This window comes from Chenopodium album, chromosome 23 (genome assembly GCF_948465745.1).
Source record: "Chenopodium album chromosome 23, dcCheAlbu1.1, whole genome shotgun sequence".
NCBI classification, from domain to species: domain Eukaryota; kingdom Viridiplantae; phylum Streptophyta; class Magnoliopsida; order Caryophyllales; family Amaranthaceae; genus Chenopodium; species Chenopodium album.
The window spans coordinates 1,200,303-1,317,123 of NC_137856.1; the positions used below are offsets into that span (position 1 = coordinate 1,200,303).

The following is a 116,821-nucleotide window of genomic DNA, read 5'->3' on the forward strand; positions in this document are numbered from 1 at the left end:
CAACCATTAAATAAAGATTTAAGAATTAAGAGGAGTAGAGGAATAAGAGGTCTCACAAACTCACGAAGAACGGAAAAACTCGGAAAAAATTACAAAAAAGAAAGATAAAAACATAAAATGAGATTAACCATTAAATAAAGATTTAAGAATTAAGAGGAGTAGAGGAATAAGAGGTCTCACAAACTCATAAAGAACAGAAGAACTCGGAAAAAAATATCAAAAAAAAAATAAAAACATAAAATGAGGGCAGTAGGAATCGAACCCAAGACCTAAGGAGGAGATTCAATGCTCTAACAATCACTCCCTTACCAATGTGCCAGGCTTTAACATTTGATTATTTATCTCACATAAATTAGTTTTAACCCTTTTTTTCTTTTTTTTTTTAAAAAAAAAAAAATTAAAACTTATAATTTTTTTCCGAAAAATCTGTGGGTTCAATGAACCCCCTTGAACCCCCCCTAGATCCGCCCCTGCTTCATACTACTAGGTTATCAAAAAATTTATGAACACATGTAGTAAGACTAGTTACATTTCGGAATAATTACCATCTACAAGAAAATTTACTTCACGTAGTATGTACAATTGCTTGTGCAAAATTAAGTTCATGTTGTTGATAAATATCGCACATCAAATCCTTTTAAAAACAATCACGTGGGATTACATTAGGTGAAAATGTGTTTGATTTAGTTCGATAGTTATTAATTTTCTATAAGAATAACAATATATACGACCATCAAATTAAGTTTTAAGTACAAAAAAGTCATTAATTTAAACGTATGGTATTTAGTATTTACTCCGTACCATATTAAGCAGCAGATGGGACATAATTGATTTATTGCATGTGCAGTTCTTTCTTCAAATAGATACTGAGTCATACGACAAAGCAAGCATTAATACATTACGCTCGCTTTATGCATCAATTATGAAACTCAAGTACTATATGTCTATATATAGAAAAAAAAAAACTAAAAATTAAACCAACAGTGAAAAAAATTACTGTACCTTATAAGCATATTATTGATCTTGTGAATTTGTGATAATTACTAGCCTCTACTTTTTTTTTCTTTTTCTTATCTATATATTGTAATAGATTAAAGTGTAAAATTGAATTGAAATGTCTTGTTCGGTTGACAACAGCAAATTAAACTTTGATTATCAATTAACACAAATTAATGAGAAAATCGTATTCTCATAATATGAAATTAAAGATACTGATAATTAAATTTGTGCATTGAACAATATAATAAGGCAAACAGATTTTTTTTTTTGAAACCAAAAAAGGCAAATAGATGTATAATATTAATAATAATAATAACTAGAATATGTACTATTATATAATTTAACTTAAACCCTTTTAAAAAATATAATTTAACTTAAATAGACAAGATTAATCAACATCCTTCGTTCTCCAAATGGACATACAATTAGTGTCAAGTAAAAGGTGTTAATATTTAATTAATTTAATGAAGTTCGATTAACCAAAGCATAATTAGATTACAGCTATTACAGTACGGAGTATATCAGTAAAATTGTCATAAAATTATTGTTCTCACTGGTACTAGTTACTGAAACCAAAACACGTGAAACACGAATGTACAAATTGTGACAGATAAATTTGTGGTTTATAAATAATGCACGTGAATGCAAATTAAATTATTGTCCTTAGTCTCTGAAAAGGCATTCATAATTGCATACACTTCTAGGTGGTGCATTCATACGTATAACTATGTGAATATGGCTATAAAAAGGGACACACACACTTTCTTTTTAAATCATCAATAAAAAAATCTACAAACTAGTAAATTAACTCAAAATAAAGTAGCACAAAAATGATGAAAATGAAGAATTGGGTTAGAAGTTGTAGTTTGGTGTTTATCCTGATGATGGTAATTACGAATGCAGCTGACCGCGAATTTGATGAAATTCGCGGTCAGCAGCATTCACTCCCAATTTCAAATATTATGCTACAGGATGTTGTTACATCCCGAGATGTAGGGGGGGCTCTAAATTGTTTAGGACCTAATGTTAATTGCTGGCGCAAGAGTAAAGAGTGTTGTGAAGGAACCATTTGCTCGCAAACTGAACTCGACCCCAGGATTCGTGTGTGTCAATGGTGCCCATCAGCTGGGGATCCTTGTGGCTTATTGCACAAGTGTTGCCCGGGCTACAATTGCGATGGAACGTTCAGTGGTACATGCTATTAGTACGTAACTACGTACCCGCAAATGAATTATTTCGAGTTTGTCATGTCCCGTTCGTTTGTTGTACGCTTGCGTTTGCTTTGCTTCGTGTTAGGGGTTTCATCTCTAGGCCGCTAAATAAAGTTGTGTATGCTACAACTATTGACTATTATAAGCATTGGATATTTGGATTGAAGTAATTATTCTGTCTTCTAATGATGTTTGATGTATGTGTTTTTATTTTAACAATTTATATGATAAGAAAATGTTCTTGAAAACACCTCCTTTTTTCAACTTAATTAACGATTTATTGTACTTCGTACAACATTACAACCAATGCAAAAAAAAAAAAAAATACTGTCTACTTACAAAAAAACATAGATCTAAGTTTAATATCAAGCTCTTCATGCTTTACATTCATACTACGAGTACTACACAGGGCCTGTTCATATTTACTGAATTTCAGTTCAGTTCAGCTCCAATCAGTTCAGTTCAGCTCAGTTCAGTAAATATAAACAGGCCGTAAATAGTACGTAGCTTGTATTAGGAACGGCTCGTAATATATAAATATAAATATAATATTATTGTAATTACTAGTAAAATAAATTACTCGTATATGCCTTCGCTTAGGAATGAAGAGCAACTTGGCGTAGATATATTGCAAATGGAAGCATTGACTTTGGTTGCAATATTAAGAATGCATAACGGTACGCCACTATGTCTCAACACTCAATAATTGGCATATAAGTCTTTATTTTGAAGGGTTATAAAAAAGAAACAGGAGGACCCAAAAATCAATTAAAGGAACAAGCCAATTTCTTATTATAGCACGTACAAAAAATTTGATGATGAAGACTAAGAAATTTGTTGAGGTTCTCCTGCTTCTTAGCGTTACAATCATTGTGATGGTGGCCGCCGCCAATGCGGCTGCCTCGAATTCCGAAGGAAGATTATTGTTTATGAACTGGGATGTCAACGCCGACTACCAAGTGTGTGAGGACGGACCTTGCTAAACCCAGCAGGCAACCATTGTTTAAGTGCGTGTTTGCCCTTCCGTCTCTAAATTTAATTTTCTCATGTTTAATTTTGACTTCTTTATGTTTATTGTAAGACAATCACTATTATTCAAATAAGAATTTTTTTTTATTACTTTTTTTTGTGATTAATTAGTGTTTTATACCATCTTCTTTCCAAAAAATTAAAAAAAAAAAATAGTGTTTTATACCATAAATACATACGAAGTACAATAATTTTAGGTGTTGCATAATTGCATATGTGTTTAGCTATTGCATAATTATTTGCATTTATAGTTTTATACGTAAAACTATGTGAATATGTGGCTATAAAAAAGGACTCACACTTTATTTATAGTATATAAATTAAAAATCATCAATGATCTACAAACTAGTAAATCAAAATAAAGTAGCACAAAAATGACGGAAATAAATGAAGAATTGAGTTGGAAGTTGTAGTTTGCATTGTTGTTTATCCGTCCTTACCATCATTGTGGCTGCGAATGCAGCTGACCGCGAAGGTCAGCAGCATCCGCTCCCAATCATGGAGCACGGATAAATAAGGAAGAGAACTTGGCTTCTAAAACCTAAAAGCAATGAAAATTCTTGTAGGTAATTTTGGATTTCTTCGGGTGACGGTAATGATGACGAAGATTTTTTTTTTTTTTTTTTTTTGATAAGAATGACGAAGAGTTTGTTGTGGTTAGATCATGGCATTATTGACAAGTTTAACATTTTATTTTTATACTTAAATTTATTTTGGTAATTCTTGTTATATTAATTGTAATTTTGGGTTGTACTTGATCTTAGTATCTAGGCAAAACTTAATTTCATGTTTGTATGATTTTATATGTGACTTGATAGTTGAAAAATTCACGAAAGTTTGATTTGTTTTTATGGATTTAGTCATTTACAGTTGGGTATATTGTTGCATTTATAAGTTACATCTGGAAAAAATTTGGTTCTTTAATTGTACAAAACTACAAAGTACGTATGTAATATAAATTTTTGTTTGTTTATTTATGCACATTTGACTATTTGAGTGTGCTTATTTACTATAGATTAACCTAAATCTAATATCAATCATATTGTATTGTATGTGGAAGATACTAGAATGCCTTAATATTATATAATAAGTTAATATAACAAGAGTGTCTTCAATTGTTTGAATCAAACTCATATTGTGCTTTTTTATTTTTTATTTTTTTAAGTTTTTGTTGAATAAGATTAATGAAAGAGAAAATTGGTGAATTCAAAAAGTTATTATGTGATAGTAAAGTTGTGGTTCTCATGACTATATACTCGTATGATATACTTGTATATGGAGCAATCTTTAATTTAAGGGTACCCTTTTATGAAAAATGGAATAAACAAATAAAGACAAAGGGAATATCATACATTAACTATTTGTTTTGCTTTTTTTTTTTTTTTTTTTTTTTTTTTTTTTTTTTTCTTTTAAAAGTATTTAATATTAATATTCTCAAATCCTCTTATAAATTTTATCATATAATATTTTATTTGCATCAAATTTAATTCTAGATTTGGCCTGAGCCTTTTTTATCCTCTCCATAGTCTTTTCAAACTCTTTCCTACCCTTAGTATACTCATCTTCAGTGGATTGTATGCTTAGGGACTTGATCATCCATCTCTACCTAAATATCAAACCAATTTGGTTCATTAATTGGAGAGGCAGGATTTGAAACTCATCATTAAGGGATATATCTTCAAGGGGATGATGAATTTCAGGATTAGGCGTCCTCCTAAGTATCAACTTATTAGAGGCACTTGGTTCATCAGAGCTTGAAGAAACAATTTGGGGTGGTTGAATTTGAGGTGGTGGTGGTTGATTAGCAGCTTAAGGTGATGTTGGTTGATTATATTAGCAGGTTGCCTTGGTTGTGGTGCTAATTAATTAATTAGGACATCCTAAATTCCAACACCAAGTCATTAGGTTAGTTGGATCTTTGGTAAAGCTAACCCAAATGTCATATAGATTAGGATTAGGTAAGGTTCTAAACATCCTAATTAAATCACCATCATATAACACCACATAAAAATCATAAAATTTGATTTCACCACCAATTAACGGATTCTTGAATGAAATCTGTTAGTGGAGCCCATAACAGACACGTGTCAATAACTTATTTGTTTTAAAAATATATATAATAAAAAAATTAAAAAGAAAAAAGAAAAACCCTAAACAACCTAACCTAGCCCACTGCACCACCGGCAGCACCTGTCCCCTACCACCAACAACCTAACACAAGCTGTCGGCACCCCCTGCCCCACCTAAACTGGCATAACCCTCCCCTCCCCAAAAACCACCGCAGCTTCGCCTTGCCTCACAGCTCCAACAACGTACACCAACTCGAATTCACACACCCCAGCCACCTGAATAGCTACACTAGCGGTCGAGCAACCACCGCAACCACCTTCGCCACTGCTCATAACGATCAATTCCCACCCCTTCGAGCCATTTCCGACACCCCTTCATGCTCCAGCCACCGAAACCCTCCTCCAACACACCCCAGCCACCGGAATAGCTACTAGCGGTCGAGATCGGCTACTTTAGGGTCGAATTTGACCACTTCGGCCCTAAATCGGCCGATTTCAATCGGAAGTGGCCTTTTTTGGTGGTAGCTAGGGTAAGGGGAGTTGCGTGCTGGGTTAATCGGTGCGTTTGGTGCATGATAGGCTTTTCAGGGTTGGTTAAGGAGGATGGGGGTGAACGCCTGTGGTGGGCTTGGTGGCTAGGCTGGGGTTGGGTACAGTGTGGTGCGTCGTTCAGGTGGTCGGCTTGGCGGGTTTCGTCAGTCGAGAGTGGTCGAGTGGGGGATCCGACAGCAGGGTTAGGGTGACGGTGGTAGGGCTAGGGGGAATCGGCGCCGGTGGTGAAGGTGGTGGATGGGTTAGGGTTTTTGGGTTTTTTTTCATTTTTTTTTATTTTTTTCATTTTTTAATCCAATGGATTACTACCACGTGTATAATGTGGGGTCCATTAACAGTTTTTTGGATGGCAATAGTAACAGGTGGTGACATCAAATTTTCGAGGTTTTTTTGTGGTGTTATAATAAAAGATTTTTTTTTTTTTTTTTTTTTTTTTTTTTTTTTTTTGTTGTTGTTGTTGTGTTATAATCAAAATTTAGGTTTTTTTTTTGTGGTGTTATTTTCTAAAATTTCCTTTTTTTTTATTATAACATAATAAAAGGTAGGGTTGAGGTCTTGAAGATAAAATGTTCAAAATCCTTATTACAAGTCGTGTCTTCAAATTCAATAACCAAGTCCATCAAATTACATGTACCTAAGTCCACATCAATATCTACATGATTACCAATGTAATGAAACCTTAATACAAGCTTAGCTTGTCACTGTCACCCATTGACGTCTTTTCGTATCATCTACTTCCTTTGTTGTTTTTAGTTGACACCTTTTTATTATCACACTTGCCAATGCATATTTTTAACGTACGCTTAATAAGTTTAATTATCAACATTGTAAAATTATAAAAAGTGGATATTGATAAAATATACATATACATGATTTAAACAATATCCCACATGAATATATTTTATCGTATCTATAAATCACAAAAGCGAGTAAAAGTGTAATATAATAGTTTATCCTATGCCTATAATCCACAATTTTTGAGGAAATTATGAGGTTTTAGGGCCCGGTGGCAAAAAGTGTTGAGACCATAGAGGATATATCTCGGGGTCATATAATGACGTTTGAAATCATATATGATCATAATATATGTTGTCATAAACGTACGTCGTAGGCTTGAGTTTACAAAATCACTATCAGTTGTGAACGGGTAAAATGACCGTTTAAGGGCATATTTGGATAGTTCCACCAACCCAATTTAACTCTCGAAAGGTATTGGGGACCATGGTAAACATCTCGGGAATTTTTATTTCTGGGCAAAAAAGGTCAAAAAATTACAAAATTGAAGGCTATAATCCACGCTTTATGAGGAAATTTTGAGGTTTAAGGGCGAAGTGGCGAAAAGCCTTGAGACCCTATGGGATACATCTCGGGGTCATATAATGTTGTTTGAAACCATATATGATCATTATATGTTGTCATAAACGTACGTGGTAGGCTTGAGTTTACAAAATCACTACAAGTTGTGAATGAGTAAAATAACCATTAAAGGGCATATTGGATGGCTCCACCGACCCAATCGGACTTCCGGAGGGTATTAAGGATTATGGCAAACATCTCGGCAATTTTTATTTCCAGGCGAAAGAAAGGTCAAAAATTAAAAAATTGAAGGCTATATAATCCAAGCTTTTTGAGGAAATTTTGAGGTCTTAGTCACTGGTGGCGAAAAGCCTTGAGACCCTAAGGGATACATCTCGGGGACATATAATGCCGTTTGAAACCACATATATATGATCATTATATGTTGTCATAGACGTCCGTTATAGGCTTGAGTTTACGAAATCACTGCAAATTGTGAACGGGTAAAATTAAATGACCGTTTATTGGAATATCGGATGGTTCCACCGTTCCAATTGGACTCTTAGAGGTTATTTAAGACCATGGTAAACATCTCTGAAATTTTTATTTTCGGGAAAAAAAGGTAAAAAAAATTACAAAATTGAAGGCTAAAATCCATGGTTTTTGAGGAAATTTAATTTGAGATTTCGAGGCACGGTGGCGAAAAGCCTTGATGAGACCCTAAGGGATACATCTCGGGGTTATATAATGCCGTTTGAAACCACATATGATCATTAAATGTTGTCATATAGTCCGTGGTAGGCTTGAGTTTACGAAATCACTATAAGTTGTGAACGAGTAAAATGACCGTTTAAGGACATATTGGATGGTTTCACTGACCCAATTGTACTCCTGGAGGGTATTAGGGACCATGGTAAAAATCTTGGAAATTTATATTTCCGGACAAAAAAAGGGTCAAAAAATTACAAAATTGAAAATCCACGTTTTTTTAGAAAATTTTGAGGTTTTGGGGCCGATGGCGCAAAGCCCTGAGAACCTAGGGATACATCTAGGGGTCATGTAATGACGTTTGAAACCATATATGATCATTATATGTTGACATAAACGTACGTGGTAAGCTTGAGTTTACGAAATCACTACAAGTTGTGAACGGGTAAAATAACCGTTTAAGGGCATATTGGATGGTTCCACCGACCCAATTGGACTCTCGGAGGGTATTAGAGATGACCATGGTTAACATCTCGACAATTTTTATTTTCGGGCGAAAAAAGGTCAAAAAATTACAAAATTGAAGGCTATAATCCACGCTTTTTTAGGAAATTTTGAGGTTTAGGGCCCGGTGGTGAAAAGCCTTGACACCTTGAGGGATACATATCGGGGTCTTGTAATGCTGTTTGAAACCATATATGATCATTATATTTGTCATAAACGTTCGTGGTATGCTTGAGTTTACAAAGTCGGTGGAAGTTGCGAACGGGTAAAATGACCGTTTAAGGGCATATTGGATGGTTCCACCGACCCAATTGGACTCCTGGAGGGTATTAGGGACCATGTTAAACATCTCGGCAATTTTTATTTTCGGGCGAAAAAAGGTGAAAAAAATTACAAAATTGAAGACTATAATCCACGCATCTTAAGGAAATTTTGAGGTTTTAGGGCCCGGTGGCAAAATTGAAGGCTATAATCCACCTTATTGTTTGAGTACATGCTGGGTTCAGATTATTGTCGGTTAAGGTCGGGTCCTCGTGTCGGGTTCGTTTTTGACAACTCTAGAGTCTCAAGACTTTTTGCCACCGGGCCCCCAAAACCTCTAAATTTCCTCAAAAACTGTGGATTATATAGCCTTCAATTTTGTAATTTTTTGACCTTTTTTCGTCCGGAAATAAAAATTGCTGAGATGTTTACCATGGTCCCTAATACCCTATGAGAGTTTAATTGGGTGGGTGGAACCATCCTACTTGTCTTTAAATGGTCGTTTTACTGATTTTCGTACATGCATTTATTATTGGCTATAAGCACTTACGGGGTATTTACATTGCCAGATAATGGTCATATATGGGTCCACAAGTTATTATATGATCTTGGGATTCATCCCGTAGTGTTCCGTGAAATTCCAACACCAGCTCCAGACACCTCCTAAATTGCTCCGATTTCGTGTATTTTAGTAGAGTCAATTCGGGTATTCAAGTCGGGTTTGGATTGGGTCAAATGATGTCTCGGGTTAAATCAGGATATGTCTGGTCAATCTAGTCTTAGATCAGGTTCGAGTTCGGGTCAGGTCAATTTTAGTTGAGGTTATTCTTGGTTGTTCACCTTTTCAAATATGTGTCGGGTTCAATTCGAGCCAAATTCAGATCGGATTCAATTTCAGGTTCGGGTTATGTGTGAGTCAGGTTTGAGTGAGATAATAGATGGTACATTCGGGTTCAAGTTAGTGTTGAGTTGGGTTTTGGTTCAAGTTGAATTATAATAAAATATCGATGTGCTCAAGTTGAACCTATATAATTACGCCTTCCATAGTTTGATCAACATTATCAAGATTTTATTAAACCTACATATGAATAATAGAGAACAAAGGTAATAAAGCTGAATCGGATTGTGGGTTTACAGATTTGTACAAGTATATAAGTTGAACAAAAGGCATATAAATTTTATTAAACCTTCCATGACTCGGGTACAAGTTCTAATTGGGCCGGGTACTAGTTCGGGTTTAGATTGATGTTGGGTCGGATTAAATTGGTTGACGATTACTCTCAGGTCGAGAGCAGGTTCGGCTTCTGTTCAAAAAGTATTGGATCAAATCGGTTGTCGGTAAACATGAGGTCAGGTTCATGTCGAGTTACAAGTCACTACTTTCACCCTATTGCCCGGGTACATATTGGGTTCAGATCATTACCGGTTTAGGTCGGGTTCTCAGATCGGGTCAGTTTTTGACAGTTCTAATCCTATCTACCATTTTGTTAAAATATAAATTAATAATAAGCGAATATTGCCAAAAACATAATAAAAATAAAATCGGATATAATTGGCAACATAAAAATCTGAGAAAAATATTCTCAACAATTGCAGGGCATATGTCTTGTTTGAAAAAAGATGGGAAATAATATTTGACAATTACGAAAACTCCCTTACAAAAATCATTCCATTTCTATTTCATTAATGGCATTTTAGTCCATTCTTCCTTTCTTCTTCTCTTCTCTTTTCTTTCGTCACGAAGAAAATTTCTGCGTAAAATTGATCAGCAAGTCCGCCATTGTTGCGCCACTATTTTCTCTCTCCTCCTTCACCACTCTTCTCTTCACTCCTTTTCTCTCTCCTCAATGTCGGATCCCGTTACAGTTTTCATTAAGAACTCGTGAAGAGCGACGTATGCCTCAAGCAATCGCGCTTGTACCTCAATCAAGGAGATGCGGAAGAATTCGAGAGAATTGTTGAGTTTTATGAGGAAGATTTGAAGAACTTAAAGATTGGGGTCGAGTACAACTTTTTAGCATTCGATGATTCGATTCCAAATCGATTTTGGAGTTTCGATTACACCAAGAAAGGTGTATGTGATGCCATTCCAAATGAATGGCGTAAATACGTGAAGAAGAAGAGATTGAGTGCTGGGTCGGTTCTCTACTTTAGGTGGGACAAGATTCAATTAAGAGTTAATCTTGTTATTCAGGTTATTTCTATTCTTACACTACTACAAAAAAGGCTAAAGAGACCCGTCCAAAAAGGCCAAAGAGACTTCCTTAGAGGCGGTCTCTAGCTAAGCGGTCTCTTTGGCAAAGAGACTGCTTAGTTAAAGGCGGTCTCTAGAATGGAAAAACTGAGACTGCCTATCTAAGATATGCAGTCTCATTTTTTGGAAAACCGAGACCGCTTATCTTAGATACACAGTATCTTTTTTCAGAAAACTGAGACCGCTATTTAAGATAGGCAGTCTCTTTTTTCAGAAAGCTGAGACCATTATCTAACTTAACAGGTCTCTCTAGTTTCATTTTAAATTAAAAAAATAAAATACAGATTATTTAATTTGGTTTTTAGTTTTTTCATATTATTACATGCTAATATATATTCTATTATATGCGTTAAGTCGTTGATACTTGATAGAAGATGGATAGTTGCAAATTGGCTTCAAAATTAAAGGAAAATAACATTGCTTGAAATCCAACACTTTGATTTAATTCGTTTTACAAAATCTCCAAAGTTTCAACTAATAATAAATCCAAACTATACTATTTTTTTTGCCTATCTACTCTTTCGGCACCGCAGCAGAATTAACACTTGCAGCAGTAGCGGAGTTCAACTTCCCCCACCAGTAGCAACAAGATTTGTAATATAATGTTCTTGCTGTTCACTTGAGACATGAATAACTTCATCAACACAAACTGTAACACAATGTAAAAGAGTTAGTAAAAAATGCTCAAATTACAAGCAATGAACTATGAACCATGAACCTTGAACCATCTCCTCACAGAAGTAAACCAAAAAATTCTAGCAAAAACAAATAAGAATATTCAAATTACAACAAACTATTTAAGTAATATATCTTAAGAATTGACAGCCTAAAACTCATTAAAATAACAAAATGTGATAGATCCACAAACACAACATTATAATAAACACAAAATAAATTAAATTTACAGATCTAACAACAAAAAATTACAAAAATGCTGAACTATAATTCAAAACAAAAGTTCACGAATTGATAAAAAAAACACCGCCACAAAAAAAAAAAAAAAACAGAAGTAAAACGAATATGAAATTTTACATCGAATTTGAAAAAACAATGCAAAATTATTTTCCTACTTTCATGGAAAAATTTGATGGAATATGGTCGTATTCTTCGATCTAATTAGCGAGATCTTCGTCAGATTTGATGGATACTAAGGCATCAAGATCTCTGTTGCTAGTTGACACCTTAAACTCACTGATTCACCGCACAATTCTCCCATCTTTTTCATCTATTCTGTAATCATAAACAAAATCATTTGTGAGCAATTTGCAATATTGATACTACTACTAACAAATTACTCACACACACTTCATTATTCATAGTTCAAATTCATACTAAATTAACAAATTAACCTCAGTGACATCACAATTCAATGCCTAAAAATGCGATTACTTATTTTCACAATTAAACTAATAAATCAAGCGCATAAACTAGGGTTTACAGGGGTAAGAGGGAAAACTAACCAGAGAAAGAGATGGAGGGAGGAATAGCGAGAACACGAGTATGGCCGCCATTGTAACAGTTAATTGGAAGAATTGGAAATTAATGAAATGGTTAAGGAATAAAGAGTTTGAGGGTTATAGAGGAGAATAGAGAGGCAGAGGAGGCGGATTGAAGATAAATTGGGGGTTGTGATTTTAGGGTTTAGTTATATTTTATTTTTGGAAATAAGGGAGACTGGTTAAGTATCATCACAGGACTCTCCAAAACAAAACTTTATTTTACATTTTATAAATACAAAGAGAGACCGGTTATGTGAATTCATAGGTCTCTCCTTTTTATTTTAAAAAACAAAAAAAAAAAAAATAAGAGAGACCCGTTGTCTCCAATAAAGGGTCTTTATTTAATTTAATTTTTTCAGAAAATCACCAAAGAGACCGGTTGTTTGTAATGTTGTGTCTCTTGAAACAAGGAGACCCGTTATGTCATTAACGGGTCACTTATTTCGGGTCTCTTTGGACATTTTTGTAGTAGTGCTAATTTGCGATTTATAATTGTAGTTAAAAGACGTATAAAATATATATATCTGGGTATGACATATGCATTTGAAGTTTGAATTTCAAAATCAGGTGAGCATTTAATTAAAAAAAGTTTCACGTAATTTGTTAATTTATGAATAATTTTAATATATTTTTTTCACGTTATTTAAACCTGTAATACCCTAAATTAATACCGAATATTTTAAGATTTTAAGGACGAAACCCTATTTTGTTTAAATAAGACTCTATAATTTTAAGAGTATATAAACTATTTTTACCCTATTAAGTTTTTGATACACAAATTGCAGCTGTATAATATCATATTAGCTTTTCTCTTCGCTTTGATTTTGCGTATAAACCAAAATGAAGGATTAGTAATTCTTCATCAATTATTTCTTCCAACATAAATTTTGCAATTCAAGTCAAATCAACAACAATTTATTATTTTGATCGTGAGTTTTGAGTGGTGTGCAACTAATTGACTTAATTATTTTGCTCATCACTCGCTATATAATTTGATTATCCTTACCTTGTCGTCCTTGACACCTGATCAAGGTATATAGGCCTATATGTAGAGTTTACAATCTTAACCCAAACTTGATGATGATAAAAAATTACCAGGCTTGGCTTTGGATCGGTTATTTCTCACCCACATAACAGGGCCCCAAAAATAAGGGGCCCATAGTTGTTAAAAAAAAATCGCTAACTCATATTAAAAAAAAAAAAATCATACTTTACCTATTTATCTTATTCCTCGTAATAAAACCTCCATTTCCAAAAAATCATCTTACCCAAAACTCAATCTTTGACTTTTGCTTTTTAATTTCCAAAACAAAATTAAATTGACTCAGTAATTATCTCTCCTAAACGGTTAATTTGCCTAATTATCTCCAATTTACTTAATTTTTTCTCTATTTTTGTTGTATCTATCTATACTGGCGGGTTGAAAGAGTTGGAAAAATTGAAGGAGTTGATTAATTTGCGTAGTTATTGGAAGCACTCAAAGTTCTGGTGGGTTGTTCTTGTTCGGTGGATTTGGAGTAGTGGAAGAGCAGATTGTATCTATCTACTTTTTTTTTTTTTTTTTTTTTTTTTTTTTTTTTTTTTTTTTTAAATTTTTGCAAAATTTTTTTATTTATGAAATATTATAAATTGACTATGAAGATATAATTGAAGATTTTGCTTCAAAGAATGTTAAAAGGATGTCACTTTTTAAATAAAAAGTTTTGTTTGGTGTTTTATTGAATTATTATCAAACTAAATAATATGAATATTTTGGCTCTGTAATTTGTAATATTGTACTAAAAAAATAGTTATTTTATAATAATATTATTTTTAACCTTTTATAAATAGTCCTTTAAAAATTTAAGGGCCCAGTTTTTATAGTTAGAACAGGGCCACCGAATTGCCGGAGACGGCCCTGAGATTTGCAACTAGCACTAAGGATAGCTGCCTAGCTAGGGTTTGGTCTTGTTCAAGTTAACAATTCATACTATGTTTAGCCAAAAATACGGCCATGTGTGGGGGTAGCATTTGAGGTAGCGAGTAGCGTTTTGACCAGTCAAAACACTACTAGAAAAAATTTGAGAGTGTTTGGCAAGGTAGCGATTCTAGCAGCGGTTAACGATAGAGGTAGGGTTTAAGTAGCTTTTCTCAAACGTTAAAAATAGTAGCGTTTAGAAGTAGCGCGTAGCGATTGACAAATTTTAATTACTTTTTAAATAATACTTATGTGAATATTGATATACTACCTCCGGTTCATTTTACTTGCAACAATTTCCATTTTGGGGTGGTTCATATTACTTGCAACAAAACTTTTTTTTTCCTTATTTAGTAACTTTTGGGCTGTAATTTGACATATATGCCCTTACTTTTTCTCTTAAACACTCTTATTAAATTACAAATCTGATTTCATTAAATTAAACCTCAAGCTTAATTAATTTAACTCTCACCCCTTTAATTTTCTCTCTCCTCCTCCGACCCCCTTTTCATGGTGGCTTCGTGGTGTTAAAAGCGGTGGGGGCTTCAGATCGGCGACGTGGGTTGGGTTCGTGGGTTGCAGATTGGCGGCGTCGTGGGTTTGGTTTTGTGGGTAGGTTTCGTGGTTTCAGATCGTCGGTTTCAAATCGGCGACGTGTGGGTTTGGTTTTGTGGGTTGGTTTCAGATCGGCGACGTGTGGGTTTCGTGGGTTTGGTTTTGTGGGTAGGTTTCGTGGGTTTGGTTTTGTGGGTGGGTTTCGTGGTTGCTGGGTGCGTGAGGGGCGGTGGTGGTGGGTTTCGTGGTTGAAGATTGGCGACGTGTGGGTTTCATGGGTTTGGTTTTGTGGGTGGGTTTCGTGGTTGCTGGGTGCGTGAGAGGCGGTGGTGGTGGGTTTGTAGGGTTGCTGGGTTCGTGGGGTGGTGGTGGTGGTGGTGGTGGTTTGTCGGCGGTGTTGGGTTCAGTCTAGGTGGTGGTGGATGGTTTCAGTGATGCTGGGTGGTGGTGTAGTGGTGGGTGGTTTGGGTGATGCTTGGTGGTGTCAGTAGTGGTGGTGGTTTTAATTTAATTAAGGTTTTTTTTTTTAGGTTGGATTAATAGTTAAGCATATACCCTTATTTTTTCATAATCATGCTTTCAATCTTTTTCCTTGGTTTGCGTAAAGTTGTCCTTTGTTGCGACTAAAATGAACCGGAGGTAGTATTTTAGTATTGCAACCGCTTCTTTTGCCAAACACTCATACTATCAACCGTTACTTTGACAGCTGACCTCTACCCACTAGTATTGACAGCTACTCGTTACCTTAACAGCTACCCGCTACTCGACCGCTAAAAGCTATCCGCTACCGTTACTTTTGCCAAACAGGACCTACAACTAACCATAAATATAGATCCAAGTTCTATTTCAAGCTCTTTAATCATGCCTTACATTGTATTGTAAATTGGTAATTTTGACACATTTACTAACCGTAGAACGACTTTCTTGTGGATCTCACAAATTATCGGTCTCACTTTTCACACTAGTAGGATAAATTGTACGTACTCCCTTCATCATCTCTTTTGTTAGCTTTTTGCCCCATAGAATTTTGCACACTTTACTAAATTTTCGTTGTTTTGAGCTTACGAGACAAGATTGTGTTCATTATATGTAACCAGGTCACAATGTTTGTTTTCTAATGAAAAATAAAGTGCATGGTAATATTTTTTTGACAATTATTATTGCTGAAGTTTCAACTGTTAATTAACTGGCCGCTTGAAATGACTCTTTTGTGTACTTGTTTATGATGAATTAATCACTCAAGAGGGTGAAAAGGGAGACTAGTTATGTAAGGACTTGTCAACAAACATGTTTTTTTTTTCTTTTTTTCTTTTATTTTGTTGTTTCTAGTTGTTAAGATATATTAGTTGTTAATATATCTTTGACTTTGTATATAAGTTTCCTAGTTTGTAGCTGTGAATATTTTGATGTATATCTCTTAGCATAATTAGTGGCTTGATTAGAGCATGTAATTTGTATATATTCATAGTCAATGGAATGCAATTCTCACGGAAAAGATTTCTTTTATGGTATCAGTTGCTTAGGGTTATTCCGCTGCACCCTAACTAAATTTTCCGCCCTCTTCTTCCTTCTTCTCATCTCATCTCTTCTCTGTTTCTCTATCTATGGGGGATTCAAAGACCTCGTATCACCCCGCTCTCACCGTGAATAACATCAAGACATCCATTCCGGTGGTTCTTACTCTTGATAACTCACAATACTCTACTTGGGCGGAACTCTTTAAAATTCACGCTCGTTCTCACCGGGTTCTACACCATATTATCCCTCCCCTAACCAATGATAAGGCGAAGGAAACACCTCCTCTTACTGACGAAGAAAAGGAGTGGTGGTCTACATTAGATGCTGCCGTAATCTCGTGGATTTACTCCACTATTTCTGGTGATCTCTTGGAGACAATTATGGAACCCGATGCTACGACAATGGAGGCTTGGAATCGGTTGCGTGATATATTCCAAGACAATCAAAACTCTCGTGCTGTAACTCTTGAACAAGAATTTTCCTCTACCAAAATGGAGGATTTTCCAAACGCATCAGCTTACTGTCAAAGACTCAAGGGTCTTTCCGATCAGTTGCGCAATGTTGGAGCTCCGGTGGACAATAAAAGACTTGTTCTCCAGTTGGTTTCGGGTCTCACCGAACCGTATAATGGTGTTGCTACCCTTATCCGTCAAAGCTCTCCCTACCTCAATTTTACCAAGCCCGATCCATGCTTACCTTGGAGGAGGCGGGCTTGGCAAAACGGGCAGCAATGGCTTCGGGTTCTGCTTCCGCTTTGGTGGCGTCCTCTCGCGATGGTGATTTGGGTTCGGATAGCTCGGGTAATACTCGCGGAAAGGGCAAAAATCATAAGAAAAATTCTGGGAAAAAGGGGCAGAACAGTGGTGGCCGTGGTCCGGCCGCCGGAGGTGGTCAGAATTCCGGCGCTGGGGGTGGTAACCGTGGCGGCAGTCAGCAGCAGCAACAATGGGGCGTGGCTCCGTTTTGGCAGCAGCAAGCTAACCCACCTTGGGGTTGGCCGTGGGCTGCTCCCCCTTGCCCTTTTCCAACCCAAGGTTGGGCTAGGCCTCAAGGCCCATCAAGGTAGCAGCAAGGAGTTCTTGGTCCACGACCTCAACAACAAGCATATGCAGCCTCTCAATCTCCTTCTTATATTCCAACTGATTTGGAGTCGGATTTCCACACCATGTCTCTACAGTAGCCCGATCCTTCGTGGTACATGGATACCGGTGCTACTTCTCATATGAATCCACCAACGGTAATCTCTCGTCTTATTTTAATTTGAGCAATCATCATAATGGTATTGTTGTTGGCAGTGGTCATACTATTCCAATTCGTGGTTGTGGAAATACTACTTTGCCATCCCCTAATCCTCTATTGTCTCTCTCTAATGTCCTACATGCCCGAAAACTCATTAAAAATCTAATTTCTGTTCGTAGATTTACCACTGATAATTGTGTGTCTGTTGAGTTTGACCCTTATGGTTTTTCTAAGAAGGACTATCGGGCGGGGATGCCCATAATGAGATGTGATAGCCAAGGGGACCTTTATCCACTCACTACCACTTCCTCACGCTCTTCTCCATCAACCTTTATGGCCTTAGCCTCTTCTTTTTGGCATGATAGATTGGGACATCCGGGAGCTTCTATTTTAAAGACTCTTAGTAATAATAAAAGCATTGAATGTACTCACTCCTCTAGTTCTAGTGTTTGTCATTCATGTGTACTTGGAAAACATATTAAATTGCCATTTGTTTCTTCTATTTCTACTACTACTATGCCTTTTGATATTGTTCATAGTGATCTTTGGTCATCACCCGTTTTGAGTTCATCGGGTCACCGTTATTATATGGCCCCCGTTATTATATGCTTATTTTGGATGATTTTTCGAAATTTTTGTGGACATTTCCTTTAGCTAAGAAATCGGATGTTTTTGATAAAGTCTTAGCATTTCAAGCATTAATATGAACCCAATTTGACCGACCTATTAAAACATTTCAATGTGATAATGGGAGGGAATATGATAACGGACTTTTTGGGCTATGTGTGAGTCTAATGGGATGTCATTTCGTCTTTCATGTCCACATACCTCGTCTCAAAATGGGAAAGCCGAGAGAAAAATAAGGTCATTGAACAATATTATTCGCACACTTCTTGCACATGCCTCTTTACCTCCATCTTTTTGGCATCATGCGTTACAAATGGCTACTTATCTTCATAATATAATTCCAAGTAAGTTACTCGAGTCTAAGTCTCCTCTAGAGGTTCTATATCAAAGAAAGCCGTCTTATTCTCATTTACGTGTCTTTGGTTGCTTGTGTTACCCCCTTTTCTCGTCCACTACTATTCATAAACTTCAACCTCGTTCTACACCTTGTGTTTTCTTGGGGTGTCCGTCTAATCATAGGGGTTACAAGTGTTATGATTTATCTTCTCGTAAGATTTTCATAAGCTGACATGTTGTGTTTGATGAATCGGTTTTCCATTTTCTAAGTTGCATACACCCTCTTCTCACACATATGATTTTTTGGATGAAGGACTTCATCCTTCTATCATTCACCAAATGCAGCTTCCTTCTCCACCGTTTGGGCAGCCCACTACTGCAGCCCAAACATCTCCTGGGCCAGCTACACCTACGAGCCCAGCTCACCGTCTCCCTCCTCTTCCTCTTTCTGGGCCGCGTGCTCCTTCCCCCCCTCTAAGCCCACACCGCAGCCCACCTCTCTCTCCCATTTCTCCTCCTTCCTTGGGCGCTGATGTTGGGCAGAATAGGCCTCTGGTGGACCGTGGGCCTGTTCAATCAGCCACGGCCAACTCACGGCCTACCCACTCAGCAAACCCAATTCCTCCCCCTAGCCCACATGTTCATAATCCAACTCCATCTATTCCTTCTCCTATTACCACGAGAAGCAAAAATGGGATTTTTAAACCAAATCTGAAGTATAAAAATTTCAACACTATGGTTTCTAATGTTACGAAATCCCCTCTCCTTCGTAACCCCATTTCTGCTCTTCGTGACCCGAATTGAAAAATGGCAATGAATGATGAATTTAATGCTCTTATTAAAAATAAGACGTGGGAGTTGGTGCCCCGTCCGCCTAATGTTAATGTTATTCGTTCTATGTGGATTTTTACTCATAAGGTGAAATCTGACGGTTCTTTTGAGAGGCATAAAGCCCGTCTTGTAGGTGATGGCAAAACACAACAGGTTGGCATTGATTGTGGGGAGACTTTTAGTCCGGTGGTGAAACCGGCTACTATCCGTACTGTTCTTAGCCTTGCTTTATCTAAAGCTTGGTCAATCCATCAGCTTGATGTTAAGAACACATTTCTGCATGGTAAGCTTGAGGAAATGGTCTATATGCATCAACCCCTTGGGTACCGTGATAAAACTCACCCTAATTATGTGTGTTTATTACGGGGCTCATTATATGGTCTTAAGCAGGCACCCCGGGCGTGGTATAAGAGGTTTGCAGATTATGTTGCTTCTATTGGTTTCACTAATAGTAAGAGTGACAATTCCCTATTTATTTATCGTCAGGGGAACAATGTGGCTTATTTGCTTTTACATGTTGATGACATTATTCTTACTGTTTCTTCTGATTCTCTGCGGCGTTCTATTATGTCCCTTATTAGCTCAGAATTTTCCTTGAAGGATTTGGGTCAGCTTAATTATTTTCTTGGCATAGCAGTGACAAAACATAAGGGTGGATTATTTTTGTCGCAACGCAAATATGCAGAGGAAATTATTGACCGAGCAGGGATGGCTTCGTGCAAACCTTCGGCTACACCCGTTGAGGTCAAACCGAAGGACAGTTCTACAGGTTCTCCTTGTACCGATCCTACATTGTATCGCAGTCTTGCAGGAGCCTTGCAGTATCTTACCTTTACTAGACCAGATATATCATATGCGGTCCAACAGGTTTAATTACATATGCATGATCCGAAAGAGAGTCATATGGCGGCTCTCAAACGAGTCATTCGGTATGTCCAGGGCACTATTGAGAATGGTTTGCATCTGTATCCGTCCTCTATTTCATCTCTTGTGTCATATACAGATGCTGATTGGGCTGGGTGTTCGGATACTAGACGCTCCACATCCGGATATTGGGTGTATTTGGGTGATAGTTTGATTTCTTGGTCCTCGAAACGGCAACCGACTCTATCTAAATCTAGTGCCGAGGCAGAGTACAGGGGCGTTGCTAATGTGGTTTCTGAGTCATGTTGGCTTCGAAACTTACTTTTGGAGTTACATTGTCCGATTAAAAAGACAACATTGGTGTATTGTGACAATGTGAGTGCTATTTATCTTTCTGGCAATCCGGTGCATCATCAACGAACAAAGCATATAGAGATGGACATTTTGTTTGTTCGGGAAAAGGTAGCACGTGGTGAGGTGCGTGTTCTTCATGTTTCTTTTAGGCACCAAATTGCAGATATTTTTACAAAGGGGCTCCCTCGTGTACTTTTTGAAGATTTCAAGGATAGTCTAAGTGTTCGTCCTCCTCCCGCTTAGACTATGGGGGTGTGTTAAGATATATTAGTTGTTAATTAATATATCTTTAACTTTGTATATATTAGTTTCCTAGTTTGTAGCTGTGAATATTTTGATGTATATCTCTTAGCATAATTAGTGGCTTGATTAGAGCATGTAATTTGTATATATTCATAGTCAATGGAATGCAATTCTCACGGAAAAGATTTCTTTCACTAGTTATATAGGCCTTGGCTTATATGTATGTCACTTGTATCGAGTACATTTAGTCAATCTAATAAAGTTTAATATTGATGTGATATACACCATACTTGTATTAGGTACATGTCACATAATTATAATTATCATCATACCTCATATAGTCCAATCCAAAATTAAATTGGATCATTATTTTGGCAACCTTTGAATTCATACGTGTTCAATTTGTTTACGTAAACTTTCAATTCAAGTTGTTTAATTTGACAAAGATTATTCAAATTGATTATATTTATTATAGGTAAGAACAAAAAAAAGGTAAATTGATATAATATATATAGACTAAAAGGAAAACATACCTCAAGGAAAGTATATAAATCCTTAAGAAAACTAACGAAGTATAAACATACAAGTACATTAAAAAATCTAGAGCGAGAGGATGGTGAAGGAAACTGAGGTAATGCAGGTGCTTCGTATGAAGGAAGGGATTGATGGAAGCAGTTATTCAAACACCGCGTTAACGGCGGTAATTTCTTTGACAATAATCTTGATAGGAATAACATTACTTCGTTTGTAATTACTATTGTCGTTCATTCTCATTTTACTTGTTTCATTCGATTATTATCTGTTATAATTTGGATCGGAGCAAAATAAATTGAGATATTTTTTTAAAAAAATGGCCGATTGTCATTGAATTTTATGAATTAAGAACATTATTACATCAATCATTTATTCATTTGGTGAGTAAAATAATAATCCTATGTGTAAAAAGATAGACCCAACTCAACCTAAACCATAAACCAATGGTTGAATCTCAATTTTTTATATTCTATCACGATCCTTCATATCAGATCCCTTGAACTTGAAATGTGGTTGCAGTATAGGTTTTCTCATACCATACTCAACACTAATTATTCTTTTTGAATGGAGGGGTGAATGATATTTGAACCCGTATGGCCGTATGACCTTACTGGCACGTGGACTTATGTATTCCATATGCAAAGATTGTAACACTATGGATACGGATAATATGAGTACATTTTATTTGACCAAGTATCACTAACTAGTGATTGTATTATTTCATGTTATTATTGTTTTTGCAGAGGCAGATACTATCAATGTCAAAATCCAAGAGAGAAAATGTCATAAGGGAGTTCTATTGTATGGAACATCCAACAACCTTATGCATAGCTAGCAGACTTGGGTTGTTCTTCTTCCGAGCAAAACTGCTTGAGCGGCGTGGTCTATGGGCTCATAGAGACAGTTGATAAGGCTCGTCGAGAACTCGGACATGGCGGCATTCAAGAGTACCATATTTGCTTGAATGATCTTCCAGGGAATGATTTTAACGGTCTGTTGAGGTCAGTAACAAGTTTTGAGGATAAGCTTAAGCAAGAAATGGGAGATGATTATGGACATTGCTTTGTTAATGGTGTTCCCGGATCTTTCTATGGTAGACTTTTTCCTACCAATAGTTTGCATTTTGTGCACTCCTCCACTAGCCTTCACTGGCTATCTCAGGTGATTTATCCCTTTTTTTAATAGTTTGTCACATTTTTTTTTGTTTGGGGGGGGGGGGGGGGGGGACGGTTGGGGGACCGAACATAAAAACATTGTTAGACCAGGTCAATTCAACCAAAAAACTTAAGCTAATAGTTTAACAAAGTGAAATTTGTCAATTTGGTTTAAGTGGCAAGATTAGATCATCTTCTTATTGATAGGTTAGCGAACTGCAGTTTTGTAGGTAACATAATTTCATACGTAGTATTTAAATTTGTGTGGTTTAAGGCCCCTAAATGGTTAAGACGGCCTTGCTAATAGGTGAAGTCTAATAAAATATCACGTACATCTCTTCACATGCATGAGAGCTTGTTTGGCTTAAAATTTGGATATAGCTTGAGCCTCTTATACTCAGCACGAAAGAAATTCTAGGCCACTTAATAGGAGGATGGATGTGATTTGAACACCTTTTTTTGGTTGAAATTCAGAATTGATTTATATATTCTATCAAACATAATTCGAAAGAATTTATATTGATCTGTTATTGGACGCACCCAGTATTGGATTAAAAAAATAAGTGTCACACAAATTGAGTACCTTTAAGAGACGAATGAAGTCTTCGATTTGTATTGATTTGATTGCTAAACTTGTACTTACGGCTTGAAAGTTTGATTGTTTGTAGGTACCGGAAGGGATAGAAGAGAATAAGAGAAACATTTACATGTCAAAAACAAGCCCTGAAAAAGTGATTAGTAGCTACTATGAGCAATTTACAAAAGACTTTTCGATGTTCTTGCATTGTCGTTCCAAGGAAGTGGTAGTTGGAGGAAAAATGGTTCTAACTTTATTAGGAAGACAGAACAATGAAACATGTTATAGCAAGGAATCTGCTTACATGTGGGACCATCTTGCTAAGGTTCTCAATGATATGGTTTCTGAGGTAATTAAATACATATTCACCCTTCTTTTTTAAATATTAAGCAACAATTAATTAATTAATTAGGATATATAACTATTTGTACGTGTTATAGTAGCTTAATTATTCATCGGCATCATGCAATCAATTTTATGTAGAGGTGTCAATTCGCATATCTGGGTCTCGTTCAGTTGGATTGAATCGGGTTGAATCTATTTTAAATTCGAGTTATGCTAAATTATTATATCCATGGGAGTTGAAATATGAATCGGGTTTTTGTAGGGTTTGAGTTGGTCGGATTAGGTTTTGACACTTCTAATTTTATGTAACATATATATTGTGCAGGGTTACATAGAAGAAGAGAAACTAAACACATTCAACATTCCCATTTATACACCATCACCCTCGGAACTCAAGTATCTGGTGGCTAAGGAAGGATCTTTTGCTCTGAATGAAGTTCATACCTTCAAATTAAAGTGGTTAGTTGGGATTCAAATGATGATCATAAGGTTGGTAGCTCAATTGACAGTACAAGTCGCAATGATACTATGAATTTACAAGCATCATGTATGAGAGCCGTGGCTGAAACCTTAATCAGTAGTCATTTTGGGGAAACAATCATTGACGAGGTTTTTCGAAGATTTAAAGAAATTGTTCTTGCCTTATTGGCCAAAGAGAAGACTATCGTAACTAATGTTACTATTTCCTTGACAAGAAGGGGACGAGTTTGACGACTTATATGTATACTTTTAGGAGCTCTTTTACTCGTGCTTTTGAATAATTGACTTGGTTGTTGCATTAATATAATAAAAAGGAATGTGGTGAACATGTTATTGCACGTTATATGTATCCCCTATTTTTTTTTCCCTTATGATTACCTTAAAATACAAGAAAATAAATAAATAAATATAATGCAAATGGTTAAATTAGTTGCATTATTAAGAATGCATGGTACTCCACTATGTCACAATAATGGGCATAGGATATTGGCATTTTGTAGGGTTATAAAAAGGAAACCAAGCCATAGTATAGGAGCTCCGATTAATTAAAAGAAAAATTCACTTTCTTATTATAGCAGAAAAATTACAACGATGAAGACAAAGAAATTTGTTGAGGTTCTCCTCCTTACCGTTGCCATTATTGTGATATGGTGGCCGTCACTGGACCTGAATTATAATTTTCGACTCCGGAATGACAACGCCAGAGACGGACCACCGGTAATTTTTGGTAGGCCCAAAGGAAAAGCATGAAGGATTGAAGAACCATTTGTTACATACTTACATGGTACATTGTGTCATTATATGAACGTACTGTGCTATACGAGATCTTCCGTGGTCTATTCTATTTTGCGTTACCTAGTTCCGCCTTATTGTTGTTTTTATTGTTATTGTTATTACTAGTATTATTTGATGTTATCCTTGAGCTTTTCATCACTTGTTTGTTTTTATATTACATGTGCACGTCAATTTTCTCATCTTTATTTTATCTTGTCTCATCTTATATAAACTACTCGTATACAACATAAATATGTCCTTTTTATATTTATTTTATTATATTTTTAATCGATACGTATATATACACTTGTGTAACACGTTATTTAACTAGTTAGTTTGATAAGATTAATGATTCAATGGACCAATTAATAAAAATTAATTAAAATCAATATGACACGCTAACTTATATGGCCCTATTTTGTTCCAACTAATTAATTAACCTTGCCTTACTTATGATCAACTCTACTATTAGCTTAGGTTGTATATGAATTATTTGCCTCATACAAACGACCCAACATGGGCTCGGGGTTGAAGTTCAAGGGCGATATATGCACCGTAATGTAAGCTAGTTGCGAGTTCCGGGCACCATGTGGTTCCCAATTGGGGCCGGGTTCGAGGGCAACTATCCCGAAATTATTTGTGACACACCTTCATGACATACACTTTGAGGGAGAGGTTTGTTTTTTTTTTTTTTTATTTGTGACACATCTTCATGACATACACTTTGAGGAAGTGATTAGGTTATGTAAATGGACAAATTAATCAAAATAATTATATACATTGTACCTAACCCTTCTCTATACTATTCTTAGCTTGGTGTTAGAATTATATTAATAAAAAAAAGTCATAACTTGCTTACCTATTCTAATCAACTCCCAAAAAAAGTGCCCAAGTATCGTATGTATTGCAAGTACTACCTTCGTTTTTTTTAGTTGGCATCGTTTGACTTTTACACTATTCACACACTTCACTTTGACTCGCTTTTGTGATTTATAAATACGATAAAATATAGTTGTTTGGGATCTTGTTTGAATCATCTCAATGTATATTTTATTAATATCCCCTTTTTATAATTTTACAATGTTAATAATTAGAGATATTAAGCGTTAAAAACATATGTTGGCAAACATGATAATAGAAATGTGTTAGCTAAAAAAAAAAAAAACAGAGGCAGTAGAGTATAAGAAAACAAAAGAAGTACTATATCTTAAGATTAATTAATACTCTTAATATATACGAAGTACATATTATTAGTAAACCGCGTACAATTTTATGCTCATGTATCGACCCTTCATAGGTACCGGAGGAAGTATATATATATTGTTGCCAACTTGCCATGTTATTTGTAAAGCACGTGCAATTGTATCCTCAAAAATCACATAGAGTACAATGATTGTTTCAACTAACTTATACTCCCTCCGTCCCCAAATGATAGTCCCTTATGGGCAAAAATCACGGGAATTAAGAAACTTAAATAAAAGTAGTAAAATTACATTAAAAAGATAAATTTACATTGGGTATGTAAAATAGTAGAGAGAGAAAGTAATAAAAGTACATTGGAAAACAAAATTTATATAGGAAAGATAAATTTGCACAAATATTGTTGTAATTAGAGAGAATTTTGATAAAAAAATTGATATTAATGGTACTTGAAAAAAGCAAATGGGATTATCATTTTGGGACTAAAAATAAGCCATAAGGGACTATCATTTGGGGACGGAGGGAGTATATACTGTTGCCATGTTTTAATAGTTAAAAAGCATAAAATTACTTTTTGTTTATGATAGATATTATAGGATTATTATAATATTTGTCGCAGAGTAGGATATATTTGTATATATTTGTGATATAGTTTGTATTCTTATCGTACTAGGTTTCCTAACATGATTAGGACTAGTATTGTAACACTATATATATTATTCAATGGTACACACTCCAACCCAAGGAGTTTTCCCTAAATTTAACATGGTATCAAGAGCCAGCGTGACACAAAGGTCACGGGTTCGAATCTCATCCACTGATAGATATTATAGGATTATTATAATATTTGTCGCAGAGTAGGATATATTTGTATATATTTGTGATATAGTTTGTATTCTTATCGTACTAGGTTTTCTAACATGGTATCACAGCCTAGAATTTTTTAGGGTTCCACAAAATTTTTTTTTTTTTTTTTCTAAAAAATTCCGATCCTTTCTTCCGCAAACTCTTCTTTCACGTGGTAATTCATCACCATATTTGCTACCTTATTTTGTCCTTCTTGCCGCAAGATTGACGATTGTTGTTTCTCCAGTAGCAGCCTTTTGTTCTTTTCCTTAATTAACAATGGCAAAAGATGATGAACCTGCCCCATCACCTCCTCCTCCTCCACCTTCCAACGACTATCACCCTGCTAATTCTATTAGCAATATCAAGAATGAGGTGCCTAAAATTCTTGATCGTGACAAAGGGAATTATGGTAGTTGGGTAGAACTCTTTGAGATTCATTGTCATTCCTGCAATGTTATCGACCATATAGATCCAAAATCACCCCGTCCTACGGACCTCACCACGGCGCAGTGGAACCGCCTTGACTCAATTGTGAAAAAGTGGATTTATAACACAATTTCTGCAGATTTACGAAGCACGGTGTTGTACAAGAATGCTACGGCACAAGAAACTTGGGATAGGCTCGCTAATATTTTTCAAGACAATGGTGAAATTCGTGCTATTTATCTTGAAAATCAGTTTAACAATTTGTTTGTTGAGAATTTTCCAGATGTGTCTTCTTATTGTCAGAAATTGAAGGAACTAAAAGATCAACTTGCTAACGTTGGTCAACCCGTGTCCGAGAGAACTTTGGTGTTACGTCTTTGCGCAGGTTTAATTGACTCAGACTATGATGGAGTGGCTCAATCCATCACTCAAATTCGCCCTCTACCCGGATTTGATGAAGCACGGTCACGAATTTGCTCGAAGAGTCTCGCAAGTCGGCTAAGGAAAACTCTGGACAGGCTTTTGTTACGCAAACTAATAACATCACCACCACCTCCGCGGCAGCCACCCACCAGCAGCAGCAGCCGCAGCACCAGGGCAGAGGAGGTGGTGGCGGTGGGCGTGGCAACAAGGGCAGGGGTGGCAAACCCAAAGCCAAAGGCAGAGGGCGTGGGCAAAACCCGCAGCAACAGTCCGTGGCAGCCCAGCCCACCCCTGCTAATCAATCAGGCCCAAGCCAACAACAACTATGGGCAAGTTTTCAGCAGTGGGCTCAGCAAGCCACATGGGCCAGGCCTCCTGCTCCATTTCCAGCCCAACAGCAGCAGTCTATTCTCGGTCAGCCCAGACCCTCGCAGCAGCAAGCATACACGGCCCAATACGGGCAGCCAATGACACCAACGGAATTGGCATCTTCTTTCTCCACGATGACACTTCCAAATCCCGACAATCAGTGGTATGTGGATTCGGGTGCAACATCTCACATGACGAATAATGCCGGTAATCTCTTACCCCTGTTTAATTTAAGCACTAAAAATCATATTTTAGTTGGTAATGGTCATCGTATTCTAGTAACAGGTTATGGTCATAGCACCCTTTCCCATCCTAAAACACCTCTTGTTCTTCGTGATGTCCTTTTAGCACCTGAACTCATTAAAAATCTTATTTCAGTTCGTAAATTTACCACTGATAATTCTGTGTCTATTGAGTTTGATCCTTTTGGTTTTTCTGTGAAGGATCTTCGTACGGGGAAAATAATAACGAGATGTGATAGTTCGGGAGACCTATATCCAGTGAGAACCACCAAGTCCACTCCATCAACTTGTCTTGCTACTTCCCTTACTGCTGTTTCACCTTCTACCTGGCATAGCCGTCTAGGACATCCTGGAGCTCAAGTTTTTAGCTATCTTAAGTCTAAAAATCATATTTATTGTAATAAGGAGCATGACTCCCCGTTTTGCAATTCATGCCAATTAGGAAAACATACCCGTCTTCCCTTTGAAAATTCTAATAATACTACTATTTGTGCTTTTGATATTATACATGCCGATTTATGGACATCTCCTATTCGTAGTGCTCAAGGTCACAAATATTATTTAGTTTTATTAGATGATCATACTCATTTTGTGTGGACAATTCCTCTAAAATACAAATCCCAAGCTTTTCAATCATTTATCAATTTCCGAAAATATGTTGAAACCCAATTTGAACGTCAGATTAAATGTTTTCAATGTGATCATGGTAGGGAATTTGACAATGACCCATTTAAGCAAAAATGTATTGACCATGGAATGCTCTTCCGCTTTTCTTGTCCACACACTTCTTCACAAAATGGCAAAGCCGAGCGTATGATCCGCACACTTAATAATATTAAGCGTACAATTCTCTTCCATGCGTCTCTTCCCCCTTCGTATTGGTTTTATGCTCTTGAAACGGCCACTTATCTTCTAAATATTTTGCCAACAAAAGCCCTTAAAAACAATACTCCTGCTTTTGCCTTGTTTGGAAAAACTCCTTCGTATGATCATATCCGTGTTTTTGGGTGTCTTTGTTTTCCTAATTTGTCTGCAATAGCTCCACATAAATTAGCTCCTCAATCTACACCGTGTGTGTTCTTGGGTTATCCTATTGACCATAGAGGGTATAGGTGTCTCGATCTCACCACCAATAAAATAATCATATCGCGTCATGTCACTTTTGATGAAGCGACCTTTCCTTTTCGAAATATCACTCAATTTCGTAGCCAAGAATATGATTTTTTAGGTGATGACTCTCCATCCCCTTACTTGTTTCATCCCACACTCCACAGCCCACAACAAGTAAGCCCAAATACACCTACCTCTCCACAAATCAGCAGCCCAAACTCACGAGGCCCAGCTACCCTTCCACTTAGCCCACAACGCACCCAAACAAATTCTGCCCAGCAGAATTCTCACGCCTCTCCTGCCCAGCAGACTAGTCCGCGGCTAGGCTGCGGCAGCACTGACCCAGCCACGGCCAGCCCGCGGACTCCTCTGTCCACGGCGCTGCCCCACCCACAGCCACCTTGTACGCCCAGCAGCCCTGCCTCCACACCCGCCTACTCTCCACCACCTATGCGTGGCATTCCTCCCATACAACCCACTCGGCCACCACCTCCCTCGCCCCGAGTCACCCGTAGTCAACGGGGTATTTTTAAACCGAACCCGAAATATTGTAACCTCACAGTTCAACCTTCGGGTCCCCATCTTCATAAATCACCACTTCCAAAGTCCTATAAACTAGCTTTAAATGACCATAATTGGAATGCGGCGATGAATGATGAATATAGTGCTTTAATTAAAACAGGGACATGGGAATTGGTGCCTAGGCCTGCGGGGGTGAATGTTGTCAATTGTATGTGGCTATTTAAGCATAAATACAAGTCTAATGGTGACCTTGAAAGGCACAAAGCTCGTCTTGTATGTGATGGCAGGTCGCAGGAAATTGGTGTGGATTGTGATGAGACTTTCAGTCCGGTAGTTAAACCGGCCACTATTCGTACTGTTCTTAGCTTAGCCTTGGCTAAAAAGTGGTCGATACATCAACTAGATGTCAAAAATGCCTTTTTACATGGTGACTTGCAAGAAACTGTTTATATGCATCAACCTCCGGGTTTCCTAGATCAGAGAGCGCCCAATCATGTTTGTCGTCTCCGCAAGGCTCTCTATGGTTTAAAGCAAGCTCCTAGAGCTTGGTACCAACGCTTTGCAAATTTTCTTATTAAGTTGGGCTTTGTCATTTCTAAGAGTGACACTTCTCTCTTCACTTTCCGGCAGGGTGATGATATGGCATATTTGCTTCTTTATGTTGATGATATTATATTAGCTACCTCATCTGACAGGTTGCGTGCAGGGATCATATCTCAGTTACAAACTGAGTTTCCTATGACTGACTTGGGTCCTCTTAGTTATTTTTTGGGTATTGCAGTAACCCGAAAACCTTCTTATTTGCTACTTTCACAGGAAAAGTATGCACGGGAGATTTTAGAGCGTGCAGGTATGGCCTCTTGTAAACCTGCAGCCACTCCAGTTGACACTAAGTCCAAAATAAGTGCAGATGCAGGGCCACCTTTTCGGGATCCTACTTTGTATCGCAGTTTAGCAGGTGCTCTTCAGTATCTCACTTTTACTAGGCCAGATATTGCATATGCGGTACAACAGGTGTGTCTTTTTATGCATGATCCCCGGGAACCTCACTATGAGGCATTGAAACGCATTCTGCGTTATGTTCAGGGTACCATTGATCACGCCTTACATTTATATCCGACTGTTTCTCATCGACTTATTACTTACACTGACGCTGACTGGGGAGGTTGTCCCGATACTCGACGGTCCACATCGGGCTATTGTTGTTTCCTTGGGGACAACCTCGTGTCTTGGTCATCTAAGCGGCAGCACACTTTGTCTAAGTCGAGTTCAGAAGCAGAATATCGAGGCGTCGCGAATGTTGTCTCAGAGGCGTGTTGGCTTCGTAATCTTTTACTTGAGTTACATTGTCCTCTACGGCAGGCTACTATTGTTTATTGTGATAATGTCAGTGCAATCTACCTTTCTGGAAACCCAGTACAACACCAACGCACCAAACATGTGGAGATGGATATACATTTTGTTCAAGAAAAGGTTGCATTGGGTGAAGTTCGGGTTCTACATGTCCCTTCAAGATATCAGTTTGCAGACATTTTCACTAAAGGCCTACCACGAGATTTATTTCTGGACTTTAGATCCAGTCTTAGCGTACGCCCTCCTCCCGCTACGACTGCGGGGGTGTGATAGATATTATAGGATTATTATAATATTTGTCGCAGAGTAGGATATATTTGTATATATTTGTGATATAGTTTGTATTCTTATCGTACTAGGTTTCCTAACATGATTAGGACTAGTATTGTAACACTATATATATTATTCAATGGTACACACTCCAACCCAAGGAGTTTTCCCGAAATCTAACAGTTTATTCTTCACATATGTACGACATTCCCAACAACAAAAAGTTTTATTTATTTAAATGGAAAAAACGTGACATAGTGCTCCTCAATTATATAGTGAATTACAACATGCACAAAACTACAAAACTTTTATTATATATGATAAGAAATGATTTACTTATTGTAAATGGGAACACAAATAAATATTGTCATATCTTATTAATTTTTTTTGTGGTACTGAATAGTTATGTCCCAAGGCTAAAAAAATGAAGAACCTTTAGTATAAATAATGGTCACATTTACAAGGTTATAGCACATAATTTTTTTTGCATAGCTCATTCAAAGGTTATAACACGTTAAAAAGAGGCATAATCACGTAAGAGTAAGGAAGGAAAAGAGGAGAGAAAGAGAAAATGGTTATGGCAACTGAGTTGAAGCAAGTATTTCGCATGAACGAGGGTACTAATGATATCAGCTATGCAAAAACGTCGTATATTCAGGTAGTTAGTTAGTTTTATTTTATAATGCATGTCATTAGATAACAATAATAAATGCATATTTTTATTATATCTACACACATGTCTCATTATAAAGGCGTTTTTAAATCTTTACATAGTATCATATGGAGTCGAGAGTTCCTGGCTACATAATTGTTATGTCACGAAATATACATTTACATCCAAAGTATTTTACAAGCTTCTAAATTTCTAATATAAGACTTCATTTGAATCATAAACACGTAAATTTTACACTTTGATGCATAAGGTTTACTTGCCCTCCTACGATCAAATATACTTAATTATAGATAGTTAAATAATAATTATTTAACTATATATACCATAGTTGAAAGGGTTAGATACAAGTATGTGTGCAACTCATGCAAAACTCTATTGAATTAAATTTATTGTTATCTACTGCTACTTCCGTTAATGGTTATCTGCAAGTTTGGGATATTATTTGAGATATATAAAAAATTCTAAAATTGCAGATAACCATTAACGGAGATAGTAATATAAATCTCGTCATTTTTTTAAGTGACACTCTTAGTTTTCACGCATGCGGATTCATGCATGTGTTTGACCATGCTCTTTATATTAATGTTTTAAATTGTCTCTTAGTAAAAATTTTATAAAATTGTAATATAAAAGTATACGTACGTGATTAGTTAATGATTTGTTAGTAAGAAAATTAAGGCAAGGCGTTTGATCGAATAAAGAAAAAAATAATATGTGTGTGTCAATTTAAAAAAATAGAGAGTGATTAAGAATTAAGACCTTAATCACGAATGATACATAAAATAGAGGGAATAATTAAGGATTAAGACCTTAATCACAAATGATACATAAAAAGCTTTTAGTCCATGGCTCCATGCCATTATCTTAACATTAAACTCTTGAGATCTACCAACCTCTTTTCAAGTAACCACATAAAGCTATTGTTCTAAGATAGACTCTACTCTTTTCATCTCATTTCCAATTATTTCAGGAAAAATAAGTTCAGATAAGAGTTAATAAAAGATGACTACCATAAATTACATATTTTGGTGCAAGTTGTAATTCTCTTTGAATTGTCATAGATGTGGTGAAAATTAAGGCTGGGCCATGCCTAAGCATTAAATTCCATGACCGAATTCATATATAACATAATGTTGGACTTGTTGGGTCAAATAAACTTTTGAGTTTTTTTTAGCCGGGTTTGAGTTTTTAACTAAAAATGTGTTTTAGGGTTGACGAGCACTTTTTCCGTGGTAACGCCCACTAATCAAGAATTTGAATTTTGATGCAACAGAAGCAGGTATTAACATTAACAAAACCATTGAAAGAACAAGCTATAAGGGAGTCATATTGCAAGAATCTCCCAAAAACAATGTGCATAGCTGACTTGGGTTGTTCCTCCGCCGAGCTAAACACCTTGAGTTTGATCACCGAGCTTATAGACACCGTCGAAAAGGCACGTCGAAAGCTTGGAAACAAGCCCCAAGAGTATCAAGTCTACTTGAATGATCTTCCAGGAAATGATTTTAACACAATCTTTAGGTCATTGGGAAATTTTGAAGATAAGCTTAAGAAAAAAATGGGAGATGATTTTGGTTATTGTTTTGTGAGTGGTGTACCTGGCTCTTTCTATGGTAGACTTTTTCCTTCAAACCACCTGCATTTTGTCCACTCCTCATATAGTGTCCATTGGTTGTCTAAGGTGATGTCTCTATCTATCTATCTATCTATCTTTTTTTTTTTTTTTTTCCCCCAATTGTATTATGCTCTATAAACTTTAATTTTGTCCATATATTTTTTAGTAAGAAAAACATACAATTTTTTTGGCTATATTTTTATGTCAAACAACTACATACATGGACGAACTAGATTGATCCAAAAAAAATTGAAGGGTCAAGATTGAAAACGGTTATAATGGCTATATTTTTATTGTAGCTATCGAAAAGTCTTCCCAATTGTAGTATAATGATAATAATGAGATGAAAATTTTAATTTCAAGTCACATATAGTTGTATTTTTTAAGGCATATATAACATAAAATAATTGTTGTAAATTTGAATTCAATATAATTGGGAAAGTATCATAATGAAATCAGGTTGTTTAGATTAAAGTTAACTCATTATTATAATTCAAAGAAAAGTCATACGTAATGTTCAATCACACTCTTTTAGGTTGATTAAGTATTAGTTCCATTCAATCATGCCTTGATAAATACTTTCTTTGTTCTTTTTTACTTGACATGCTTCTTTTATTAAGTTTGTCATAGCACAAGTTTAATAACGAATATTTATAATAACTAACGACAAATAAAAATTATAAAATTTTGATATTATAAAAATATAGTAAGGTGATTCTAACAGAATCCTACACGATGTATGACTAAGTTTTATCATAATTACAAATAAAAAGCGTGTCAAAAAAAAAAAACAATTAAAATAAAGATCATAATGTCATAGTCATGTGACTCGTGTCTAATGTCAATCTTATTGCGTTGTCGATCTAGATCAATTAGTTACGTGTACGTACGATGTTGATAGTTTGGATTTTAATCAATTTGGTCCGACAAAGTTTAATTTGGTGTTTGATGATTTTGAAACAGATACCAAAAGGGATAGAGAACAACAAGGGAAATGTTTACATATCAAAGACTAGTCCCTCTAATGTGGTTAAAGCTTACTCTGATCAATTTGAAAATGATTTTTCGACGTTTTTAAGCGGTCGATCTGAAGAAGTAGTAGCAGGAGGGATGATGGTGCTAACAATGTTGGGAAGAAAAACTGAAGAACTATATAGCAAGGAATCATGCTACATGTATGACCTTCTTGCTACAGCTCTCAATAGTATGGTGTTTGAGGTACGTACTCATAATACACATTTTCTGTATTTTTTCCCTTACGTGATAAACGTATTAGTTGATATATGATGCTAGTATTTGATAATATAAGATATAATATTTTAAATTTGATGGCAATAAAATTAAGTGTAATTGTGTATAAGCAAATTTAAGTATATAAAAAAAAATGCAAATCCTCTCATATATATTAGAAGTGATTATTGCATGTAAAAAATAATGATTGACTGAAATTATATATATGACGATGATATAATAGAATTATTTAAAATATATAGATGCACGAAAGTAGAAATGTAAATGGTATGTGATTCAATTGTAACACGAAGTACTTTAATTTATATACAGTAAGATTATCAAGCATAATGCGTAAAATTTTCTCAATCGAAATAATAGAGATAATTGTAAGTAAAAGATTAAATTTTAATTAGATTCATTACAAAATGACTAAGGTGGAGTGCAATTTAATTTGTTGCATTTTATACAATGAACATGAACAAATGTATATGTACTTCTACATAATAGTTAATAAATCGAATAATTAACGTTAAGTTATGTAACAAATTAAAGCCTAGGATAATCTTCCTTACGAATCAAAGAATTTAGAACTGTTCGATAAAAAATGATATAATGTACGTATATTTGCAGGGTTTAATAAACGAAGAGAAGTTAAATACATACAACATCCCTCAATACCCTCCATCAGCAGCAGAGTTGAGTAATTTGGTTGAGAAAGAAGGATCTTTTAGTTTCGATCAAGTTCATGTTTGTGAAGTTAGTTGGGAAGCAAACGAATGCTATAAGTATTCATCAAAGGATTCCGAACATTACGACTTTTATAAGTGCATGAGATCTGTGGTTGAGCCCTTACTCACAAGTCATTTCGGCGAAGCCATTATTGAAGAGATTTTCAAGAGATACAAGGTGCTCATACAAAACGCAATGGCATTAGAAAACAATGTGTTCATCAACGTTACCATATCCCTCACTAGGAAGGGATAATTAGTAATTTCCATTGAGAAAAACTAAACATATTTAATTATCTTTAATTTTGCAGTTCTTACTTTTAATAAATTCGACTATGATATTAGAGTTGTGGATTTGCTTCTTGTGTTTGCCTTATCGGAGTTTATTGTAGCTAGTATTTTCAAATAATACTCCATATATATGTATTAAATTAAGTATGCAAAATATTATGCTTAAATTTGATTATACTCCCTCCTCCCCTTTTGATAGTCCCTTATGGACGTTGCCAACTCATCACCATGTTGGAGACGGTTGATGGGTGCGTTGACTTAATTTTATTAGTGTAGTAAAGGTTACATCTGTTATTTTACATAATTTTTAAGGTTGTATTTATATAAATGGATTTGATCCAAGTAGCCCCAAAAAGGCCAAAGAAATTAATTATAACAATATTGCTAATTTGTTACAAAAGCAAAAATATGATGAAGATGAAGAAGTATAATGAGGCTCTCAAGTTCATCGCCTGCAATCTGCATTATCATCATGGTTGTATCAAGTTATCAACCAATGCGGCTGCCTTGTATTCCGATAGAAGGCAGTTGCTTACGGGCTTAGGCTTAGGTGTAAGCGATGATGCACCGTGCCAAGGAGTTGGGGAGGCTTGTGGTATCGATTTTTCCCTGTTGCCCCAATTATTCGTGTAATTCATCTACTCTGTGCGTGCCTAAGTTGGTTTTGATGATCGAGTTTGCTTAAGTCAAAACTTGAAAGAACAGAAATAATCCGAGTGAGTTTAGGAGTACATGGTCGCGTGTATGTACGTAATACTCCTGAAATGAGACTACCAATATAGTAATTTGTTAGAGATATATATGATTGAGTATATAAATTGATCCCGAGTTTCAACCAAAAGTTTAAGCTGATGGTTGAGGTCTATGAATATGTTTTATACTCTATATAATTATCATGTGTTAGTTTGATTCAAACTAAGGGCCTGTTCTCATTGACTGAACTCAGCTGAACTGAACTGAACTGAACTCTGAACTGAACTGAACTCAGCTGAACTGAACTGAACTGAACTGAAATGAACTGAAATGAATATTTTATAAGAGAAGGAAATTAGGAACTGAACTGACATGAACTGAACTGAACTGAACTGAGCTGAACTGAACTGAACTGAACTGAACTCAGCTGAACTGAACTGAACTGAACTGAATTTCAACGTAAGAGAACAGACCCTAAGTGTGCCTTTATTTTTTTTCATTTATTGAGTTTACAAATTACATTATATTCCTATATTTTAATTGACCATGACGAACAAATTACAAATCCTAGTTTTTGTAAACCAAAACAGGAACACTGTTGTTTTTTCTTTTCTTTTTTATTTTTTTTTTAAAAAAATCATTTATTTATTTATTTATATAGTATGAAAATCAATTATATATGTGCTTTAACCATGAAATAAACAACTACTACCTCCATTACATATTATTTGCAACGATTTGACATAAAGTAGAGAGGAAAAATGTCTAAACGTTGCAAACTTGCAAATAATATGTAACAGAGGTACATTTTATTACGTATAATCGGAGTAGCTTAATTCTATAACCCTCATAACAAAGTCTAGAATTTTTATTGTATTTTATAGTGATAATTAAGTAATCATTGAATATGATTAGAGGCAACTTCAAAGACGAAGAGCAATGCCAACCTCAGCTCATGATATTGCTAGCTCAGATCACGCCCACGTAGTTAATTAATTAGACACTAATTATAATTTTTGAAGATGTGTTGACTTTATTTACTAATTTTTATTGAATAAAAATAGGAAATTTTGACAATTACCACCTTCTATTATGTCAACTTTAGCAATTACCACTGCACCTTGTATTTTTTTATTTATTTTTATTTTATTTTTATTTTTTAAAAAAATTACCACATATTTTCAAAAACATCAAAAGTTACCACCACCTCCTTATTTTCTCTCTTTTTTTAACTTTTTTTTCTTACAATGAAAACAAAATTATGCATATATAACTCCCTTTAACAAAAGATATAATGGTTAGAAGTCATTCTCATTCTTACCTCTCATTAATTATCAAATTCTAAAATGAGTTCATTTAATAATAGATTTAATATTAAAGTTTGTGGCTATTAATTAACAGAAATGTCATAACATTTAGTAGGGCCATCAACTTTGAAGTTTAATTATATAAGGTAACCAAAATTTGAACTAATTAAAGAGCACCAACACAGACAAAACAAAAAAAAAAAAAAAAATAACCCTCAATTTTTTTTACAAGGAAGATGATGAAGACAAAGAAATATGTTGTTGATGTAGTTTTGCTATTGCTGGCCATTGCCATACTTGTCATGGTGTTCGGCACCGGTGTGGCTGCATCGGAATGCGCAGAATTCGGCCTATCTTGTAATGATAAACCGTGTTGCAAGGATTACAGTTGCGTCAGCATCTTCAATGACCCAACTAGGTTTTGCACACACTAGGGCTGCTTGCGGTTATGTTGTTGCCGCGACTGGTTTAGTATGGTACACTACTTTAGGCCACTAACGTAGATTGGACCGCCTTTTCATATCTACCTAAATTAAATAAATAAGCTACTCCTACAAATTTGGATTCTACTTTTAAGTTTATTTTAATTAATCGCTAGAAAAGATGCAAAGAGATCGAAAATCAGTGTTCATGTCAAGCTTGAATCAGTGGAGTATGAGATATGCCAAATATGCAAATTAGTTATGATTTTGGTTGTAAAAATTTATGATATTTTCTCTATATCTGTGGTTTACAAATCTTTATTATTGCAGGTGTCATATGGCTATTATTTAATGATATTATTACCCCGTTCAAAAAAAGTAAAAAAAAGGTGATATTAACAAGCTTGTTGTATGTGTTCTAGTACTGGCATAGCTTGTACCATAATGCATTATATGTTGTTTGATTAATTTTAATGAAGTGTTCATTTGTGTTTCAAATTCTGTTTTTCATAAATCATAAGTATTTTATACCCTTACATTTGTTAAACTATGACGTAATTGATCGAATTAATTAAAAAAGCATGATAAAATCATGTGTTGGACATTGAAATTAGTTATTAAATACTTCCTCCATCACATAATGCTGTGTCTGTAATTTTTTATTTTTTACTTTTTATTTTTTTTTATTTTTATTTTTATTTTTTGTGTCCCAAAATATTGTGCTTATTCTACATTAATTTCATGCAAAGATACCTTCATACTTTTTTAAATTATTATGAAAACCATTATATGCCTCAACCATGAAAATTAATTATTTATAAACTTATATCTATAACCTTCATAACAAAGTGTTGAATTGTTATTGTATTTTGATTTGATTATCAAGTAATCATTGAATATGATTAAAGGCAACTTCAAAGAAGGGCAACGGCGGCCTCAGCTCATGACATTATTGCTAGCTCAGATCACGGTCTTGTAGTTAATTAATTAGACACTAATTATAATTTTTTAAGAGGGATAGATGTATTAAATTTAGTAATTATAACTTTAAATATATTTCATTATTACAAATTCTTAAATGGACCTGGTTCACACTAATTTATTGTGGACCACTAACATTAGAGAAACTATGGTTGTTTTATTAATAAAAAAAAAAATCACTATAATAAAATGAAGGTCACTATGTTGAAAATAAAAGTCATTTTGGTAATATATACGCTATAAGAGGTTAATTTTTTTTAATGAAATATTTTATAAGGTCAATATTAATAATAAAGGTTACTATGTTAAAATTTGGGTCATAACGTCGTACTTCAGTTCATAATAGTATTAAACGTTATACAACTTTTAATAAAGATTACTATGTTAAAAATAAGATTACTATGTTAAAAATAAAGATCACTATGTTCAATATAATGTCAGCTGCGTGTGTATAAACCTCGGGTCCACAATAATATTATTGTGAACCAGGTCCACGCAAGTATTTCTGCTTTAACATTATAATATATAGACAAAACACCAAAAAAATAAGAAAAGCATACACCTTAATAAACAAATTAAAGAAATTGTGTCGAAATGAATCATTAGACTCTTGCAGTGTACTTTTTTAATTCTTTAGTTTAACCATTGAAGGAAACTCTAGAATATGTTTGGGAAGGGCTTTTTTTTTTTTGCTTGGAAATGGAATCAATCAAACCATTACCAAGTGTTTGGTCAGTAAGTTTGAGCAATAATAACTATACCATTACCCAATGGTAGGTAATGGTTTCCATCTATTTGTTATCTCTCAAACCTATTGTAACAATTACCCTTACACAGTTACACTCCTCAACACAAAAAGAATGGAAGTTTGGCTAAGTGATTTCTTTTCATAGTTAAATTAAACAAATGAAAACATAATGGTTGAAAGATTTCTATCCCTTTTTTATTTGTTTCTTTTCCATTTCGTTTCCATCATTTATACCAAATTAATCGCCCCTCTAAATTTATTTTTTTTGGTTTAACGCGGGGGGGGGGGGGGGGGTGTGCTTGGTGAGGGGATAAGTACGTACGTAAATTTTTTTATTTTTTATTTTTTATTTTAACGGGGGGTGGGGGGGCTTGTGAGGGGATAAGAACGTACGTAATTATTGCTCTATCTTTTTTTTTCACTTGTATTATTGCTGTAACAACATTTATTTCGTCCATATATATGTATTGTATTTTCTGTTTTCCAAATTAAAAATGTGAAATCGCAAGATTGAAATCAAGAAGAAGAAATCAGAAAGAAGAAGAAAATTTAGAGAGAATCTGAGAGAAAATCACTGGAGGAAAATTGTGTCATTGTATTCATTATGTCATAAATGATCTCAACTACTTTACAACCTATATATACACATCATCTAATCATACAAGAAGAAACTAGAAGCGTTAAATATAATATACAACACAAAACGCATGCTCAACAGAATTCTGTTAGAGTAACAGAATTCTGTTATGAAGCTGCCAATATGGCAACTGACTGCCAGCTTGGCAACCAACTCAACACCCCCCTCTCAAGATGGACTTGGGGAAGAACAAGACCAATCTTGAACAAGAGGCTGACAAACTATGCCAATTTTCTGCAACAAAAATCTGTGCTGATCAGTGCCCAAGGGCTTTGTTAAAAGATCAGCAAGTTGTAAAGTAGATCTAACATGAGCTGTAGTAATGAAGCCCAGTTGAACATTTTCCCTAACATAATGAACATCCAATTTGTGATGTTTTCTTCTGAGATGCTTCGTCCTTTCATGAAAGCATGGATTGTCTGCAATATGTTGAGCAGCAATATTATCACAAAATAGAGTGATTGGCTTAGGAACCTCAACTTGCAGATCACTAAGCAAACCATCAACCCAAACAATCTCATCAGTTGTATGGCTCATACTCCTGTATTCAGCCTCAGTAGAGCTCTTAGACACCACTTTCTGTTTCTTAGTTTTCTTAGGGAATTCAAAAAGAATTCCCTAAGAAAACACAATAACCAGTCAAGGACCTGCCACTGTCTGAATAATTTCCCCAATCTGCATCACAATATGCAGATAACTTCAACTCTGTATTAGCAGCAAAAAATAAGCCATGATTCAAGGTGGCTTTCAGATATCGAAGCACATGAGTTGCTGCCAAAAAATGAGGTACCCTTGGCTCACTTAGAAATTGACTAAGTTGCTGAACTATGTAGGAAATGTCAGACCTGGTGAGATTCAGGTAAAGCAATTTGCCTATAAGTCTTCTGAATACTTCAGGATCTTGCAAAACATCAGCTTCCTCTTTGCTCAAACACAACCCTTTAGGTGAAGGAAAAGTAGTAGGCTTGCAATTTTCCATATTTAAATCCCTTAACATATCCAAGACATACTTCCTCTGATTCAACACAATCCCAGCATTACTTCTAGTTATTTCTATACCCAGAAAATACTTGATCTGCCCCAAATCCTTGATTGTAAAGGCAGAATATAAAGCTTGCTTCACCTCAGAAATAAAAGAAGAATCACTTCCAGCAATCAAAAGATCATCCACATAGGCAACAAGAACAGTGAAATGACCATTAGAAGCATGAGTAAACATAGAATAGTCTTGATGAGACTGAACAAAACCAAAATCAACAAGAAATTTGCGCAACTCCTTGTTCCACTGCCTGGAAGCTTGCTTGAGACCATAAAGGGATCTCTTTAACCTTAAAACCTGCCCTGGTTCCACATCTTCATAGCCAAGAGGTGGTTTCATATATATTTCTTCTTCTATATAACCATGTAAAAAAGCATTGTTGATGTCCAATTGCTGCACATCCCAATTCTTTGCTGCAGCTAGAGCAAGAACAACCCTAACTGTGTTCAGCTTGGCAACTGGACTAAAAGTGTGCTTATAGTCCTTGCCTTTAATCTGTCTATCACCTCTAACCACCAACCTTGCCTTGCATCTCTCAACATCACCATTAGGCTTAAATTTGGTTTTATAAACCCATTTACAACCCAAAGCTTTCTTATCAGAAGGTAAACTTGTAACTTTCCAAGTGTCATTCCTTTCCAGGGCATCAATTTCTTCTTGCATTGCCTTAACCCATTCAGCTTTACCCTTTGCTTCAAAATAAGAACTAGGTTCCTGAACAGAAAGAACCTTAGACAGACTAGAAGCATCAGCAGCACCAAGAAATGAAAGAGTAGGTTCTGTAAAAGCATTGAAACTTTGAGAAACAGAATCTGAAGTCTGTGGCTGAACAGACTTTGGTAAAGTAACATGATAATCACCAAATTTCTTAGGCATTTGCCTAGGTCGTTTATTAGGTTGAGGTTGATCATGAACAAAGGGAACAGAACTAGAAGAAGAACTAGTGTTTGCAGAAGAGTCAGAAGACATATTTGCATCAAAAACAGGAACATAAACATCATTTGATGAATCTGAAAGAATATTTGTGTGAAGATGTTGTGATGAATTTTGTGGTGAAATCTGAGGTGTAGAATGTGGTGGAATTTGTATGGGAGGAGGAGAGGGAAAAATAAGAGATGGTAAGGGTAAAGTACAGGGATCGGTAACATTATCAGAAAATAATGTTTTGTAAGGAAAGACATTTTCCACAAAATGAACATGTCTGCTCAAAACTATCTTCTTAGCATCCAAGTCATACAGCTTATATCCTTTCTGGGCATAAGGATACCCTAAGAAAATACACCTCTTAGAACGAGCTGCAAACTTGTCAGACACCTTTTGTGCAGGATAACACAAACAGCCAAACACCCTTAAAGAAGAATAATCAGGTTTAACACCCATCAGTTTCTCAAATGGACTCTTCCAGTGTAGGACAGAAGATGGAATCTTATTCAGCAAATAAGTAGCAGCCAGAACACAATCACCCCAAAAACTGATATATATATATAGATATATATATACATATATATATATATATATATACATATATATATATATATATATATATACATATATATATATATATATATATATATATATATATATAAATATATTTGTAAATATATTCGGAAATATATTTAGATGTAGTTTGGTTAAATTCATCTTGAAATATTTAAATTCAAAATATTACTCAACTTTTTATAACTTTTACATAAAGAGAATTAGAAGTATTTATTATAGTCAAATTTATGCATTTGTAAGCGTTAAACTCCACATGTTACACTTCCTCTTTACCTTTTTATATGAAATTTTTTAATATTATTTAACGCTATTCTCAAATTCATCTTAATTTTAACTAGTTTTCCCGATTTATATAGTTATGGTAAAGTATTGTCAAGCGGTTAATTTATTGATAAGTAAAAGGATTAATTGGTGAACTTTCACCATAGTCAAGTTAAACTTGACAAAAGATTTATGTTAATAAAAAAAAAATGAGCCGAAGGAGTATATATTTATAGCCCTTGCATTTAACGGGGACAATAAAAGCCTAGTTAATTAAACAGTACTCCCTCCGTCCCTTAATACATTGCCTCTTTTGAGCATTTATTCCTCACATAATAAAGAGAAAGAGGTATTGTATTAAGGAACGGAATTACGTGATTAGACCTAACTTCAGAGAAGTGCACCTCATGACGTTGCCAACTCATCTCCATAATGTAGGACACGGGTGAAGGATGCGTTGACTTTATTAGTTTAGTAAAGGTTACCTCTGTAATTTTACCTAATTTGAAGCTTAGATAAATAGATTATTAAATCCAAGTACCACCAAAAAGGCCAAAGAAATTAATTACTTCGTATAATAGCTAATTTGTTACAAAAGCAAAAATATGAAAAAGATGAAGAATGTATCCCCTTTTGCCCTCGAATTTTTACTTTAGTACTTTTACCTAAAAGATTTTGTAGAAGTAGTAAAATTCAAAATTGTACTCATGAGTTTCAACCATCATTATTAACTAGCTCATTATAGCTAGCTTATATTGACCAAATTATATATTGATATAGATAATAGGTTTATATTATCCGTCAATATATTCTGTAAAGATAAACTTTATGTAATTATATATATATATATATATATATATACCTACTTGTATATATGATTATAATAGCCAATTCAACTTCAAACAAGGGCACCGGCCTCGTGACGTTGCTGGCTCATATACATCATGGCCACGTTAGAAACTGATTTATTATTATTATTATTATTATTATTTGCTTTTTTTTTTCAAATTTCTTTTTTAAAGAAATTACATTGACTTTGGAGGTTATAAATAAGGATCATTGCTAATAGATGAAATAAAACACAAAAAAGAAGAAAGTATCATATTATTATCTATCATTTATATACTATAACACCAAAAATATCATTATGAAGACAAAGAATTATGTAGGTGTTTTGATGCTCATTATTGCCATTATTTTCATGATGGTGCAAAGTGGTGCGGCTCAAGACGACGGAGGCTTTACTTGTACAGAACTTGGGGATTCTTGTTTCCCTGGTCAATGTTGTGAACCCTACTCTTGTAGCAGTTGGTTTGGACCGATTGGTGGTGGTAATTGTCAATAAATCTACGCGACATATGTAATTCTAAAATGAGACCTTCCTTCTTCATTATATTCTTTAATTTCTTACAGAAATGAAGTATTAGGAAGCTCTTCGTGGAATTTCTAAAGTAATATATAACAAAAAAAAAAAAAAAACAATTTATCCAGTATATGCATGGTCTTATTAGACTATCATAAATATAAGTTTAATGGCTTTTCTTTTCGTTGTGATTTGTTTTCTTGTAACACATACAGTGTATTGTGTGTTGTATGTTTGAATCGATAAAGCATGCGAGTGGATTTATTTATTTGCCTTTATCTCTATATATTTGTCCTATTTGACTTTTTTTGATCTACAACATACATCTTAAAATGTACTCGTATATATCTTCAGTATCATATATGGGTAAAATTACTATAGGATATGAATAAAACATAATGTTTAAATACGAAGTACATTGGTTACCCCGGTCCGGCCAACAAATATGGTATCAAGAATCAAGATTCTTATAATCATTTATTTTTGGACTTCATTTGTTACTCCAGCACATAATGGACCCACTGGACGTCTGGACCTTGATCTCTTCACCTGGAAGGCTGGAAGTAACATTATTCATGGTCTTCCAGGATCAAAATCTTTAATTATATATGTTAATAAAATTGTAACATTGGTATATATTATAATGAAATTTATATCATGGTTAGAGTTGTTAAAAACTGACCTGACCCGAGAACCCGACCTGAACCGGCAATGATTTGAACCCAACCTGTACCCAGATAATCGGGTAAAAGTAGTGACCTGTGACCCGACCTGAACCTCACCAGATGTTAACCGACAACCGATTTGATCTAATACTTTTTGACCTGAACCCGAACCTGCTCCCGACCTGAGAGTAACCGTCAACCAATTTAATCCGACCCAATAACAATCTAAACCCGAACTAGCTAGTACCCGACCCAATTAGAACCTGTACCCGAGTCATGGAAGGTTTAATAAAATTTATATGTCTTTTGTTCAACTTATATACTGTTACAAATCTATAAACCCACAATCCAATTTAGCTTGTATACCTTTTGTTCTCTATTACTCATATATAGGTTTAATAAAATCTTGATAATACTGATCAATTATGGAAGGCGTAATTATATAGGTTCAACTTGAGCACATCAATATTTATTGGGATTGAACTTCAACCAAAACCCAACTCAACACTAACTCGAATCCGAATGTCCCATCTATTAACCTACTTAAACCCGACTCACACACAACCTAAACCTGAAATTGATCCGATCTGAATTTGGCTCGAATTGAACCCGACATATATTCGAACAGGTGAACGACCCTGAATAACCTCAACTGAAATTGACCCGACCCGAACTTGAACTTGATCTGAGGCTAGATTGACCCAACATAACCTGATCTCGATTTAACTCGAGACATCATTTGACCAAACCCAAACTCGACTTGAATACCCGAATCGACAACTCTTCTATAACACACAAAATCGGAGCGATTTAGGAGGTGTCGGGAGCTGGTGTTGGAATTTCACAGAACACTACGGGATGAATTCCGGAATCATACAATATTGCGTGGACCCATATATGACCATCCAGCAACATAAAGCTCCCGTGAGAAATTATAGCTGATACAAAATGCATGTACAAAAACCGGTAAAATGACCATTTAAAGACAAATTGGATGGTTCCACCCACCCAATTAAACTCTCGAAGGGTATTAGGGACCATGGTAAACTTCTCGGCAATTTTTATTTCTTGGCTAAAAAAGATTAAAAAATTAGAAATTGAAGGCTATAATCCGCAGTTTTTGAGGAAATTTTGAGGTTTATTTCGAGGCCCGGTGGCGAAAATTGTTGAGACCCTAGAGTTGTCAAAAACTGACTCGATCTGAGGACCCGACCTTTACCGACAATAATCTGAACCCAGCCTGTACTCGAACAATAGGGTGGATTACATCCTTCAGTTTTGCCACTTTTCGCCATCGGGTCCCAAAACCTCAAAATTTCCTTGAAAAGCAAGGAATCTGCTTACATGTGGGACCATCTTGCTAAGGTTCTCAATGATATGGTTTCTGAGGTAATTAAATACATATTCACCCTTCTTTTTTAAATATTAAGCAATAATTAATTAATTAATTAGGATATATAACTATTTGTACGTGTTATAGTAGCTTAATTATTCATCGGAATCATGCAATCAATTTTACGTAGAGGTGTCAATTCGCATGTCTGGGTCTCGTTCAGTTAGATTGAATCGGGTTGAATCTATTTTAAATTCGAGTTATGCCAAATTATTATATCCATGGGAGTTGAAATATGAATCGGGTTTTTGTAGGGTTTGAGTTGGTCGGATTAGGTTTTGACACTTCTAATTTTATGTAACATATATATTGTGCAGGGTTACATAGAAGAAGAGAAACTAAACACATTCAACATTCCCATTTATACACCATCACCCTCGGAACTCGAGTATCTGGTGGCTAAGGAAGGATCTTTTGCTCTGAATGAAGTTCATACCTTCAAAGTGGTTAGTTGGGATTCAAATGATGATCATAAGGTTGGTAGCTCAATTGACAGTACAAGTCGCGATGATACTATGAATTTACAAGCATCATGTATGAGAGCCGTGGCTGAAACCTTAATCAGTAGTCATTTTGGGGAAACAATCATTGACGAGGTTTTTCGAAGATTTAAAGAAATTGTTCTTGCCTTATTGGCCAAAGAGAAGACTATCGTAACTAATGTTACTATTTCCTTGACAAGAAGGGGACGAGTTTGATGACTTATACGTATACTTTTAGGAGTTCTTTTACTCGTGCTTTGGAATAATTGACTTGGTTGTTGCATTAATATAATAAAAAGGGATGTGGTGAACATGTTATTCCACGTTATTTATATGCCCTATTTTTTTTTCCCCTTATGATTACCTTAAAATACAAGGAAAATAAATACAGAAATATAATGCAAATGGTTAAATTAGTTGCATTATTAAGCTAGAATGCATGGTACTCCACTATGTCACAATAATGGGCATAGGATATTGGCATTTTGTAGGGTTATAAAAAGGAAACCAAGCCATAGTATAGGAGCTCCGATTAATTAAAAGAAAAATTCACTTTCTCTTTATATATATGTTCATATAGCTAAACGTCGCCCTCGAATATCTAACTATCGCCCGCAAAATAAATTAAAATTACAAATTTACCCTTTTATCAAAAAAATTACCCCTCAATTTACCCCCCTCTTCATACTACCCACCACCACCATCACCTCCTCCTCCTCTTTTAACCACCAACTCCTTACCTCCGGTTTCACAATCTACAACCGCGGTAATGATTAGTGAGGACAGAGGGAAGTCGGTCGCCGATGGAGAAAATGTTTTTTTTTTCTAAATTCGCGGTAAACGCCTTGATTTTTCGCACGTCCTAGGCTCAAACGCCTAGTTCCTGTGAACAACCGTGTGGTTGTATGAAAATTTTGGGTGTTTGAGGTGAAACGCCTAGTTTTTTAGAATATCTTAGGCTGAAACGCCTAGATTTTTCGAATAGCCTAGGATGTTTCGAAAAAACTAGGCGTTTCAGCCTAGGGTATTCTAAAAAAATTAGGCGTTTCAGCCTAGGGTATTCTTAAAAACTAGACGTTTCCTGGTTTCGAATTTTTTAAAAAAAATTTATTGCGATGTACCGATTTCATACGATTCGACGAGCCTTCTACGAGCGTCTAAGGTTGTGTTTCTTGTACTTCGTCGTTGTCCATAAGATCTAACGAAATTTTATTATAAGGATAAATACGTAATTTAATTTTATTTTGCGGGCGTTAGTTAGATATTTAAGGGCGATATTTAACAACCCATTATACTTTTAATCGATACATATATATTTACACTTGTGTAACACGTTATTTAACTAGTTAGTTTGATAAGATTAATGATTCAATGGACCAATTAATAAAAATTAATTAAAACCATAACCATTATGACACGCTAACTTATATGGCCCTATTTTGTTCCAACTAATTAATTAACCTTGCCTTACTTATGATCAACTCTACTATTAGGTTGTATATGAATCTATTTGCCTCATACAAACGACCCAACATGGGCTCGGGGTTGAAGTTCAAGCGACCCTAATGTAAGCTAGTTGCGGGTTCCGGGCACCATGTGGTTCCCAATGGGGGTCAGGTTCGAGGGCAACTATCCTAAAATTATTTGTGACACACCTTCATGACATACACTTTGATCGAGGAAGATGTTTGTTTTTTTTATTTGTGAGACACCTTCATGACATACACTTTGAGGAAGAGATTAGGTTATGTAAATGGACAGATTAATCAAAATAATTACATACATTGTACCTAACCCTTCTCTATACTATTCTTAGCTTGGTGTTAGAATTATATTAATAAAAGTCATCACTTGCTAACTTATTCTAATCAACTCCCAAAAAAAGTGCCCAAGTATCGTATGTATTGCAAGTACTACCTTCGTTTTTTTTAGTTGGCATCGTTTGACTTTTACACTATTCACACACTTCACTTTGACTCACTTTTGTGATTTATAAATACGATAAAATATAGTTGTGTGGGATCTTATTTGAATCATCTCAATGTATATTTTATTAATATCCCCTTTTTAAAAATTTTGCAATGTTAATAATTAGAGATATTAAGCGTTAAAAATATGTGTTGGCAAACATGATAATAGAAAGGTGTTAGCTAAAAAAAAAAAAAAATAAAAAAAAGAGGCAGTAGAGTATAAGAAAACAAAAGAAGTATTTTATCTTATGATTACTTAATACTTTTAATATATACGAAGTACATATTATTAGTAAACCGCGTACAATTTTATGCTCATGTATCGACCCTTCATAGGTAACGGAGGAAGTATATATATATATTGGGAAATTTTGTCTAGAACTACCCTAAAGATAGGGCTATTTGTGGACAACTACCCATTTTTTTATTTGTTTAGAACTACCCGAAAGTTACAAAACGTTTGGGTAGCACTACCCATTAACATTTTCCGTCCACTTAAGGCGTTATTGGGCCCATTTTTTAACTTTCTCACTTTATTACTCTCCTAATTACCTTCTCTCTCTTCCCTAATCAACCTCCCCTCAATTCTCACTAAAAAAATTCAAGAGAACAACTCAATCAATTGAACACAAATTCTTAATTATTTATGTAATGTTTCACACTTTCCTTTTAATTCATTGTTTGTTGTATTTGTTTACAAGTTTTAATTTAACGCAATTAACATAATTAGGGTGTAAATTAGTGATTCGGATTAGGGTTTATGGGTTCACAAAATTGGGGGTTTTGATTTTTAGGGTTTAGGGGTTCAATTGAGTTCTAGGTTTCGGTTTTTTTTACTTTAAGATTGAATTCAATTGCATTTTAATTACTAATTGGTCATTGTAATTGGTAGGATGTCTAATTGGTCATTGTAATTGGTAGGATTTCTAAATTTGTGGGTTTGATTTCAAGGGTTTAGGAGAAGTTGATTAGGGAGGAGAGAGAATGTAATTAGGGGAGTTAATTAAGTGGGAAAAGTGAAAAAGTGGGCCCCATTAACGTTTTTTTGGACGGAAAACGTTAATGGGTAGTGCTACCCAAACGTTTTGTAACTTTCGGGTAGTTCTTAACAAATAAAAAAAATGGGTAGTTGTTCACAAATCACCCTATCTTTAGGGTAGTTCTAGACAAATTTTTCTATATATTGTTGCCAACTTGCCATGTTATTTGTAAAGCACGTGCAATTGTATCCTCAAAAATCACATAGAGTACAATGATTGTTTCAACTAACTTATATATACTGTTGCCATGTTTTAATAGTTAAAAAGCATAAAATTACTTTTTGTTTATTCTTCACATATGTACGACATTCCCAACAACAAAAAGTTTTATTTATTTAAATGGAAAAAACGTGACATAGTGCTCCTCAATTATATAGTGAATTACAACATGCACAAAACTACAAAACTTTTATTATATATGATAAGAAATGATTTACTTATTGTAAATGGGAACACAAATAAATATTGTCATATCTTATTAATTTTTTTTGTGGTACTGAATAGTTATGTCCCAAGGCTAAAAAAATGAAGAACCTTTAGTATAAATAATGGTCACATTTACAAGGTTATAGCACATAATTTTTTTTGCATAGCTCATTCAAAGGTTATAACACGTTAAAAAGAGGCATAATCACGTAAGAGTAAGGAAGGAAAAGAGGAGAGAAAGAGAAAATGGTTATGGCAACTGAGTTGAAGCAAGTATTTCGCATGAACGAGGGTACTAATGATATCAGCTATGCAAAAACGTCGTATATTCAGGTAGTTAGTTAGTTTTATTTTATAATGCATGTCATTAGATAACAATAATAAATGCATATTTTTATTATATCTACACACATGTCTCATTATAAAGGCGTTTTTAAATCTTTACATAGTATCATATGGAGTCGAGAGTTCCTGGCTACATAATTGTTATGTCACGAAATATACATTTACATCCAAAGTATTTTACAAGCTTCTAAATTTCTAATATAAGACTTCATTTGAATCATAAACACGTAAATTTTACACTTTGATGCATAAGGTTTACTTGCCCTCCTACGATCAAATATACTTAATTATAGATAGTTAAATAATAATTATTTAACTATATATACCATAGTTGAAAGGGTTAGATACAAGTATGTGTGCAACTCATGCAAAACTCTATTGAATTAAATTTATTGTTATCTACTGCTACTTCCGTTAATGGTTATCTGCAAGTTTGGGATATTATTTGAGATATATAAAAAATTCTAAAATTGCAGATAACCATTAACGGAGATAGTAATATAAATCTCGTCATTTTTTTAAGTGACACTCTTAGTTTTCACGCATGCGGATTCATGCATGTGTTTGACCATGCTCTTTATATTAATGTTTTAAATTGTCTCTTAGTAAAAATTTTATAAAATTGTAATATAAAAGTATACGTACGTGATTAGTTAATGATTTGTTAGTAAGAAAATTAAGGCAAGGCGTTTGATCGAATAAAGAAAAAAATAATATGTGTGTGTCAATTTAAAAAAATAGAGAGTGATTAAGAATTAAGACCTTAATCACGAATGATACATAAAATAGAGGGAATAATTAAGGATTAAGACCTTAATCACAAATGATACATAAAAAGCTTTTAGTCCATGGCTCCATGCCATTATCTTAACATTAAACTCTTGAGATCTACCAACCTCTTTTCAAGTAACCACATAAAGCTATTGTTCTAAGATAGACTCTACTCTTTTCATCTCATTTCCAATTATTTCAGGAAAAATAAGTTCAGATAAGAGTTAATAAAAGATGACTACCATAAATTACATATTTTGGTGCAAGTTGTAATTCTCTTTGAATTGTCATAGATGTGGTGAAAATTAAGGCTGGGCCATGCCTAAGCATTAAATTCCATGACCGAATTCATATATAACATAATGTTGGACTTGTTGGGTCAAATAAACTTTTGAGTTTTTTTTAGCCGGGTTTGAGTTTTTAACTAAAAATGTGTTTTAGGGTTGACGAGCACTTTTTCCGTGGTAACGCCCACTAATCAAGAATTTGAATTTTGATGCAACAGAAGCAGGTATTAACATTAACAAAACCATTGAAAGAACAAGCTATAAGGGAGTCATATTGCAAGAATCTCCCAAAAACAATGTGCATAGCTGACTTGGGTTGTTCCTCCGCCGAGCTAAACACCTTGAGTTTGATCACCGAGCTTATAGACACCGTCGAAAAGGCACGTCGAAAGCTTGGAAACAAGCCCCAAGAGTATCAAGTCTACTTGAATGATCTTCCAGGAAATGATTTTAACACAATCTTTAGGTCATTGGGAAATTTTGAAGATAAGCTTAAGAAAAAAATGGGAGATGATTTTGGTTATTGTTTTGTGAGTGGTGTACCTGGCTCTTTCTATGGTAGACTTTTTCCTTCAAACCACCTGCATTTTGTCCACTCCTCATATAGTGTCCATTGGTTGTCTAAGGTGATGTCTCTATCTATCTATCTATCTATCTTTTTTTTTTTTTTACCCCAATTGTATTATGCTCTATAAACTTTAATTTTGTCCATATATTTTTTAGTAAGAAAAACATACATTTTTTTTGGCTATATTTTTATGTCAAACAACTACATACATGGACGAACTAGATTGATCCAAAAAAAATTGAAGGGTCAAGATTGAAAACGGTTATAATGGCTATATTTTTATTGTAGCTATCGAAAAGTCTTCCCAATTGTAGTATAATGATAATAATGAGATGAAAATTTTAATTTCAAGTCACATATAGTTGTATTTTTTAAGGCATATATAACATAAAATAATTGTTGTAAATTTGAATTCAATATAATAAAGTATCATAATGAAATCAGGTTGTTTAGATTAAAGTTAACTCATTATTATAATTCAAAGAAAAGTCATACGTAATGTTCAATCACACTCTTTTAGGTTGATTAAGTATTAGTTCCATTCAATCATGCCTTGATAAATACTTTCTTTGTTCTTCTTTACTTGACATGCTTCTTTTATTAAGTTTGTTATAGCACAAGTTTAATAACGAATATTTATAATAACTAACGACAAATAAAAATTATAAAATTTTGATATTATAAAAATATAGTACGGTGATTCTAACAGAATCCTACACGATGTATGACTAAGTTTTATCATAATTACAAATAAAAAGCGTGTCAAAAAAAAACAATTAAAATAAAGATCATAATGTCATATTCATGTGACTCATGTCTAATGTCAATCTTATTGCGTTGTCGATCTAGACAATTAGTTACGTGTACATACCATGTTGATAGTTTGGATTTTAATCAATTTGGTCCGACAAAGTTTAATTTGGTGTTTGATGATTTTGAAACAGATACCAAAAGGGATAGAGAACAACAAGGGAAATGTTTACATATCAAAGACTAGTCCCTCTAATGTGGTTAAAGCTTACTCTGATCAATTTGAAAATGATTTTTCGACGTTTTTAAGCCGTCGATCTGAAGAAGTAGTAGCAGGAGGGATGATGGTGCTAACAATGTTGGGAAGAAAAACTGAAGAACTATATAGCAAGGAATCATGCTACATGTATGACCTTCTTGCTACAGCTCTCAATAGTATGGTGTTTGAGGTACGTAATCATAATACACATTTTCTGTATTTTTTCCCTTACGTGATAAACGTATTAGTTGATATATGATGCTAGTATTTGATAATATAAGATATAATATTTTAAATTTGATGGCAATAAAATTAAGTGTAATTGTGTATAAGCAAATTTAAGTATATAAAAAAAAATGCAAATCCTCTCATATATATTAGAAGTGATTATTGCATGTAAAAAATAATGATTGACTGAAATTATATATATGACGATGATATAATAGAATTATTTAAAATATATAGATGCACGAAAGTAGAAATGTAAATGGTATGTGATTCAATTGTAACACGAAGTACTTTAATTTATATACAGTAAGATTATCAAGCATAATGCGTAAAATTTTCTCAATCGAAATAAAAGAGATAATTGTAAGTAAAAGATTAAATTTTGATTAGATTCATTACAAAAATGACTAAGGAGGAGTGCAATTTAATTTGTTGCATTTTATACAATTAACATGAACAAATGTATATGTACTTCTACATAATAGTTAATAAATCGAATAATTAACGTTAAGTTATGTAACAAATTAAAGCCTAGGATAATCTTCCTTACGAATCAAAGAATTTAGAACTATTCGATAAAAAAATGATATAATGTACGTATATTTGCAGGGTTTAATAGACGAAGAGAAGTTAAATGCATACAACATCCCTCAATACCCTCCATCAGCAGCAGAGTTGAGTAATTTGGTTGAGAAAGAAGGATCTTTTAGTTTCGATCAAGTTCATGTTTGTGAAGTTAGTTGGGAAGCAAACGAATGCTATAAGTATTCATCAAAGGATTCCGAACATTACGACTTTTATAAGTGCATGAGATCTGTGGTTGAGCCCTTACTCACAAGTCATTTCGGCGAAGCCATTATTGAAGAGATTTTCAAGAGATACAAGGTGCTCATACAAAACGCAATGGCATTAGAAAACAATGTGTTCATCAACGTTACCATATCCCTCACTAGAAAGGGATAATTATATTTAATTATCTTTAATTTTGCACTTCGTACTTATAATAAATTCGACATTGATATTAACGTATGATATTAGAGTTGTGGATTGCTTCTTGTGTTTGCCTTATCGGAGTTTATTCTAGCTAGTATTTTCAAATAATACTCCATATATATATGTATGAAATTATATATGCAAAATATTGTGCTTAAATTTGATTGTATAAGGCATTGCATGATGCATGTAACTTTATAATTTTGCATCGGAATTCCATACTACTCATAAGGAAAACTTAATAATTAGTGACCGGTATATTTTTTAAAAGTCTTTCAAACGAAGAGCAACGCCAACCTCAGCTCATGATATTGCTAGCTCAGATCACGCCCACGTAGTTAATTAATTAGACACTAATTATAATTTTTGAAGATGTGTTGACTTTATTTACTAATTTTTATTAAATAAAAATAGGAAATTTTGACAATTTACCACCTTCTATTATGCCAACTTTATTTTATTTTTTTTATTTTATTTTATTTTTTTTTTTTGAAAATTACCAACTTCTATTTTCAAAAACATCAAAAGTTACCACCTTCTCCCTATTTTCTCTCTTTTTAAACTTTTTTTCTTACAATGAAAACAAAATTATGCACATATAACTCCCTTTAACAAAAGATGTAATGGTTAGAAGTATTCTCATTCTTACCTCTCATTAATTACCAAATTCTAAAATAAGTTCATTTAATAATAGATTTTATATTAAAGTTTGTGGCTATTAATTAACATAAATGTCATAACATTTAGTAGGGCCATCAACTTTGAAGTTTAATTATAAAAGGTAACCAAAATTTGGACTAATTAAAGAGCACCAACACAGACAAAACAAACAAAAAAAACCCTCAATTTTTTTTACAAGGAAGATGATGAAGACAAAGAAATATGTTGTTGATGTAGTTTTGCTATTGCTGGCCATTGCCATACTTGTCATGGTGTTCGGCACCGGTGTGGCTGCATCGGAATGCGCAGAATTCGGCCTATCTTGCAATGATAAACCGTGTTGCAAGGATTACAGTTGCGTCAGCATCTTCAATGACCCAACTAGGTTTTGCACACACTAGGGCTGCTTGCGGTTTTGTTGTTGCCGCGACTGGTTTAGTATGGTACACTACTTTAGGCCAGTAACTTAGATTGGACCGCCTTTTCATATCTACCTAAATTAAATAAATAAGCTACTCCTACAAATTTGGATTCTACTTTTAAGTTTATTTTAATTAATCGCTAGAAAAGATGCAAAGAGATCGAAAATCAGTGTTCATGTCAAGCTTGAATCAGTGGAGTATGAGATATGCCAAATATGCAAATTAGTTATGATTTTGGTTGTAAAAATTTATGATATTTTCTCTATATCTGTGGTTTACAAATCTTTATTATTGCAGGTGTCATATGGCTATTATTTAATGATATTATTACCCCGTTCAAAAAAAGTAAAAAAAAGGTGATATTAACAAGCTTGTTGTATGTGTTCTAGTACTGGCATAGCTTGTACCATAATGCATTATATGTTGTTTGATTAATTTTAATGAAGTGTTCATTTGTGTTTCAAATTCTGTTTTTCATAAATCATAAGTATTTTATACCCTTACATTTGTTAAACTATGACGTAATTGATCGAATTAATTAAAAAAGCATGATAAAATCATGTGTTGGACATTGAAATTAGTTATTAAATACTTCCTCCATCACATAATGCTGTGTCTGTAATTTTTTATTTTTTACTTTTTATTTTTTTTTATTTTTATTTTTATTTTTTGTGTCCCAAAATATTGTGCTTATTCTACATTAATTTCATGCAAAGATACCTTCATACTTTTTTAAATTATTATGAAAACCATTATATGCCTCAACCATGAAAACCAATTATTTATAAACTTATATCTATAACCTTCATAACAAAGTGTTGAATTGTTATTGTATTTTGAATTGATTATCAAGTAATCATTGAATATGATTAAAGGCAACTTCAAAGAAGGGCAACGGCGGCCTCAGCTCATGACATTATTGCTAGCTCAGATCACGGTCTTGTAGTTAATTAATTAGACACTAATTAAAATTTTTTAAGAGGGATAGATGTATTAAATTTAGTAATTATAATTTTAAATATATTTCATTATAATATATAGACAAAACACCAAAAAAATAAGAAAAACATACACCTTAATAAACAAATTAAAGAAATTGTGTCGAAATGAATCATTAGACTCTTGAAGTATACTTTTTTAATTGTTTAGTTTAACCATTGAAGGAAACTCTAGAATATGTTTGGGAAGGGCTTTTTTTTTGCTTGGAAATAATGGAATCAATCAAACCATTATGTAATAGCCCTCTTAGAGCCAAATTTCGCCTTCTTAGGCAAAGAGGGCGACTTTTAAATCGCCCTGAAGTCGCCCTCTTAGCATCGTTGTATTAGCTTCGCAAGGCAATTTAGATGTTTCGCCCTCTTCGTATGAGATCAAAGAAGGCAAAAAATTTCACCCTCTTTGATCTCAAAGAAGGCGAAATTTTTTGCCCTCTTTGACCGATTCAAGCAGGGCAACTAGTTTTTTCGCCCTATGAAATCAACTCAAACAGGGCACCTTAGTCGTCCTCTTTGTCAGTTATCAAGAAGGGCGAAGCAAAAAAATCGCCCTGTTTGTTATTTTTTTAATTTTTTTTTTTTTTAAAAAAATAGTTCTCTTGTACAGGGCATATTTTATAATATATAAATAAGTAATACAATTAATTATATAATTATGTAATCAACATTATTTATTAGCAAAAAGTATATTACAATGCAAGAGAATGTCTTTACAAGAAACATGCTACTTGTACAACAAACATAATTAAGCTAACATAATGCACAACTACAATATAATTATCACTCCATCGCTAGTAAAGCTGAAATTTATGGTTTGAGTGTCCTTGGACTTGTCTTCACTTGTCTTCCACATTAGAGCTGCAATTAATCATCAGAATTCAGTTTTACTCTTCAATTCAATTATTCCAGTAATGTTGTTACTCCATTTTCTGAAGGAATCAAAGAATCGAAAGTTTAACAGAAGAGGGTAAATAGTGAAAGAAAAGAATAAAAATGCTATAGGTTATTAATACATACAAAAGCATTAGAAATTCAGATCTGACCTTGCCCAACAAGTATTGCAGAATAGATGTCTACAAAGTTATCTGTTCAAAGTTATCCCACAAAGTAATCTGTCCAACAAAACTCAAGCTCATGCAGCTCATAGCCTGCATAGGAGGTTTTTAACAATGAAAAAGTTACTGACTCCCAGAAAAGTTAACAGATAATAAATATTCTAAACAAACATTCATATTGCATAAACATCAATAAAACCAATAAGATAGCATACAACATTCGGCATAACCAAGCAAATTCTTCAATGATAGCATCAGGTCTTAGACAGTGTAAAGTCAGATGAAAAGGCGCATGACAAATACTATACATACTATTAACCTTGCTAAGGAAAGAACCAAGCTTCTATGAGCAGATTGAGCTTTTCACTGACAACTTGAACAGGTTATTCTGAAGAACAAAAAAAGTTCTATGCAAATGTAAAAATCCATGATGTTGCTTTTTACCTTCATTCTCTTCACGAAATCAATGGCAGGTTGATCCAAGTAACTATCATCCGGATAAAGTGCCAAGGCATGACCAATGAAATCAATTGTATCATCCTCTAATCCATATTTTCTACACCAAACAAGAAAAATTTTAGGCAAATTATAAGGTGATTTGTTCTTATTCACAAACAATACTATCAACATTAGAACTATTAATTAACATTTCCTTAGACTAATAGTTACAACTTTCATAGACAAAAGAACAGAATTTAAAATAATCAAGGAATAAGATGAAATATTATGAACTCTTGCAGTAATCTTGCTTAAGTCCAACCCTTCGTGAGACTTAGGGTCATTATATTCATAATCTTGCACGTAAATGAAGAACTTTCTAGCACGCCTTTTTTCGAAAAGCCCCATCAAAGGAGATTTCAGAGCCTCAACATCCACACAAACATAGGGAAATTCAATGGGAAATTCCACACAAACTAAAGACACTTCATCTCATTAGATAAACACACATTGGTGAATTAGACCTTCGTGAAAGAAAAAATAAAAGAGGCAATGCTAACACCTTAGCCTGTTTCAACACTCACCAGCATAATATCTCATTAGACGAACACACATTGGTAATTCGGCTTTAGCAGCTTGCTCATATGGCTTTAGCCAGTTCAGAAATTGCAATTACACACATCAATTTTCAAATTCCAAGACCAATATTAACAAGAAACATGCTGCTTAAAATTAGAATCGTTAAACTCAACCAAACTGATAGAAAATTGGTCATTCATAACCAATTTTTTGATAAAAGCAGATTCACAATTATAAAAAAAAAAAAAAAAAATGCAGCTGAACAAATCTCAGATTATAGACATGTATAATGAAAAAATAAACAATTAATTAAAAAAGCAATAAATTATTCAAATAATACCAGAATTTAGCGACTTGACTAAGGAATTTGAGCAGTGAACCAAACTAATTGTGCTTCAAACCCTAAATTAAATATAATGAGACGATTAATTAGCAGTAAATTGATAATTTAACACATTACCTAAGAAGGTGCTTCAATAGAGGAAATTGCTTCAGCAGAGGAAAAAGCTCACAGGCTGCTTCAATGGAGGAGAAAGCTCAGAACTCGCTGCAATCACGACAATTGAGCTTAACTCCATAAATTTCGCATAATATGCAACAAATTTCGAATCCTAACAACAATTTATAAAAAATTCGAACAAATTAACAAGTAGTAAACCCTAGATTTTGAAATTTATATATTTGATAATTTAAGAAATACTACCTGATAAACTGATTTGATGGAGGAGCTACTTCAATTGGAGGACAAAGCTCAGAAGCTGCTTCAATGGAGAAGAAAGCTAGTAAATCGCCTCAAATTGACAAAAAAATTGACAAATTTAGAGCAATACTAACATGCAGGAACAAATTGAAAAAGAAAAATCAACAAATTTAGAGCAATACTAACATGCAGGAACAAATTGAAAAAAAAAATCAACAAATTGACAAAAAAATCAACAAATTAAGAGCAAGGATTTCGAGAATCAACAAATTCTTACAAATCAAAAGCTTAATCACATAGTTTTGAGCCAAAATTTACCAAAATTTTGAGACACCTGAACGACTTGCAATATGACCGACTTCGAGCAATGATTTGGAGCAAAATCTGACTTGCAATCTGACCGACTTCGAGCAATGAATCAGAGTGAAGAATCTGAACGTCTATTAGGAGTGAAGAATTAGAGCAAAGAATTAGGTCGAAGAATTAGAGCGAAAAATCTGAACGAAGTTTTAGGGTTCATACATTTTTGGGGGAAAACGTTTAACTTTTTAATTTTTTATGTCCTTTTGTTTTGACAGAGAAAACCATTGTTTTATTTTATTAAAAATTTTATTGACCAACGAGGGCAAAAAAGGAATTCGCCCTTTTTGCTATTGACCAACGAGGGCGAAAATGGAATTCGCCCTGTTTGTTTCTTTTTTGTTTTGTAAAATAGAAAAAACGTTTACTCTGTAATGTTTGTCGTTGATTTATTTTATTGAACAATGAGGGCGAAAATGAAATTCGCCCTCTTTGCTCTATTATAGAGGACGATTTTGTGAATTCGCCCTCTTTGCTCTATTATAGAGGACGAAAAATTAATTCGCCCTGTTTGCTTTGAAGTATAATGACGAATTGAAAGTAAAATTCGCCCTCTTTGCTCTGTAATAAAAGGGCAATTATAATTTCTCCCTCCTTGATAGAAACTAACAAGGCAAAATTAAACTCGCCTTCCTTGATCAATGTACATCGCCCTCTTTGATCTTTTTTCTTGTAGCCAAGTGTTTGGTTAGTAAGTTTGAGCAATAATAACTATACCATTACCCAATGGTAGGTAATGGTTTCCATCTATTTGTTATCTCTCAAACTTATTGTAACAATTACCCTTACACAGTTACACTCCTCAACACAAAAAGAATGGAAGTTTGGCTAAGTGATTTCTTTTCATAGTTAAATTAATCAAATGAAAAGATAATGGTTAAAAGATTTCTATCCCTTTTTTATTTGTTTCTTTTCCATTCCGTTTCCATCATTCATACCAAATTAATCGCCCCTTCAAAAAAAAAATTTGGTTTAAGAGGGGGGGGGGGGGGGCTTGGTGAGGGGATAAGTACGTACGTAATTTTTTTATTTTTATTATTACTAATTTATTATTATTATTATTTTTGTACGGGGGTGGGGGGCTTGGTGAGGGGATAAGAACGTACGTAATTATTGCTCTATCTTTTTTTTTCACTTGTATTATTGCTGTAACAACATTTATTTCGTCCATATATATATATTGTATTTTCTGTTTTCCAAATTAAAAAGAAAGGGTAAACAAAACCTTGTCCATTCCTTTGTATAATCACTTTCTTACACATGATAATGATATGTGACTAAGATAATTGTATAATGATGATAATAAAATGGAAATTTTCAAGTCACAAATTAGAGCCTACGATGTTCTTCCTTACGAATCAAAGAAATTATTAGAACTCTTCGATAAATTATGATGTAATGTACGTATGTTTGTAGGGTTTAATCGGCGAAGAGAAGTTAAATACATACAATATCCCTCAATATCCTCCATCAGCAGCAGAGCTCAGATATTTGGTGCAGAAAGAAGGATCTTTTAGTTTCGATCAAGCTCGTGTTTGTGAAGTTAATTGGGAAGCAAATGAATACTGTAAGTATTCATCAAAGGATTCCGATCATTACGACTTTTATAAGTGCATGAAATCTGTGGTTGAGCCCTTACTAACAAGTCATTTCGGCGAAGCCATCATTGAAGAGATTTTCAAGAGATACAAGGAGCTCATTCAAAATGCAATGGCCATAGAAAACAATGTGTTCATCAACGTTACTATATCCCTCACTAGGAAGGGATAATTAGTAATTCCCATTGAGAAAAACTAAATATATTTATTTAATTATCTTTAATTTTGCACGTCGTAGTTATATAAAATTCGACTTTGATGTTAATGTATGTATGACATTAGAGTTGTGGATTTGTTTCTTGTGTTTGCCTTATCGGAGTTTATTCTAGCTAGTATTTTCAAATAATACTCCATATATATATGTATGAAATTAAATATGCAAAATATTGCGCTTTAATTTGATTATATAAGTCATTGCATGATGCATGTAACTAAATAATTTTGCATCGAAATTCCATACTATTTGCCGAGGAAAACTTAATAATTAAGTGACCGGTATATTTTTTTAGGACTTAATAAATTAAATAGAATTTAAAAGTCTTTTTAAATAGAAATAATTGCTCTCTTGTTTCATTTTGTTTCAATAAAATGAAACATTTGCCATCCCAAAAATTTGGGATACCATGTGGAAAAGTGGACTTTGATTATATAATTAAACAAGGAATCTTAATCTTAAGGCTATAAAAAGGCCGTGAATAAGTAGATTGGAACACATCAATCAAAAAAAGAAATTTAAGAAAAGAGTGTGTACATTTAGCTTAAGCAACATAGACTATATGATAATGGCAAAGAGACATGTTAGTGTTCTCCCGCTTCTTATTGTTGCAATCATTCTGATGGCGGCCACTCATGAATTGGCCGCTGATAGATATTATAGGATTATTATAATATTTGTCGCAGAGTAGGATATATTTGTATATATTTGTGATATAGTTTGTATTCTTATCGTACTAGGTTTCCTAACAAGATTAGGACTAGTATTGTAACACTATATATATTATTCAATGGTACACACTCCAACCCAAGGAGTTTTCCCGAAATCTGGACCTCACCACGGCGCAGTGGAACCGCCTTGACTCAATTGTGAAAAAGTGGATTTATAATACAATTTCTGCAGATTTACGAAGCACGGTGTTGTACAAGAATGCTACGGCACAAGAAACTTGGGATAGGCTCGCTAATATTTTTCAAGACAATGGTGAAATTCGTGCTATTTATCTTGAAAATCAGTTTAACAATTTGTTTGTTGAGAATTTTCCAGATGTGTCTTCTTATTGTCAGAAATTGAAGGAATTAAAAGATCAACTTGCTAACGTTGGTCAACCCGTGTCCGAGAGAACCTTGGTGTTACGTCTTTGTGCCGGATTAATTGACTCAGACTATGATGGAGTGGCTCAGTCCATCACTCAAATTCGACCTCTACCCGGATTTGATGAAGCAAGATCAAGAATTTTGTTAGAGGAGTCTCGAAAATCGGCAAAGGACAACTCCGGGCAAGCGTTTCTCACGCAAACAACCAACACCACCACCACCACCACCGCGGCAGCCGCCCAGCAACAGCAGCAGCCACCGCATCAGCATGGCAGAGGTGGTGGCGACAGTGGACGTGGCAGCAGCAGCAAAGGGCGGGGTGGCAAACCCAAAGGCAAGGGCAGAGGGCGTGGTCAGCAACAGCAGAACCAAACGGCCCAGGCCTAGACCACCCCACCCAACCAAACAGGCCCAACACAGCAGCAACTCTGGGCCAGTTTTCAGCAATGGGCTCAGCATCAGACTTGGGCCAGACCGCCACCTCCTTTCCCAGTCCAGCAGCACCAGCAGTCCATCCTTGGACAGCCCAGACCCCAGCAGGCCTATTCGGCCCAATATGGACATCCCATGACTCCGACAGACTTGGCTTCTTCATTCTCTACAATGACACTTCCAAATCCCGACAATCAGTGGTACGTGGATTCGGGTGCCACATCTCACATGAAGAACAATGCTGGTAATCTCTTACCCCTGTTTAATTTAAGCATTAAAAATCATATTTTAGTTGGTAATGGTCATCGTATTCCAGTAACCGGTTATGGTCATGGCTCCCTTCCCCACCCTAAAACACCTCTCATCCTTCGTGATGTCCTCCTTGCACCTCAACTCATTAAGAACCTTATTTCAGTTCGTAAATTTACTACTGATAATTCCGTGTCTATTGAGTTTGATCCTTTTGGTTTTTCTGTGAAGGATCTTCGTACGGGGAGACTAATAACGAGATGTGATAGTTCGGGAGATCTATATCCAGTCAAAACCACCAAGTCCACTTCGTCAACCTGTCTTGCTACTACCCTCACTGCTATTTCCCCATTTACTTGGCATAGTCGTCTAGGACATCCTGGAGCTCAAGTTTTTAGCTTTCTTAAGTCTAAAAATTATATTTATTGTAATAAGGAGCATGACTCCCAGTTTTGCAATTCATGTCAATTAGGAAAACACACTCGACTTCCCTTTGATAATTCTAATAACACTACTATTTGTGCTTTTGATATTATGCATGCCGATTTATGGACATCCCCTATTCGTAGTGCTCAAGGTCACAAATATTATCTAGTCTTATTAGATGATCATACTCACTTTAAGTGGACCATTCCTTTAAAATACAAGTCTCAAGCTTTCCAATCTTTCATCAATTTCCGAAAATATGTTGAAACCCAATTTGAGCGTCAAATTAAAAGTTTTCAATGTGATCATGGTAGGGAATTTGATAATGACCCTTTTAAGCAAAAATGTATTCACCATGGAATGCTTTTCCGATTTTCTTGTCCACACACATCTTCACAAAATGGCAAAGCTGAACGTATGATTCGTACTCTTAATAATATTAAACGTACTATTCTTTTTCATGCGTCTCTCCCCCCCTCGTATTGGTTTTATGCTCTTGAAACGGCCACTTATCTTCTAAATATTTTGCCCACAAAAGAACTTAAAAACAATACACCTGCTTTAGCCTTGTTTGGAAAAACTCCTTCGTATGATCACATCCGTGTCTTTGGGTGCCTCTATTTTCCTAATTTATCTGCTACAGCTCCACATAAATTAGCTCCTAGATCTACGCCATGTGTGTTCTTGGGTTATCCTATTGACCATAGAGGGTATAGATGTCTTGATCTCACCACACATAAAATAATCATATCGCGTCATGTCACCTTTGATGAAGCAACTTTCCCGTTCCGAAACTTAGCTCATTTCCGAAAGCATGATTATGATTTTTTAGGTGATGATACACCCTCACCCCATTTGTTGCATCCCATACTTTACTCTCCGCAACAAACTAACCCAAACACACAAGGCCCAGCTGCCAATCATGTCAGCCCACAAATCTCCCCTATCCAACAGCCCACACACGGCCCACCTGCTCAGCAGCCCAGCCCCGTGTCACCTGCCCAGACACACGTCTGTCCAGCAGGCTACTCTGCAGGCTGGCTGGGGCAGCCCAGTCCCAGCCGCGGGTAGCCCTCGGACCCCACTTCCCTCACCTCCCACGGCCAGCAGCCCCGGCCCAGCCACAGCAGCCTACTCACCGCCACCGATGCGTGGCGTTCCTCCCATACAACCAACTCGGCCACCACCTCCCTCGCCCCAGGTCACCCGTAGTCAACGTGGTACTTTTAAACCCAACCCGAAATATTGTAACCTTACAGTTCAACCTTCGGGTCCCACTCTTCATAAATCACCCCTTCCAAAGTCCTATAAACAAGCTTTACATGACCATAATTGGAATGCGGCGATGAATGATGAATATAGTGCTTTAATTAAGACAGGGACATGGGAATTGGTGCCTAGGCCTGCGGGGGTGAATATTGTTAATTGCATGTGGCTATTTAAACATAAATACAAGTCTAATGGTGACCTTGAAAGGCACAAAGCTCGTCTTGTATGTGATGGCAGGTCGCAGGAAATTGGTGTGGATTGTGATGAGACTTTCAGTCCGGTAGTTAAACCGGCCACTATTCGTATTGTTCTCAGTTTAGCTATGGCTAAAAAGTGGTCGATACATCAACTAGATGTCAAAAATGCATTTTTACATGGTGACTTGCAGGAAACTGTTTATATGCGCCAACCTCCGGGTTTTATTGATCAGAAAGCACCCACTCATGTTTGTCGACTCCGCAGGGCTCTCTATGGTTTGAAATAAGCTCCCAGAGCTTGGTACCAACGCTTTGCAAATTTTCTAATCAAATTGGGTTTTGTCATCTCTCAGAGTGACAACTCTCTGTTTATTTTTCGACAGGGTAATGATATGGCATATTTGCTTCTATATGTTGATGATATTATATTAACTACCTCTTCTGACAAGTCACGTGCAGGGATCATATCTCAGTTACAAACTGAGTTCCCTATGACTGATTTGGGTCCGTTGAGTTATTTTTTAGGGATAGCGGTAACCCGTACTCCCTCTTATTTGCTACTTTCACAGGAAAAGTATGCACAGGAGATCTTAGAGCGTGCAGGTATGGGCTCATGCAAACCTGCAGCTACTCCAGTTGACACTAAGTCAAAGCTTAGTGCAGATGCAGGACCACCATTTCGGGATCCGACTTTGTATCGTAGTTTAGCAGGTGCTCTTCAGTACCTCACTTTCACTAGGCCAGATATTGCCTATGCGGTACAACAGGTGTGTCTTTTTATGCATGATCCTCGGGAACCTCACTTTGAGGCATTAAAACGCATTATGCGTTATGTTCAGGGTACCATTGATCACGGCTTACATTTATATCCGACTGTTTCTCATCGACTTATTACTTACACTGACGCTGACTGGGGAGGTTGTCCCGATACCCGACGTTCCACATCGGGCTATTGTTGTTTCCTTGGGGACAACCTCGTGTCTTGGTCATCTAAGCGTCAGCATACTTTGTCTAAGTCGAGTGCAGAAGCGGAATATCGGGGCGTCGCGAATGTTGTCTCAGAGGCATGTTGGCTTCGTAATCTTTTACTTGAGTTACATTGTCCTCTACGGTAGGCTACTATTGTTTATTGTGATAATGTCAGTGCTATCTACCTTTCTGGCAACCCGGTACAACACCAACGCACCAAACATGTGGAGATGGATATTCATTTTGTTCGAGAAAAGGTTACTTTGGGACAAGTTCGGGTTTTGCATGTTCCTACTAGATATCAGTTTGCAGATATTTTCACCAAAGGCCTACCACGAGATTTATTTCTGGAATTTAGGTCCAGTCTTAGCGTTCGCCCTCCTCCCGCTACGACTGCAGAGGTGTGATAGATATTATAGGATTATTATAATATTTGTCGCAGAGTAGGATATATTTGTATATATTTGTGATATAGTTTGTATTCTTATCGTACTAGGTTTCCTAACAAGATTAGGACTAGTATTGTAACACTATATATATTATTCAATGGTACACACTCCAACCCAAGGAGTTTTCCCGAAATCTAACAGCCGCTACGTGCCAAGATGTTGGCCAGGATTGTGCAAAACTCTACAAGTCGTGTTGTGGAAATCAACTTAGTTGCAGTGGCTGGTTTTCGGGTTTTTGCGAGCCGTGCCCATCACCTGGTCAATCTTGTAGTCTATTTAATCAATGTTGCCCTGGCCTCAGTTGCAGCGGCACATTTTCGGGTATATGCCAATTCACGTCAATATAATGTTACGTACATAACTACATGAGTACGTGCCTATTCGATCAATTAACAAGTTCGATTAATTTCATTCTTGTCTGTTTTATTAAATTTGTATGTCTAAATAAATTTACTACTCCTAGTAAATGGGAGATAAAGTAGCTTAGTACTCTAATATATACTTAGACCTGTCCCGGTCATTTAGAAAGGCACTACTACTACTATCATTATTGTACGCAAATTGTTGTGGTGTTGTTTCATTTTCGTTATTAATAAGAAAAAGTGTGTTAATTTCTCAATCTAAATTATATTTATTTGTTTGGGCATATAATAAGCTAAAATAGTACTCTCTTTATTTTTAATATATATTCTTTGAATTATTGCTTTCAATAATTATGTCTTCAACACAACCATTCATGTCTCATAGTATATATATATATATATATATATATATATATATATATATATATATAATTCGGAAATATATTCTTGAAATATTTAAATTCAAAATATTACTCAACTTTTTATAACTTTTACATAAAGAGAATTAGAAGTATTTATTATAGTCAAATTTATGCATTTGTAAGCATTAAACTCCACATGTTACACTTCCTCTTTACCTTTTTATATGAAAATTTTTAATATTATTTAACGCTATTCTCAAATTCATCTTAATTTTAACTAGTTTTCCCGATTTATATAGTTATGGTAAAGTATTGTCAAGCGGTTAATTTATTGATAAGTAAAAGGATTAATTGGTGAACTTTCACCATAGTCAAGTTAAACTTGACAAAAGATTTATGTTAATAAAAAAAAATGAGCCGAAGGAGTATATATTTATAGCCCTTGCATTTAACGGGGACAATAAAAGCCTAGTTAATTAAACAGTACTCCCTCCGTCCCTTAATACATTGTCTCTTTTGAGCATTTATTCCTCACATAATAAAGAGAAAGAGGTATTGTATTAAGGGACGGAATTACGTGATTAGACCTAACTTCAGAGAAGTGCACCTCATGACGTTGCCAACTCATCTCCATACTGTAGGACACGGGTGAAGGATGCGTTGACTTTATTAGTTTAGTAAAGGTTACCTCTGTAATTTTACCTAATTTGAAGCTTAGATAAATAGATTATTAAATCCAAGTACCACCAAAAAGGCCAAAGAAATTAATTACTTCGTATAATAGCTAATTTGTTACAAAAGCAAAAATATGAAAAAGATGAAGAATGTATCCCCTTTTGCCCTCGAATTTTTACTTTAGTACTTCTACCTAAAAGATTTTGTAGAAGTAGTAAAATTCAAAATTGTACTCATGAGTTTCAACCATCATTATTAACTAGCTCATTATAGCTAGCTTATATTGACCGAATTATATATTGATATAGATAATAGGTTTATATTTTCCGTCAATATATTCTGTAAATATAAACTTTATGTAATTTAGGTCTCTCATGTTTAGGTTATAAACTAGTTAGTGACCCGGGCAATGCCCCGGGCTTGTTTCTCTTCTTCATATTCAATTACATGACAAATAATTACATGCATTATATGATTATATCGTTTTTTTTTTAAAAAAGATGTAATATCATTTTCAAATTGGACGCACAAATGAATCATCAAACCAATATTCAACCCCTGAGCATAAATAGTGAATAATAAAAAAAATTACACGCACTAACTTTTGAGTGAATTATATATAAAGAAAATCAACCAATGGAATCTCGTATTAATATATAGCAAATCCTACATATTACACAATCATCAAACCAAAATGCTACTTATAGCAAATCCTACATATTACACCATCATCAGGCCATAATTAATTTAGGGTGATTTATTAAATGTGTAAAAAAATATGAGTTAAGTATGCAAAATATATCCATTGCATGCCATGTAAGGTAGAGTAAACATATACTCACCTAACACAATACTGACCCAGTAATAAAATGTTTCTCCAAGAGGTTTAAAATGTTTAGTGTATCATTTCCTTGGATAGTTAATTTATAGGGATAAATATATTGAATACATATTAGTTACATATATTACAATTTAAATGGGTCAAAGCAATTTAAAAACATTTTAATTATTCAATTATGACAAAACTAATTACTAATAATGGCTAGTCTATTGATTTGCAAGTAACATCTTCTCTTTCTTTTAAGTTGAAATCAATATTTCAATTGATCATTATTCTAAGGTGTAAACTAAATCAAGCATATTTAACCACAATAGCAAAAGTGACGTGGCAAAAATTTAAAGTGACGTGGCGAAATAACAAAAAAGAAAGAACAAATGGCAAAATGACACTCCTTGTCTTGGAGTTTTAATAATAATATAGATACCTACCTTTTATATATATATATATATATATATATATATATATATATATATATATATATATATATATATATATATATATATATATATATATATATATGTATAAATACCTACTTGTATATATGATTATAATAGCCAATTCAACTTCAAACAAGGGCACTGGCCTCGTGACGTTGCTGGCTCATATACATCATGGCCACGTTAGAAACTGATTTATTATTATTATTATTATTATTATTATTATTATTATTATTATTATTATTATTATTATTATTATTATTATTATTATTATTATTATTTGCTTTTTTTTTTCAAATTTCTTTTTTAAAGAAATTACATTGACTTTGGAGGTTATAAATAAGGATCATTGCTAATAGATGAAATATAACACAAAAAAGAAGAAAGTATCATATTATTATCTATCATTTATATACTATAACACCAAAAATATCATTATGAAGACAAAGAATTATGTAGGTGTTTTGATGCTCATTATTGCCATTATTTTCATGATGGTGCAAAGTGGTGCGGCTCAAGACGACGGAGAATTTTCTCTTTGTGCAGAAGTTGGGGCTTCTTGTTTCCCTGGTCAATGTTGTGAACCCTACTCTTGTAGCAGTTGGTTTGGACCGTTTGGTGGTGGTAATTGTCAATAAATCTACGCGACATATGTAATTCTAAAATGAGACCTTCCTTCTTCATTATATTCTTTAATTTCTTACAGAAATGAAGTATTAGGAAGCTCTTCGTGGAATTTCTAAAGTAATATATAACAAAAAAAAAAACAATTTATCCAGTATATGCATGGTCTTATTAGACTATCATAAAAATAAGTTTAATGGCTTTTCTTTTCGTTGTGATTTGTTTTCTTGTAACACATACAGTGTATTGTGTGTTGTATGTTTGAATCGATAAAGCATGCGAGTGGATTTATTTATTTGTCTTTATCTCTATATATATTTGTCGTATTTGACTTTTTTTGATCTACAACATACATCTTAAAATGTACTCGTATATATATATCTTCAGCGAAGCTTCTACCGTAGTCGTCAACTACGGACGACTATGGACAACTACGGTAAGAAATTAAATCTCATCCGTTTATTTTTTAATAGACTAATCCTAGCCGTCCAATTCGATAACTCAACAAAACAGTCATCAAGTCTAGTCATCACGTCATTAACACAGTCATCACGTCTAGTCATCAAGTCATTACACAGTCATCAAGTCTAGTCATCAAGTCATTACACAGTCATCAAGTCTAGTCATCAAGTCATTACACATTTATCAAGTCTAATCATCAAGTCATTAACTCTAGTTTGGTTAAATTTATTTTTTCAAAAGTTTTTTTTTTCAAATTATTATATTCTTATATTTTATTTAATTTCATAATTAAATTGATAATCATATAATCAATAGTGAAAAATATTAGAAAAACGATGACATTCATGACATGCCAAAAAACAAACAATAGCAGCCATTATTGATCGAAACTTGCAGTTCTCGAAGAATAAAAAAGGAACAAAAAATTATAAAAATAAAAATCTCCAAAACATGGGCAATAAAAAGCTACTGTGTACACTCCATGTCTTATTTCTTTCTTCCCCAAATTTAATGAGTTCATACAAAAACATAAGGAGTTTGATATAAGTGAACAAATTAAATGAAATTGATCATACGTTTTTCTCTGTTCTTGATTGGAAAATAATTACTTTTTTTCATTGGAAGATATAATTTCAAGATTCATCCGCAATTGGTTATTATTAACTTTTTTTTTTTGAATAGCAATCCGTCATTGTTACATGTTAAGGTTGAATAAAGGTTGAAGATGAGTATATTGGTTGAAGATGAATAATATTGTTTTAATTTTTTTTTTTTTTTTTATTATTATTTCCTTTATTAGGTGCGTTTTAATAGGGAAACAAATATTCCCTACCTATACTTTTTAACGCTATAATATAATCTACCTAATTATTTATCTTATGTGATTAGATGATTAGGCAGGTTGAAATGATAGAAATATGTCCATTTGGTGTCACATATCATCCATGATCCATAATTATAATTCGAGATTATGTTGTGGTTAATTAATCGTGTCATGACCTATTTAGATGTGTACTGATGGCATAGGTTGGAATTCAATGAAAAGAAATGGACTTTTCCTGCGAAGTTTGATATAAATGTAACTAGAAAATTGATTAGTTTTTAGTAAATATGGTGTAGTCCTCCAATTAAATTAATTTGTGCTCTAGTTTCACATAGATTATGTTCGAATTCTCAATATAATCTACTGCTGATTATGAATTTATGATGCTTTTTTTTTTCTTTCTTTTTTTTTTTTTTTTTTTTTTTTTTTTTTTTGAGGAAATATGATGCGTTTTTTTAGGAAAATATAATTGCTTTTTTTAGGAAAAGATAATTGTTACAAATATGTAAATTTGAAAATATATTCTTATCCTTAAATAAAATGTCACAATTAGATTATTCAAAAAAAAAAAAAAATATCACAATTAGAAGTATACATAAACGTGTTTCAAAAAAAAAAAAAAAAAAAGTATACATAAACGTTGTGCCTATCAGCCATAATAACTCTTTCAATTGGACACTTGGATCACGTAGACAGAAAATTTGTATGGAATATAAGATACAACAGAGGGGTGTATCCTTGTATGCAATTAATTACTCCATATAATGGAGTAGAACGTTTTTTTTTTTTTTTTGGATAGATTATAAAGATGATTCTTTTTTTTTTTTTGACGGGAAGCAGTCACTTATAATAAATCAAACCATGAGGCTCAAATCAGCCACCACGAATTTAGTTACATCGGGAGGAAATTCCTCCAACCAAACACGACAGCCAACAAAATTAATACTACATCTAGCTAGACCATGAGCTACTTTGTTCCCGCTTCTCTTCACAAAAGAGTAAGAACAAACATGACACACTTGAGCAAGCTTCAATATGTCGTTCACAATCATCCCAAAAGCCGTAGGGGTAGACAAACTTTTCACCAGATGGTTGTAGAGCTTCAAGCAATCCGTTTCCAAGCTAACACTCCTAAAACCAGCCTCTATAGCAATATGTAACGAATGTCGCATCGCTAAGGCCTCCACCACATCCACATCAAAACAACCATCAATTTTGTTACAAGTAGAAGCAACCACATCCCCAACCGAGTCACGCATAACACCTCCCAAACCCACCCCACTAGGAGAAAATACCGCAGCATCGGTATTAATTTTGATAATCCCAGCCAGGGGGGGTTTCCATACACACTCAAGATTCGGAGATGGGGGATTAGTGTTACAAACCTCTTTGGTGTGTTCAAACTCACTCACCAAACAAACAGCCTTCCGCACCACTTCATTTTTATCAAGCCTTTTCCTATCAAAGGTCCATCTGTTGCGACGCAACCAAACACCCCAAGCAATGCACCAGAAAATGCACCACCAACCCGGGTCTTTATACTTCACTCTCACCGAACAGCACCACTCCCGAAAGCTACCCCTGCAAAGTTACCCACTTCCAAACGCAACGGTGAAGTGTACCAAATAAACCTTGCGCCCTCACAATGAACCAACATATGCAACGTGCTCTCACAGCCTTCACCACACATCGGACAACGCTCATCAACCTCTATCCCTCGCTGAGCCAGAATGCTACGAGCAGCCACAGCATCTCTAATGGCCCTCCACGCAAAAAATTTAATTTTTTGTGGAATTTCAGCACTCCAAATAGCTCTCCAGTCAAAGAAACGATCCCCATTCGATGATGCAGCCTTATCACGTATTTGCTCATCAGTGATTAAATTATACGCACTTCTCACCGAATAATTCCCATCTTTGGTAAAATGCCACGACCATGAATCTTTACAATCAAAAAGAGGGATAGGAATGCATCGAATTTTACTCACTTCTACTTCAGAGAAATTAGCATTTAGGACATTAACATCCCATTCCCTATTGCTCCATAGTTGACTAACATAGTTGAGATCTTGAGCAGCATCACTACGACAGGAAGCAACAGTGAAACTTGGCAGATTTGGAACCCAGGGATCACGCCATATGTTGATTGAAGCTCCATCCCCTACATTCTTTCTAATACCCTTAAGAAGAACCTCACGAGCCTCTAGAATGGACCTCCATGTATAACTCGAATTCGAGTTAATTTTTGCCTCCAAGAACGAAGAGTGAGGAAAATACTTCCCTTTTAAAACCTTGGCCATCAAAGAGTCTTGATTAGAAAGAATGCGCCAAGCTTGTTTCTCTAGAAGGGCCTTATTAAAATTCTTCATATTACGAAATCCAAGACCCCCTTGATTCTTCGAGGAGTATAATTTTTCCCAAGCAACCCAACAAATTTTCTTCTCCTCCCCTTTTTGCCCCCAAAAAAATTGTCTACATAATTTTTCCACCATCTCCAAAATACTAGCCGGAATAAGAAAACATTGCATATCATAAGACGGGATAGCTTGGGCTATAGATTTAATCAAAATTTCCTTCCCGGCTTGAGATAAGTACTTTTCTTTCCACCCTTTTAGTTTCTTCCAAATCCGATCCTGAATATTCTGAAAAACCTGTTTCTTCGATCCACCAATGTAAGTTGGCAAACCAAGATATTTATCATGTCCCTCGACAGCCTTAAAAGACAACTTCATCTGAAGCATATTTTTCCGTTCTTGCTCAATGTTTCGGCTAAAAGACACCTCCGATTTATCCATATTCAGTTTCTGACCCGAAGCCACTTCATAAGTAGAAAGAATCCTAAGAACCGTATCCACTTCCTCCTCCGTCGCTCTCACAAACAGCAGGCTATCATCTGCAAAAAATAAGTGGGAAATAGGTTGTACATAATTTTAACTCCATGAATAAGCTTCCTACTTTCTGCATCTCTAAGCAAAGCCGACAAACCCTCCGCACACAAAATAAACAAGAAAGGAGAGATGGGATCACCCTGTCTAAGTCCCCGACTAGACTTAAACTCTCTCGACGGCTGACCATTCACAAGCACATCAAACGAGGCAGTACTAACACACTTCATAATCAGAGCTACAAAATACTCCGGCATTCCCAATTTTAACATCATTTTCCGCAGAAAATCCCATTCTACTCTGTCATATGCCTTACTCATATCAAGTTTAAGCCCCAAGTAGCCTTTCTTTCCTGTTTTTTTCTTTCTGAGGTAATGAAAGCACTCATAAGCCACCAACACATTATCCGTAATCAGACGACCCGGAACAAAACCACTCTGTGACTCATGAATGATATACGGAAGCACCAACTTCAATCTATTTGCAAGCATTTTAGTGACAATTTTATACAAAACATTACACAAACTTATCGGTCTATAATCAACAGGAGACTCACACTCTTTTTTTTTCGGAATTAAAACAATGTGAGTCTGATTAATAGATCCTACATCCCCGTCATTATTCACAATATCTAACACTTTTGCAACTACATCATTCCCCACAATATCCCAAAATTTCTGATAAAAAATTGCAGACATACCATCGGGCCTAGGGGCCTTTGTAGGGTGCATTTGAAAAAGTGCAGTACGAACCTCCTCAGCATGAAACGGGGCATTCAAAGTCGTGTATTGTCTTTCATCAATGATAGGCTCGACTTTTTCCATCACAGGCTCTGTCTCAATGTTGCTACTTCTAGCAAAAAGATCCTCAAAAAAGCTCACAAAAGTTTCTGAAATTTGCTCTTCACTATCATAGGAGTTGCCAGCCGCATCTTTGATATGAGCAATATTATTACGAGCTTCTCGTTGCTTGGCCTTTTGATGAAAAAAAGACGTATTCTTGTCACCATGCTTCAACCAATCTTGTCTACTACGTTGCTTCCAATACATTTCTTCTCTCTTCTCCAACTCATCCATCCGATCATCAAGAGCCCTCATTTGGGAAATCACATCCTCCGATTGATGCTCACCCATCAAGAATTTCATTTGGGTTTTACACACATTCAACTCTTTTACAAAATCCCCAAATTTCTCTCTACTCCAGGCACTAAGCCTTGCAGAAGTAAAGGCTATTTTTGAACATAAATCCCCTCCATACTCCCAAGTAGATGAAATTATCTCAGCACAATTTTCATCTCGAAGCCACATTTCCTCAAAACGATACAACTTTTTTTTTCTTTTTTTTCTTTTGTTTGGGAACCGCTTCTTTGATGCATAAAAGAATAGGTAAGTGATCAGACCTTCTCTTCATAAGATGTGTGACAAAAGATCCCAAAAATAAATCCCTCCAAGCCCGGTTTGCAAGGAATCTATCTAATCTCTCTTGAATATTCTCCACCCCACCCCTATTATTAGTCCATGTAAAATCATGACCAATAAAACCCAAATCTTCCAGTTGACAAAAAGCCACAGCATCACGAAACATGGCAGCTTCCTCTAGGCAAAACTCACGGCCTCCCTGCTTCTCCCCCGAGTGCAACATCAAATTGAAATCACCCCCCACTAGCCATGGTTTGTTTGAAACATCCCACAGCCCCTCCATGAGTAATCTCGTTCTATATTTATTCTCCTCCTCAGGGTGACCATAAACACCAGTAAAGCGCCACTCATCATACTCCTTCGACCTTACCCACGCATCTATGTGATTTATAGAATATGTCCTCAATGACACATCTATACCATCCTTCCAGAACAAAGCTAGACCTCCTTTCCTACCTCTCCCTTCTCCCTCACACTCAACTATAAAGCCCGACGTAAACTTTATTTTATTTTTAATTTTTTCCATCTCAAAAACTTTTAGTTTAGTCTCCGAAAGAAAAACCATCTAGGGATTCTCAAGAAAAACTATGCGTTTTAACGCATTTACTGCAGCGACACTCCCCAAGCCCCTGCAATTCCATGATAGTATGTAACTCATTTGTCACCGAGAGCCCAAGTAGTGGGGCTCGCCACCTTTTCAGCAGACAAAGACAGCAACCTTCTCTTATTCCCTTCCAATTCCTCACCTCCCTTCATCTCATCATTATTATCACTATCACGCTCCTTCCTTTTACCTCCAGCAATAGCACCCCCACTATCCATACTGTGATCATCATCCCTCAACAACCTTTTCCATCCCTTCGAGGGCTTGCCACTCCCCTCACTACTGCTGCCCTTAGTTATAAGCTTATCATGTTCCCCTTCCGAAATAACCCCACTAGTAAAGCGAAAGATACTGCTCCCCAAAACTTCCCCTTGCACCAACTGAGGATCAGTACTCTCAATAGGGTTTTTTGAACATAACCCCACTTCTCCAATCTTACTAGCCATCTCTTGAACTTGTGCAGAAACTTCAGAGTTCACAGGGGTCTTTTTCGGTTTTGTTACAAACAAAGCTCTCGCTGATTTGTATTGTTCCAAACCTTCCTTATCCTCTCTAAGTCCCAAACTGTACTTCCAGGGGGACGCTTTCATCCAGGCACCAAAAGAGATATTCGGATTATCAGCTTCTTTATGGTCATCACAGTCCTTAATCCCATGTCCCAAGAGTCCACAAAAGTAACAGAACAATGGAGGCTTCTCATATTTTATCTCAAACAACTCCTCTATCCCTCCCCTAAGCTTTAATTTCACATGTTTTGCAAGAGGTTTTCTAACATCAATCAACAATCGAATGCGAATAGATTTGTCAATGCCCACACGAGCATCATTGTCCAGTTTAATAAACACACCCAATTTGTTACCAATTTTCTCAAGATTAGCAATATTTAACCTTCCTTTAAGGGGGAGATTATAGATTCTAACCCACATTGGCAAATGAAATAATTGAATATCAGAAGGTTTTACCGAGTCCGTCGTCTCTCCAAGAAGAAGCGCATGTTTGTCAAAATGCCAAGGTTGCTCTTCAAGAACCCTATGCTTGTCACGCCAATGATAAAACTGGAACATAAAGAGGTTCTTGCCAATATTTGTGATGTCCACACCATGCTTAGGCTGCCAAACTCCTTGAATTGTAGAAATAAAAGCATTGGTATTGACATTACGGTTCGTCCAAATCCTCCCTACCAGAGCAAGTTCTACACGAGCATCTTCATCCTCCTCACCAACATCATCCCAGTCAATTGCATCATTTAAATCAGAAGTAGACGATTCACCCTTATTTTTAATCACATCCCCTTCCTTCTCGACAATAGCTAGGTTTTGTGATTTTTCAGTCATCTTTGAGAAAAGAACAGAACAAGAATAAACAGAGCAAGGAAACAGAAAGCACACACGAAATCAACAGAAAAACTCGATCAAAAATCGAGAAACACCTTGAAAATCAGGAAAACCTAGCCCCAAGCGACTAGAAGAAACCCTCCCAAGGAAAACCTAGAGGGAAAAAATTATAAAGATGATTCTTAATCATATAAAAGTGTCAAAATATATATTTAGTAAATGATAGCCTATTACTAGTAAAAAAAATGATAGCCTAATTATATACGGAGTTGATAGGGAGAGCCAATTTTCTTAACACATGGAGCACAATAATAAATTATTGAATAATTCTTTTTTTTGAAGATTTCCATATAGAAGCATCGTAGCCAATTTTATTTTATTTTTTTTCTTTTTTTAAAGAAATATGATGCGTTTTTTTAGGAAAAGATAACTGTTACAATTATTTTAATCTGAAATAATATTCTTATCCTTAAATAAAATATCACAATTAATTCTTAAATATGTATAGATACACATTTAGCGCTCAATATTTTCTACAAAGATTATAATGCGTTTTTTTTAGGAAAAGATAGTTGTTACAATTATGTTAATCTGAAAATATATTCTTATCCTTAAATAAAATATCACAACTAATTCTTAAATATGTATAAATACACAATACAGTTTTTTTACTCTTTTAAGAGAAATACAGAATTATTTTATAAATATACAATACATGATTTTATTAAAAATACATGATACATTTATACGTATAAATATAGATTTTTGTACAGATTTTTAATACGGATTTTATACAAAATTTTATACGATTATAAAATCAAGTTAAATAAAAGTTTAACTCTCAATATTCAAAGGATATACTGATTTATATACGAATTTATTTATACGTATAAATTCAGATTTTTATACGGATTTTTCTTACAAATACAAAATACGGAATTATATTCAAAGGAAATACATGATACATATTTATTTATATTCGTACATAATATTTAGACTTTTTTTATACCTTATTTAATTTGATTTTATTTACAAGGAATATATTATTTAGCATGTGAAAAGAACATAAACATAGTATGGTGTGTGCATAATCTTATTAAGACATAAATAAATTGTTCTTATAGGGTCCATAAACACTTTAATTTGGATAAGAATGCGTCAATTGGTGACAATTTAGGTGATTACTTTTTCGTAGAAAACAAACTCAAGTAAAACGTAAATACATTAAAATCTTAGATATCCCCAATATAACTTTAGGCGTGCCCATATAATTTGAATAAATTTTAGTATGTAGAGATAGCATACATGATTTAAATTTCGCATTTAGATATCACTAGTTAATATTTAGGGGTACCCAAAGTATGGGGTTATTTCGGATAATCACATTTGACCTTGTATAAATCTTATCTAGATTACTTGCCACAATTCAGGTTATGTGTTGTTCTCTTTCTTCTGAAAGTCCCAGCCTTCAAACCCACCAGCTCCACTTTCCTTCTCTAACTTCCTACTACATGTAGCTATATGCCTGCGGCTTGCCTTCTTTTAAGTCCTCCAAGAGTTGGAAACACAATCTCCGTTGGCTTTACCAGTGCCCAGCAAGGGCTTATTACAATTTTCCTTGCTAGAACTCCACCTATCAGCTAGCACTAGTTCCATTGTTCTTATAGGGTCCATAAACACTTTAATTTGGATAAGAATCCGCCGATTGGTGACAATTTAGGTGATTAATTTTCCGTAGAAAACAAACCCATGTAAAGCGTAAAAACATTGACATCTCTTTTAGATATCCCCAATATAACTTTAGGCGTGCCCATTATTTGAATATATTTTAGTATGTAGAGATAACATACATAATTTAAATTTCGCATTTAGATATCCCTAGTTAATATTTAGGCGTACCCAAACATTTACTTCATTATTTAATCAGGACAATTGAGAAAGATAATACTAGACTAAAATATAGATCATGATATATAAAATATTTTCCATCAAGGGTATAAAAAAGAAATTAATGTGGAAGCTAAAAGAAGTTGTGCATTGCCTTCATACTAGGGAATTAGAGAATATGGACTCAAAACTCCAACATGATTAAAGGGTATTTATATCCTTTTTATTAGCAAAACAATCCACCGATAGGTGAAAGTTTTGATGATTACTCTTCCGTAGAAAACAAACTCATATAAAGCGTAAATTCATAAACATCTATTTTAGATATCCCCAATTTAACTTTAGGCGTTCCCAATGTTAACATTTCTTTTAGATATCCCCAATTTAACATAATATAAATTTCCAATTTAGATATCCCTAAATAATATTTGGGCGTACCCAAATTAAACATCGAATTTCATTGGTTGATCAGGACAATGGACAAAGACAAAACTTAGCTACAATATAGATCACGTGTATAAAATACCGAGGGTATAAAAAAAGAAATTAATATGGAAGCTAATGGAAGTTGTGCATTGCCTTCAAAGTAGGGAAGTACATACGGAGTATGGATTCAAAACTCCAACATGATTGTAGGGTCTAAACACTCTGTAAAAGAATTCGTCGATTGTTAAGAGTTTCAATAATTAATCTTCTGTAGAAAGCAAACCCATATGAAGCGTTAATACAAAACACTAATGTATTCTTTAAATATCCCCAATTTAACTTTAGGTGTGCCTAATATTTGACTTTTATTCGTCTACCAGTACGATTTATGAAGTTAAGACTTGATTGACGCATAGATCGATTGAAAGGAACTCATGTTATAAATACAAGGTTATTTTGGATAATAGTTTTGAGGTATAACGAAACGATGATTTATTTTGGCAAGCCTAGACAAAGTGCTTCAATTACCGATTTATAACAAAATACAAATGTATAGGGTCATTTCGGATGATAACATTTGACATAATATAAATCTTATCTAGATTATTTGCCACAATTCACATTATGCGTTGTTCTCTTTCTTCTAAAAGTCCCAACCTCCAGACCCACCAGCTCCACTTTCCTTCTCTAACTTCCAACTACCTGTAGCTTCATGCATGCGGCTTGCCTTCCTTTCAGTCCTCCAAGAGTCGGAAACACCATCTCCGTTGGCTTTACAATTGCCCCAGCAATAAGGGCTTATTATAATCTTCCTTGCTAGAACTCCACCCATCAGCACTACTTCCACTGTTCTTACAGGGTCTTTAAACCTTTTAATTTAGATAAGAATCCCCCAATTGGTGACAATTTAGGTGATTACTTATGTGTAGAAAACAAACCCATGTAAAGCGTAAAAACGTTAACATCTCTTTTAATTTAAAAGTCCCCAATTTAACTTCAGGCGTGCCATTATTTGAATTTTATTATGTAGAGCGAGCTAGCATACACGATTTAAATTTCATATATATTTTGATATCCCTAGTTAATATTTAGGTGTACCCAAACATCAAACTTCGTTATTTAATGAGGACATTGAGAAAAACAATACTTGACTAGCTAGAATATAGATCACGGTGTACAAAATGTTTTCCATCAATAAGGGTATAAAAAAGAAATTAACATGGAAGCTAAAGGAAGTTGTACATTGCCTTCCTTTTTTACTAGGGAATTAGAGAATATATATGGACTCAAACTCCAACATGATTAAAGGATATTTATATCCTTTTTATTAGCAAAACAATACACATACCGATCGGTGAAATTTTCGATGATCGGATTACTCTTCTATAGAAAACAAACCCATATAAAGCGTAAATTCATCATTAACATTTATTTAAGATATCCCCAATTTAACTTTAGGCGTTCCCAATGTTAATATTTCTTTTAGATATCCCCAATTTAACTTTAAGTTTCGATAGTTTTATGTTATGTATATAGTTTTAAACAATAATTTGTACTTGATTGCATTCAAGGTGTTGATAATCAAAATAACCTTGGTTAAATATTTATCATATACCACACTATTGATAAAAGCTTAAACAAAAGTCGACAAAATAAGACATTGGTATTACTTTTGGGACTACCTATATAATAATTGGGAGTTAAAAAAAAAAGGAATTAATTTGCACATGATGATAAGTACTCCGTATTTATGTGAAAAATATTTTCGTCAAAATGTAAGACAATCAAAGTAATAGGAAAAGATAGAAAATCACATAAAATCAAACATTGTTTAAACTTTGTTTTAATTAAAGGCAAATATTAAAGAATTCTTCTATTTGGGACTACAAATTAATAGTTTGGGCCATCCTAATTACAATATTGTTAACAAATGAACATAGTTTTGCAAAAGAGACTTGTGTACGTGCCTTGAGAGTGTTTATACAATGTTCAAAATGTATGTGTTTATTTGAGATAATCTTAGTAAAATATCCATATAATCTACAAACCTAATTTAAACAAAATTCGACTAAACAATTGAACGATGTCACTTTTCGGAATATAAATTATAGTTGTGTGTCACCAAAAAATGAGCTATGCTAATTTGCACATTGTAATAAGTATTTTATTTGAAAAATATTTTTGTAAAAATGTATTTAAGATGATAGAAATTATTAGGGTATGTAAATCTAACAGCAGGCATATATTCATACCTTTTTATTTGGGACTACCCAATGAATATTTGGGACATCCTAGTTTTTACGCGTGTATATATATATATATATATATATATATATATATATATATATATATATATATATATATATATATATATATATATATATATATATATATATATATATATATATTATTTAGGATAGTTCAACTATTTTTCGTAATAAATAATATTTGAGATTGTTTTTTTTTTTTTTTCTTTTCTTCTTATATTACTATAAGGGAGAAAAAAAAGTAATATATAGTTCAGAGTAGTGTTAGAATAATTAAAGTCATTTCAGATAATCAATCACTCAATCATAATCATTTTAATTAATCAACATCGTGTAATTTAAGAACAAAAACGATATGCTTACCTAAGTAAAAACGAAATATTGTACACAAATTTTTCAAAAAGGCGGGTGTACGTTAATTTATTGTAAGACGGATTAAAGTTATCATAAAGGTATTTAAAGTTATCATTTATACTACAAAAGTTATTATTTTTCTAATATTAAATTTTATATTACAAAAAACTTAGAGTGTATTAGATTAATCATATTAACCTTTATAGTATGTTATCATGAATCTATAAGAAACTACACATTAAAATTAAATTGAAACTAACGACAATTTAAAAGTTACCCTTTAATTTAAGTGGTGAAAGTTACAATAATAAAGATACCCTCAAACTGACTATCTTACAATAAAATTAATGTACACCCGTCTTACACAAAAAATATTGAATATTGTAGGTAAAATGATTCCATAGTGGGTTTTATATACATGAAATTAAATGCACTTATTTGAACTTATCTTATCTGAACTAATCTTAACTTACCTAAAATTATAAAACTTATTAAAACTTATTCCCAAATTGCACTTAGGGCCTGTTCACATTTACTGAACTGAGCTGAGCTGAACTGAACTGAACTGATTGGAGCTGAATTGAACTGAATTGAACTAATTGGAGCTGAACTGAAATGAATATTTTATGTGAGAGGGAAATTAAGAGCTGAACTGAACTGAACTGATCGGAGCTGAATTGAACTGAACTAAAATTAAACAGACCCTTATTTAGACTTTTTTTTTTTTTTTTTGTAGAACACTTGACTTATTAGGCCTGAAATAAGTAAAAACTAGTTTAGCCACGTGCGTTGCACAAAGTAAATAGATACAGTATTATTTGTTAAAATAGCTGTCAATATTCTTTATTAAAAAACGTGTAATCATAATCTCATTTTTTTTTTTTTGAAAAAAGTATTGTATTAAGAGCCTGTTCACATTTACTGAGTTGAGCTGAACTGACTGAACCGAACTGAAATGAATATTTTATGAGTGAAGAAAACTAGGAGCTGAATTAAACTGAACTAATTGGAGCTGAACTGAACCGACTTGAAATTAAACTGAAGTGAATAGGCCCTTATTTAGTCTTAGAACTTTGGAGGAAAAAAATAGAAAGAAAAAAAATTAATAATGTCTAAAATAGTTTTGGGGGGAAAAATTTTCATAAGAAATTGACATATGTCTCTCTTAATGATGTGATCAACATATTTTTTAAGTAATAGTTTATAGATAAGGTGAACAAAAAAGCCCCTTAAAGAGTGCTAAGTAACTATTAGATAATCCCAATATGTTAGGATACTATTACTACTATATGCAATTATGCATGAGATTTACCATATAATCTATTTTTATACGTATTTCTATCATTTACTTTTTATTATTATAAAGGACAAAAAAGATTTAAAAAGTTTTTTTTTTTTAATTTTTTTTTTTTTTTTTTTTTTTTTTTTTTTTTTTTTTTTGAAAAGAAAAAAGAAAAGGAATATTTTTTGTTAAAGTGGTATTTCTCATTATGAATAACAAATACATCAATTAGTTCATCGAATTATCTTAGACCTTACTGTATTATGTTTGATACCATACCAAACACTGATTGGGCATTTCTAATGTGCTAGGGTATTTAATATGATATAGATCATAGGCTCAATTTGTCAACTCTTGACATTTACTATTATAAAAAAAATAAAAATAAACCGTGTATCTATTGCACAAATCCGTTCATCTAGTAGTTATAATTAAAGATGTAAACTTTTATTTTAAAAAAATACAAACAAACCATTTCTTTAAACAATAAGCGTTATTAAATCTTAACAAGAGAAAATATTCTTGTAAAGTTATAACAATCCATATTACATAATTTAATTACATATATACAAAAATAAAAAAAGGTATGTCAATAGTTGTACCTGACTACCTGTACATCCTCCCCAATTTATAAAAAACTAAATATTGTTAACGAAAATTATTTATTGTTGATAAAAATATTATATGAAATTAATTAACATATTTTGTAGGATGATACTTATCTATAGAACAGATTCCTCCCTCTTATATATTAAGATATTATTTTTATTTATTTACATATTTTTTATTTTGAAAAAAAATTATTTACATAATTGAAATAATTAAAATATAAGGAAAGATTTTATCATGATACTCTCCCAAATCACGCCATTACTGTTATATATATATATATACAAATAAAAAATAAATAAAAAATAAATAACACCCCCAAAATTAACGCCTGCTTGAATAAAAAAATGAAGCTAAAATCATGGAACACCTTATCAGTTTTAGTTAATATCTTGTTTTATTTTATTTTTATTTATTTAACCCTAAAATCATGCAAAAAGCATCAACATTCAACAATGACGGATAATACTCATGAATTCATATGACTAATCAAAGTTAAACACAAAATAATGTGACTAATCTAAAAATTAATCCCAATATCATTAAATGAATAAAAATCAAAAATTAATTCTTGACATACGTATTAATCTTGAATCGTACAACTGATCAAATGTTAAGACATACTTATATAATGAGTGATAAAACAAATAAATGATTGATTTTAATTTATGAAATCCTTGTAAAAAAAGATTTTAATTTATGAAATTAAATTAAAGATAAGAATTTAAACGCATGATTAGCAAAATTGTATAAAATATTGAGCGTTAAATATAAGGTAGGGAATATTTGTTTCCCTAATAAAACGCACGTAATAAAGGAATTCAGAAAAAAAATTAAAATAATATTATTCATCTTCAACCCTTATTCAACCTTAACATTTAACAATGGCGGATTGCTATTCAACAAAAAAAAAAAAAAATTATAATGAAAAAACAATTGTGGATGAATCTTGAAATTATATCTTCCAATGAAAAAAAGTAATCATTTTCCATCCAAGAACAGAGAAAAACGAATGATCGATTTCATTTAATTTTCACTTATATCAAACTCCTTTAATTTTCACTTATATCAAACTCCATGAATTATGTTTTTGTATGTATTCATTAGATTTGGGGAAGAAAGAAATAAGACATGGAGCGTACACAGTGCTTTTCATTGCCCATGTTTTGGAGATTTTCATTTATATAATTTTTTGTTTCTTTTTTATTCTTCGAGAACTGCAAATTTCGATCAATGGCTGCCATTGTTCGTTTTAATATTTCTCAATTAATTTTCAATTTTTTGCTTGTCATGAATGTCATCATTTTTCTATTTTTTTTTAATTATTGATTATATGATGATCAATTTAATTATGAAATTAAACATAATATAAGAATTTAATAATTTGAAAAATAAGGAAAAAAAAAACTTTTGAAAAAAAAAATTTAACCAAACTAGAGTTAATGACTTGATGACTGTGTAATGATCTGATGACTAGACTCGATGATTAGACTTGATGATTGTGTAATGACTTGATGACTAGACTTGATGATTGTGTAATGACTTGATGACTAGACTTGATGACTGTGTTAATGAAGTGATGACTAGACTTGATGACTGTTTTGTTGAGGTATCGAATTGGACGGCTAGGATTAGTCTATTTAAAAATAAAGGGCTGAGATTTAGTTGTCCGTAGTCGTCTGTAGTTGTCCGTAGCTGACAACTACGAAAGAATTTTTAATATCTTCAGTATCATATATGGGTAAAATTATTATAAGATATGAATAAAACATAATGTTTAACAGTTTAAATACGAAGTACATTGGTTAGGGCCGGGAAATTCCCTGTTTCTCATGGTGAGAAACGAAATTTGTTTCTCATGGGGGCATTTTCGTGAATAAATCAACAACTTTTTCAATATTGTGCGCTCCACAGTTGAATAAAGTTGAAAAAGTTGTTGATTTATTCACAAAAATGCCACCATCGTTTCTCATCATGAGAAACTGGGGCATCCTCCACTGGTTACCCCGGTCCGGCCAACAAATATGGTATCAAGAATCAAGATTCTTATAATCATTTATTTTTGGACTTCATTTGTTACTCCAGCACATGGACCCACTGGACCTTGATCTCTTCACCTGGAAGGCTGGAAGTAACAATATTCATGGTCTTCCTGGATCAAAATCTTTAATTATATATGTTAATAAAATTGTAACATTGGTATATATTATAATGAAATTTATATTATGGTTAGAGCTGTCAAAAACTGATCCGACTTGAGAACCAGACCTGAACCGGCAATGATCTGAACCCAACCTGTACCCGGACAATCGGGTAAAAGTAGTGACCTGATGTAACCCGACCTGAACCTGATCAGATGTTAACTCGAGACATCTATCATTATTTGACCAAACCCAAACTCGACTTGAATACCCGAATCGATAACTCTTCTATAACACACGCAATCGGAGCGATTTAGGAGGTGTCGGGAGCTGGTGTTGGAATTTCACGGAACACTATGGGATGAATCTCGGGATCATATAATATTGCGTGAACCCATATATGACCATACAGCAACGTAAAGCTCCCGTAAGAACTTATAGCCGATACAAAATGCATTTACAAAAACCTGTAAAATGACCATTTAAAGACAAATTGGATGGTTCCACCCACCCAATTAAACTCTCGGAGGGTATTAGGGACCATGGTAAACTTCTCGGCAATTTTGTACATGGTCCCTAATACCCTCCAGAAGTCCAATTGGGTCGGTGGAACCATCCAATTTGCCCTTAAACGGTCATTTTACCTGTTCGCAACTTGCACCGATTTTGTAAACTTAAGTCTACCACGGACGTTTATGACAACATATGATGATCATATGTGGTTTGAAACGGCATTATATGACCCCGAGATGTATCCCTTAGAGTCTCAAGGCTTTTCGCCACTGGGCCCCTAAATGTCTAATACTCAAAATTTCCTCAAAAAGCATGGATTCCTTCAATTTTGTAATTTTTGACTTTTTTTCGCCTTGAAATAAAAATTACCGAGATGTTTACCATGGTCGTCCCCATTCCCTAATACCCTCCGTGAGTCCAATTGGGTCAGTGGAACCATCCAATATGCCCTTAAACAGTCATTTTACTCGTTCACAATCTGTAGTGATTTCGTAAACTCAAGCCTACCACGTACGTTTATCACGACATATAATGAACATATTTGGTTTCAAATGGCATTATAAGACCCCAAGAAATATCCCCTATGCTAGGGTCTTAAAACTTTTAGCCAACAGACCTCGAAAGCTCAAAATTTCATTAAAAAGCGTTGATATAGCCTTCAATTTTGTAATTTTTTAACCTTTTTTCGCCCGAAAATAAAAATTGCCAAGATGTTTACCATGGTCCTTAATACCCTCCGCGAGTCCAATTGGGTCGGTGGACCATCCAATATAACCTTAAACGATCATTTTACTCGTTCACCACTTGTAGTAATTTCATAAACTCAAGTCTACCACGGACGTTTATGACAATATATAATGATCATATGTGGTTATAAACGCATTATATGACCTTGAGATGTATTCCTTTGGGTCTATATGCTTTTCGCCACTGGGCCCGAAACCTGGCCTCAAAATTAATTTTCTCAAAAAGCGTGGATTATAGCCATCAATTTTGTAATTTTTTGACCTTTTTTCGTCCGGAAATAAATTTTACCAAGATGTTTACCATTGTCCCTAATACCCTTCGTGAGTCAAATTGGGTCGGTGGAACTATCCAATACGCTCTTAATTAAACGGTCATTTTACTCGATCACAACTTGTAGTGATTTCGTAAACTCAAGCCTACCACTAACGTTTATGACAACATATAATGATCATATATGGTTTCGATCAAACGACATTATATGACCCCGAGATATATTCTCTAGGGTGTCAACACTTTTCGCCACGGGGCCCTGGAAACCTTAAAATTACTTCAAAAAGCATGGATTATAGATTTCAATATAGTAAATTTTTTGACCGTTTTTTGCCAGGGAATGTAAACTGCAGAGATGTTTACCATAGTCCCTAATATCCTTCGGGAGTCCAATTGGGGTCGGTGGAACCATTCAATCTGCCCTTAAACGATCATTTTACCCGTTAATAACTTATAGCTAGTGATTTTGTAAACTCAAGCCTACCACGTACTTTTATGCCAACACATAATGATCATATATTGTTTCAAACGACATCATTTGAACCCGTGATGCATCCCTAGTGTTCTTAAGGCTTTTCGCCACCGGGCCCCGAAACCTCAAAATTTTTCTCAGAAAACGTGGATTAGAGCCTTCAACTTTATAATTTTTTTGACCTTTTTTTCGCCCAGAAATGAAAATTGCTGAGAAATTTACCATGATCCATATTACCCTCTGGGAGTCAAATTGGGTCGGTGGAACCATCCAATATGCCCTTAAACGGTCATTTTACCCGTTCAAAACTTGTAGTGATTTCGTAAACTCAAGCCCACCACACACGTTTATGACAACATATAATGATCATATATGGTTTCAAATAGCATTATATGACCCTTAGAGGTATCCCTTAGGGTTTTAAGGATTTTCGCCACCAGGCCCCGAAACCTCGAAATTTCCTCAAAAACCGTGGATTAGCCTTCAATTTTAAAATTTTTTGACCTTTTTTTGACCGAAAATAAAAATTGCTGATATGTTTACCATGGTCCCTTATATCCTCCGGGAGTCCTATTGGGTTGGTGGAACCACGCAATATGCCCTTAAACAGTCATTTTACCCGCTCGCAACTTGCACCGATTTCATCAACTCAAGCCTACCACTGATGTTTAAGACAACATATAATGATCATATATGGTTTCAAACGGAATTATATGACCCCAAAATGTATCCCCTACGGTTTCAAGGCTTTTCGCCACCGAGCCTCAAAATCTCAAAATTTCCTAATAAAGCGTGGATTATAGCTTTCAATTTTCTAAATTTTTGACCTATTTTTTGCCCGAATATAAAAAATTGCAAAAATGTTTATCATGGTCCCTAATACCTTTCTGGAGTCCAATTAGGTTGGTGGAACCATCTAATATGTCCCAAAACGGTCATTCTACCCGTTCACAACTTGTAGTGATTTTGTAAACTCAAGCCTACCACGTACGTTTATGACAATATATAATGATCATATATTGTTTCAAACGGTATTATATGACCCGGATATGTATGCCCTAGAGTCTTAAGACTTTTCTCCACCAGGCCTCTAAACCTCAAAATTCCTAAAAAAGCGTGGATTATAGCCTTTAATTTTGTAAATTTGTGAAATTTTTTCGCTCGGAAATACAAATTGTCAAGATGTTTACCATGGTTCTTAATACCTTCTAGGAGTACAATTGGGTCGGTGGAACCATCAAATATGCCCTTAATCGGTTATTTTACCCGTTCTCAACTTATAGTGATTTCGTAAACTCAAGCCTACGTATGGTTATGACAACATATAATCATCATATATGGTTTCAAACAACATTATATGACCCAGAGCTGTATTCCGTAGTGTTCTCAAGGCTTTTGGCCACCGAGCACCGAAACCTCAAAATTTCCTCATAAAGCTTGGATTATAGCCTTCAATTTTTTAATTTTTTCTATTTTACCCGGAAATAAAAATCACTGAGATGTTTACCATGGCCCCTAATAACCTCCGAGATTATAATTGGATCGGTGGAACCATTCAATATGCCCTTAAACGGTTATTTTTCCTGTTCACAACTTGTAGTGATTTCGTAAACTACCACGTACGTTTATGAAAACATATAATGATCATATATGGTTTCAAATGGCATTATATGACACCGAGATATATCCTCTAGGGTCTTAACACTTTTCGCCACCGAGCCCTGAAATCTCAAAATTTCCTTAAAAAGCGTGGATTATAGCCTTCAATTTTGTAATTTTTTGAACTTTTTTCGCCCGGAAATCAAAATTGCCGAGATGTTTACCATGGTCCCTATTATCCTTCGAGAGTCCAATTGGGTCAGTGGAACCATCCAATATGCCCTTAAACGGTCATTTTACCCATTCGCAATTTGCACTGATTTTGTAAACTCAAGCCTACCACGGTCGTTTATGACAACATATAATGATCATATATGGTTTCAAACGGCATTATATGACCTCAAGATGTATCCTGTTGGGTCTCAAGGCTTTTCGCCACTGGGCCCCTAAACCTCAAAATTTCCCCAAAAAGCGTGGATTATAGCCTTCAATTTTGTAATTTTTTGACCTTTTTTCGCCCGAAAATAATAATTGCCTAGATGTTTATCATTGTCCCTAATACCTTTTGGGAGTCCAATTGGGTCGGTAGAACCATCCAAATATGCCTTTAAACTGTCATTTTACCCGTTCACAAACTTGTAGTGATTTCGTAAGCTCAAGCCTACCACTTAATGACAACAAATAATGATCATGTATGGTTTCAAATGTCATTGTATGACCTCGAGATATATCCCGTATGGTCTCAACATTTTTTGCCACCGGGCCCCGAAACCTCAAAATTTCCTCAAAAATTGTGGATTATAGCTAGAGCTATCAAAAACTGACCCAACCTGAGAACCCGACCTTAACCGACAATGATATGAACCCAGCTTGTACTCGAACAATGGGGTGAAACTAGTGACCTGTAACCTGACCTGACCTGACCTGATCTTAACCGAAAACCGATTTAATCCAATACTTTATGACCTGACCCGAACCTGGACCTGACCTGATAGTAACCGTCAACCGATTTAATCCGACCCGAAAACAATCCGAACCCGAACTAGTACCTGACCCAATAAAAACCCGAACCCGAGTCATGGAAGGTTTATTAAAATTTTATATACCTTTTATTCAACTTATGTACTGGTATAATTCTGTAAACACTCAATCTGATTTAATAAAATCTGTTGTTCAACTTATATACCTTTTGTTCCCTATTACTTGTTTATAGGTTTAATAAAATCTTGATGATGCTTGATCAAATCATGGAAGGCGTAGTTATATAGTTCAACTTGGCCACATCGATATTTATTAGAACTGAACTTGAACCAAAACCCGGCTCAATACTTACCCAAACCCGAATGTACCATCTTGTTAACCCATCCAAACTCGATTCAACACAACTTGAACCTGAAATTAAACCCGATCTGATCTTAACTTGAATTGAACCCGACCTATATCCGAAAAGGCGAATGACCCATTATAACTTGAACTGAAATTGACCCGACTTGAACATGAACATGATATCAAGCTAGATTGACCCGACATAACCTGGTCCTGATTTAAACCGAGACCTAATTTGACCCAACCCAAACCTGACTTGAATACCCGAATTGGCTGCTTTAATCATGGTATTCCATAATAACATTTATTATGGGGTATATTAGTAAAAATAACTATTTAGTCAAAGTTAATGCGGAGCATATAAATAATGCAAAAGTGATCTAAAAAAAAGAGACTAAATAGTTGCTAACTCAACCAAAAATTTAAGCTGAGCCTTTTAGACTTGAAATGTGGATGTTGCATGGGCCCTCCGTGAAATATTTCACTTGAAAGTGGGGGTGGATAAGATTCGAACCCGTGACCTTTGTGTCACGCAGGCTCTGATATCACTCCCCCTCACATGAGAGCTCATTGGGCTTGAAGTGTGGATGTAGCATGGGCCCCACCATATAACATGATGGATGGATGAGATTCGAACCTGTGACTTTTGTGTCACGCTGGCTCTTGATACCATGTAAATGATTGTAGGGAATATTTCAAGCATTACGATAACCCCAAACTTGAACCCCACTATGATCATACACTAAAGTACGGCGGCGTTCCAAAGGGAAAGAAAAAGAGCAAAAAGAGTCGCCAACAAGTTTTAGGAACTTGTAAACCCAAAAGACAATCCAAAAGGACCATCAACTACTCCATAAGGTCTTGAACCAAACAGGGTCCGGGGATGAAGGTACGAATCCAATCTACAAAAGAAAGGACCCGCCCTATAAAATAGGCCTCTACTTTGTTCTGCTCGTATTCATGCGCGCTTTTCGAATAACATACAAACATTATATTAAACCTACCCTGTTTAATCTATGTTGGTTGAATATTAATGCACAAATAATACTATTATTGGCGATCACTTGAATTAAAATCGCATTAGCCTAAACCAAATTAATAATTATCTTATTAAGCGTGATTTCAAGTACAAATTCCCTTTAACAATCATAAAAGGTGTGATCAAGCAATAACAATAAATATATCAAGCAACATAATAATAAACAATAACGATGATAATAGCATGATAAGGCATAATAAAGCTTGATAATAATAGCAAGATCCTAGGCATGATACTAACAAGGTTAATAACAAATCCTAGCATGTCACTAAACAATAAAGATCAAAGCTTTAAACCTAACATGGTACTAACATGATATTAGAAATAAGTAAAGGCACCCTAAACATGATACTAGAAAGCATAAAATAACATCCTAACATGATACTAGAAAGCATTAAAAGCATCCTAACATGATACTAGGAATTAACAATAATAAGCATGCAATCTACATTGTGAAAGAAATAGAGAGTAAGCTAATCTACTTACTTTGAAGCCTCGTACCTCTTTCTAATAACAAAATACACAAGTTAGTAAACTTAAATGAAAATAATAAACAATAATTAAAGAATCAAATTGAAATCAAGTTAAATAAAGTTTTGACTAGTTTTGGACCAAACCCTCAGAAATTATCAACTTTGCACGTCTAGGGCGAAGGCAACTTCGAACTTGGCTAAGAGACTCTAAGTCTTGTGAATGCGGAATATTGTATGTAAAAAGGTAGTTTAGAAAGAGAGAGAAAGAATAAGAAAGAATTAAGTAATTCTTAATGAGAGTTGATAGAGAGAATTGATGATGAGAGTTGATGAAAAATCATTGATGAATGAAAACAGAAGTTCGGACCCTATTTATAGGAAAACAGTCCGGAAAATCATAGAATTTGATAAGAAATAAAACTCCACTCTGTCGCTAACAAACCGACCTTGTCGCCAGAAATTTATCCTGTCGCCAGACGACAGAGTCTGTCGCGAGGCGACAAGCCTGTCGTTTGGCGACAGAAACAGTTTTTGCGGATTTTGTTTTTATCATATCTTTTGATCTAGAAGTCCAAATAAGTCATATAATATGTAATTGGAAAGCTCTTGAGGTCTACTTTCTAATGCAATTGGAATCAGATTAAAATCTTTTGTAGATAAAAAGATATGGACGAAATAGTGAAAGGGTGTCAGTTTTGGATAGAGTTTTGTATATCTTTAATATCTTTTTCGTTATAGCTCGGATTTAATATTATAATATATCATTGGAAAGATAATTTCAAGATCTATCCAACCATATTAAATTTGGATAAAAAATATGAGGCACGAAAATAATATCTGACTATCTTGAACATCTTTAAATCCGAATAGAATTAGGAAAGTTTTAAAAAAGGAAAGTTTATATTCAAATCAAATTCCATGATCTTATCTTTTCAAAAAAGGATAATTAAGATATTTTAGAAACTTTATAGAAGATTCTAATCAATCCTAATTAGTTTAGGAATAGGATTAAACCTTTGGACCCTCCACATGATCATTGGGTCGTAGGTAAAATCCGGTTTGGGCCCAGTTTAGTATTTTGGCCATAACTTCCTCATTATTCATCGGAATTGGGCTTATAATATATCGTTGGAAAGGTCTTTTCAAGCTCCATCCATATACACCATTATTGGACCCTTATCATGGACCAAAATAAACTGAATTGGACGTTTTCAAATAAATAAAGTCATTTTAAAAAACAGAGAGAAAAGAATTTAATTAAAACTAAACCGCAACACTTGGCTTTCAAATCACTTTCACCTAATTCGATAATAACACAACGTGCAAGGCATTCATCACTGGGTTTGGTTTTGGGGAGACACAAATGGGTGTCTACAATGATAAACAATGGCTTACAACAAAGAAAGGCAATAGAGTATATTTAATCAAAGCGAGTATTGTTAATTTTCTTGATATACCATTATTACTTACTAGTGATAACACTATTATTGAGCCCTATTAAAATAAGTTTGACCTTCATAACAAAGTCATAAAAAAACCAATGGAGTATATTTAATCAAAGCGAGTATTATTACGGAGTAAGATTCTTGACATACCATTATTAGTGATAATACTACGTATACCCGTATTATTGAGCCCTATTAATAAATTTGACCCTCACAAAAAAGTCATAAATTATCAATAACTAACATCAATAATGATCTAATATACTGTATAGATATGTGATTTGTGATTAGATCCAACTTCAACGAATACCACATGACATTGCCACTTTGCCAGCATACATCCAAGTTATATTGACTATGATTTCATCTATCAATTTTATTATTTATTTATTTATTTATTTTTCAAAAAAAATGATATTATATTATGTTATATACCGTATTATTTGTTGGTTTCGAAGGTTATAAAAAGGAAACCAAAGGAGCGTCTTAAAACCCAAACAAAAACAAAGTAAACGTACAAGAGCTAGTATTATTATCCTTTATAATTATATCATCAAAAAAAAAATATGATGATGACCAAGAAAAATGTTAACGTTTTGCTAGTGATTGTTGCCATTATTTTCATGATGGTAGGAAGTGGTGTTGATGCTATTTTCTGCCAAGAATTTGGTGAATCTTGTGTGGCTGGTGCTTGTTGTGGTTTCTTCACATTAAAATGCAGTGGCTGGACTAGTGGTACATGCATACCCTCCGATTGGGCTTAACCCGATTATTGCATCTACATGCTCGCTTGCACGAATTGCTCGATCGATTTTTCTTCTTTTCATGTATCAATAAGCTAAGCTACTCTTAGTAGCATGTAAGAGTTCGTATGTTATTGTTATGTATGTCGTATTGAAATGTCCTGTTACGTTTTACTTATCGCATTTTCCTTGCATTGCTGCTTATTATGGTTGTGTACTTGTGTACCGTGCATAGTGTATTATGTACGTGTTGTTTGATTTTATTAATAAGTATTACGGTCAATTTCTGATTCCATGGGCTTTGTTTGGCCTTTAATATATCCTCCGAAAACATGTTGAAATTGTATAAAGAAATGAGAAAGGAGAAATAAATTAAACCAAACATGAATTCAATTCATTGATGAAAAACGTACTACGTACATAGCAACATATATATAGTGCAAAACTAAATTAAAAGCAACGAACATGGTCCCATGGTTATTGGATCATGCCTAACATAAACCCACTAAACTCACTACATTAGGACTCCATTAACACAAACTAATTAGTTATTTATTAGAAGAGCATATTTCAATATATTAAATTAGTTGTGAACTAACCACTAACAATTTGAAGTAAATACATATTCCAACTAAAAAACCTTTTCCTACATGCACTAAGTTATATATATACCTTAAATATACCAAGGTTATAAAAATATTAATATGAATCCTAAGTACCTGTAACATAATCAGCCTAATGCAGAAATGCGCGCAATGGCTCACTGCACGGCCGTGCAATGGCTGCGTGGACGTGCTTGCTAGCTAAATTACAATTTTTGTACTTTAATGTTTTCTTATACTTAATTTTTTGCATGATTATTATGCTTGTTATTTTAGGGAGCAGCGGTTTGTAGCATACACCTTGAGTGATGTGTTTGCAACCTTAACAATGTCCCATGACAAGGGTCTCTTCCCGTGAACCACGAATCACATAAATTGGTGTGTTCTTGTTTGTCCTTGTTTAATTATTGTTGCGCCTAGTACAATAAATTGCATATATTATGTAGAATTTTTAAGTATAAATACACGATCAACATTTAAAATAATACCAATATAAAGATATTAAAGACATTAACATACTATACTCTCTTAATTAATAAATTAAAGACATTAATAACAAGTATTTTTAATCTGAAACGAAACAACTCCGAAGATGACAGCCGGCCATTGACTTTAATTGCAATAATTGGTTAAAACGTCATAATGTTTAGTAGGGTTTTGACTTTTGAAGTTTATAAAAGTTAACCGAAATATGTATTATTGAGTACCAACACCTACAATACAAAATAAAAACAGTTAATTTTCATTTATAGCAAAGATGAGTACAAAGAAATATGTTGTTGATGTACTCTTGCTGTTGCTGGCCATTGCCGTACTTTTGAGTGTGGCCGGCACCGGTGTGGCTGCGCAGGAATGCTTAGAATTAGGCCAATATTGCAGTATTGGACGGTGTTGCCCGGGTTCCGAGTGCCTCAGCGTCTTCCATCAATCAGTTTATCTTTGCCTAAGTCAATAAGCTACTCCTTCATCTATGTAGGAGATCGTATTATGTAGTATGAAATTTGTGCTTGTACATGTATTATGTGCTGTAATTTGTGCTTATACATGTATTATGTGTTGTTTGATGCAATCATATGATCCCTAGATATGTTAACCAAGTAATTAAGCTTGGTGTATTGGAAAATATTTTACCTTCCAATGTTTAGGCTAGGGTTTAATTATCACTAGAGACACTTTAGCACCGAGGATCCCTTACCGATCCTTCCCCTCAATTTCAAAGTGTCTAAGCTAACTCGTATATACTAATCCAAGAATACGTGATAGTACGTTGAGGTTGATCTGATTAGGGACTTAAATTAGGGTGCTTCTCCGGTTCTCCTTACCTTAAAAATAAATATTTTGTTTGATTCTATATAATGAAGTGTTTATTTTTGTGTCAAAATATGTTTTTCTTGAGTATTTATTACATTTTTTAAATTCAATTGATTAAAAATATGATTAAGTCATGTGTTGGTATAAGTAGTTGTTAGTCTTGTTACCCCCTCCATCACATAATGTTGTGTCTCCATTTGATTTTGGGTGTCCCAAAATATTGAACTTATTTTTATTTTATGCAAATGTACCTTGACTATCCCCTTCATACCCTTATTTTGTATCTTTTTCACACTAAAATTTCCTAGCCCAATACCCCTCAAAGTTGGTGCACACATGTACCTAATTATTGTACATGCCGACTATAAGTGCATTAAATGTTTTATTTTTAACAATAATATTTTCTCTACTAGAAAATAAAATATACTCCACACATGGTTTTTCCTATTTAATTATTTCAAAATTATCTCTACTAGCTAGAAAATAAAATATAGCAGAAACCTACCTTACTAAATAAAATTAGAAATATTCATCTACAAATTTTCCTATTATTCTCTCTAATGAAGTCATTAGAATGAGCTACCGATCGAATCAAAGACTAAACTACATAAGGATATACAAGTATAAATTAGACCGTCAATTGAAAGTCATTAAGTAATACTTAATCGTAATAAATTATAGATGCATAATTAGAGGCAACTTCTTAGAACTCCACCTTATGATGAAGATGTGAGCATGCAACTAGATGCATTGACTTTGATTATTGCTTGCAATAGTAAAATGTACGTCATTTTGTTATAAAAAGGAAAGCAATGAAGCAATTAATATTATACGAAGTAATTGTTATAGCAGCAAAAATATGATGAACACAAAAAATTACATTATTTTGTTCATCGTTAACATTATTTTCATGATGGTAGCAACTTCGGTTAGTGCTGGATTTTTGTGCGCCGAACTTGGGGAATCTTGTGTAGCTGGTTACTGTTGTGGCTACCAAGTATTATCCTGCTCCGGATGGCTAGGTGGTACGTGCGAACCTTTCCGTTAAGCCGGGCGATCTGAAGCCGCGCCAACTATTACAAGATATGCATGCCTGCTTTGCTCAAGTAGTTAATCTTCGTCTAAGTTAATAAGCTACTCCTACATCTATGTAGGAGATCGTACTATGTTGTATTATTGTACTAAATTATGTGTTGTTTGATGTAATCATATACTCCCTAGCTATTTAATTACTAAGCTAATAATAAGCTTGGTCTAGTAGAAAATATATTCCCTACTTCCGTAGCTATGTAATTTAATCATATACTCACTAGCTATGTCGTATTGAAATGTATTGTTACTTGTCGCATTTTCCTTTCATTGTGCTGGTTTTAAGGTCATCTTTTAAATTGCTGAGGAAATATGGAGAAAAAATAGAAGAGAGTAATATAATAATAGAAAAAAAAAATTATAGAAAATGCTCTTACTTAATTGCAACTCAAAAACTACAACAAAAGGCTATATATATACAAATAGGTAACAAACAAAACTACTCTTAAATAAAACTGAAAATAGTATAGTGCACCCGGGTGCACCATGCGCATGGTGCACCCGGAAAGAACATTAGGTATATTTTAAAGAACATGGGGAAAAAAAAAAGAACATACTAGCGTTGGAAAAAGAACATGCTAGTGTTTGAAAAAGAACATGCATACTAGTGTTTGAAAAAGAACATCTTGTGTTTGGCAAAAGAACATGTTTGTGTTTGACAAACATATATATGTTTGATAACATGTTTTTCAATAATACAAAATATGTTCTTTTTGGTTCGTATGTTCTTTAAATTTGGCTCGTATTTTAATTTTCTTTTTTATTTATTTATTTTTTTTTTTGAAAAATGGCTCGTATGCTCTTTAAGGTAATGAATTCTTTAACGTATGTTCTTTAACGTATGTTCTTTAACTTATGTTCTTTAACGCATGTTCTTTAACTTATGTTCTTTTATGTTATTTTAAATTTTGAAATTTGAAATTTAATTTTGAATTGAAATCTTGAATTATTTTTAGTTGAAAATAATTTAGAGTGAGAAAAATAAAATTATTATGCAAAGTTAAATTTTTGGAGAGAGAAAAAACTATTTTTGGGAAACTAAAATCTTTGGTAGAGAATTTTTACGTTAATGTGTTATTTTTCATGAAATTTATTAATAAAGTTTTTATCATGTTCTTTGTGTAATACCTTTATGTTCTTTAGTAATGCATGTTCTTTGTTAAAAACAAACATGTTCTTTTTCAAGAAACTAAATGTTCTTTTTCATGTACCTAATGTTCTTTCCGCCTTTTTTTTTTAACCGGGTGCACCATGTGCATGGTACACCCGGGTGCACCAAACATAAATTAAAATAAAACTAGGAACGTGAGTACGTGACACATTACTTCCTATATATATTTCGTTAGCAATAACAAGTAATCAACAGAATTATAAACATGTTAATTGTCAATTACACTAACTTATTAATTGTTACTAAGAATAGGAACTAAGCAGAAATATTCTAGGAAATAATTTGAAATATTCTAGGAACTACTTCCTACAATTTTGGGAGCACTAAACAACTTATAATGTACTCAACCCTCGTAATTTTATATGTTTGCCCCTGATATCAAAGTCATAAGTAATAACCATTCATTAATTGTCATCTCGATCATAACCATATGCATGTGTACATCCGTCCGTTGACATTAAAGATTAATTGATCAAAGTTGTGAAGGTGTCGGGATCAAATATCATCTACCTCATTATTCTTGCGGCTCTCTTACACCAAGTATATATATATAATAATTCATGGCAAAAATGATGAAGACGAATAAACGTGTCATGGTGCTATTACTTATGCTTGCCATCGTTGTGTTGGTGGCCACAGGCGAGCTTGATACCTACGGAGGATGGTGCTCAGGAGAGGGTGAACCGTGCGGACTATGGGAGTTAAGTTCGTGTTGCCAAGGCCATCAATGCAACAATTGGTTTAGTGGTACATGCCATTGGTCATTGCTCGTTAGAATACCCTAGCATTAATAACGCCTTTGCGTTTGCCAAGCTAGTACATAAGTTAATACTCCGTACGTATTACATGTAGTATATGCTTATCAACATATTCTGGTGGTTTGTAAATTGGAATTTCTATACGTACCATTCATATGTGTTGTTTGTTTCTAATAAAGTGTATGTGTTGGATTAAAGTTAATTTTTAGTCTATTGAAAGTTAGGCCCTGTTTGATTTACCTTAATTTTGCTGAACTGAAATTATTTTTACTGAACTGAACTTATTTTTATTGAATTGAACTTAATTTTACTGAACTGAAATTATTTTTATTGAACTTAAATTATTTTTACTGAACTGAAATTATTTTTACTGATTTTCAATTATAATTCTTCTTTAAGAAAACTGAATTTTACTGAACTGAACTTATTTTTACTGAACTGAAATTATTTTTAATGAACTGAACTTAATTTTACTGAACTGAAATTATTTTTACTTAATATTTTTTTTTTTTAAGGTGAATCAAACAGGGCCTTATTTGAGCAAATAGTGGTGAAACCGTGAGAGTGTGCGACCTAATAGCATCATGTTTAAGAATGACGTGTATAACAAATAAATTGAGTAATTGACCAAGAATTTTCAATTAAATACAGCATATATGTCATGTTATACTCCAATAAATAAGGAGTTTATCATGAATAAATATAGTTTCCAAGAGATTATCTAATTATCATGGCAACAAAAATAAATTAGATTGCATTGATGACTTAATGTCCATGCCACAGCAACTTCTAACTTTTCTTTTTTTTTTTCTTTTTTTTTTTTTTTTTTTATTTTTATTTTTATTTTATTTTTTTTATTTTTATGTATTATTTTTTTTAACAAAGCAACTTCTAACTTTATTAGCTGTAATGTGTTTTGTAATCTAATGATCAGGCCTTTTATTTTCTCCAATTGTTTATTAAGCTATTTCCTGAAAATTAGGGTTGTAACTATACTCGACCCTCTTAATTATAGTTGACCCTCCTAATTTTATATGCTAGATTGGTTGACCTTGATATAACAAAGTCAATAATTTTCCTAATAATAATAATAATATCAATAATAATTATAATAATTATAATAATTATTATAATTATAATAATATAATAATATAATAATATAATAATTATAATAATTATAATAATATAATAATATAATAATTCTTTTGTTGTCATCTCAATCATAAATACCCATGTGTAATTTGTGTACTAGTCCATTGACATTAGTAAATGAGAAGTTATTATAAAGTAAAAATAAATAAAAGAGTACTAATTCTATCAAAATTCTCCGTATATTATTGTATATAGGGGTGTCAATCGGGTTTTCGGTTCGGTTATGGGTTCGGTTTATCGGCTTTCGGTTTGTAACGGGTTGGAATTATTATCGGGTCGGTTTTAAATTATTATCAGGTCGGTTCGGTTTGGTTTATTTTTATCATAGTTTCTTTTCGGGTCGGGTTCTAATCGGGTCAGGATATAATCGGTTCGCTCATAATCGTTTCGGGTTAAATTCGGTCAGTGTAAAAGCGGAGTTCGCCAGTTTAAAGCGGGTTTTGAGTCAAAACATATCGGGTCATAATCAGGTTGGGTTATAATCGAGTTCAGGTCATAATCGGTCCGAGTTGGAATCAGCCGGTTTGACAATTGATTTTGCCAGTTTTATGGATTTCGTTAACGTATGTCTTCTAGTATATCCTCAACATTCTTTAATTAGTTATTCCAGTAGATTATACGGAGGATTAATTAGTTGTTTAGCTTTATGTCCCTTTTTTGTATGATGCATGGTACGGTATAGGCGCATGTAAGAACCATGCGCTGGTGTGGCTGTGCAAAAATGCTTAGAATTAGGCCAATAATGCAGCATTGGCGGTGTTGTGCGGTTCAGAGTGCCTCAACGTCTTCCATCAATCAGTTTATCTTTTCACAAAGTCATTAAGCTACTCTTTCTATATCTTAATTTTATTCATTCTCTCTTTTTAACCTCATTTGTAGCCTCCCTTATAACCATTTTATAACCCATGTATTCCAATAGTTGCCCAATTGTCATATATTATAAATGCATCTTAACTATTGATCATTATAATTAGGGATGGCAACGGGTCGGACTCGGAGCGAATTATGCTAAATCCGACTCCGATCCGACAAGCAGTCGGATGTTAAATCCGATATGCTAAATCCGACTCCGACATCCGACTCCGAAATCCGACTCCGACTCCGACTCCGATCCGACCCGACTCCGAGTTTCTTTTACATTATTTAATATACTTTGAGATGTTGGGCTATTTGGGCCTTGACAACCCACACCCAATGCCACCATGACCCACACAAAAATCCACTATCTATTGGAGTTGGAGTTGGATAATCGGTCAAAGTCGGACATTTGTCGGAGTCGGATTTTTTTCTCGGATTTTTTTTAGGATCCGACTCCGACCCTCCTCCGACTCGGAGTCGGATTATTTTAACGGAGTCGAACTCGGATTACTTTTTTCTCGGACTTGGAGCGGATTTTTTTACCTCGGATCGGGGCAGAGTAGGGTCGGATTCGGATTGGATTGCCATCCCTAATTATAATGCGTGTTAACTCCAAATCATCAACTATTAAATGATCGAGTGAAGAATCTTGCAAAATTGGGAAGTATTTATTCAATAACCATGGTATAATAACCGGTTATAAATTGCAATTAGATCTAACTTTGAATAACACCACATGACATTGCCGGGAAATCATCCAAGCTAATTAAGTTATATTGACTTTGAATCTATTAAAAATTTAAATTATGTTATATAGGTTATAAGAATATATTGGTTTTGAAGATTATAAAAGGAAACCAAATTAAAGGAGCACCAAAAGTCCCAAACATAAACAAAATAAACAAGAGCTAGTATATATTATTATACTTCATACTTTATAGTTATTATAGCATAAAAAATAAATAAATAAATAAATAAAAATGATGATGGCCAAGAAAAATGTTAAGGTTTTGCTATTGGTTGTTGCCATTGTTTTCATGATGGTAGGAAGCGGTGTTGATGCTTATCTCTGCCAACAATTCGGTGATTCTTGTGTGGCTGGTGTTTGTTGTGGTTCCTTAAGTTGCAGTGGCTGGTTTAGTGGTACATGCAGGTATCAAAGGGTAGATTAACCCGATTACGCATGAATTGCTTGATCGATTTTATCTTTCAGTGTATCAATAAGCTAAGCTACTCCTACAATGTAAGATATGGTAATGTTACCATATGCATAATGTATTATGTACTGTGTTGTTTAATTTGATTTAATTAATAAAGTATTTCGGTTAAATTCCGATTCTAATAAGCCCATTAGCTGAGCTTAAAGGCATTAATTTTCGTTTTGCCTTTTGTTCTCTAAAAACATGCTGCGATTACATATCAATCAATCAATATAATAATAAACCTATACTAAAAGCGAATCTTAAATGACAAGTTTCAATGTGTGTTTAAAAAAATTTCCCGCCTAATTTTTCTTTCCAAATTTTTCTTTTAATACAATTGATGTTAGTATAAACTCAGATACAAAATATAATTATGTGTCAATTGATTTCATTAAATTTTAGTATCATAGATTTTGAATTACGTAACTTAGTGCATGCACGGGATCTAAACTAGTATATATATAGATATAAGATAGGAGAAAAAACAAAAAACCAAATATATATAAATTCTTTGATAACAGTAATTACTTGATAATAGCTATTGTTAATCATAGGAAAAAAAAAATAAGGCATGGTTGACCAACACTTTCCTTATAAATTCTTGTGTAAAGGAAAAATAATGGACACGACATTATGGGCCGGAGGGAGTATAACTCGAATATTCATGACTTTCTTTATTAAGGCTAATCTAAAGGGTGATATAAAAAAACTCATTTTTCATATTATAAAGTAGATTATAATTACTCCTTTCAATTTTATATATTTTTATTTTTTATTAATATACTTCCTCCGTGTTTATTTTATTGCATTATTAGGACTTTTACACTAGCTATTCACATAATCTTATTTGACTATCATTTGTGATTTATCCATTAGGAAAAACATAGTCACGTGAAATCTAGTTAGATTCGTTTCGAAAACTTCTTTTCAAATATCAAATTTTTATAATTTTTACAAAAGTATAGTTGAAGATATCAATAGCTAAAGTAATGCATTGGCAAGCGTGAAATCACTCATGGTGCAACAAAAAGAACGGAGGAAGATTTTTTTTTTTTTTTTTTTTTTAATTTCATCACTTTGAACAACCAAATTTTATGTGGTTGATTTGAATTTGTTAAAATAGAATGTAATATAACACTTGTTGGGGATAAGAAATGAGAAAAAAATGTAAATGGTTGAAATTTTTATTTAAAAGTAAGAGATGTGAGAAAAAGAAAATATTGAAATTGTGTAAATGCGGTATGAGTTAGACCATGTGAGGAGAGAGATATGTCATAATAAATAGTGCATAATGTGTTTGAAAATTTTGAAATACAGCACAGGTACCTTGCTTGGTACAGACAAAAAATGCCGAAAAAACCTATAGTTATTTTGTAAAGAACAAGTTGTTTTGTAAAGAACATATATATAGATGTTTTGTAATGAACATCCAATTTTATATTTTTCACATCTAAATAACATCTATAATATAAATAAAGAACATCCATTTTTATGTAATAAACATTATTTATATATATCCACTGTAATTTCAAAACAAAATTTAAAAAACATTTCAAAATAAGCAATTAACATTATTTTTTATACAGTGCCTTTTTGGTGCAGCAGGCCACGTGGTGTGGCCTGCTGCCAAGTCAGCAAAAATAATGGGAGTTACTGGTATTGTCAGGGTTACTTGTATTTTTCAGGTGTTACTTGTATTTTTTTTTTCCAGGAGTTACTTGTATGATTATTTATTTAGGGGTTACTTATATTTTTTTTTTCAAGAGTTACTTGTATGAATTACTTATTCAGGGGTTACTTGTATCATTCAGGGGTTACTTGTTTTATTTTTTTCAAGAGTTACTGATTACTTGTATTTTTTAGGGGTTACTTGTTTTTTTAAGGGGTTACTTGTATGGATTACTTATTCAGGGGTTATTTGTATGATTTATTATTCAAGGGTTACTTATATGAGTTACGTTACTAGCTTATATAAGTGTTACTTGTATGCATGGGTTACTTGTATGAGTTACTTATTCAAGGTTACTTGTATGAGTTACTTGTTCAAGGGTTGCTTGTACGTAACACCCTACAAGTAACCCCGACCAAATTTAGTAACACCCTACAAGTAACCCCTGACCAATACCAGTAACATCGTACAAGTAACTCTTGAAAAAAAAAATTGTATTCTGGGTTACTTGTTTCTGGAGTTACTTGTAGGTGTTACTTGTAGAATGTTACTTGTATTCTGGGGTTACTTGTATGGAACACTTGAATGGGTTGAGTAACCGCCCCAGACCAAAATCTCGTACCAAACCAATAACACCCTACAAGTAACCCCTGACCAAAACTAGTAACACCAATACAAGTAACCCCATAATACAAGTAATACCTACAAGTAACCTTTGACCAAAACCAGTAACACCCATACAAGTAACCCCGAAATACAGGTAACACCTACAAGTAACCCCTGACAAAACCAGTAACACCCATACAAGTAACCCCAGAAACAAGTAACACCTATAGTAACACCATACAAGTAACCCCTGCCGCACCATGTGGCCAGCCGCATACAAAAATTTGTGTTATTTATATACTTGTTGTTAGTTGAGACGAACTCTACAAGAGGGGGGTGAATTGTAGATGAGTTCCTAATGACTACTTTTTCGAATTATAAAACATAACAAAACAGAATAAAACAGGAACTTGTAAAGCACACAGTATTTTACGAGGAAACCTTCTAGTGCCCAACTAGAAGTAAAACCTCGACCCTACCTTAGGGATTTCGAACACAAAATACTTCACTATAATAGGGCAAACACCAAGTTACAACCTACTATAATAAAGATTCTACTCTCAAGTTCCTAAAAGAACTCATTACAGAACAACACTCTGTTCTACCCAGTCTAAGTACCACACTTAGACTCACTCGTACTCCCCAAGTACAAATCTTCCCCTTCTCACTAGAAGCTAACACAATAAACAAAATTAATAAAATACTTTCTACCCAAATAACCCAAACCAGATACAAATAATAAACACCTAGTATATGATAGGCAAGCTATGCATGAAACCCGAAATTAATAAGACAAGTTTATAAGCTTGACAAACTTACACAATTTAAGCTCTGTAATTCTTCACGCATAAAACTCACAAAACCTAAACTCAATTCGACCTCTACTATTTATACAAGTAAGACTCGTATAGAAAGTAGGTTTTCAAAAAGATAAATAAGTTAAACTTAACTTATCTTAAAACACGGTTTTAAGTAAATCTTTGTGAAGAAAATCTTTTCAGAAAATAAGATAGAAATATTTAGTTAAAAAACATAATATCTTTTTAACAACAGATTTTAGAAAATAAGCTTTCAAGTTAAAAATCTTTTTCGAATTCTATCTTTTATATTTTCCGGAAATAATTAATTTGCCAAGCTATCTTGTCACGCTTCTAATAAATTCCATGCATATCCTACTTAACATATTTAACAATAAATCTAGAAGATAAAATCTTAACTAAACTATTGCTGCACTGTTCTTTTGATCTGGTAGAATTACTTGGGCTTCACGTATTACTAAGTTCCTCCAAAGAACTTAGTCCTTCATCTTCAGATTCCTGTTAAGGAACGTTCCTGTTAGGGAACTTAGTTCCTGTGAGGGAACTCTTCTTCTTATTGAATAACTTTCTGAATAAAGAGCTTCTTCGAGGCTTCTTAGCATCAGTTACTTCTTTCATCTCCAAGATCAATTTCACCTAAGCTAAACAAACACTTGAGAAACCTTTATTAAATGAGTTTGCTTCAGTTTTAAGTTCCTCATCATCAAAACCTTTATACATCAACACTTGTGTCTACTGCCCGCCCTGTTCCTGTTTCTTCTTTTCAAATAGGCCTGGTAGTGGGAGTATATTGATGCTTGAGGTAAATTGTTGGTGTCTTCAATAGTGATTGTTGATTCGAGATCGCACATTTGTTGTAATATATGGTTAATGTTTTTGTGACAATTTAGTTGAAGTTTCATTCTGGTTTTGTATCAGAGTGTACATGAAGGCCAAATATATCAGTTGAATTTCTTTTGTGAACACAATGGCCAGAATGGTAATGTAATTTAATTTTTGATACTCAGAAATCAATTTCTGAGTATTATAATTTAATTTCTGATACTTTTAATCTAATATTTGATAATTATAAACTAATTTCTGACAATTACAAATAAATTTCTAATAATTATAATCTCTGACTATTATAATCTAATTTTTGACAATTAAACCGTGATATTTGACACTTATATTCTAATATACCCTCTGTCCCTTAATACAAAACCTCTTTTTTAGCATTTATTACTCACATAATAAAGAGAAAGAGACTTTGTATTAAGGGATGGAAGGAGTATATGATAATTATAATCTAATATCTGACCAGTATTATCTAATTTTTGACACCTTTTATCTAATATCTGATATCTATAACTTAATATCTGATCATTATTAATTAATTTTTGGCATTTAAGAATTTTATTAGTATTTTTTCTATTTGTATGATCAGACTTACATGAGTCCGTTCTACACAATACTTTTCCTACAAGTACGGAATAATAGACTATGCATATACAAATCATTATCAATGATAATAATATATTCATGATCAATTAACATTATTAAAGATAATACCAATATAATATTAATATAACAAAGTGGGAAGTTACTCCGATTAATATACTAGACCCTATACATTAATTAGACAATTCAATTAAAGTCATTAATAATTATTATCCAATCTGAAACGAAGCAACTTCGAAGATGACTAGATAAGTAGAGCCGCCCATTGACTTTATAGCAATAATAGGGATGAAACGTCATAATATTTTAGTAGGGCATCAACTATGAAGTTTATAAAAGGTAACCAAAATATGGACTAATTCAGTAATTCACCTATCAACACAAAACAAACAAACAAACACCCAAAATTTTTATAAGGAAGATGAATACAAAGAAATATGTTGTTGATGTTCTCCTGCTGTTCCTTGCCATTGCCATACTTCTGACTGTCGCCGGCACCGGTGTGGCTGCGCAGGAATGCGTAGGATTCGGCCAATATTGCACCATTGGACAGTGTTGCCCGGGTTACGAGTGCCTTAGCGTCTTCCATTACCCCGTTGGCCTTTGCAGATAATAATGCCTCGGTCATGATCAGCTACATATTTACACCTGCGTAGCTTATTGAGTTTCTCTGCCTAAATAAAAATACGCTAATCCTACAATATATAATTGGATATACTGCATACTAGTTTAGTATGTTGTATACATTCTATATATTGGGATTGCTACTTTTATGTTAAAATTAATCATTATTACATGTTGTTGTATAATATTATCATATCATTGCTTGTATGTACCATAATTGTATTATGTCATGTTTGATTTTATTATATTAAATGAAGTGATGTTGTGTGTTAATTTCTATTTAACTTATGCATTAAATACATTATTTTTTAAATTATTATAAATTTAGAAATACATGACAAAATCAACGAACCTTCAATAAGAAGAGCTATTCATAAAGATATAAGTGATCTTGAAATTACGGTATTGAGACTTTGATAAGTTGGGTCATGTTCACTTCACTTTAAAAAAAGTAATATTCAATAAAAATAAGGAAAATTTGATAATTACCACCTACTATTGTCGTTAAAATTGAAAATACCACCTCAATTTTTTTTTAAAAAAATTTTACTACCTACTTTTTTCCAAAAGTTTTCAAATTCCCACATTTTGTGCGACATGACGTCATCATGGGCCCACACTTTCGTTTTCCCTTGATTTCCCTCTTTCTTCCCACGATTTCCTTCCAATTTCATCTTTAAATTTGATTTCAAGTACAAAAATTTCGCAAACTAGGTTATAATTGCTATAATCTAACCTACAACGAACTGAATTGAGTAATTTAATTAGGGTTTGGGTAATCAATTTGGGGGTTTTGTCAGTCCGGACTGATGAAACATTTTGTCAGTCCGGACCGACACAATACCTTCTCTTTATATTATGGGCAATAAATATTTGCTTTTCTTTTTAAGTTGTGTTTTCTCTTCATCTCGCTCACTCATCACATGCATTTTAATTTTTTTACCCCTCCATTTTAACCACATCACTAAGGAAAAAAAAAGCCTCAGCTAGGATTCCTTGTCATATCCTTTATAACACATACGTCCTCCGTTTTCTTTTACTTGCAACACAGCCTTGTGGCACGTGTTTTGAGGTCGGGTTTATGTAATGTAAACGGATAAATTTTTCATTATAATTTTTACAAATGATACTTAACCCTATTCTAATTTTCGTGTATAAATTATATTGATAAAATCGCTCGTTTACCCTCACTAATTATCTCCTAAAACTGCGTGCTTAAAAGGTGTGTTGCAAGTAAAAGAAAACGGAGGAAGTATTATGAAATGAAGGTACTCCTCTGTATTATTTATTTAGTCTAATAAGATGGATTAGAATGTTTACAAAGTTCAATACAAATGGAATTATATGCATGTTCTAGTGGTTTTCAAAAAAATATGCATGTTCTAGTGAAAAATATACAAGGAAAAAAAACTTTTAGGTCCTATATGTTCACTTCACCTTACAAAACTAATATTCGGTAAAATAAGTTCAGTTTAGTAAAACTAATTTTAGTTTAGTAAAATAATTTCAGTTTGGTAAAAATCAGTAACTATGAAGAAGAAATATAATAGAGAAGTAGTAAAAATAATTTCAGTTCAGCAAAAATATAATTTCAGTTCAGTAAAATCAATTTCACTTCAGGAAAATCAGCAAAAATAAGGTGAATTGAACAAAGACTTATATGGGATTTAATGTCTCATTCATCTTGATTTGTAGTTTCATAAACTCAATTTATAATACTACCTCCGTTAATTATTATGTGCAACTTTGGAATATTTATATCTCACAAATAATACCCCCAAAGTTGCACATAATAATTAACGAGGTAGTACATATTTCATTCCTCTATTTTTTTTTATTTTTTATTTAATAGAGAATGTAGCTAACATGTTTTTATAATCATGTTTTATATTAAAGTAACTCAACCATATATTAAAATCTATAAATACTACTCCCTTTTTTTTTATTTACGTCAGTTTTACAGGCACATTTTCCGAGACGCAACTTTGACCATTAATATTTATAATTGTTAATTAATAAAAATTATACTCCATAGTAAAATTATATTATGAAACTAGATATTATGAAGAATTTAATGATATTTTATAATAACATTTATTTATTTTATAGAGTAGAAAAAATTAATTCAACCATGATATATAAATAGTGTAAAAATCAAAGTGATGCAATTAAAAAAAACCGAGGGAGTAATATGTGAAATTTATAAAAATTATACTCCATAGTCAAAACATTAATACATAAATTACTCATAAGCATAAATGTTCAAACAAGCACGGACTATGGAAAGTAAAAATTAGAAATAAATGTATTTAGATTAACACTCCTAAAAAGTCTGGTTTTTAATTGACAATCCCTTTAAATCTTTATTAAAAAATACCTTCTCATAAATTAAGAAATTGATTTCACCACTTGTTGTCCGATTCTAGTCATGTTTCCGGTTGTGAGGCCTACATAACGGCTTAGTGGTCTAGAGCAACTTCAATAGTTGTGTTAAGATAATTATGTAAATAATTAGCTTAGTCAAACTGTATAGTTTGTTTCCTAGTTTATAGGATATGTTTAATATTGTTTCCTTTGCTTTATCTAGAGACTTAGCTTAGCTTACTTGCATTTTCAATAATTTCTTAGCTATTAGCTTGACTATTGGAGTTAGAAAACTCAATTAGCTTGGCTGTCAAGCTAATTTGCTTGGAATTTAAACTTGCCAAAATAAATGCTTATTGCACCCAATAATTTCTTTCCATGTATTTTCTATCCAACTACTACTACTACTATACTAATAACTAACCATTGGAGCACAAAATAGCTAAAATGATAATAAGCTTAAAATTAAAGTGTGTATGTGGTAGATTAGCTTGCCATTGAAGTTACTCTATTGTACTCCAATATATATAAGTCTCATTTCACCCAAATATTTTGTCCTTAAATAAAATTTCAAATATAGTCATCTAATTTACCTTTATTAAAAAAAAAAAAAAAATTATTCACTTTAAAACAATCAAATTCTTTTTTTTTTTTTGGGAAATAAAATTTATTGCTAGCCCAAAAAAAAAAAAAAAAAAAAAAAAAAAAAAAAAAAAAAACACAATCAATCATACAACTAGGGGTCTAAATAAGTCATGACCAGGCCATCAACAAACTACTCGTGCTCGAACATAATTATTTATATTTGCTACGAGTAATTCACAAACACAATAATCTTTATAAGAGATCGATTTTGTTAGAATATGCCTTGAGGGTGTTTACCCCTTTACCCAGCAAAGGTCTCTTTCTCAAGATCTCTTGAATTCCATTGTAGCCCATTTATGAGTGTCCTACAATGGAGAAAGAGGAGATATGGTTTCACTTTATAAAGTAGAGGAGTACCTCCTACTTTTACCAATTGGTTTTAGTATGGAAACTACAAAGCCTTGTTTGTGGACTAACTCTCCTCCTCCTTATTCGGGTTGCCCAGGCCCATTTCATATTATTTTGAAATTTAACAAGATCGATAAAACTTCCTCTAGTATGCCCATGAACGTGCATCTAAATCATAGTAAGAGAATTGTAAATCTGATAAGTGTTAATCTTTCTTGCATCTATTACAATAGACTTTGCATATATGTTTTTTAAGTGGAATTATTATTAAGCATAATAATAAATAATACAACATGACAAATAATAAATAATACAACATGACATAAAAAAAATAATACCAATATAACAAAGTGGGAAGTTACTCCCTATCCAATCCATTAATTAGACAAGTAAAGTCATTAATAATAATTATCCAATCTGAAATGAAGCAACTCCGAAGGTGACAGCCGCCCATTGACTTTTTAGCAATAATAGGATGAAATAAACGTCATAATAATATTTTAGTAGCGCATCAACTTTGAAATTTATAAAAGGTAATTAAAACAAGTACTAATTAACGAGCATCAACACAAATTAAAACAAACAAACAACCAAAAAAAAAAGAAAAAACACTCATTTTTCCAAGGAAGATGAATACAAAGAAATGTGTTGTAGATGTTCTCTTGCTGTTGCTTGCCATAGCCATACTTATGACTGTGGCCGGCACCGGTGTGGCTGCGCAAGGCTGCTTAGGATTAGGCCAAACTTGCACCGGTACTGGACAGTGTTGCCTGGCTGCAGCGTGCCTGTACGACATCAACGGTTTTCCCATCGGCCATTGCAGAATATAATTGCGCCCCGGCTACGGGCTGCTTGCGGTTATGTTCAGCTATATACTACCGTGCGTACGTATGGAGTTTTTCTACCTAAATAAAATTAAGCTACTACAATATACTTTGATATTGTGATTGCTACTTTTGGTAATTTGTGACAAATACAAAGAAAATTATTTCCCCAAACCTTTTGGTAATTTGTGATTATGATAATTTTAGTAACTATTAATAATAACTCTTACCAAACTATAGAAATAATTAATAATAATTATCCAATCTGATACGAAGCAACTCCGATAACGAGAGCCGCCCTGAAATTTTTTCCATGGAGGTGGATGCACGATACTCCGTGTATCTATTTTCTTATAAAAAAAAGACGGAATGAACATTTAGTTGTTCAGTTTTTAACATACAGTTGTTTTGTAAAGAACATATAGTTATTTCATAAAGAATATCACATGTAACTGTGTTGTAATGAACATATAGTTGTTTTATAAAGAATATATAAATATTTTGTAAAAAAAAAAGAACATCCAACTTTATATTCTTTATATATATCTAAAGAACATCCGTAATATTAATAAAAAATATGATAATTAGAGGTGATCAAATTCGGCCCGAAAAGCCCGCTACATTTTCCGGGTTTGGGCACGAGATATTATGTTAAGGTACATTTTTTGTGTGAATTTACAGTTATACCCTTACTAAATTTTACTTAAGTTCAATAAAAAACGTATTAATTAACTCTTTTACCCAAATTAAGGTTCTGTTCACATTTACTGAACTGAACTGAATTGATTGAAGTTGAACTGAACTTATTGGAGCTGAATTGAATTGAACTGAATTGAATTGAGCTGAAATGAATATTTTATGAGAGAGAGAAATTAGGAGCTGAACTAAACTGAACTGAACTGAATTGATTGGAGCTGAACTGAACTGAACTGAAATTAAGTAAATGTGAACAGGCCCTAATTTATCTATAATTAAAACCTTAATCCACATTCTCTCTCCTCCCTCACAACCACATCCACTACCATCACAAAATTTTTCTCTCTCCTCCCTCTCAACCACCAGTAGTAGCACTATTCTCTATTTTCTTAATACCACGAAACCACCACCACCACTCAGATCAAGTTGCCGCCCCTTTCACCTCACCCTTACCGCCTATGTTTAGGGTTTTCTTGATTGGTCCTAATTTGGTTTTTTGGGTCATTCTTGATTGATGAAAAAAATTAGGGTTTATATCAAATTTTAGTTTTCACCTGAATTGGTAGGAGATTTGAGATGATATGTTGTTGTTGAAATTGAGATTATTGATTAAATTTTGGGTACAATACGGGAGTTAGAGTAGGGTTTATAATTTTCCCAATCAGTGTTTGTTTGAGAAGTGGCGGCTGATCGAACGGTAGATTTGATAAATTTGAACTTAAATTAAGGGTCTGGGTCTCAGATCCCCTGTCACCCGTGATAGGCTCGAGAATGAGGACGTCATTAGGCGAATCATGAACGGTGTTGGGTGGGAATCACCGTATGTTAAGGAGGCTCTTATACAAAGAAGTCGGCATAGGTGGCGTTGGATCAATAATTCAGGGTGACTCACAAGCTCGGATATCCTGGATCTGCCACTGGCTCCTTGGTACATGCTAATAGAGCCCATCTAATAATGCATTGGCAAATTTCCTAATTTCCTGTTGCAATGTAGTAAAAAAAAGTTTTTCTAAGTTATGCCTCCAAACTTGTAAAAGGGTAAATGTTGTAAGAAACTACCATTGGTCAATGCCGGAAAATAAAAGTTAACGATGATTTTTCGACCAAAGGTAGTCTCTTACAACATTTACCCTTTTATAAGGTAGTTTCTTACAACATTATTTTAATTAGGTAGTTTCTCGCAAAAAAGTGCTTTATAAGGTGGTTTTTCACAAAATGTCCTTTTATTAACAATAACCTTTTGTGGTACATGCCGTGAATTGGTCATTGCTCGTTAGAATACTGCACCCTAGAACTACTCACGCCTTTGTGAGCTTAAGTCAAGTAACCACATACGTACTCCAATTGGAATGCAGGTATGCTTGTGACCATAAGTTTATGTTCTCATTCTTTTTAAATTTAGTAAGATTTTACCTACAAAAATGGAACTTAAAGTATGAAAGACATAATTAAGTTGACCTTAATAGTTAGCAAATTAAAGTCATTTATGATAGCGTACCATCCAATTCCGAATGAATAAACTCATAATTAGAGTGAAAGATATAATCTTGCAAGCTTATGTAGATGTATGGATTTGCGCTTTGATTACAAAAGTACTATAAAGATGGACGACTTTAATCAGTGGCGGATCTTGAAAAAAATTCTTTAGGAGGCCGATCACAACTAAATGTATGCGATACATATTGTTTCTGTCTGGATTTGATCTCCCAAGAACTCTTTCTGGATCTGATTTCCCAAGAACTCGGACCTGAGGTCCTGATACTCCTATCGGCAAGCTGAGAACCTACACAATGAGAAGAAGTTAGCTAACCCCGGGGTGATCCAGGGATAACTACTCCGATGATAAAGTCAGAAAGTGTTTAAGAAAGGAAGATAAGTATGAGAGAGAAAGTAGAGAGAGAGAGTGTAATTAATGTCTTCATTAATGAGGTCTTACCTACTATTTATAATGATTCAACTTGACAGGTGGCTCTCATCCATGCAAAGCTTCTTGAGCCAAGTGTCAAGCTTATATATGTTGCCACGTGCCGAATTCCGACAAGCCGATATGTCTACTTTCTGGTACATATCAGCACCTTTTCGCAATTACTAAAGGTTTGATCACGCGTTTCTTCAAGATATCAGCCTTACCTACATAGCATCCCATACACATATAAATACAAGTATGCAATTGAAGTAATAAAAACAAATGAGATTAGTTTTGCCAAAATTTATTGAAAGTGAAATTAAATTAGATATATGCATTACTTCTATTATAAGATCATAACATATATACTACTCAAAATATTACTAAATGTCTAATTAGATAATTCAAAATAGTAAAAATATAATGAAAATAAAAATAAAAGACATCATAGTATGTATAATTGAATATAAATCTAAATGTTGTCGTATATCTATATCCTAAGGTTTAGAAACAATTAATACTAGAATTACTGGCGAAATAAAGCGGGTAGAAGGTCAAAATACTTAAAAAAATGGTTATTGGGCTTTAGTTGCGTAATTGTAGAATAAACCATATAAATAAAGTTGGGCTACTCTACACATATCTTTTTACTAGGCTATAAACACCCTAATATTTTTTGGGCTTGAACCAGGGGCCAGGCCCCTAATTCCCCCTAGATGGTCTGCCACTGACTTTAATCAATATTTTACTGCGTATATTTTTTTTTCATATATAATAATTATTTTAATTTATTTAAAAATTATACTTGTACTTGTATAACAATAGGAAAAGAACTAGTTGCAGGTGTGGGTAAAGCGAGGCCCACGATATATCAAGAAAATGGGTGTTGTGCAGGAGAAGCAATTATGGCCCGGGATGCTCGTTAGCGCGCACTTCCCCATTTGGAAATCCACGAAGGAGATGACGTGGATGCGTTGACTTTGAAAGTTATAAAAAGGGAACTAAGAA

The 116,821-nt window shown here is 33.8% G+C and overlaps 2 protein-coding genes, 1 long non-coding RNA gene and 2 pseudogenes across 5 annotated transcripts; 4 read left to right on the plus strand and 1 right to left on the minus strand.

Annotated features, from left to right (window-relative positions):
- Positions 1-16,498: 16,498 nt before the first annotated feature.
- LOC145609513 (uncharacterized) lies at positions 16,499-18,305 on the plus strand (annotated as a pseudogene).
- Positions 18,306-21,519: 3,214 nt separating this feature from the next.
- On the plus strand, positions 21,520-24,305 carry LOC145609199 (S-adenosyl-L-methionine:benzoic acid/salicylic acid carboxyl methyltransferase 3-like; annotated as a pseudogene). Its single transcript, XR_014105986.1, has 4 exons — positions 21,520-21,606; positions 22,184-22,601; positions 23,263-23,520; positions 23,842-24,305. The product of XR_014105986.1 is annotated as an S-adenosyl-L-methionine:benzoic acid/salicylic acid carboxyl methyltransferase 3-like (transcript).
- Positions 24,306-32,105: 7,800 nt separating this feature from the next.
- On the plus strand, positions 32,106-36,039 carry LOC145609202 (S-adenosyl-L-methionine:benzoic acid/salicylic acid carboxyl methyltransferase 1-like). The gene is made up of 4 exons (XM_081664746.1): positions 32,106-32,192; positions 33,481-33,888; positions 34,786-35,040; positions 35,686-36,039. Exons 1-4 carry the CDS (start codon positions 32,106-32,108, stop codon positions 36,037-36,039), a joined length of 1,104 nt encoding a protein of 367 aa, XP_081520872.1.
- A 15,202-nt stretch (positions 36,040-51,241) lies between these two features.
- LOC145609433 (S-adenosyl-L-methionine:benzoic acid/salicylic acid carboxyl methyltransferase 1-like) lies at positions 51,242-55,172 on the plus strand. Its single transcript, XM_081664920.1, has 4 exons — positions 51,242-51,334; positions 52,623-53,030; positions 53,917-54,171; positions 54,819-55,172. Exons 1-4 carry the CDS (start codon positions 51,248-51,250, stop codon positions 55,170-55,172), a joined length of 1,104 nt encoding a protein of 367 aa, XP_081521046.1. The 5' UTR covers positions 51,242-51,247.
- Positions 55,173-57,893: 2,721 nt separating this feature from the next.
- Positions 57,894-60,603, minus strand: LOC145609410 (uncharacterized). Of its 2 annotated transcripts, none has more exons than XR_014106026.1 (6): positions 60,370-60,603; positions 60,055-60,109; positions 59,812-59,898; positions 58,779-58,890; positions 58,323-58,427; positions 57,894-58,208 (listed from the first exon to the last, which is right to left on the minus strand). It is a non-coding gene; the product is annotated as an uncharacterized LOC145609410 (long non-coding RNA). The 2 variants fall into 2 exon arrangements; XR_014106025.1 differs by having other exon boundaries at positions 60,055-60,142.
- Between the last annotated feature and the right edge of the window lie 56,218 nt (positions 60,604-116,821).

What these genes read in the sequence shown, in the direction of transcription:
- LOC145609202 (XM_081664746.1), top strand. Translation starts at nt 32,106, where the DNA reads ATGGTTATGGCAACTGAGTTGAAGCAAGTATTTCGCATGAACGAGGGT. An exon ending in CAAAAACGTCGTATATTCAG is followed by an intron (nt 32,193 to 33,480) that starts GTAGTTAGTTAG and finishes TTGATGCAACAG; the next exon opens with AAGCAGGTATTAACATTAAC. An exon ending in TCAATAGTATGGTGTTTGAG is followed by an intron (nt 35,041 to 35,685) that starts GTACGTACTCAT and finishes GTATATTTGCAG; the next exon opens with GGTTTAATAAACGAAGAGAA.
- LOC145609433 (XM_081664920.1), top strand. Translation starts at nt 51,248, where the DNA reads ATGGTTATGGCAACTGAGTTGAAGCAAGTATTTCGCATGAACGAGGGT. An exon ending in GTGTCCATTGGTTGTCTAAG is followed by an intron (nt 53,031 to 53,916) that starts GTGATGTCTCTA and finishes ATTTTGAAACAG; the next exon opens with ATACCAAAAGGGATAGAGAA. An exon ending in TCAATAGTATGGTGTTTGAG is followed by an intron (nt 54,172 to 54,818) that starts GTACGTAATCAT and finishes GTATATTTGCAG; the next exon opens with GGTTTAATAGACGAAGAGAA.